Source organism: Homo sapiens, chromosome Y (assembly GCF_000001405.40).
Source record: "Homo sapiens chromosome Y, GRCh38.p14 Primary Assembly".
NCBI lineage: Eukaryota > Metazoa > Chordata > Mammalia > Primates > Hominidae > Homo > Homo sapiens.
The window spans coordinates 23,200,052-23,344,230 of NC_000024.10; the positions used below are offsets into that span (position 1 = coordinate 23,200,052).

A 144,179-nucleotide genomic window follows, 5' to 3' on the forward strand; every position below is an offset into this window, starting at 1 on the left:
TGATTGTTCTCCTGCCCTGGATATGGGGGCTGGGTTGTAGGGCAGCCAGTCATACTCGTTTGCCCAGGACTTACTGGTTTTAGCACTGAGAAATTCCTGCATCCCTAAGGAAACCAGAAGGATTGGTCCTCCTAGGTGTGGGCAAAATGTTACTCTCTCTAACTTGAGGTCTGGATGTTTAGGGGCAGGAGGTAAGGGCTCAAGGTGGGAGCTGGAACTGAGTACTCTGCAAAAAGCCATTGTCCCTAAAATCCTTAGGAAAAGGATGGAGTGGGGAAAATATAAATCACCCATGAACGAGCAGATGAGGAAGCTTGCCCCATCTCTGGATGAAGAAAATACGTATTTAACTCTCATTATATTTTAAAACCCTAGACCTGCATTTCATCAAAGTTTGGGGTTTAAATCTGTGACATATTATTGGAATCTGCAAGCCAAGAAATGGGTCCTCCTACACCATCACCCTCTCTCCTGCCTAAAGAGATCCTAGACATGGGGCATCTAGAATGCCTGGCAGAAGCAAACATAAAGCCGACTTGGATGAATCCTTCTACAACCTAGGCTGAAAGAAAATGATCCTTTAAGGACACGCTCACAGTAAAAATTTATACAACACTACTTATCTTGAATAAGAATGGCATACAAACAAGAAAGTTAAAACTTACAGAAGAAGCTTCTCAGTAGCAATAGAAACTAGAAGATAACAGTAATATGCTCACGTGTGTATGTGTTTTGTTTTGTGTTTTTTCTTTTTGTCACGTTATTTTATTCCTCAACTTATTTGGAGTAATGCAGTCTATATTTTTAAGTGACTGTTTTACTATTTGAAAATGTAAACTTAAAATATAAAGCTAATACATAGCTTTACTCTCCTCTTGAATAATACAAAGGCCTTTAGGATGTTTTAGCTTTGGACACCCTCCCCTCTCTCAGTTTATATGTTATTCACTATTTTAGCTCTATCCTGGTTTCACCATATAAATTAGACATCGTTTTTTTAGACCCATCCACATATGTAGTAACATTTTGCTTACCATTTCTTTGCATATCTCAGATCTGCCTTCTGAATCATTTTCCTTACGCCTGTAGCAAATTCTTTATAATTTCCTTGTGTGACAGTGTGATGTGGTAAACTCTTGGGTTTTTTTCTACCTAAAATATTTTGATTTTTCCCTGTTGTTTCATAATTATACTGAATATATAATTCTAGGTTTAAAAGTATTTTCCCTCTCAGAATATTGAGCATATTACTCTGTTATCTTCTAGTTTCTATTGCAACTGAGAAATCTGCTGTCAGTCTTTTTGCTGTGTAAGATCAGTTTTTCTTTGGTGTTCTGAACTTTCACAATGATGTAAGTAGGTGTGGAGTTTTTAAAAATTTTGCCTGCTTAGGAGTTTTAACACTTTCTGGATTTGTGTATTAGTTCTTAACAGTTCTGAACAGTTTCACCCATTTTCTTGTTAAAGGTTAGCTGGTCAAGGGATCAAACATTATTTGTATTTTATATTTCATAAGTGATTCTTAGAATTTTCTTTAGATCATGAATTTTTTAAAGGCTGGTGCTGTTTTCTTGAAATCTTATGAAATCTCTTAAAAAATTTTTAGGATCAAAACTGATTGTATCCATTTCAATGTGTTAAGTAAGATTAGTGGCATAATTCGTATCAGCTCAGAAATAGATCTCTATATTTCTTCCTATATGCTGGGGGAGAAGAAAAAATGCTGGTGTCTTTGAACACCTCTGCCAGTTCTTCTGTGCTCCTAAAGCCTACGGCTTTGGAAAGAAGGCTACGTTTGTATAGGCACACTTGAATTTCAATCACTTGCAAATCATTTTCAAGATTTTTGTTTTATCTGCCCTGAGCGTCTATTATTATTTACCTGTTTTTAAAATTAACTTATTGTCCTAAACAATAACATTTGCAAGATCAGATGTACTGTTTTAGCTACATTTTAAACGGTGACATTAAAATAAATACAGAAAGATTCAAATTTAAAACACTGTTTGTTTATGCGTCACTTCATACCACATTCTGCCAGGTCAACAGGTAACATGGTTTTGGGAAACACTGGACTAGCAGAACTCCATAGAGCTTTAGATATGCAAAGTTAGGCCCAAGGGACTAAAGAGTAGAGTTTCAAATTGTTCTGCCTAATAAATGAGAATAATCAAATTACAAGGGGAGAAACCAAGCAAGGGGGTGGGGGGAGAAGTGGAAGTCCTGGAAGCTGGAGAAAAGAAGTAACCTTGCAGGTTGGCTTATTTGCTCACACCTGTAATTCTCACACTTTGGGAGGCTGAGCCCGATGGATCGCCCAAGTTCAGGTGTTTGAGACCAGTCTGGGGAACATGGGAAAACCCTGTCTCTACCAAAAATACCAAAAATTAGCTGGGTGTGGCAGTGTGCAGCTGTGGTCCCTGCTCCTCAGGAGGCTGAGGTGGGAGGATCATTTGAGTCTGGGAGGTGGCGGTTGCAGTGAGCCAAGATTGCCCCCACTGCATTCCAGCCTGGGTGACACAGTGAGACTCCTTCTCAGAAAAATGAAATTAACCTTGCAAAGAGACAAGAAGTTGGAGCCTGCAGTGAAAGATGTCTGAGTATATTAGAAACTTTTTTTTATATATGTTTTAAATAATTTATATTTTTTAAATATAATTTTAAAAATTATATTTATTGTTTAAATAAATTTAACTATTTTTTAAACAAATTTAAAAAACTTGTATGTCCGTGCCTCACCCCAAACCAACTAAATCAGCTGAGGGCAGGGCTCAGAAGTCAATATTTTTTTTAAGGAAATGTTTGTCTTGTTACTCCAATATGGGGCCAAATTTGAAAATTGGTGCTATTGGTGCTATGGAGGCTTGCTACTCAGTGTATGTAATCCTCAGATCAGCAACTTCACATCACGCGGGTGCTGTAAAATCTCAGGTCCCATGCCAAACCTACTGAATCAGAGTCTGCATTTTAACAAGATCTCCAAATGGCTCATGTGCACACTGACTGACGGTCAAGAAACATTGCCATCGAGAGCGCTTGTCATAAACAAGTTGCACCCCCCCTGGATCTGAGAATGCTTCACCTTATAAATAAATAGTCTACTTTCTCAGCCTTTCTTGCAGCTACATCTTGGGCAGGTAACCTACACAACAGCAGTGAGATGCACCCATCCCAAATTTTGAAGAGGGGACTGCTGATGCTGTAAAGAAGGGACTGCAGAGAATTCTTTCTGGAGAAGAGTATCAACAGCAGCAGCGGCAGCCATGGTATCGGTTAGAGCTGCGGTGGCCACTACTGTCAGTTGTGCAAGCCACGATGTAACTCAGTGCCCAGTGGTGACAGCTGAGGTTTCTTCACTGGACAAGTTCTGCGGCACGGTTTTGTGTGTCATTCCTGGAGACAACCTGGCTCTTTGGTTCATTTTGAGATTCTGTGGGCTAGTTATCCAATAAATTTTAATAAGTTGTTCTCCTGTTTAAACCAGCCAAAACTTCTGTGACTATTGCTTGCAACGAAGCATCTTGACTACATTAGGTGATGAGTGAGGTTAGCCAGACTGCTTTTAAAAAGAAGGTTAACAGCTAAAAGATTTATGACTCTTTACTGTGATTATGTAGCATACTGTCCTGCTATAGTGTCCAACCTTTACCAAGCTTCCAGTACACACACAAATGCCTTATGTCAGCGGTATTTTGTGAGGAGTGTCAAGGACACTGTCCGTTGCAACATGGGTCAGGGACAGCATGCTGATCCACAGCAAGATGATATGTAGATGAAATAATTCAGTAGGAACAGTAGCTTACAGCCAAAAGTGACCTGGAAAAGCAAAAATCATGAGCTCAGTATGCCCAGCAAGATAGAAAGAAATATGTGCTATTCCCATTGCATGTTAGCAGATGTTTAAACCAATTCCATTTAAATCTCAGGGTATGGTGCGTCATCTTCTGTTGGACCTGTATTCGTGTGGTCCAGCATAGCAACACACATCTCGTGTACACTTGTGCATACTTACAGATATGTCTATCAACTGAGCAACATTGGCTTAAGCCCTGCCTGTTCACCTTTAATCCTACTACCTGCAATAATAGTTTATTCAGTCAAAACTTAAATCTCCTAAGCAGATTGTCTGAATTTTGGGATTGGTCTGAAGCAAACGTGCATAATCTTCATGATGGCCTCTTGATTCTAAATATTAAATATTTAACTGAAAAATTATCAGTTTGTTAAAAGTAATAATATTGACACAAGGCACTGATACTGATACGGTGCATACTATGTACCAGGCATTATTGTAATCATTTTACTTCTAGTTCATCTAATCCTCATAACAATACTAGGTGCTATTATTATCTCAATTTTATGGAGAAGGAAGTAGAGGTACACAGAGGTTGGATAACTTGCCTGAGATCATAGTTGGTAGGCATCAGAGCTGTGATTTAAACCCAGTCAGACTTTAACATCTGAGTTCTCAACCAGTATGCTATATTAGCAAACTACATGGAGGAAGAAAGGGGTAATATAGTGGGACAAATTTATGTATTAAATGTCTTGTTCCCATGAGAGTAGCTAAACAAAGAAGCAAAACCACAAATCTAAGCCCTAAACAACACTATGGTCTGAATGTTTGCCCCCACTCAACCTCTCACCTGTACATATGTTGAAACTCTAGTCCCTGGGGTGATGGTATCAGGAAGCGGAGCCTTTGGGAGATGAATTAGGTCCTAAGGGCAGAGCGTTCGTGAATGAATGATGGTATTAGGAAGTGGAGCCTTTGGGAGACGAATTATGTCATGAGGCCAGAGCTTTGGTGAATGGGATTGATGCCCTTGTAAAAGAGGACTCGGGGAGCTTAGTTACTCCTTCTACCATGTAAGAATACAGCAAGAAGTTGGCAGTCTGCACCCCAGAAAAGTGTCCTCACCAGAACCTCACCGTGCTGACACCCTGGTCTTGGACTTGCCAGTCTCCAAAACTGTGAGATACAAATTTCTGTTGTTTATAAGCCATCCAGGTTCAGGTATTGTTATTATAAGAGCCTGAACAGATTAAGAAAGGTAGTACTGGGAGAGGGGTGCTGCTATAATAAATGCCTAAAACTATGGAATCAGTTTTGTAAATGGGTAATGGGTAGAGGCTGGAAGAGTTTTGACATGTATCCTAGAAAAATGCTACACTGCTGTGAACAGACCAGGCCATAAAGGGTGATTCTGATGAGGGTTCAGAAGGAGAAAAGGAGAGCTGTAGAGAAAACTTGACTCTTCTTAGAGAGTACCTAAGTAGTTGTGAAGAGACTTAGTAGAAATATAGACAGTAAAGACCATTCTGACGTGAGGAACATGTTATTGGAGACTAGAGGAAAGACAATCCTTGTTACAAAGTAGCAACAAACTTGGATAAATCATGTTCATGTACTATTGTTTTGTGGAGTATTGCTTTTACTATAGCAGCCTGAACAGATAATACTTCTATCTACACTAATGAATTGCTCCAAAACAATTGGCCCTTGAGGAGCCTATCTGCTTAACAAAAGTAAAATTTCCACATTTCCTTCTGAATTTTGCCTGTTAACAAATCTTTCAGTACTTTTTTCAAATGTTGGAATCAATCTCATCTCTACACCACTGACTGCCTACTCACACACATACTTCTCCCAGTTGCTTTGAAACTGCTTTTTCTGCATCAGGAGGCATCACTACTGAGCAAACTCTTGCAAATCACAAGTTGAACACTTGTGGAGAAAGCAGAGAGAAAAAGCTGGTATAACTCACTCTTCTTCCTTTCCTCATCCCTAATCATGCTAACCTTCATTTCCTTAGTTTTATTCTTTCTACATTCATTTTTTGTTTCTTATCCATTTTTGACAATACGAGTAATAGATAATATGTGCCCCTTTCTTTAAAATACTAAAAACATTCAGGTAGGCTTAAGTTACCTTTTGACCACCAGCTCTACATCCCAGATCCATTCCCAGAGATGGGTAGTTTGGTGTAAATCCTTTCAGATGTTTTTCTAGATGTTTCCTTTTATACACTTATAGGGAACATTTGATATTTGAACTTACAGAACATATTTACTAACATAAAATATGTGGCATTTTTATTATACTTGTAATAGAGAAATTATATTCATATAATAAGTACTATGTATATGTATACATATTGTAGAAAATGTATGCTTACACTATATATTTATACTTAGAGGGTATATAGAGGGAATATATATTATTTGGGGTATATGTTCTTGAACAAAAATGCTATTAAAATGTATGTAACTTGATTTTTTTCCTCCAAGAACATGACTCAGAAATACCTACATTAACAGGTAGATTTTTTTTCTTTTTTAGAAATGAGGTCTTGCTGTATTGCCCAGGCTGGCCTGGAACTCCTGGGTTCAAGTGATCCTCCCACCTCAGCCTATGAGTAGCTGGGACTATGGGGGTACACCATCACACCCAGTTACTCAGAAATTTCTAATGTCAGCACATATATATATACTTAATTCCTTTTAACTTTGGCATAATTTTACATAATATGGATATGCCACCATTATTAGCCATTCCCTGGTCAATGGACATTTAGGTCACTTGTGCTTTGTCGTAGTTATTAATAATATACAATGAACCTCTCTCATTGGAGCCAAATGAGTATTTATTTTTTCTGGGGGTGAACGCCAAGAGATATATCTGTCGGGTCATGGATATGCACATTTCAAATTTTAATAGATATCAGAAAATTGCCCTTTGAAGTGTTGTGCCAGTATGTACCAATTTACACTCCACCATTTGTGAGTTAGAGTCTTCATTTGTCTATTCACTTTCCAATATTGATATCACTGCTCTTTAATTTGCCAACCTGATGGTCAAGAAGTGGCATCTCATTTTCATTTTACTTTGGTTTTCCCTGATTGCTCATGGAGTTAAACTTTTTTCTACTGTTTGTTGACTGTTTGGATTCCTCATTGCTGAGAGACCTGTTCATAGCCTCCGGTCATTTTTCATTTGAGTTGCTTGTCTTTATCATATTGTTTTGTGGTAATCTGGCTTCTTTCATTTTTTTGTTTGTTTGTTTGTTTGTTGTTTTGTTTTCTTTTGTTTTCAGGCAGAGTCTGGCTCTGTTGCCCAGACTGGTGTGCAGTGGCGCGATCTTGGCTCACTGCAACCTCTGCCTCCCAGGTTAAACTGATTCTCCTGCCTCAGCGTCCAGTGTAGCTGGGACTACAGGCACACACCACCACGCCTGGCTAATTTTTGTAGTTTTAGTACAGATGAGGCTTCACCATATTGGTCAGGCTGGTCTCGAACTCCTGACCTCAGGTGATCCACCCACCTCAGCCTCCCAAAGTGCTGGGATTACCGGCATGAGCCACCACACCCAGCCAGCTTCCTTCTTTATCTTCCTCCTCAGTCCCTCAGGCAAAGGTGCAGCGGTATTGGTGCCTCTTTGAAGTTCCACTTCAGTGTGATGAACTACAGTTACATTTATTTTCAAGAATTTCTTTTCCTAAACTGGAGAAATTTAAGCCATGAATCAGAGAGAAAGGGAAATCTCTGGTGTAAACATTAACCACTGAAACTTTCAATGTCTTTGAACCCGTCAACTCTGCTGGACCTCTTTCTAAAAAACAGATGAGAGTTGTTACTCAAGTCAGTTAGCCCTTTAGTACTTTCAAACATTTTTTTTTTAGGAGCTCAAGGAATTGCCAGAGAGAAGGAGAACTGTTAGCTCTGATTTCTAAAGAGCTTTCCTAAATATTGATTGCATTTTTTAGGCAATGCGACAATCTCAAAGCACTTTGCTAAGGGCGACATTGTGTTGAGGTCTAACTGTTAAATTTCTCATCTTGCCCCGATTCCCTTAATTTACAATGAGAATATCTGTAGAGAAATGAGGTGAGACATCAGGTGAGTAAATACACATTAACAGGGGCAGCATTTACAGATTAGCAGGGAAGGTTCTGATGACAACTTGATTAATGCAAAACTAAATTAATCAATCTCTGATCACCACAAAAAGGAGCGGGTGAAATGTTTCTTTTTTCCTCATGAAGGATTTTTTTTTTTTCTGTGACTTACGTGGCATTGACTGAAAAAAAAAAAAGTCCACAATTTCAAAACCCTTTTGGCAAAAACTTTATGTACCTCTAGCTAGCATTTCAGCCTGCATTAGCAAGTACAAGGAACTGAAAGGACTAAAGAAGAGAATACAGTCAAAGGAAAATCATGGAATAAAGAAAAACCAGGCACAGAGATAATATACATAATTTTTAAAAAAAGGAAGGAAGTGGAGGGAAACCTTTTTTGTTATTTCCAATACCTAGTCAGTCAACAAGTTTTATTTTGTTTTGTTCCGTTTTTAAGAGACAGGTCTCGTTCTGTCAGCTAGGCTGGAGTACGGTGGTGTTGTCATAGCTCACTGCAGTCTCAAATTCCTGGGCTCAAGGGATCCTCCCACCTCAGCCTCCCAAGAAGCTAATACTATGGGTTCATGCCACCATGTCCAGTTAATTTTGTTTTCATTTTTGTATTTTTTGTAGAGATGGGGTCTGATATGGTTAGGCTTTGTGTCCTCACCCAAATCTCATCATGAATTGTAATCCCCATAATCCCGAAATGTCAAGGGAGACACCAGGTGGCGGTAATTGAATCGTAGGGACAGCTTCCCCCATACCGTTCTAATGATAATGAGTTCTCATGAGATCTGATGGTTTTATGAGGGTGTCTTCCCCCTTCCCTTGGCAGTTTTTCCTGCTACCTTGTGAATAAGGTGCCTTGCCTCCCCTTCACCTTCCACCATGATTGTAAGTTTCCTGAGGCCTCTCCAGGCATGCTGAACTGTGAGTCAATTAGACCATTTTTCCTTTGTAAATTACTCAGTCTTGGGCAGTTATTTATAGCAGTATGAAAATGGCCTAATACAGTAAGTTGGTATGACTGAGAGTGGGGTGCTGCTATAAAGATATCCAAGAATGTGGAAGCATCTTTGGAACGGGGTAACAGGCGGAGGTTGGAACAGTTTGGAGGGCTCAGAAGAAGACAAGAAAATGAGGGAAAATTTGGAACTTCCTAGAGACTTGTTGAATGTCTTTCACCAAAATGCTGATAATGATATAGACAATGAAGTCCAGGCTGATGTGGTCTCAGATGGAGATGAGGAACTTGTTGGGAAGCAGAATAAAGGTGACTATTGCTATAATTTAGCAAAGAGACTGGGAGCATTTTGCACCTACCCTAGAGATCTGTGGAACTTTGAGCTTGAAGGAGAAGATTTAGGGTATCTGGTGGAAGAAATTTCTCAGCAGCAATGTGTTCAAGAATTGACTTGGATGCTCCTAAAATCACTCAGTTTTATGCACTCATAAAGAGATGGTTTGGAATTGGAACTTATGTTTAAAAGTGAAATGGAGTGTAAAAGTTTTGAAAATTTGTAACCTCATGATGTGACAGAAAAGAAAGAAAAACCCATTTTCTGTTGAGAAATTTGAGCTGGCTTCAGAAATTTGCATAAGTAACAAGGAACCAAATGATAGTCACCAAGACAGTGGGGAAGATGTCTCCAGGGCATGCCAGAGAACTTCATAGCAGCCCCTCTTATTACAGACCTGGAGGCCTAGGGGGAAAAAATGGTTTCATGGGCTGGGCACAGGGCCTTGCTGCTTTGTGCAGTCTTGGGACTTGGTGCCATGCATCCCAGCCATGGGTAAAAGGGGATAACACAGAGCTCAGGCTATTGCTTCAGAGGCTGCAAGCCCCAAGCCTTGGCATCTCCCATGTGCTGTTGAGCCTGTGGGTGCACAGAAGCCAAGAAGTTAGGTTTAGGAACCTCTGCCTAGATTTCAGAGGATGCATGACAATGCCTGCATGTCTAGGGATCTGCCCCAGAATGGCACTGTGCTCCTGGAAAATACAAAATACATTCAATGCCAGCCTGTGAAAGCAGCCAGGAAGGGGGTTGTACTCTGCAAACCACAGGGGTGGAGCGCCTAAGGCCATGGGAACCCATCTCTTGTATCAGCATGATCTAGATATGAGACATGAAGTCAAAGGAGATCACTGCAGAGCTTAAGATTTGGCTGCCCTGAAGATTTCAGACTTTGCATGGGGTCTGCTGCACCTTCATTTTAGCCAATTTCACCCATTTGGAATGGGTGTATTTACTCAATGCCTGTACCCTCATTGTATCTAGGAAGTTACTAACTTACTTTTGATTTTACAGGCTCATACGTGAGACTTGCCTTGTCTCAGGTGAGACTTTGAACTTGGACTTTTGGGTGAAATGTTGGAACCTGGACCCAATGCTAGCTAGAGGTACATAAAGTTTTTGCCAAAAGGGTTTTGAAATTGTGGACTTTTTTTTTTTCAGTCAATGCCACGTAAGTCACAGAAAAAAAAAAATCCTTCATGAGGAAAAAAGAAACATTTCACCCGCTCCTTTTTGTGGTGATCAGAGATTGATTAATTTAGTTTTGCATTAATCAAGTTGTCATCAGAACCTTCCCTGCTAATCTGTAAATGCTGCCCCTGTTAATGTGTATTTACTCACCTGATGTCTCACCTCATTTCTCTACAGATATTCTCATTGTAAATTAAGGGAATCGGGGCAAGATGAGAAATTTAACAGTTAGACCTCAACACAATGTCGCCCTTAGCAAAGTGCTTTGAGATTGTCGCATTGCCTAAAAAATGCAATCAATATTTAGGAAAGCTCTTTAGAAATCAGAGCTAACAGTTCTCCTTCTCTCTGGCAATTCCTTGAGCTCCTAAAAAAAAAATGTTTGAAAGTACTAAAGGGCTAACTGACTTGAGTAACAACTCTCATCTGTTTTTTAGAAAGAGGTCCAGCAGAGTTGACGGGTTCAAAGACATTGAAAGTTTCAGTGGTTAATGTTTACACCAGAGATTTCCCTTTCTCTCTGATTCATGGCTTAAATTTCTCCAGTTTAGGAAAAGAAATTCTTGAAAATAAATGTAACTGTAGTTCATCACACTGAAGTGGAACTTCAAAGAGGCACCAATACCGCTGCACCTTTGCCTGAGGGACTGAGGAGGAAGATAAAGAAGGAAGCTGGCTGGGTGTGGTGGCTCATGCCGGTAATCCCAGCACTTTGGGAGGCTGAGGTGGGTGGATCACCTGAGGTCAGGAGTTCGAGACCAGCCTGACCAATATGGTGAAGCCTCATCTGTACTAAAACTACAAAAATTAGCCAGGCGTGGTGGTGTGTGCCTGTAGTCCCAGCTACACTGGACGCTGAGGCAGGAGAATCAGTTTAACCTGGGAGGCAGAGGTTGCAGTGAGCCAAGATCGCGCCACTGCACACCAGTCTGGGCAACAGAGCCAGACTCTGCCTGAAAACAAAAGAAAACAAAACAACAAACAAACAAACAAACAAAAAAATGAAAGAAGCCAGATTACCACAAAACAATATGATAAAGACAAGCAACTCAAATGAAAAATGACCGGAGGCTATGAACAGGTCTCTCAGCAATGAGGAATCCAAACAGTCAACAAACAGTAGAAAAAAGTTTAACTCCATGAGCAATCAGGGAAAACCAAAGTAAAATGAAAATGAGATGCCACTTCTTGACCATCAGGTTGGCAAATTAAAGAGCAGTGATATCAATATTGGAAAGTGAATAGACAAATGAAGACTCTAACTCACAAATGGTGGAGTGTAAATTGGTACATACTGGCACAACACTTCAAAGGGCAATTTTCTGATATCTATTAAAATTTGAAATGTGCATATCCATGACCCGACAGATATATCTCTTGGCGTTCACCCCCAGAAAAAATAAATACTCATTTGGCTCCAATGAGAGAGGTTCATTGTATATTATTAATAACTACGACAAAGCACAAGTGACCTAAATGTCCATTGACCAGGGAATGGCTAATAATGGTGGCATATCCATATTATGTAAAATTATGCCAAAGTTAAAAGGAATTAAGTATATATATATGTGCTGACATTAGAAATTTCTGAGTAACTGGGTGTGATGGTGTACCCCCATAGTCCCAGCTACTCATAGGCTGAGGTGGGAGGATCACTTGAACCCAGGAGTTCCAGGCCAGCCTGGGCAATACAGCAAGACCTCATTTCTAAAAAAGAAAAAAAATCTACCTGTTAATGTAGGTATTTCTGAGTCATGTTCTTGGAGGAAAAAAATCAAGTTACATACATTTTAATAGCATTTTTGTTCAAGAACATATACCCCAAATAATATATATTCCCTCTATATACCCTCTAAGTATAAATATATAGTGTAAGCATACATTTTCTACAATATGTATACATACACATAGTACTTATTATATGAATATAATTTCTCTATTACAAGTATAATAAAAATGCCACATATTTTATGTTAGTAAATATGTTCTGTAAGTTCAAATATCAAATGTTCCCTATAAGTGTATAAAAGGAAACATCTAGAAAAACATCTGAAAGGATTTACACCAAACTACCCATCTCTGGGAATGGATCTGGGATGTAGAGCTGGTGGTCAAAAGGTAACTTAAGCCTACCTGAATGTTTTTAGTATTTTAAAGAAAGGGGCACATATTATCTATTACTCGTATTGTCAAAAATGGATAAGAAACAAAAAATGAATGTAGAAAGAATAAAACTAAGGAAATGAAGGTTAGCATGATTAGGGATGAGGAAAGGAAGAAGAGTGAGTTATACCAGCTTTTTCTCTCTGCTTTCTCCACAAGTGTTCAACTTGTGATTTGCAAGAGTTTGCTCAGTAGTGATGCCTCCTGATGCAGAAAAAGCAGTTTCAAAGCAACTGGGAGAAGTATGTGTGTGAGTAGGCAGTCAGTGGTGTAGAGATGAGATTGATTCCAACATTTGAAAAAAGTACTGAAAGATTTGTTAACAGGCAAAATTCAGAAGGAAATGTGGAAATTTTACTTTTGTTAAGCAGATAGGCTCCTCAAGGGCCAATTGTTTTGGAGCAATTCATTAGTGTAGATAGAAGTATTATCTGTTCAGGCTGCTATAGTAAAAGCAATACTCCACAAAACAATAGTACATGAACATGATTTATCCAAGTTTGTTGCTACTTTGTAACAAGGATTGTCTTTCCTCTAGTCTCCAATAACATGTTCCTCACGTCAGAATGGTCTTTACTGTCTATATTTCTACTAAGTCTCTTCACAACTACTTAGGTACTCTCTAAGAAGAGTCAAGTTTTCTCTACAGCTCTCCTTTTCTCCTTCTGAACCCTCATCAGAATCACCCTTTATGGCCTGGTCTGTTCACAGCAGTGTAGCATTTTTCTAGGATACATGTCAAAACTCTTCCAGCCTCTACCCATTACCCATTTACAAAACTGATTCCATAGTTTTAGGCATTTATTATAGCAGCACCCCTCTCCCAGTACTACCTTTCTTAATCTGTTCAGGCTCTTATAATAACAATACCTGAACCTGGATGGCTTATAAACAACAGAAATTTGTATCTCACAGTTTTGGAGACTGGCAAGTCCAAGACCAAGGTGTCAGCACGGTGAGGTTCTGGTGAGGACACTTTTCTGGGGTGCAGACTGCCAACTTCTTGCTGTATTCTTACATGGTAGAAGGAGTAACTAAGCTCCCCGAGTCCTCTTTTACAAGGGCATCAATCCCATTCACCAAAGCTCTGGCCTCATGACATAATTCGTCTCCCAAAGGCTCCACTTCCTAATACCATCATTCATTCACGAACGCTCTGCCCTTAGGACCTAATTCATCTCCCAAAGGCTCCGCTTCCTGATACCATCACCCCAGGGACTAGAGTTTCAACATATGTACAGGTGAGAGGTTGAGTGGGGGCAAACATTCAGACCATAGTGTTGTTTAGGGCTTAGATTTGTGGTTTTGCTTCTTTGTTTAGCTACTCTCATGGGAACAAGACATTTAATACATAAATTTGTCCCACTATATTACCCCTTTCTTCCTCCATGTAGTTTGCTAATATAGCATACTGGTTGAGAACTCAGATGTTAAAGTCTGACTGGGTTTAAATCACAGCTCTGATGCCTACCAACTATGATCTCAGGCAAGTTATCCAACCTCTGTGTACCTCTACTTCCTTCTCCATAAAATTGAGATAATAATAGCACCTAGTATTGTTATGAGGATTAGATGAACTAGAAGTAAAATGATTACAATAATGCCTGGTACATAGTATGCACCGTATCAGTATCAGTGCCTTGTGTCAATATTATTACTTTTAACAAACTGATAATTTTTCAGTTAAATATTTAATATTTAGAATCAAGAGGCCATCATGAAGATTATGCACGTTTGCTTCAGACCAATCCCAAAATTCAGACAATCTGCTTAGGAGATTTAAGTTTTGACTGAATAAACTATTATTGCAGGTAGTAGGATTAAAGGTGAACAGGCAGGGCTTAAGCCAATGTTGCTCAGTTGATAGACATATCTGTAAGTATGCACAAGTGTACACGAGATGTGTGTTGCTATGCTGGACCACACGAATACAGGTCCAACAGAAGATGAGGCACCATACCCTGAGATTTAAATGGAATTGGTTTAAACATCTGCTAACATGCAATGGGAATAGCACATATTTCTTTCTATCTTGCTGGGCATACTGAGCTCATGATTTTTGCTTTTCCAGGTCACTTTTGGCTGTAAGCTACTGTTCCTACTGAATTATTTCATCTACATATCATCTTGCTGTGGATCAGCATGCTGTCCCTGACCCATGTTGCAACGGACAGTGTCCTTGACACTCCTCACAAAATACCGCTGACATAAGGCATTTGTGTGTGTACTGGAAGCTTGGTAAAGGTTGGACACTATAGCAGGACAGTATGCTACATAATCACAGTAAAGAGTCATAAATCTTTTAGCTGTTAACCTTCTTTTTAAAAGCAGTCTGGCTAACCTCACTCATCACCTAATGTAGTCAAGATGCTTCGTTGCAAGCAATAGTCACAGAAGTTTTGGCTGGTTTAAACAGGAGAACAACTTATTAAAATTTATTGGATAACTAGCCCACAGAATCTCAAAATGAACCAAAGAGCCAGGTTGTCTCCAGGAATGACACACAAAACCGTGCCGCAGAACTTGTCCAGTGAAGAAACCTCAGCTGTCACCACTGGGCACTGAGTTACATCGTGGCTTGCACAACTGACAGTAGTGGCCACCGCAGCTCTAACCGATACCATGGCTGCCGCTGCTGCTGTTGATACTCTTCTCCAGAAAGAATTCTCTGCAGTCCCTTCTTTACAGCATCAGCAGTCCCCTCTTCAAAATTTGGGATGGGTGCATCTCACTGCTGTTGTGTAGGTTACCTGCCCAAGATGTAGCTGCAAGAAAGGCTGAGAAAGTAGACTATTTATTTATAAGGTGAAGCATTCTCAGATCCAGGGGGGGTGCAACTTGTTTATGACAAGCGCTCTCGATGGCAATGTTTCTTGACCGTCAGTCAGTGTGCACATGAGCCATTTGGAGATCTTGTTAAAATGCAGACTCTGATTCAGTAGGTTTGGCATGGGACCTGAGATTTTACAGCACCCGCGTGATGTGAAGTTGCTGATCTGAGGATTACATACACTGAGTAGCAAGCCTCCATAGCACCAATAGCACCAATTTTCAAATTTGGCCCCATATTGGAGTAACAAGACAAACATTTCCTTAAAAAAAATATTGACTTCTGAGCCCTGCCCTCAGCTGATTTAGTTGGTTTGGGGTGAGGCACGGACATACAAGTTTTTTAAATTTGTTTAAAAAATAGTTAAATTTATTTAAACAATAAATATAATTTTTAAAATTATATTTAAAAAATATAAATTATTTAAAACATATATAAAAAAAAGTTTCTAATATACTCAGACATCTTTCACTGCAGGCTCCAACTTCTTGTCTCTTTGCAAGGTTAATTTCATTTTTCTGAGAAGGAGTCTCACTGTGTCACCCAGGCTGGAATGCAGTGGGGGCAATCTTGGCTCACTGCAACCGCCACCTCCCAGACTCAAATGATCCTCCCACCTCAGCCTCCTGAGGAGCAGGGACCACAGCTGCACACTGCCACACCCAGCTAATTTTTGGTATTTTTGGTAGAGACAGGGTTTTCCCATGTTCCCCAGACTGGTCTCAAACACCTGAACTTGGGCGATCCATCGGGCTCAGCCTCCCAAAGTGTGAGAATTACAGGTGTGAGCAAATAAGCCAACCTGCAAGGTTACTTCTTTTCTCCAGCTTCCAGGACTTCCACTTCTCCCCCCACCCCCTTGCTTGGTTTCTCCCCTTGTAATTTGATTATTCTCATTTATTAGGCAGAACAATTTGAAACTCTACTCTTTAGTCCCTTGGGCCTAACTTTGCATATCTAAAGCTCTATGGAGTTCTGCTAGTCCAGTGTTTCCCAAAACCATGTTACCTGTTGACCTGGCAGAATGTGGTATGAAGTGACGCATAAACAAACAGTGTTTTAAATTTGAATCTTTCTGTATTTATTTTAATGTCACCGTTTAAAATGTAGCTAAAACAGTACATCTGATCTTGCAAATGTTATTGTTTAGGACAATAAGTTAATTTTAAAAACAGGTAAATAATAATAGACGCTCAGGGCAGATAAAACAAAAATCTTGAAAATGATTTGCAAGTGATTGAAATTCAAGTGTGCCTATACAAACGTAGCCTTCTTTCCAAAGCCGTAGGCTTTAGGAGCACAGAAGAACTGGCAGAGGTGTTCAAAGACACCAGCATTTTTTCTTCTCCCCCAGCATATAGGAAGAAATATAGAGATCTATTTCTGAGCTGATACGAATTATGCCACTAATCTTACTTAACACATTGAAATGGATACAATCAGTTTTGATCCTAAAAATTTTTTAAGAGATTTCATAAGATTTCAAGAAAACAGCACCAGCCTTTAAAAAATTCATGATCTAAAGAAAATTCTAAGAATCACTTATGAAATATAAAATACAAATAATGTTTGATCCCTTGACCAGCTAACCTTTAACAAGAAAATGGGTGAAACTGTTCAGAACTGTTAAGAACTAATACACAAATCCAGAAAGTGTTAAAACTCCTAAGCAGGCAAAATTTTTAAAAACTCCACACCTACTTACATCATTGTGAAAGTTCAGAACACCAAAGAAAAACTGATCTTACACAGCAAAAAGACTGACAGCAGATTTCTCAGTTGCAATAGAAACTAGAAGATAACAGAGTAATATGCTCAATATTCTGAGAGGGAAAATACTTTTAAACCTAGAATTATATATTCAGTATAATTATGAAACAACAGGGAAAAATCAAAATATTTTAGGTAGAAAAAAACCCAAGAGTTTACCACATCACACTGTCACACAAGGAAATTATAAAGAATTTGCTACAGGCGTAAGGAAAATGATTCAGAAGGCAGATCTGAGATATGCAAAGAAATGGTAAGCAAAATGTTACTACATATGTGGATGGGTCTAAAAAAACGATGTCTAATTTATATGGTGAAACCAGGATAGAGCTAAAATAGTGAATAACATATAAACTGAGAGAGGGGAGGGTGTCCAAAGCTAAAACATCCTAAAGGCCTTTGTATTATTCAAGAGGAGAGTAAAGCTATGTATTAGCTTTATATTTTAAGTTTACATTTTCAAATAGTAAAACAGTCACTTAAAAATATAGACTGCATTACTCCAAATAAGTTGAGGAAAAAAATAACGTGACAAAAAGAAAAAACACAAAACAAAACACATACACACGTGAGCATATTACTGTTATCTTCTAGTTTCTATTGCTACTGAGAAGCTTCTTCTGTAAGTTTTAACTTTCTTGTTTGTATGCCATTCTTATTCAAGATAAGTAGTGTTGTATAAATTTTTACTGTGAGCGTGTCCTTAAAGGATCATTTTCTTTCAGCCTAGGTTGTAGAAGGATTCATCCAAGTCGGCTTTATGTTTGCTTCTGCCAGGCATTCTAGATGCCCCATGTCTAGGATCTCTTTAGGCAGGAGAGAGGGTGATGGTGTAGGAGGACCCATTTCTTGGCTTGCAGATTCCAATAATATGTCACAGATTTAAACCCCAAACTTTGATGAAATGCAGGTCTAGGGTTTTAAAATATAATGAGAGTTAAATACGTATTTTCTTCATCCAGAGATGGGGCAAGCTTCCTCATCTGCTCGTTCATGGGTGATTTATATTTTCCCCACTCCATCCTTTTCCTAAGGATTTTAGGGACAATGGCTTTTTGCAGAGTACTCAGTTCCAGCTCCCACCTTGAGCCCTTACCTCCTGCCCCTAAACATCCAGACCTCAAGTTAGAGAGAGTAACATTTTGCCCACACCTAGGAGGACCAATCCTTCTGGTTTCCTTAGGGATGCAGGAATTTCTCAGTGCTAAAACCAGTAAGTCCTGGGCAAACGAGTATGACTGGCTGCCCTACAACCCAGCCCCCATATCCAGGGCAGGAGAACAATCATTTGAACAATTCATTGCTCTGGTTTTCAGTTGATTTTTGGTTCTTGGAATTTCCCTTCTTTTTTTATGGGCTTATCTGCCTATTGGAAACAAAACGTTATTTTTTTTTATCCCGCATTACTAGATGTCAGTAGTGAGACACGTCTCACGTTATAGCAGTCCAGCATTTTGCCAGTTCAAAAAGTCACATTTTAATTCTTTCCGTCAGTACAGAAGTGAAGTTTGAGGATAAAGGTCATAGCCACGTAGCCCTGTGTGCATAACCAGGTGCTGGAGTGGTCCCCAAAGTTATGTGATTGGCTCCACCACCTGCCCCACAGCTTGCTCCCGCTCTAGGCCCTTGCTCTGATCTTGAGAATGTTCTGTAAGTCTCTAGGCAGGCCTAGCGTCTTTCTGTAAGTCCTAGAAGGTGAAGTCTTCCATTAAAATGTAAAATCCCTGAGCAAAGAGATATTATTTTATTCTGTTCACTCCTGCATCTGCAGTACCTGGTAATCACAGGCACTCAGTAACTATCTCTTGAAAGAAGGAACATCCTGAATGTCAAAACTGGCGTTCCCTCCCATCCAACCCCTTATATCTCAAACTTGACAGAAAGGAGTCCAAGTTTCTGGCCTGTTGATGTCTCCCTCCGTTTTCCACAGACTTGCTACTATTTATTTCTGCAGGTACTTTAAAAGATTTTGGGGTGGGTGTGACGCTAACAGTGATTGTGCTAAACCTGTGCATTCCGGAAGCCATTTTGAAACTACAGCCCAGACACATTATCATTTTTTAAAACTATACCATATATTTCAGTATGCATACTTATTTCAAGGGTGTTTTGGAGGCGGTGCCTGCCTGGAACCCAGGCACTGGCCAGCACACACGCACGGCATACCCTGCGTACTCTACGCACCCACAGCGTGGGGGACGGCCGTCATCCCCCGCAGGCCTCCACCCTCCAGGGGGCGGGTGTGCTGCCACCCATTGGCTCAGGCCGATACCACGCGCCCCGATACCCGGCACAGGAGCCACCTCCCAGAGCCCCGCAGTCCATGCCTCAGTCGGCCTGCGCTCCTCAGCCTGGCGGTTCTACCTCCGAGGGTTCGCCCGCCCTTGGTTTTCCTTACACCTTAGCCTTTGGCTCCTTTGACCACTCGAAGCCCCACAGCGTGTTCCAGCGGACTTCACCAGCAGACCCAGAAGTGGTGGGTGAAACACTGCCTCTGTTCCTCCTTGAGCCTGTCGGGAGCTGCTGCCTGCCACCACCATGGTGAGTTGAAGGAAAGACCTGAGGGGCAAGGCCTGTGGGGTCTTCACCGGTGGGTGAAACCAGGCTCCGCCTTATCCTCGGTTTTCCTGTTTCGGGGCCACCCCGCTGAATGCATTAGGAGCCGTGGCCCGCAGGGTGGGGTGAGGCGGCCTGGCAGCAGCGCGGCCTATACAGAGAGGCAGGCACAGAAGTGGCGGGACAGCAAGCATGGCGTGGGTCCCCAGGACGCCCTGCCTCACAGTTCACTTACAAGGGCCACGGCCTCCTTGCGGAACCCATTTCCTGCCCCGGGTTCTCTCCTGGCAGCGGTTTGGGGTGCGGGTTCCCCACCCCCACGCGTCCCCACCCCCACTCCTAGGCGCCCTTTCCCCCTTCCCCCACTCCCACGCGCCCCCACCCCGCCAACTTCACTTCTGACGCTCTCCTGGTGGCTCCGCAAGATGGCGGCGGGCCTGCTGAGAGACTTGCCTCCTTGGATTGGGAGGGCCGGAACTTCTTCAGGAAGTGGTTCCCTCCTGGTCCTTGTACTACTGGGTGGGGTGGGTTGGTGGGGTTTGTGGGGGCCTGAGTGTGGCGGGTGGGGCGGCCTGAAGGCGCGGCCCACTAGCTGAGGGGGCTGGGTGGGAAGTGCCTCTGATCCTTTCGCGGCTAGCAGCTGCTGGGGGCTTGGCTGATGGCGGCTGGCTGATGGCGGCTCCCTACTGCGGCGGCGACAGGCACAAAAGCTCACTCGACGCCATCTTTGTGGCAAGAGGTTGGCTTCGGCAGTTACCATTGAGAATTTTAGAATTTTTAAACTCCAGGCACAATCTTTCCCCCGTAGATAAACCAGGAAACTTTGACTAAATGTCCAATTGGTAGATAATGTTGGGTGTGCATTTCTGTGAGTTTGGTAAATGCCCAGCGTTCATTGAGCGCCATCACAGATGTGGCTCTGAATACGCTGACCAAACACTGAGTCACAAACACGCGTGTTACATGCTGTGTGCGTATCTGCATTGATAATTTTGTCTTTTCGTTTTTGGAAATAAAAGGAGGAGTTTTATACACGGTTTATATTACCATGTATAAACATTAAAAATACATAAGCAACTATAATGTGTAATAAGTGTGCAACATGTTACCCATGCTAATGAAAAAATCACCTTGAGTTATAAGTTATAATTATTTACAATAATACTTTTCATTTTTAGAGGTAGAGGGAAGAAATGCTTATCGTTTCATTAGGTTTTTTTCCTGATTATAAAAGTAGTGTAGTATATTTACTCATTTGAAAACAATCACACTAAGAAAATAGCAGTCCATGTTAATACCAACACATAAAACCACAGTTAAGTTTTGATACATGAATGCCTTTCCAACTTATTTTTATGCATGTATTGCAATTGCATATAGATAGGCCAGCTTTTACAAAAGTTACATAGTGCTGCTTAATACTATTTTACAACTGGCAGCTTTCAATTAATGTGGGTATTATTCTGAAGATAACTTTAATTTTCAGTATATCATGTTAAAAATTGTACTGTTGTTTTACTGAATTCCCTTATGATGAATACTTTTTCAGTATTAAAACTATCATGGGCTGGGCGCGGTGGCTCACGCCTGTAATCCCAACACTTTGGGAGACTGAGGCGGGCGGATCACTTGAGGTCAGGATTTCGAGAGCAGCCCGATTAACATGGTGAAACCCCATCTCTACTAAAAATACGAAAAATTAGCCAGGCGTGGTGGCGTGCACTTGTAATCCCAGCTACTCGGGAGGCTGAGGCAGGAGAATCATTTGAACCTGGGAAGCAGGTTGCAGTGAGCTGAGATGGTGCCACTGCAGTCCAGCCTAGGCAACAAAGGGAGACTCAGTCTCAAAACAAAATTTAAAAAATGCCATGAATGTCCTTGTGTAAATATCTTGGCACACTTGTACTTAATTATTAATTCCTTGAGATTAATTGCTGTAAGTGGCATTGCTGGGTGGAAGTGCTTTTGCCCTTTCATAACAATTTTAAATTATGCTCCTCATTAGTATAGTGGTGAGTATCCCCCTGTCAAATTATGATACACCTTTTCCAAGGTGCTCTTGGTAAAGCATGTATCAGTATTTTCCCACTGATGGTGTGTAGAGTGATCTCTGTTGCACACCCTTTCTAATGAACGGTATTAGGATTTTGTACATCGTCAGCCTAATAGCTGGATAATGTTACACTATGTTGATGTGCACTTTTTTGAATCATCAGTGAAGTTGAGCATTGATCATTAGCTTTTTAAATTTCCTTTTTTAATTTTATTTTTCTTACTGACTCATAAAAACCCTGTATTAATATTCGCATTTGTCATACATAGTGGGAAAATATATATAGTAGTAATGATGAGGTGCCATGGTGCCCTTACCTCATTCCTATTTTCAGTGGAGATGGCTCTAGTATTTCACTGTAAGCTTCATGATAGGGTAGAATTAGATTGATAGAAAGCAAGAATCCTCTATTTCTATTTTACTTAGGTTTTAAAAAAATTTAAAAATGAATGCTGTATTTTATTAAATACTTTTTCAATGACGAATTAAAGTAACGTATCCTGCGAATGCAGTATTCTTGCATTGCCAATATAAACTATATTCTTTCCTACTGGAATTTTGCATTTGTGTTGAGGAGAGGGTTGGACCATCTTGATGAGGCTTTGTTGCTTATGTGTTGTTAACCTTTGTAAAATGCATTGAGAAGTACTTTTTTCCTCTTTGAAAATTGAAGAAAAGAGTTTACATTTCTTAATCTCTTCTTCTATCTTTACTTCAGGTTTCTGGCGTCTGTGTGCACCTCTCTGTGACACACCACATACACCCAAGTTACCTGTTTCTTTACAAGTTGAAAAAACTCCCAGGGAAACTAAGCCAAATACCATTGGGTGTTCTTTTTCAAGATTGTTTGGGAAGAATTAAAATTTCTGTACAAGTTGACCATGTCGTTGATTTCAAAATTTATTCCTATAGAGTTTGAGCATAACATTCTTTTATAACCACGGGCCACAACCCATTTTTCAGGTCTCATATATTTTTGCTTTTTCTTGCTTAGTTTTGCAAGGATTGTGTATTGCTTGAATTTCATCCTTGCCACCCACCACTCCCCGGGACTCTGTTCTTGGATTAACTTCTGATTTTCACGTCATATTTTCTTAATTTTAGCATTCTCTTTATTTGCTCCTCTTCCTATTGCTGTGAATGTAACTTTGATGACTACAAATGATAGGCTTTTTCCTGGCCAGTTTATGTAAATAACAATTTGCTTACATGTTCACATAGTAATTGCATTAGATAGTACTGGCAGAGGAGCTGACATGGCAGGAGTTTAATGATAATTTTTTCCAGCTTTTAGCTGTCTTTGTCACTTGATTGTCCGCATATAACAAGGAATATGTTTGCTAGAAATAGCAATGAGAGTTGTGATTATGACGGTCTTGAAGCTCACCCCTGTTTACTATTGCAACATTTCTCATTTGAAAATTCAACAACTCACTTGAAGATACGGTTAAGAAAATTACTTCTTGTGTTTTGTGTTTTTTTGTTTGTTTGTTTGTTTTATTTTATTTTATTTTTTTGAGACGGAGTCTCGCTCTGTCGCCCAGGCCGGACTGCGGACTGCAGTGGCGCAATCTCGGCTCACTGCAAGCTCCGCTTCCCGGGTTCACGCCATTCTCCTGCCTCAGCCTCCCGAGTAGCTGGGACTACAGGCGCCCGCCACCGCGCCCGGCTAATTTTTTGTATTTTTAGTAGAGACGGGGTTTCACCTTGTTAGCCAGGATGGTCTCGATCTCCTGACCTCATGATCCACCCGCCTCGGCCTCCCAAACTGCTGGGATTACAGGCGTGAGCCACCGCGCCCGGCCAAGAAAATTACTTCTTTAATGCAGTTTGTTTTCAGGATGCCATTGACGGTTACGATGGTACTTTCTTTCAAACTAAACTTTTGCTTATCCGAAGCATTCATTTATATTTTTGGCCGTAGTTTAAAACTAACCAAAGTTTGTCTGTTGATTGTGGATTTTTATATATACATTATATAATTATGTATAAGTACACAGTCGGAATTGAACAATCCCTGCTACTCGAGCCATGGTAAAAGTGAAGTACGTTGCAGAAAACGAGGTACATTGCTTACCTTGTTAGCTTTGAGCGCCACCTGCTGGCTGAGGACTAGGACATGATCATTACTTCCTTCATTTAAAGTATTATGACGCTGTTAGAGAGATTCAGTGAATTTTATATGTACGATTCCAGTTAAGCAGGCAGCCGGTTTGTAAGATCCAAGCTAAAGTCAAACTTCTTAATAATATCAAATGCCTTTTTTCTTCTTTACCAAACTACGGTTATTTCGAGTATCCAAATGAGTATGAGAATCAGAAGAGACACCCGAGGTCTTTTCCGGCCATTCGTTTTCAAGCAAGGAAACTGAAACCGAGGTCATGAAAAGATTCACTTTAGTGAGCGATGGAAATCAGGTTCTTCCCAAAGAAGAATTTTCCTCTTCAATTCTTGTGGCACGGTGACAAGGTTTCTTAACCAGACCCTTTTCAAATTGTGCACCAAATACTTCCTTATGGTAGGAGGCTGTCTTTACACTGTAGGATGCGCAGTAGTGTGCCTGGCCTTCGGCCCATCAGATTCCAGGAATACATCTCAGTTGTGACAGCCAATCTCTAAACGTCGCTAAATGCCCCTGGGGCTCAAAAATCTTGCCCAGTTGAGAATCAGTGCATTTCCGTAACCTCTCGTAGTCTGACACAGTTTTCTGCCAGATGTTACATTTCTAAATTAAAATACATCCAAACACTATGGTGCAGAGACGATACTGTAATATAGCTTGTTTATCAAGGAAACACATACCCAAAGTTCATCCACAAATCAAGGAGGAATTGGAAAGGAGAAAAAGAAACTACAAGAATTTCAGAATTTGTTTTGTTTTGTTTTATTCTGTTTGGGATTTCTGAATGAACTGAGAAGGAATTGGTAAATTGTCTATAGGGAAGGGAGATCTAATCAGGTTCCCAGTAGTTCAAGGTAGTGCAGCTTAATGTCATTTGGAAAAAACAATAATGTGAGACATTTTTGAAAGGAAGAACTTTAAAAATAGTGTTTTAAATTTTTCTTTCACATCATTGTCATGAAATAACGCTGTTAAAGGAAAGAATTAGGAATTAGTTACAAACCCAAAATAGCAAGTACAAGCACGAAAGAATAGAGAAATGCAGTAACCTCGGCTTTAGTTGATTTGACAATTTAGATTTGATCTCTAGTAAAGCTGTGTAGAATCAGTAACTTCTAGGCTCTAATTAACAAAGCAGGAACCCTCCTTTCTTATTAACTTCTGTAACATTACTGTGTTCTAAAAGATAACGCAGTTTCTTTTGTCTTTTGTTTTCTTTCAGACAGGTATATGTGTAATAGCTTTCTCTTTTGCAGCATTTTGTACTGACATTTGTGAAGTCAACAGCACTTCACCAATGATTTTTAAATTAATGATGTGTCATAGTTTCCTGATGTGTCAATTAGTTCTTAATTAAAATTTTTTTCAAAATAAGTCAGCTAAATAGTGAAGCCAAAAAAGAAACTTGAAAACAAATCGGCTGAAAATAAATTCAAATAACAGGACACTAACTTACATTGGCACACCACTTGTACCACTTTATACGTACAAAATGAATTCACAGATGTGATCTCATGTCATTCTCAAAGCACTTTGCCCACAGATACATAGCTGGCAAGTAGGTGGCTTATAACCACTTACCTGTAAGGGACATAAACCTAGATCTCCTGACTGAATTAATTTTTGTTTCACTATGCTATATTGTTTCTCCAACGTATATATTACTTATGAATACTACTTCAGAAAATTTTACATTAACCTTAGAGTCTGCTGTGGAAAGAATAAAGACAGTTCTGATCAGAATCTAGAAAATTAGTGAGTTATATGTATGTGTTTTTTTATCTGAAAATAAAGATGGTATCATTTATATCTATCAGCCCACTGTGAAAATCAGAATTATCAGTCAGACTGATTCCGTGTTACTCAGGAAGAAAAATGTTATTTCAAAAGATGCTTTGAACACCCTAGCGTTAGGGAAGAGGATTGTAACAAATTGGTTTAAAACGTTGAGGCTTATTTTCTTTTTGGTGGGGCTTTTTTTTTTTTTTTTTTTTTTTAAGATTTATCTTTAGTCTACTCAGTAAAGTGAAAAGTTGTTTATGAATATAGAACAGGATGATTTTAATAACTTTAATTTTTACAAATCTAAACTCTCTAGTTTTGGGTGTCTTTTTTAACTACTTCACGTAGTACTTTCACAAATACTAAATGGGTATTCTTCCACAGCATTATACAAGACTCGGTGATGAGCGGCACTAGGTTTAAGAAAGTACTGTATCCTTCGGTTAAAATTCCATGCTGATGTACTCTGATAAGTTTAAATCCTGAGCCTGAACTGAGCTGCACTGGTGACTGAATTACAATGAAAGTAATTTATATAAAATATACTTAAAATACAAAAATGGTATTTCACATTATGTATGGGTTTTGCCTGCATACGTAATTATGATGTCTACTTTCCAAATTACAGTCTGCTGCAAATCCTGAGACTCCAAACTCAACCATCTCCAGAGAGGCCAGCACCCAGTCTTCATCAGCTGCAGCTAGCCAAGGCTGGGTGTTACCAGAAGGCAAAATCGTGCCAAACACTGTTTTTGTTGGTGGAATTGATGCTAGGGTATTGTATTCGTACCTCATTTTTACCTTAACATACATCATGAACAATGGGATGTGGGCCCTGTTACAAACTTAAATTTTTTTTTGTACTTCCTGGAGGTTTAGAATTGCTTTTAGGTTTGACCCATAGGTACTAAAAATATCTTTGACAAAGGGCTGCTGGTCATTCGGGGATAAATGGGGGAGAAATTTCCACCTCATGGTAGTAAAATTGTAGTAAAGTTGAAATTTTTGAATGCTGAATTTTTACTCTGACGTTCAGTTCTTTTCCATAGATGGATGAAACTGAGATTGGAAGCTGCTTTGGTAGATACGGTTCAGTGAAAGAAGTGAAGATAATCACGAATCGAACTGGTGTGTCCAAAGGGTGAGTAATTTTATCAAAAATATGTGAACTCCAGTCACCTATTCTATAAGTATCAGACAAGACTTCAAAACTGATATTCTGACCCTTGTATAAATGCAATATTCTGCAGTGTTAATTTCTTTCACGTAGGGGATAAAAGGCTATTACCAGTTCTTCTATTTGACCATTTTTCTAATGTTTGTATTTAAATGTCTCCAGTTTCTATTTCATACAGATGAGTTAATCAGTTTTCTCAAATAATTGTTTTCTTCATACACTGCAGAGCATCTTAAATTTTAACCACCTTGTCTTAGACAGTAAGTTAAACTCAGGTTCACAGATATGAATTCTTTGCTAATCAATAAAGTTGTCACACTGCCCTAATCCTAGCACATTTTGACATAGTTCTGCTTAAGAAAAAGTGGTATTTGTAGAGGATCTGTCATGTACATCTTAGCAAATACTTATCATGGTATATTATTCGTCTTTTGTCATGATCACTTCTGTATATAGAATAGTAGACCTTCTGAACCACGTACTGTATGATGGTGATTTTATGCTTCATTTGTCTGCCTTTATAGCTATGGATTTGTTTCGTTTGTTAATGACGTGGATGTCCAGAAGATAGTAGGAGTAAGTAATCTAATAGAAAAATCTCTTATTTATCTTATTGCTACAACGTTTAGTGTCAGTGATACACTCGGACTTGTGTAAAATTTGGGGAAAGACACACTTCCTGTTCAAAATCCAAACTCAGAGTAACCTCACGTAGCTTGTTTGATCCTGTTTATTTTTGACTGGACACCTAGTTTCATGAACTACAGACAGGAAGGGTTGGAGACAGGGTGATGGAAAGTTTTTGATCAACTTTCACTTGATGCCTCTTGACACTGATTAGAGTAGTAAGGGTAAGTAAGGTAGCTTCGTGATGACAAATTTTAATTTGGTGCGTAGTTGTCCCCGATCTTCTATGATGATAGGTACTTTAGAAGACTTCAGGTGTTTACCCAAGTCTTGGAAGCTAACACTTGAAAATTGATTCTAGTTTTGTTAACGGTTCTATTTTCAGTCACAGATACATTTCCATGGTAAAAAGCTGAAGCTGGGCCCTGCAATCAGGAAACAAAAGTTATGTGAGTAGGAAAAGAAATGGTTCTTTTCTGACCCGTGTAGCTTTTCAAATAACTAAAAATAGGCTTTTTTCTTCTTGCTTTTTAAAAAGGTGCTCGTCATGTGCAGCCACGTCCTTTGGTAGTTAATCCTCCTCCTCCACCACAGTTTCAGAACGTCTGGCGGAATCCAAACACTGAAACCTACCTGCAGCCCCAAATCACGCCGAATCCTGTAACTCAGCACGTTCAGGTAAGAACTGCTTATGTTCCTGTTCTCTTGTTTATTCTAGTCATCCTTCCCTCTGTGGAATTGTATCTACACTTTCCATAGTAAGTGGCAATAGAATCCCTGTTTGAACAGTGTGAGTAACGGGAAATCTGTTACTTTTGTTAGAAATTTCTTATTCTTCGTGTTCGTCATTTGAGCTAAGAATCTTCTGTATACTTGGCGAAGCTTTCTCTTAGAAATGACCTCTGTAGACACATGAACAAATCTCTTCCTATCTCTGCCTCTTTCACCTCATATAACTAGTTCCTAAAGTATTTGGAAGCAGCCCTCCTTATGTGTCTGCCTAGTTTATTGTTCTCTAAGGTTAGCAGTTAACCTAGCTATTCTTTACTTGCAGTGATTTCCAGATGCCTCCTCATATAAATTGCTTGACTTCTGGGTATATTCTGGTTCTGGGATGGGTAGATTTCTGATCTCTTTTGCTCTATCTAGAAATCCCGTGAGTTTCTGGCACGTAATTTCTCTGATGCTGGTTGCTTTGATATTTAAAGTAGGATTTGACATACTCTTGTCACTTACTGGTGATAAATAACGTTTAGTTTGTTCTTCGTTCATTTTATTTATGTGTTAGTTTTTAAAAAGAGGTTTTCTTCGATGGAAAATAAAGTAACCAAATAGTAGTGAATTAGTTCTTCAGTGTCTCTCATTTGTTGACATTTTCCATGTACTTGAAACGTGTGGGGTACACCTCTTCTTCTTTTTCCTTCTCTGAGCAATGGCTAGAAGAAAAGCCCTACTTGTTTGTAGCATTTACTGTGAGCCATTACTGAATGTGGGTGTATTGATGAATGATGCTACCTGTATGTTTTTAATCAGTAAGTATTTATTGAAAAGTAGAAGACATTATACTGTCTCTTTTCCAGCTGTGGCTTATTTACTGCCCTTAATTTGTGGAAAAGAAGTACAGAGAAAGCCGTAACATCTGCCGAAGAACTACAGTATTACCCTATAATATCATCAGATAGCAAACAGTCTAGAAGTATTTTGCCAAAGAAAGAGCAAATGTATTATTTTAACTTACGTTGAAATCTATCTTAATAGAGCCTTATCAGCAGCGTAAGAAATAACTTCTGGGTGGGCATAAGTACACAGTATAAATATGGTAGACTTTGGCCGGTGCAACAGTCACTTGTTTTGTCATTTGTCTCTTCCCCCTCCCCGCCCAAAGGGTAGCACTTGACAGAGAATATTTGTTTCTTCATGTCAGTCATTCATTTAGAAATCTGTATTTCTGTATGTAGAAAAATAATTACCATTTCAAGGTTTTTCGTATTTTTGTTATTTTGGGAATGATATTTCTTTCTAGTTAAAGAAAATGTTTTACCGTATTAATCCATTCTTTCTGTAAACTTTATTTTCAGGCTTATTCTGCTTATCCACATTCACCAGGTCAGGTCATCACTGGATGTCAGTTGCTTGTATATAATTATCAGGTAATTGAAGAGGGAGTAAGATGATTTACTTTCAGCTACTATTGAGGCCTCAACTTGCTTATACAAATTGCTTGAATAGGTTGTCCTTTTAAACTAGTGAACTGTACCTAAAATTTAAGAAATCACTTAGAATTAGTGTAATGAGGACCTCTGTTTTATTTAGAAGTGATGAAATAAGATTTTGACAGGAGGGTACTTAGCAATAACTTTTCCGTAGAACAATTTCTGAGATTTGGTGTTCCCTTCTTTGTTTCAGCATGTATTTTGTTATCTTTGCTGTCAAAGAGCTGAAACATCCAGACTGACTTTCCTGAATCTTGTAGAGATACAGAGTGAAATAAAAGCTTTACCGAATTCTTAGAGCACAGAATTTCAGTTGTATTTTTATTTTAGCTTGCTGCTTCATGATAGCAGTTCTCTGGGTCTCTTTTCAATGGTACAACTATTATCTGTGACCCATAATTGTATCTGTGGTAACAAATTCAAAGAATTAATATCTTTGAGGGTTCCACAATTCTGTTTCCATAAAATTGGGAAAAAGGTGAGGTTTTCTGTGTAGAAGTAACAACAAGAACTTTGGGGATTAGAAACCTAAAGTACTTCTTTTTTCTATTCTGTTTCTTTTATTATAACAAAGGAGCCATCATGATAAATACTCCAATATTATGTAACTCATGTGTTTTTGAAAACGTGTAGGAGTATTTAAATAATTGTGGTTACTTTTTTTTTTTTTTTTTTTTTTTTAATTTAAGATTCCACTGCACTGGCCTGTTGGGGCGCAAAGGAGTTATGTTGTTCCTCCGGTAAAGCGAATGAGTGAAACATATACCTGCTCTTCTTTCTTGATTTTTTGTGTGGCACATATGCCTATAAATATTTTTAATGATTCTTTATATTGATGTGTTAACGTTTTGTTACTTTCTTTTTAACCCAATTATAATCTCCCATGGGAGAAACAGTGCCTTTTTCTCTCTCAGGTTTTTGTATGCTTAAGCAATGGCTTCTCCAAATTATGACAAGTGTTCAGTTACTTGTTGATAGATTATTTAATCTAAGAAAGGTAGTCCTAATGTGGCTTTATCTAAGAAAGGTAGTATTAATTTGGCTTTAGAATAGCATGTATCTGATGAGAATCTGCATCTGGATGTACCAACCATAAAAAATTTCATAAAAGAAACAGAAATGTTTTGCTGTTAATTACTCTTAAATAAGAATAGGATTAAAAAGAGTATTACCTCTATAACACCTGAGCTGCTTTCCCCCATATAACTAAAATATTTAAAAGCAGTTCTCCTCATGTGTCTGCCTGCTTTATTCTTCTCTAAGTTTAGCAGTTAATCCAGGTATTCTTTATTTGAAATGATTTCCAGATGCCTCTGCATATTAAATTGCTGACTTCCAGATATATTCTGGTTCTGGAATGGGTAGATTTCTGATATGTTTTAGGTATCTGTAAATCCCGCAAGTTTCTGGCATGTAGTGTCTCTGATCCTTGTTAGTTTGCTATTTAAAGTAGATTTGACATATTCTGTCACTTACTGGTGGTAAATAACGTTTATTTTCTTCTTAGTTCATTTTATTTATATCTTAGTTTAAAAGACATTTTCTTTGATGGAAAATAAAGTAACAGAATAGTAGTGAAGTAGTTATATTCAGTGTTTCTCATTTGTTGACATTTTCCCTGTACTTGAAACATGTACGGTATACCTCATCTTCTTTTTCCTTCTGTGAACAATGGCTGGAATAAAAGCCCTACTTCTATCATTTACTGTGAGCCATTACTGAATCTGGGTGTATTGATGCATGCTGCTTACCTATATGTGTTGAAACAATAAGTATTTATTGAAACATATGAGACATTATACTGTCTCTTTTCCAGTATTGGATTCTATACTGCACTTAGTTTTTCAACATGAAGTACAGAAAACGCCGTAAATTCTGCAGAACTACGTATTACCTTATAATATTGTCAAATACACATCAGTCTGGAAGCATTTTTACAGGGAAATAGCAAATGTATTAATTTAACTTACATTGAACTCTGTCTTAATGCAGCCTTATCACCAGTGCAAGAAATAACTTCTGGGTGGGCATAAGTACACAATATAAGTAAGGTTAACTTTGCCTGGTGTCATAGCCAGTTCTTTTGACATTTGTCTGTTCCCCCTCCACGCCCAACCATAGCACTTGACCGAGAATAATACGTTCTTCATAAATCAGTCAGTCACTTACAATTCTACATTGTTGCAGATAGAAAAATAATTAGTATTTCGAAATTTTTCATAGTTTTGTTATATTGGGACTAATTCTTCCTAATTAAAAATAATGTTTTAACGTATTAATTCATTCTTTCTGTATAATTTATTTTCAGGAATATCCTACTTATCCCGATTCAGCATTTCAGGTCACCACTGGATATCAGTTGCCTGTATATAATTATCAGGTAATGTAAGAGGGAGTAAAATGATTTGCTTTCAGGTATTATTGGGGCCTTTAACTTTTTTAGACAAATTTCCTGAACAGTTGGTCATTTTAAACTAGTGAAGTGTACCTAAAATTTAAGGAAACACTTAGAATTAGTGTAGAATGAAGACATCTGTCTTATTTAGAAGTAATGAAGTAGTATTTTGAGAGGAATATACCTGGCAATAACATTTCTGTAGAAGAGATTTCTGAGATGTGGTGTTCTCTCCTTTACTTCTGGATGTAGTTTTCATCTTTACTGTGAAATAGCTGAATGAAACATCCAAACTGACTTTCATGAATTTTCTTAGGGAGATAGAGTGAAATAAATTTCTGCTGCACTTTTCAGAGCACAGAATCCCAATTACATTTTCATTTTAGCTGGCTGTTTGAAGATAGTAATTCTCTGGATCTCTTTTCATAGATACAAGTATATCTATGACCCATAATTATATCTATGGTAATAAACTGAAAGAGGTAGTATCTTGGAGGTTTCCACATTGCCAACTCCTGAAAATTTGGAGAAAGATGAAGTTTCAAATATAAAAGTAAGAAGAATGTCATGGACTAGAAACATGATGTACTTAAGTTTTCCTTTCTGTTACTTTTATTATAATAAAAAAGGAGACAGCAGGATAAGGACTTCAATATTGTGTTTCTCATGAGTTTTTGAAAATGTGTAGGAATACTTTAATAGTTTTGGTGTCCTTTTTTTTTTTTTTTTTTTTTTTTTTAAGATGCCACCATAGGGGCCTGTTGGGGAGCAAAGGGATTCCGTTCTTGACGTTAAGTGAATTAGCCAAACATAGACTTCCTGTTCATTCTTGATTTTTTTCCATGTCCTATATGCCTATAAATATTTTTAAGTGATTCTTTATATTAATTTTTTTGTCGTTGTTACTTTCTTGTTAACCCGATTATGAACTCCCATGGGAGCAAGAGTGCCTTTTTTGCCCTCAGGTTTTTATGTGCCTAAGCAATGGCAGGTCCACATAATGATAGACTATATAATCACAGAAAAGTAGTATTCACTTGACTTTAGAATTATCACGTATCTGCCAATAATCTGCCTCTGGCTTTACCAGCAATAGAAAATTTATAGAAGAGAAACAGAATTGCTTTGCTGTTAATGACGCTTAAATAAGAACAGGAGTGAACGAGAGTATTACCTCCAAATCACCGGAGCTGCTTTCCCCCTTATAAGCAGTTCCTAAAGTGAATGAAAGCAGCTCTCCTTATGTGTCTGCCTACTTTATTCTTCGGTAAGTTTAGCAGTTCATCTAGCTATCCTTTATTTGAAATGATTTCCAGATGCCTCCTCATATAAATTGCTGACTTCTGGATATTTCCTGGTTCTGGAATGGGTAGATTTCTGATGTGGTTTAGTATATATATGTAAACCCCGTGAGCTTCTGGCATCTAATTTCTCTGATCCTGGTTACATTGATATTTAAAGTAGGGTTTGACATACTCTGTCACCTACTGTTGATAAATAACGTTTATATTCTTCTTAGTTCATTTTATTGACGTGTTAGCTTTAAAGACATTTTCTTTGACGGAAAATGAAGTAACAAAATAATAGTGAAATAGTTATGCAGTGTCTCTAATTTGTTGATATTTTCCATGTACTTGAAACTTGTATGGTATACCTCTTCTTTTTCCTTCTCTGAACAATGGCTAGAAAAAAAGTCCTACTTTTTTCTGTCATTTACTGTGAGGCATCACTGATTCTGGGTGTATTCATGTATGCTGCTACCTGTATGTTTTCAAACAATAAGAATTTATTGAAACATGTAAGACATTATACTTTCTCTTCTCCAGTATTGGATCATAGACTGCACTTAGTTTTTCGTAATGAAGTACAGACAAAGCCATAACATCTGTCGAACTACATATTACCCTATAATATTGTCTGATACAAAACAGTCTAGAAATATTCTTACAGAGAAATTGCAAATGTATTAATTTAACTTACCTTGCAATCTCTCTTAATGGAGCCTTACCACCAGTGTAAGAAATAACGTCTGGGTGTGAATAAGTACACAGTATAAGGTAAACTTTGGTGAAGTAGTCAATTCTTTTGTCATTTGTTCCCCCTTCACACCCATAGTGTAGCACTTGACCTAGAATCTTTCTTTCTTCATAAAGTCAGTCATTCATTTGGAATTCTGCATTGTTGTACGTAGAAAAAGGATATTTTACCTTTTGTAATATTTTTGTTATATTGGGAATTATATTTCTTTGTAATTTTAAAAAGTGGTTTACCATATTCATTTTTTTCTGCAACCTTTCTTTTCAGCCATTTCCTGCTTATCCAAGATCACCATTTCAGGTCACTGCTGGATATCAGTTGCCTGTATATAATTATCAGGTAATGTAAGAAGGAGTAAAATGATTTACTTTCAGGTATTACTGAGGCATTCAACTTGTTTATACAAATTTCCTGAATAGTTGGTCATTTTAAATTAGTGAAGTGTACCTAAAATTTAAGGAAACACGTAGAAGTAGTGTAGAATGAAGACCTCTGTCTTATTTAGAAGTAATGAAGTAGTATTTTGAGAGGAATATACTTGGCAATAACTTTTCTGTAGAAGAGATTTCTGAGATGTGGTGTTCTCTTCTTTATTTCTGGATGCAGTTTTCATCTTTACTGTGAAATAGCTGAATGAAACATCCAAACTGACTTTCATGAATTTTCTTAGGGAGATAGAGTGAAATAAATTTATGCTGCACTTTTCAGAGCACAGAATCCCAATTACATTTTCATTTTAGCTGGCTGTTTGAAGATAGTAATGCTCTGGATCTCTTTTCATAGATACAAGTATATCTATGACCCATAATTACATCTATGGTAAGAAACTGAAAGAGGTAGTATCTTTGAGGTTTCCACCTTGCCAACTCCCGAAAATTTGGAGAAAGGTGAAGTTTCCAATATAAAAGTAACAAGAATGTCATGGACTAGAAACATAAAGTACTTAAGTTTTCCTTTCTGTTACTTTTATTATAATGAAAAAGGAGACAGCCGGATAAGTACTTCAATGTTGTATTTCTCATGTGTTTTTGAAAATGTGTAGGAATACATATAATAGTTTCGGTGTCCTTTTTTTTTCTTTCTTTTTCTTTCTTTTTTTTTTTTAAGATGCCACCATAAGGTCCTGTTGGGGAGCAAAGGATTATGTTGTCCTTGACGTTAAGTGAATTAGCCAAACATAGATTTTCTGTTCATTCTTGATTTTTTTCCATGTCATATATGCCTATAAATATTTTTAAGTGATTCTTTATATTAATTTTTTTGTTGTTGTTACTTTCTTGTTAACCCGATTATAAACTCCCATGGGAGCAAGAGTGCCTTTTTTGCCCTCAGGTTTTTATGTGGTTAAGCAATGGCAGGTCCATATAATGACAGACTATATAATCAAAGAAAGGTAGTGTTCATGTGACTTTACAATTAGCATGTATCTGCATAGAATCTGCCTCTGGCTTTACCAGCAATAGAATATTTATAGAAGAGAAACAGAAATGCTTTGCTGTTAATGACGCTTAAATGAGAATAGGAGTAAACGAGAGTATTACCGCCAAATCACCGGAGCTGCTTTCCCCCTTATAACCAGTTCCTAAAGTGAATGAAAGCAGCTCCCCTTATGTGTCTGCCTACTTTATTCTTTGGTAAGTTTAGCAGTTCATCTAGCTATTCTTTATTTGAAATGATTTCCGGATGCCTCCTCATATAAATTGCTGACTTCTGGAAATATTCTTCTTCTGGAATGGGTAGATTTCTGATGTGGTTTAGTATATATATAAACCCCGTGAGCTTCTGGCGTCTAATTTCTCTGATTCTGGTTACACTGATATTTAAAGTAGGGTTTGACATACTCCATCACTTAATGTTGATAACTAACCTTTATATTCTTCTTAGTTCGTTTTATTTATGTGTTAGCTTAAAAGACATTTTCTTTGATGGAAAATGAAGTAACAAAATAATAGTGAAATAGTTCTGCGGTTGTCTCTAATTTCGTGATATTTTCCATGTACTTGAAACATGTATGGTATACCTCTTCTTTTTCCTTCTCTGAACAATGGCTAGAAAAAAAGCCTTACTTGTTTCTGTCATTTACTGTGAGCGATTACTGAATCTGGGTGTATTCATGTATGCTGCTACCTGTATGTTTTCAGATAATAAAAATTTTTTGAAACATATAAGACATTATACTTTCTCTTGTCCAGTATTGGATTATAGACTGCACTTAGTTTTTCGTAATGAAGTACAGACAAAGCCATAACATCTGTCAAACTATATATTGTCCTATAATATTGTCTGATACAAAACAGTCTAGAAATATTCTGACAGGGAAATAGCAAATGTATTAATTTAACTTACCTTGCAATCTCTCTTAATGGAGCCTTACCACCAGTGTAAGAAATAACTTCTGGGTGTGAATAAGTACACAGTATAAGGTAAACTTTGGTGAAATAGTCAATTCTTTTGTCATTAGTTCCCCCTTCACTCCCAAAGTGTAGCACTTGTCATAGAATCTTTCTTTCTTCATAAAGTCAGTCATTCATTTAGAATTCTGCATTATTGTATGTAGAAAAACAATATTTTACCTATTTTTGTTATATTCAGAATTATATTTCTTTCTAATTTTAAAAAAATGGTTTACCGTATTCATTTTTTTCTGGAACCTTTCTTTTCAGGCATTTCCTGCTTATCCAAATTCACCATTTCAAGTCGCCACTGGATATCAGTTCCCTGTATACAATTATCAGGTAATGTCAGAGGGAGTAAAATGATTTGCTTTTAGGTATTATTGAGGCCTTTAACTTGTTCATACAAATTTCCTGAATAGTTGCTCATTTTAAACTAGTGAATTGTACCTAAAATTTAAGGAAACACTTAGTGTAGAATGAAGACCTCTGTGTTATTTAGAATAATGAGGTAGTATTTTGACAGGAATATACTTGGCAATAACTTTTCTGTAGAACAGATTTCTGAGATTTGGTGTTCTCTTCTTCATTTCTGGATGTAGTTTTCATCTTTACTGTCAAATAGCTAAATGAAACGTCCAAAGTGTCTTTCATGAATTTTCTTAGGGAGATAGACTGAAATAAAATTATGCTGCACTTTTCAGAGCACAGAATCCCAATTACATTTTCATTTTAGCTGGCTGTTTGAAGATAGTAATGCTCTGGATCTCTTTTCATAGATACAAGTGTATCTGTGACCCATAATTATATCTATGGTAATAAACTGAAAGAGCTAGTATCTTTGAGGTTTCCACATTGCGAAATCCCGAAAATGTGGAGAGAGCTGAAGTTTCCAATGTAAAAGTAACAAGAATGTCATGGACTAGAAACATAAAGTATTTGAGTTTTCCTTTCTGTTACTTTTATTACAATAAAAAAGGAGACAGCAGGATAAGTACTTTAATATTGTGTTTCTCATGTGTTTTTGAAAATGTGTAGCAATACTTCAATAGTTTTGGTTTCCTTTTATTTATTGATTGATTTTTTAAGATTCCACCTTAGGGGCCTGTTGGGTAGCAAAGGGATTATGTTGTCCTTGACGTTAAGGGAATTAGCCAAACATAGACTTCCTGTTCATTCTTGATTTTTTTCCATGTCATATATGCCTACAAATATTTTTAAGTGATTTTTATGTTAATTTTTTTTTGTTGTTGTTTCCTTCTTGTTAACCCGATTATAAACTCCCATGGCAGCAACAGTGCCTTTTTTGTCCTCAGGTTTTTATGTGCTTAAGCAATGGCAGGTCTACATAATGATAGACTATATAATCAAAGAAAGGGAGTATTCACGTGACTTTAGAATTAGCATGTGTCTGCATAGAATATGCCTCTGGCTTTACCAGCAGTAGAAAATTTATAGAAGAGAAACAGAAATGCTTTGCTGTTAATGACGCCTAAATAAGAAGAGGAGTAAAGGAGAGTATTACCTCCAAATCACCGGAGCTGCTTTCCCCCTTATAAGCAGTTCCTAAAGTGAATGAAAGCAGCTCTCCTTATGTGTCTGCCTACTTTATTCTTCGGTAAGTTTAGCAGTTCATCTAGCTATCCTTTATTTGAAATGATTTCCAGATGCCTCCTCATATAAATTGCTGACTTCTGGATATTTCCTGGTTCTGGAATGGGTAGATTTCTGATGTGGTTTAGTATATATATGTAAACCCCGTGAGCTTCTGGCATCTAATTTCTCTGATCCTGGTTACATTGATATTTAAAGTAGGGTTTGACATACTCTGTCACCTACTGTTGATAAATAACGTTTATATTCTTCTTAGTTCATTTTATTGACGTGTTAGCTTTAAAGACATTTTCTTTGACGGAAAATGAAGTAACAAAATAATAGTGAAATAGTTATGCAGTGTCTCTAATTTGTTGATATTTTCCATGTACTTGAAACTTGTATGGTATACCTCTTCTTTTTCCTTCTCTGAACAATGGCTAGAAAAAAAGTCCTACTTTTTTCTGTCATTTACTGTGAGGCATCACTGATTCTGGGTGTATTCATGTATGCTGCTACCTGTATGTTTTCAAACAATAAGAATTTATTGAAACATGTAAGACATTATACTTTCTCTTCTCCAGTATTGGATCATAGACTGCACTTAGTTTTTCGTAATGAAGTACAGACAAAGCCATAACATCTGTCGAACTACATATTACCCTATAATATTGTCTGATACAAAACAGTCTAGAAATATTCTTACAGAGAAATTGCAAATGTATTAATTTAACTTACCTTGCAATCTCTCTTAATGGAGCCTTACCACCAGTGTAAGAAATAACGTCTGGGTGTGAATAAGTACACAGTATAAGGTAAACTTTGGTGAAGTAGTCAATTTTGTCATTTGTTCCCCCTTCACACCCATAGTGTAGCACTTGACCTAGAATCTTTCTTTCTTCATAAAGTCAGTCATTCATTTGGAATTCTGCATTGTTGTACGTAGAAAAAGGATATTTTACCTTTTGTAATATTTTTGTTATATTGGGAATTATATTTCTTTGTAATTTTAAAAAGTGGTTTACCATATTCATTTTTTTCTGCAACCTTTCTTTTCAGCCATTTCCTGCTTATCCAAGTTCACCATTTCAGGTCACTGCTGGATATCAGTTGCCTGTATATAATTATCAGGTAATGTAAGAAGGAGTAAAATGATTTACTTTCAGGTATTATTGAGGCATTCAACTTGTTTATACAAATTTCCTGAATAGCTGGTCATTTTAAATTAGTGAAGTGTACCTAAAATTTAAGGAAACACGTAGAAGTAGTGTAGAATGAAGACCTCTGTCTTATTTAGAAGTAATGAAGTAGTATTTTGAGAGGAATATACTTGGCAATAACTTTTCTGTAGAAGAGATTTCTGAGATGTGGTGTTCTCTTCTTTATTTCTGGATGCAGTTTTCATCTTTACTGTGAAATAGCTGAATGAAACATCCAAACTGACTTTCATGAATTTTCTTAGGGAGATAGAGTGAAATAAATTTATGCTGCACTTTTCAGAGCACAGAATCCCAATTACATTTTCATTTTAGCTGGCTGTTTGAAGATAGTAATGCTCTGGATCTCTTTTCATAGATACAAGTATATCTATGACCCATAATTACATCTATGGTAAGAAACTGAAAGAGGTAGTATCTTTGAGGTTTCCACCTTGCCAACTCCCGAAAATTTGGAGAAAGGTGAAGTTTCCAATATAAAAGTAACAAGAATGTCATGGACTAGAAACATAAAGTACTTAAGTTTTCCTTTCTGTTACTTTTATTATAATGAAAAAGGAGACAGCCGGATAAGTACTTCAATGTTGTATTTCTCATGTGTTTTTGAAAATGTGTAGGAATACATATAATAGTTTCGGTGTCCTTTTTTTTTCTTTCTTTTTCTTTCTTTTTTTTTTTTAAGATGCCACCATAAGGTCCTGTTGGGGAGCAAAGGATTATGTTGTCCTTGACGTTAAGTGAATTAGCCAAACATAGATTTCCTGTTCATTCTTGATTTTTTTCCATGTCATATATGCCTATAAATATTTTTAAGTGATTCTTTATATTAATTTTTTTGTTGTTGTTACTTTCTTGTTAACCCGATTATAAACTCCCATGGGAGCAAGAGTGCCTTTTTTGCCCTCAGGTTTTTATGTGGTTAAGCAATGGCAGGTCCATATAATGACAGACTATATAATCAAAGAAAGGTAGTGTTCATGTGACTTTACAATTAGCATGTATCTGCATAGAATCTGCCTCTGGCTTTACCAGCAATAGAATATTTATAGAAGAGAAACAGAAATGCTTTGCTGTTAATGACGCTTAAATGAGAATAGGAGTAAACGAGAGTATTACCGCCAAATCACCGGAGCTGCTTTCCCCCTTATAACCAGTTCCTAAAGTGAATGAAAGCAGCTCCCCTTATGTGTCTGCCTACTTTATTCTTTGGTAAGTTTAGCAGTTCATCTAGCTATTCTTTATTTGAAATGATTTCCGGATGCCTCCTCATATAAATTGCTGACTTCTGGAAATATTCTTCTTCTGGAATGGGTAGATTTCTGATGTGGTTTAGTATATATATAAACCCCGTGAGCTTCTGGCGTCTAATTTCTCTGATTCTGGTTACACTGATATTTAAAGTAGGGTTTGACATACTCCATCACTTAATGTTGATAACTAACCTTTATATTCTTCTTAGTTCGTTTTATTTATGTGTTAGCTTAAAAGACATTTTCTTTGATGGAAAATGAAGTAACAAAATAATAGTGAAATAGTTCTGCGGTTGTCTCTAATTTCGTGATATTTTCCATGTACTTGAAACATGTATGGTATACCTCTTCTTTTTCCTTCTCTGAACAATGGCTAGAAAAAAAGCCTTACTTGTTTCTGTCATTTACTGTGAGCGATTACTGAATCTGGGTGTATTCATGTATGCTGCTACCTGTATGTTTTCAGATAATAAAAATTTTTTGAAACATATAAGACATTATACTTTCTCTTGTCCAGTATTGGATTATAGACTGCACTTAGTTTTTCGTAATGAAGTACAGACAAAGCCATAACATCTGTCAAACTATATATTGTCCTATAATATTGTCTGATACAAAACAGTCTAGAAATATTCTGACAGGGAAATAGCAAATGTATTAATTTAACTTACCTTGCAATCTCTCTTAATGGAGCCTTACCACCAGTGTAAGAAATAACTTCTGGGTGTGAATAAGTACACAGTATAAGGTAAACTTTGGTGAAATAGTCAATTCTTTTGTCATTAGTTCCCCCTTCACTCCCAAAGTGTAGCACTTGTCATAGAATCTTTCTTTCTTCATAAAGTCAGTCATTCATTTAGAATTCTGCATTATTGTATGTAGAAAAACAATATTTTACCTATTTTTGTTATATTCAGAATTATATTTCTTTCTAATTTTAAAAAAATGGTTTACCGTATTCATTTTTTTCTGGAACCTTTCTTTTCAGGCATTTCCTGCTTATCCAAATTCACCATTTCAAGTCGCCACTGGATATCAGTTCCCTGTATACAATTATCAGGTAATGTCAGAGGGAGTAAAATGATTTGCTTTTAGGTATTATTGAGGCCTTTAACTTGTTCATACAAATTTCCTGAATAGTTGCTCATTTTAAACTAGTGAATTGTACCTAAAATTTAAGGAAACACTTAGTGTAGAATGAAGACCTCTGTGTTATTTAGAATAATGAGGTAGTATTTTGACAGGAATATACTTGGCAATAACTTTTCTGTAGAACAGATTTCTGAGATTTGGTGTTCTCTTCTTCATTTCTGGATGTAGTTTTCATCTTTACTGTCAAATAGCTAAATGAAACGTCCAAAGTGTCTTTCATGAATTTTCTTAGGGAGATAGACTGAAATAAAATTATGCTGCACTTTTCAGAGCACAGAATCCCAATTACATTTTCATTTTAGCTGGCTGTTTGACGATAGTAATGCTCTGGATCTCTTTTCATAGATACAAGTGTATCTGTGACCCATAATTATATCTACGGTAATAAACTGAAAGAGCTAGTATCTTTGAGGTTTCCACATTGCGAAATCCCGAAAATGTGGAGAGAGCTGAAGTTTCCAATGTAAAAGTAACAAGAATGTCATGGACTAGAAACATAAAGTATTTGAGTTTTCCTTTCTGTTACTTTTATTACAATAAAAAAGGAGACAGCAGGATAAGTACTTTAATATTGTGTTTCTCATGTGTTTTTGAAAATGTGTAGTAATACTTCAATAGTTTTGGTTTCCTTTTATTTATTAATTGATTTTTTAAGATTCCACCTTAGGGGCCTGTTGGGTAGCAAAGGGATTATGTTGTCCTTGACATTAAGGGAATTAGCCAAACATAGACTTCCTGTTCATTCTTGATTTTTTTCCATGTCATATATGCCTACAAATATTTTTAAGTGACTTTTTATGTTAATGTTTTTTTTGTTGTTGTTTCCTTCTTGTTAACCCGATTATAAACTCCCATGGCAGCAACAGTGCCTTTTTTGTCCTCAGGTTTTTATGTGCTTAAGCAATGGCAGGTCTACATAATGATAGACTATATAATCAAAGAAAGGGAGTATTCACGTGACTTTAGAATTAGCATGTGTCTGCATAGAATATGCCTCTGGCTTTACCAGCAGTAGAAAATTTATAGAAGAGAAACAGAAATGCTTTGCTGTTAATGACGCCTAAATAAGAAGAGGAGTAAAGGAGAGTATTACCTCCAAATCACCGGAGCTGCTTTCCCCCTTATAAGCAGTTCCTAAAGTGAATGAAAGCAGCTCTCCTTATGTGTCTGCCTACTTTATTCTTCGGTAAGTTTAGCAGTTCATCTAGCTATCCTTTATTTGAAATGATTTCCAGATGCCTCCTCATATAAATTGCTGACTTCTGGATATTTCCTGGTTCTGGAATGGGTAGATTTCTGATGTGGTTTAGTATATATATGTAAACCCCGTGAGCTTCTGGCATCTAATTTCTCTGATCCTGGTTACATTGATATTTAAAGTAGGGTTTGACATACTCTGTCACCTACTGTTGATAAATAACGTTTATATTCTTCTTAGTTCATTTTATTGACGTGTTAGCTTTAAAGACATTTTCTTTGACGGAAAATGAAGTAACAAAATAATAGTGAAATAGTTATGCAGTGTCTCTAATTTGTTGATATTTTCCATGTACTTGAAACTTGTATGGTATACCTCTTCTTTTTCCTTCTCTGAACAATGGCTAGAAAAAAAGTCCTACTTTTTTCTGTCATTTACTGTGAGGCATCACTGATTCTGGGTGTATTCATGTATGCTGCTACCTGTATGTTTTCAAACAATAAGAATTTATTGAAACATGTAAGACATTATACTTTCTCTTCTCCAGTATTGGATCATAGACTGCACTTAGTTTTTCGTAATGAAGTACAGACAAAGCCATAACATCTGTCGAACTACATATTACCCTATAATATTGTCTGATACAAAACAGTCTAGAAATATTCTTACAGAGAAATTGCAAATGTATTAATTTAACTTACCTTGCAATCTCTCTTAATGGAGCCTTACCACCAGTGTAAGAAATAACGTCTGGGTGTGAATAAGTACACAGTATAAGGTAAACTTTGGTGAAGTAGTCAATTTTGTCATTTGTTCCCCCTTCACACCCATAGTGTAGCACTTGACCTAGAATCTTTCTTTCTTCATAAAGTCAGTCATTCATTTGGAATTCTGCATTGTTGTACGTAGAAAAAGGATATTTTACCTTTTGTAATATTTTTGTTATATTGGGAATTATATTTCTTTGTAATTTTAAAAAGTGGTTTACCATATTCATTTTTTTCTGCAACCTTTCTTTTCAGCCATTTCCTGCTTATCCAAGTTCACCATTTCAGGTCACTGCTGGATATCAGTTGCCTGTATATAATTATCAGGTAATGTAAGAAGGAGTAAAATGATTTACTTTCAGGTATTATTGAGGCATTCAACTTGTTTATACAAATTTCCTGAATAGCTGGTCATTTTAAATTAGTGAAGTGTACCTAAAATTTAAGGAAACACGTAGAAGTAGTGTAGAATGAAGACCTCTGTCTTATTTAGAAGTAATGAAGTAGTATTTTGAGAGGAATATACTTGGCAATAACTTTTCTGTAGAAGAGATTTCTGAGATGTGGTGTTCTCTTCTTTATTTCTGGATGCAGTTTTCATCTTTACTGTGAAATAGCTGAATGAAACATCCAAACTGACTTTCATGAATTTTCTTAGGGAGATAGAGTGAAATAAATTTATGCTGCACTTTTCAGAGCACAGAATCCCAATTACATTTTCATTTTAGCTGGCTGTTTGAAGATAGTAATGCTCTGGATCTCTTTTCATAGATACAAGTATATCTATGACCCATAATTACATCTATGGTAAGAAACTGAAAGAGGTAGTATCTTTGAGGTTTCCACCTTGCCAACTCCCGAAAATTTGGAGAAAGGTGAAGTTTCCAATATAAAAGTAACAAGAATGTCATGGACTAGAAACATAAAGTACTTAAGTTTTCCTTTCTGTTACTTTTATTATAATGAAAAAGGAGACAGCCGGATAAGTACTTCAATGTTGTATTTCTCATGTGTTTTTGAAAATGTGTAGGAATACATATAATAGTTTCGGTGTCCTTTTTTTTTCTTTCTTTTTCTTTCTTTTTTTTTTTTAAGATGCCACCATAAGGTCCTGTTGGGGAGCAAAGGATTATGTTGTCCTTGACGTTAAGTGAATTAGCCAAACATAGATTTCCTGTTCATTCTTGATTTTTTTCCATGTCATATATGCCTATAAATATTTTTAAGTGATTCTTTATATTAATTTTTTTGTTGTTGTTACTTTCTTGTTAACCCGATTATAAACTCCCATGGGAGCAAGAGTGCCTTTTTTGCCCTCAGGTTTTTATGTGGTTAAGCAATGGCAGGTCCATATAATGACAGACTATATAATCAAAGAAAGGTAGTGTTCATGTGACTTTACAATTAGCATGTATCTGCATAGAATCTGCCTCTGGCTTTACCAGCAATAGAATATTTATAGAAGAGAAACAGAAATGCTTTGCTGTTAATGACGCTTAAATGAGAATAGGAGTAAACGAGAGTATTACCGCCAAATCACCGGAGCTGCTTTCCCCCTTATAACCAGTTCCTAAAGTGAATGAAAGCAGCTCCCCTTATGTGTCTGCCTACTTTATTCTTTGGTAAGTTTAGCAGTTCATCTAGCTATTCTTTATTTGAAATGATTTCCGGATGCCTCCTCATATAAATTGCTGACTTCTGGAAATATTCTTCTTCTGGAATGGGTAGATTTCTGATGTGGTTTAGTATATATATAAACCCCGTGAGCTTCTGGCGTCTAATTTCTCTGATTCTGGTTACACTGATATTTAAAGTAGGGTTTGACATACTCCATCACTTAATGTTGATAACTAACCTTTATATTCTTCTTAGTTCGTTTTATTTATGTGTTAGCTTAAAAGACATTTTCTTTGATGGAAAATGAAGTAACAAAATAATAGTGAAATAGTTCTGCGGTTGTCTCTAATTTCGTGATATTTTCCATGTACTTGAAACATGTATGGTATACCTCTTCTTTTTCCTTCTCTGAACAATGGCTAGAAAAAAAGCCTTACTTGTTTCTGTCATTTACTGTGAGCGATTACTGAATCTGGGTGTATTCATGTATGCTGCTACCTGTATGTTTTCAGATAATAAAAATTTTTTGAAACATATAAGACATTATACTTTCTCTTGTCCAGTATTGGATTATAGACTGCACTTAGTTTTTCGTAATGAAGTACAGACAAAGCCATAACATCTGTCAAACTATATATTGTCCTATAATATTGTCTGATACAAAACAGTCTAGAAATATTCTGACAGGGAAATAGCAAATGTATTAATTTAACTTACCTTGCAATCTCTCTTAATGGAGCCTTACCACCAGTGTAAGAAATAACTTCTGGGTGTGAATAAGTACACAGTATAAGGTAAACTTTGGTGAAATAGTCAATTCTTTTGTCATTAGTTCCCCCTTCACTCCCAAAGTGTAGCACTTGTCATAGAATCTTTCTTTCTTCATAAAGTCAGTCATTCATTTAGAATTCTGCATTATTGTATGTAGAAAAACAATATTTTACCTATTTTTGTTATATTCAGAATTATATTTCTTTCTAATTTTAAAAAAATGGTTTACCGTATTCATTTTTTTCTGGAACCTTTCTTTTCAGGCATTTCCTGCTTATCCAAATTCACCATTTCAAGTCGCCACTGGATATCAGTTCCCTGTATACAATTATCAGGTAATGTCAGAGGGAGTAAAATGATTTGCTTTTAGGTATTATTGAGGCCTTTAACTTGTTCATACAAATTTCCTGAATAGTTGCTCATTTTAAACTAGTGAATTGTACCTAAAATTTAAGGAAACACTTAGTGTAGAATGAAGACCTCTGTGTTATTTAGAATAATGAGGTAGTATTTTGACAGGAATATACTTGGCAATAACTTTTCTGTAGAACAGATTTCTGAGATTTGGTGTTCTCTTCTTCATTTCTGGATGTAGTTTTCATCTTTACTGTCAAATAGCTAAATGAAACGTCCAAAGTGTCTTTCATGAATTTTCTTAGGGAGATAGACTGAAATAAAATTATGCTGCACTTTTCAGAGCACAGAATCCCAATTACATTTTCATTTTAGCTGGCTGTTTGACGATAGTAATGCTCTGGATCTCTTTTCATAGATACAAGTGTATCTGTGACCCATAATTATATCTACGGTAATAAACTGAAAGAGCTAGTATCTTTGAGGTTTCCACATTGCGAAATCCCGAAAATGTGGAGAGAGCTGAAGTTTCCAATGTAAAAGTAACAAGAATGTCATGGACTAGAAACATAAAGTATTTGAGTTTTCCTTTCTGTTACTTTTATTACAATAAAAAAGGAGACAGCAGGATAAGTACTTTAATATTGTGTTTCTCATGTGTTTTTGAAAATGTGTAGTAATACTTCAATAGTTTTGGTTTCCTTTTATTTATTAATTGATTTTTTAAGATTCCACCTTAGGGGCCTGTTGGGTAGCAAAGGGATTATGTTGTCCTTGACATTAAGGGAATTAGCCAAACATAGACTTCCTGTTCATTCTTGATTTTTTTCCATGTCATATATGCCTACAAATATTTTTAAGTGACTTTTTATGTTAATGTTTTTTTTGTTGTTGTTTCCTTCTTGTTAACCCGATTATAAACTCCCATGGCAGCAACAGTGCCTTTTTTGTCCTCAGGTTTTTATGTGCTTAAGCAATGGCAGGTCTACATAATGATAGACTATATAATCAAAGAAAGGGAGTATTCACGTGACTTTAGAATTAGCATGTGTCTGCACAGAATATGCCTCTGGCTTTACCAGCAGTAGAAAATTTATAGAAGAGAAACAGAAATGCTTTGCTGTTAATGACGCCTAAATAAGAATAGGAGTAAAGGAGAGTATTACCTCCAACTCACCGGAGCTGCTTTCCCCCTTATAAGCAGTTCCTAAAGTGAATGAAAGCAGCTCTCCTTATGTGTCTGCCTACTTTATTCTTCGGTAAGTTTAGCAGTTTATCTAGCTATCCTTTATTTGAAATGATTGCCACATGCCTCCTCATATAAATGGCTGACTTCTGGATATATTCTGGTTCTGGAATGGGCAGATTTCTGACGTGGTTTAGTATATATATATAAACCCGGTGAGTTTCTGGCATGTAATTTCTCTGATCGTGGTTACATTGATATTTAAAGTAGGGTTTGACATAGTGTGTCACTTACTGTTGATAAATATCGTTTATTTTCTTCTTAGTTCATTTCATTGATGTGTTAGCTTAAAAGACATTTTCTTTGACAGAAAATGAAGTAATGAAATAATAGTGAAATCGTTCTGCTGTGTCTCTAATTTGTTGATATTTTCCATGTACTTGAAACATGTATGGTATACCTCTTCTTTTTCCTTCTCTGAACCATGGCTAGAAAAAAAGCCCTACTTGTTTCTCTCGTTTACTGTGAGGCATTAGTGATTCTGGGTGTATTCATGTATGCTGCTAACTGTATGTTTTCAAACAATAAGAATTTGTTGAAACATGTCAGACATTATACTTTTTATTCTCCAGTATTGGAATATAGACTGCAATTAGTTTTTTGGAATGAAATACAGACAAAGCCATAACATCTATAGAACTACATATTACCCTACAATATTGTCTGATACAAAACAGTCTGGAAATATTCTTACAGCGAAATTGCAAATGTATTGATTTACCTTACATTGCAATCTGTCTTAGTGGAACCTTATCACCAGTGTAAGACATAATTTCTGGGTGTGAATAAGTACACAGTATAAGGTAAATTTTGGTGAAGTAGTCAGTTCTTTGTCATTTGTTCCCCCTTCACACCCAAAGTGTAGCACTTGACATAGAATCTTTCTTTCCTCATAAAGTCATTCATTTGGAATTCTGCATTGTTGTATGTAGAAAAAGGATATTTTCCGTTTTGTAATATTTTTCTTATATTGGGAATTATATTTCTTTCTAATTTTAAAATGTGGTTTACCATATTCATTTTTTCTGCAACCTTTTCAGGCATTTCCTGCTTATCCAAATTCACCAGTTCAGGTCACCACTGGATATCAGTTGCCTGTATACAATTATCAGGTAATGTAAGAGGTAGTAAAATGGTTTGCTTTCAGGTATTATTGAGGCCTTTAACTTGTTTATAGAAATTTCCTGAATAGTTGGTCATTTTTAACTAGTGAAGTGTCCCTAAAATTTAAGGAAAGACTTAGTGTAGAATGAAGACCTCTGTCTTATTTAGAAGTAATGAAGTAATATTTTTACAGGAATATCCTTGGCAATAACATTTGTGTAGAAGAGATTTCTGAGATTTGGTGTCCCCTTCTTCATTTGTGGATATAGTTTTCATCTTTGCTGTCAAATAGCTGAATGAAACATCCAAACTGACTTTCATGAATTTTTTTAGGGAGATAGAGTGAAATAAAATTATGATCCACTTTTCAGAGCACAGAATTCCAATTATATTTTCATTTTAGCTGGCTGTTTGACGGTAGTCATTCTCAGGATCTCTTCTCATAGATACAAGTATATCTATGACCCATAACTATATCTATGGTAATAAACTGAAAGAGCTAGTATTTTTGAGGTTTCCACATTGCCAACTCCCAAAAATTTGGAGAAAGGTGAAGATTCAAATTTAAAGTAACAAGAATGTCATGGACAAGAAACATAAAGTACTTAAGTTTTCCTTTCTGTTACTTTTATTATAATAAAAAAGGAGACAGCGGAATAAGTACTTCAATACTGTGTTTCTCATGTGTGTTTGAAAATATGTAGGAATAGTTTAATAGTTTTGGTTTCCTTTTTTTTTTTTTTTTTTTTAAAGATGCCACCTTAGGGGCCTGTTGGGGAGCAAAGGGATTATGTTGTCCTTGACGTTAAGGGAATTAGCCAAACATAGACTTCCTGTTCATTCTTGATTTTTTTCCATGTCCTATATGCCTATAAATATTTTTAAGTGATTCTTTATATTAATTTTTTTGTCGTTGTTACTTTCTTGTTAACCCGATTATGAACTCCCATGGGAGCAAGAGTGCCTTTTTTGCCCTCAGGTTTTTATGTGCCTAAGCAATGGCAGGTCCACATAATGATAGACTATATAATCACAGAAAAGTAGTATTCACTTGACTTTAGAATTATCACGTATCTGCCAATAATCTGCCTCTGGCTTTACCAGCAATAGAAAATTTATAGAAGAGAAACAGAATTGCTTTGCTGTTAATGACGCTTAAATAAGAACAGGAGTGAACGAGAGTATTACCTCCAAATCACCGGAGCTGCTTTCCCCCTTATAAGCAGTTCCTAAAGTGAATGAAAGCAGCTCTCCTTATGTGTCTGCCTACTTTATTCTTCGGTAAGTTTAGCAGTTCATCTAGCTATCCTTTATTTGAAATGATTTCCAGATGCCTCCTCATATAAATTGCTGACTTCTGGATATTTCCTGGTTCTGGAATGGGTAGATTTCTGATGTGGTTTAGTATATATATGTAAACCCCGTGAGCTTCTGGCATCTAATTTCTCTGATCCTGGTTACATTGATATTTAAAGTAGGGTTTGACATACTCTGTCACCTACTGTTGATAAATAACGTTTATATTCTTCTTAGTTCATTTTATTGACGTGTTAGCTTTAAAGACATTTTCTTTGACGGAAAATGAAGTAACAAAATAATAGTGAAATAGTTATGCAGTGTCTCTAATTTGTTGATATTTTCCATGTACTTGAAACTTGTATGGTATACCTCTTCTTTTTCCTTCTCTGAACAATGGCTAGAAAAAAAGTCCTACTTTTTTCTGTCATTTACTGTGAGGCATCACTGATTCTGGGTGTATTCATGTATGCTGCTACCTGTATGTTTTCAAACAATAAGAATTTATTGAAACATGTAAGACATTATACTTTCTCTTCTCCAGTATTGGATCATAGACTGCACTTAGTTTTTCGTAATGAAGTACAGACAAAGCCATAACATCTGTCGAACTACATATTACCCTATAATATTGTCTGATACAAAACAGTCTAGAAATATTCTTACAGAGAAATTGCAAATGTATTAATTTAACTTACCTTGCAATCTCTCTTAATGGAGCCTTACCACCAGTGTAAGAAATAACGTCTGGGTGTGAATAAGTACACAGTATAAGGTAAACTTTGGTGAAGTAGTCAATTCTTTTGTCATTTGTTCCCCCTTCACACCCATAGTGTAGCACTTGACCTAGAATCTTTCTTTCTTCATAAAGTCAGTCATTCATTTGGAATTCTGCATTGTTGTACGTAGAAAAAGGATATTTTACCTTTTGTAATATTTTTGTTATATTGGGAATTATATTTCTTTGTAATTTTAAAAAGTGGTTTACCATATTCATTTTTTTCTGCAACCTTTCTTTTCAGCCATTTCCTGCTTATCCAAGATCACCATTTCAGGTCACTGCTGGATATCAGTTGCCTGTATATAATTATCAGGTAATGTAAGAAGGAGTAAAATGATTTACTTTCAGGTATTACTGAGGCATTCAACTTGTTTATACAAATTTCCTGAATAGTTGGTCATTTTAAATTAGTGAAGTGTACCTAAAATTTAAGGAAACACGTAGAAGTAGTGTAGAATGAAGACCTCTGTCTTATTTAGAAGTAATGAAGTAGTATTTTGAGAGGAATATACTTGGCAATAACTTTTCTGTAGAAGAGATTTCTGAGATGTGGTGTTCTCTTCTTTATTTCTGGATGCAGTTTTCATCTTTACTGTGAAATAGCTGAATGAAACATCCAAACTGACTTTCATGAATTTTCTTAGGGAGATAGAGTGAAATAAATTTATGCTGCACTTTTCAGAGCACAGAATCCCAATTACATTTTCATTTTAGCTGGCTGTTTGAAGATAGTAATGCTCTGGATCTCTTTTCATAGATACAAGTATATCTATGACCCATAATTACATCTATGGTAAGAAACTGAAAGAGGTAGTATCTTTGAGGTTTCCACCTTGCCAACTCCCGAAAATTTGGAGAAAGGTGAAGTTTCCAATATAAAAGTAACAAGAATGTCATGGACTAGAAACATAAAGTACTTAAGTTTTCCTTTCTGTTACTTTTATTATAATGAAAAAGGAGACAGCCGGATAAGTACTTCAATGTTGTATTTCTCATGTGTTTTTGAAAATGTGTAGGAATACATATAATAGTTTCGGTGTCCTTTTTTTTTCTTTCTTTTTCTTTCTTTTTTTTTTTTAAGATGCCACCATAAGGTCCTGTTGGGGAGCAAAGGATTATGTTGTCCTTGACGTTAAGTGAATTAGCCAAACATAGATTTCCTGTTCATTCTTGATTTTTTTCCATGTCATATATGCCTATAAATATTTTTAAGTGATTCTTTATATTAATTTTTTTGTTGTTGTTACTTTCTTGTTAACCCGATTATAAACTCCCATGGGAGCAAGAGTGCCTTTTTTGCCCTCAGGTTTTTATGTGGTTAAGCAATGGCAGGTCCATATAATGACAGACTATATAATCAAAGAAAGGTAGTGTTCATGTGACTTTACAATTAGCATGTATCTGCATAGAATCTGCCTCTGGCTTTACCAGCAATAGAATATTTATAGAAGAGAAACAGAAATGCTTTGCTGTTAATGACGCTTAAATGAGAATAGGAGTAAACGAGAGTATTACCGCCAAATCACCGGAGCTGCTTTCCCCCTTATAACCAGTTCCTAAAGTGAATGAAAGCAGCTCCCCTTATGTGTCTGCCTACTTTATTCTTTGGTAAGTTTAGCAGTTCATCTAGCTATTCTTTATTTGAAATGATTTCCGGATGCCTCCTCATATAAATTGCTGACTTCTGGAAATATTCTTCTTCTGGAATGGGTAGATTTCTGATGTGGTTTAGTATATATATAAACCCCGTGAGCTTCTGGCGTCTAATTTCTCTGATTCTGGTTACACTGATATTTAAAGTAGGGTTTGACATACTCCATCACTTAATGTTGATAACTAACCTTTATATTCTTCTTAGTTCGTTTTATTTATGTGTTAGCTTAAAAGACATTTTCTTTGATGGAAAATGAAGTAACAAAATAATAGTGAAATAGTTCTGCGGTTGTCTCTAATTTCGTGATATTTTCCATGTACTTGAAACATGTATGGTATACCTCTTCTTTTTCCTTCTCTGAACAATGGCTAGAAAAAAAGCCTTACTTGTTTCTGTCATTTACTGTGAGCGATTACTGAATCTGGGTGTATTCATGTATGCTGCTACCTGTATGTTTTCAGATAATAAAAATTTTTTGAAACATATAAGACATTATACTTTCTCTTGTCCAGTATTGGATTATAGACTGCACTTAGTTTTTCGTAATGAAGTACAGACAAAGCCATAACATCTGTCAAACTATATATTGTCCTATAATATTGTCTGATACAAAACAGTCTAGAAATATTCTGACAGGGAAATAGCAAATGTATTAATTTAACTTACCTTGCAATCTCTCTTAATGGAGCCTTACCACCAGTGTAAGAAATAACTTCTGGGTGTGAATAAGTACACAGTATAAGGTAAACTTTGGTGAAATAGTCAATTCTTTTGTCATTAGTTCCCCCTTCACTCCCAAAGTGTAGCACTTGTCATAGAATCTTTCTTTCTTCATAAAGTCAGTCATTCATTTAGAATTCTGCATTATTGTATGTAGAAAAACAATATTTTACCTATTTTTGTTATATTCAGAATTATATTTCTTTCTAATTTTAAAAAAATGGTTTACCGTATTCATTTTTTTCTGGAACCTTTCTTTTCAGGCATTTCCTGCTTATCCAAATTCACCATTTCAAGTCGCCACTGGATATCAGTTCCCTGTATACAATTATCAGGTAATGTCAGAGGGAGTAAAATGATTTGCTTTTAGGTATTATTGAGGCCTTTAACTTGTTCATACAAATTTCCTGAATAGTTGCTCATTTTAAACTAGTGAATTGTACCTAAAATTTAAGGAAACACTTAGTGTAGAATGAAGACCTCTGTGTTATTTAGAATAATGAGGTAGTATTTTGACAGGAATATACTTGGCAATAACTTTTCTGTAGAACAGATTTCTGAGATTTGGTGTTCTCTTCTTCATTTCTGGATGTAGTTTTCATCTTTACTGTCAAATAGCTAAATGAAACGTCCAAAGTGTCTTTCATGAATTTTCTTAGGGAGATAGACTGAAATAAAATTATGCTGCACTTTTCAGAGCACAGAATCCCAATTACATTTTCATTTTAGCTGGCTGTTTGACGATAGTAATGCTCTGGATCTCTTTTCATAGATACAAGTGTATCTGTGACCCATAATTATATCTACGGTAATAAACTGAAAGAGCTAGTATCTTTGAGGTTTCCACATTGCGAAATCCCGAAAATGTGGAGAGAGCTGAAGTTTCCAATGTAAAAGTAACAAGAATGTCATGGACTAGAAACATAAAGTATTTGAGTTTTCCTTTCTGTTACTTTTATTACAATAAAAAAGGAGACAGCAGGATAAGTACTTTAATATTGTGTTTCTCATGTGTTTTTGAAAATGTGTAGTAATACTTCAATAGTTTTGGTTTCCTTTTATTTATTAATTGATTTTTTAAGATTCCACCTTAGGGGCCTGTTGGGTAGCAAAGGGATTATGTTGTCCTTGACATTAAGGGAATTAGCCAAACATAGACTTCCTGTTCATTCTTGATTTTTTTCCATGTCATATATGCCTACAAATATTTTTAAGTGACTTTTTATGTTAATGTTTTTTTTGTTGTTGTTTCCTTCTTGTTAACCCGATTATAAACTCCCATGGCAGCAACAGTGCCTTTTTTGTCCTCAGGTTTTTATGTGCTTAAGCAATGGCAGGTCTACATAATGATAGACTATATAATCAAAGAAAGGGAGTATTCACGTGACTTTAGAATTAGCATGTGTCTGCACAGAATATGCCTCTGGCTTTACCAGCAGTAGAAAATTTATAGAAGAGAAACAGAAATGCTTTGCTGTTAATGACGCCTAAATAAGAATAGGAGTAAAGGAGAGTATTACCTCCAACTCACCGGAGCTGCTTTCCCCCTTATAAGCAGTTCCTAAAGTGAATGAAAGCAGCTCTCCTTATGTGTCTGCCTACTTTATTCTTCGGTAAGTTTAGCAGTTTATCTAGCTATCCTTTATTTGAAATGATTGCCACATGCCTCCTCATATAAATGGCTGACTTCTGGATATATTCTGGTTCTGGAATGGGCAGATTTCTGACGTGGTTTAGTATATATATATAAACCCGGTGAGTTTCTGGCATGTAATTTCTCTGATCGTGGTTACATTGATATTTAAAGTAGGGTTTGACATAGTGTGTCACTTACTGTTGATAAATATCGTTTATTTTCTTCTTAGTTCATTTCATTGATGTGTTAGCTTAAAAGACATTTTCTTTGACAGAAAATGAAGTAATGAAATAATAGTGAAATCGTTCTGCTGTGTCTCTAATTTGTTGATATTTTCCATGTACTTGAAACATGTATGGTATACCTCTTCTTTTTCCTTCTCTGAACCATGGCTAGAAAAAAAGCCCTACTTGTTTCTCTCGTTTACTGTGAGGCATTAGTGATTCTGGGTGTATTCATGTATGCTGCTAACTGTATGTTTTCAAACAATAAGAATTTGTTGAAACATGTCAGACATTATACTTTTTATTCTCCAGTATTGGAATATAGACTGCAATTAGTTTTTTGGAATGAAATACAGACAAAGCCATAACATCTATAGAACTACATATTACCCTACAATATTGTCTGATACAAAACAGTCTGGAAATATTCTTACAGCGAAATTGCAAATGTATTGATTTACCTTACATTGCAATCTGTCTTAGTGGAACCTTATCACCAGTGTAAGACATAATTTCTGGGTGTGAATAAGTACACAGTATAAGGTAAATTTTGGTGAAGTAGTCAGTTCTTTGTCATTTGTTCCCCCTTCACACCCAAAGTGTAGCACTTGACATAGAATCTTTCTTTCCTCATAAAGTCATTCATTTGGAATTCTGCATTGTTGTATGTAGAAAAAGGATATTTTCCGTTTTGTAATATTTTTCTTATATTGGGAATTATATTTCTTTCTAATTTTAAAATGTGGTTTACCATATTCATTTTTTCTGCAACCTTTTCAGGCATTTCCTGCTTATCCAAATTCACCAGTTCAGGTCACCACTGGATATCAGTTGCCTGTATACAATTATCAGGTAATGTAAGAGGTAGTAAAATGGTTTGCTTTCAGGTATTATTGAGGCCTTTAACTTGTTTATAGAAATTTCCTGAATAGTTGGTCATTTTTAACTAGTGAAGTGTCCCTAAAATTTAAGGAAAGACTTAGTGTAGAATGAAGACCTCTGTCTTATTTAGAAGTAATGAAGTAATATTTTTACAGGAATATCCTTGGCAATAACATTTGTGTAGAAGAGATTTCTGAGATTTGGTGTCCCCTTCTTCATTTGTGGATATAGTTTTCATCTTTGCTGTCAAATAGCTGAATGAAACATCCAAACTGACTTTCATGAATTTTTTTAGGGAGATAGAGTGAAATAAAATTATGATCCACTTTTCAGAGCACAGAATTCCAATTATATTTTCATTTTAGCTGGCTGTTTGACGGTAGTCATTCTCAGGATCTCTTCTCATAGATACAAGTATATCTATGACCCATAACTATATCTATGGTAATAAACTGAAAGAGCTAGTATTTTTGAGGTTTCCACATTGCCAACTCCCAAAAATTTGGAGAAAGGTGAAGATTCAAATTTAAAGTAACAAGAATGTCATGGACAAGAAACATAAAGTACTTAAGTTTTCCTTTCTGTTACTTTTATTATAATAAAAAAGGAGACAGCGGAATAAGTACTTCAATACTGTGTTTCTCATGTGTGTTTGAAAATATGTAGGAATAGTTTAATAGTTTTGGTTTCCTTTTTTTTTTTTTTTTTTTTAAAGATGCCACCTTAGGGGCCTGTTGGGGAGCAAAGGGATTATGTTGTCCTTGACGTTAAGGGAATTAGCCAAACATAGACTTCCTGTTCATTCTTGATTTTTTTTCCATGTCATATATGCCTATAAATATTTTTAAGTGACTCTTTATATTAATGTTTGTTGTTGTTGTTGTTACTTTCTTGTTAACCCGAGTATAAACTCCCATGGCAGCAACAGTGCCTTTTTTGCCCTCAGGGTTTTATGTGCTTAAGCAATGGCAGCTCCACATAATGATAGACTATATAATCAAAGAAAGGTAATATTCACGTGACTTTAGAATTAGCATGTAGCTGCATAGAATCTGCCTCTGGCTTTACCAGCAGTAGTAAATTTATAGAAGAGAAACAGAAATGCTTTGCTGTTAATTATGCTTAAATAAGAATAGAAGTAAAGGAGAGTATTACCTGCAAATCACCAGAGCAGCTTTCCCCCGTATAAGCAGTTCCTAAAGTGAATGAAAGCAGCTCTCCTTATGTGTCTGCCTACTTTATTCTTCCGTAAGTTTAGCAATTCATCTAGCTATCCTTTATTTGAAATGATTTCCAGATGCCTCCTCATATAAATTGCTGACTTCTGGATATATTCTGGTTCTGGAATGGGTAGATTTCTGATGTGATTTAGTATATATATATAAACCGCTTGAGTTTCTGGCATCTAATTTCTCTGATCCTGGTGACATTGATATTTAAAGTAGGGTTTGACATACTCTATCACTTACTGTTGATAAATAACGTTTATATTCTTCTTAGTTCATTTCATTGATGTGTTAGCTTAAAAGACATTTTCTTTGATGGAAAATGTAGTAACAAAATAATAGTGAAATAGTTCTGCAGTGTTTCTAATTTGTTGATATTTTCCATGTACTTGAAACATGTATGGTATACCTCTTATTTTTCCTTCTCTGAACAATGGGTAGAAGAAAAGCTCTACTTGTTACTGTCATTTACTGTGAGCCGTTACTGAATCTGGGTGTATTCATGTATGCTACTGCCTGTATGTTTTCAAACAATAAGCATTTATTGAAACATATAAGACATTATACTTCCTCTTCTCCAGTATTGGATTATAGACTGCACTTAGTTTTTTGGAATGAAGTACAGACAAAGCCATAACATCTATAGAACTACATATTACCCTATAATATTGTCTGATACAAAACAGTCTAGAAATATTCTTACAGCAAAATTGCAAATGTATTAATTTAACTTACATTGCAATCTGTCTTAATGGAGCCTTATCACCAGTGTAAGAAATAACTTCTGGGTGTGAATAAGTACACAGTATAAGGTAAACTTTGGTGAAGTAGTCAATTCTTTTTTTTTTTTAAATTATGCTTTAAGTTTTAGGGTCCATGTGCACATTGTGCAGGTTAGTTCCATATGTATACATGTGCCATGCTGGTGCTCTGCACCCTCTAACTCCTCATCTAGCATTAGGTATATCTCCCAGTGCTATCCCTCCCCCCTCCCCCCACCCCACAACAGTCCCCAGAGTGTGATATATCCCTTCCTGTGTCCATGTGATCTCATTGTTCAATTCCCACCTATGAGTGAGAATATGCGGTGTTTGGTTTTTTGTTCTTGCGATAGTTTACTGAGAATGATGATTTCCAATTTCATCCATGTCCCTACAAAGGACATGAAGTCATCATTTTTTATGGCGGCATAGTATTCCATGGTGTATATGTGCCACATTTTCTTAATCCAGTCTATCATTGTTGGACATTTGGGTTGGTTCCAAGTCTTTGCTATTGTGAATAATGCCGCAATAAACATACGTGTGCATGTGTCTTTATAGCAGCATGATTTATAGTCCTTTGTGTATACACCCAGTAATGGGATGGCTGGGTCAAATGCTATTTCCAGTTCTAGATCCCTGAGGAATCGCCACACTGACTTCCACAATGGTTGAACTAGTTTACAGTCCCGCCAACAGTGTAAAAGTGTTCCTGTTTCTCCACATCTTCTCCAGCACCTGTTGTCTCCTGACTTTTAAATGATTGCCATTCTAACTGGTGTGAGATGGTATCTCACTGTGGTTTTGATTTGCATTTCTCTGATGGCCAGTGATGATGAGCATTTTTTCATGTGTTTTTTGGCTGCATAAATGTCTTCTTTTGAGAAGTGTCTGTTCATGTCCTTCACCCACTTTTTGATGAGGTTGTTTGTTTTTTCTTGTAAATTTGTTTTAGCTCATTGTAGATTCTGGATATTAGCCCTTTGTCAGATGAGTAGGTTGTGAAAATTTTCTCCCATTTTGTAGGTTGCCTGTTCACTCTGATGGTAGTTTCTTTTTCTGTGCAGAAGCTCTTTAGTTTAATTAGATCCCATTTGTCAATTTTGTCTTTTATTGCCATTGCTTTTGGTGTTTTAGACGTGAAGTCCTCGCCTATGCCTATGTCCTGAATGGTAATGCCTAGGTTTTCTTCTAGGGTTTTTATGGTTTTACGTCTAACGTTTAAGTCTTTAATCCATCTTGAATTGATTTTTGTATAAGGTGTAAGGAAGGGATCCAGTTTCAGCTTTCTACATATGGCTAGCCAGTTTTCCCAGCACCATTTATTAAATAGGGAATCCTTTCCCCATTGCTTGTTTTTCTCAGGTTTGTCAAAGATCAGATAGTTGTAGATATGCGGCGTTATTTCTGAGGGCTCTGTTCTGTTCCATTGATCTATATCTCTGTTTTGGTACCAGTACCATGCTGTTTTGGTTACTGTAGCCTTGTAGTATAGTTTGAAGTCAGGTAGTGTGATGCCTCCAGCTTTGTTCTTTTGGCTTAGGATTGACTTGGCAATGCGGGCTCTTTTTTGGTTCCATGTGAACTTTAAAGTAGTTTTTTCCAATTCTGTGAAGAAAGGCATTGGTAGCTTGATGGGGATGGCATTGAATCTGTAAATTACCTTGGGCAGTATGGCCATTTTCACGATATTGATTCTTCCTACTCATGAGCATGGAATGTTCTTCCATTTGTTTGTATCCTCTTTTATTTCCTTGAGCAGTGGTTTGTAGTTCTCCTTGAAGAGGTCCTTCACATCCCTTGTAAGTTGATTTCCTAGGCATTTTATTCCCTTTGAAGCAATTGTGAATGGGAGTTCACTCATGATTGGGCTCTCTGTTTGTCTGTTGTTGGTGTATAAGAATGCTTGTGATTTTTGTACATTGATTTTGTATCCTGAGACTTTGCTGAAGTTGCTTATCAGCTTAAGGAGATTTTGGGCTGAGACAATGGGGTTTTCTAGATATATAATCATGTTGTCTGCAAACAGGGACAATTTGACTTCCTCCTTTCCTAATTGAATACCCTTTATTTCCTTCTCCTGCCTAATTGCCCTGGCCAGAACTTCCAACACTATGTTGAATAGGAGTGGTGAGAGAGGGCATCCCTCTCTTGTGCCAGTTTTCAAAGGGAATGCTTCCAGTTTTTGCCCATTCAGTATGATATTGGCTGTGGGTTTGTCATAGATAGCTCTTACTATTTTGAAATACGTCCCATCAATACCTAATTTATTGAGAGTTTTTAGCATGAAGGGTTGTTGAATTTTGTCAAGGGCTTTTTCTGCATCTATTGAGATAATCATGTGTTTTTTGTCTTTGGTTCTGTTTATATGCTGGATTACATTTATTGATTTGCGTATATTGAACCAGCCTTGCATCCCAGCGATGAAGCCCACTTGATCATGGTGGATAAGCTTTTTGATGTGCCGCTGGATTCGTTTTGCCAGTATTTTATTGAGGATTTTTGCATCAATGTTCATCAAGGATATTGGTCTAAAATTCTCTTTTTTGGTTGTGTCTCTGCCTGGCTTTGGTATCAGAATGATGCTGGCCTCATAAAATGAGTTAGGGAGGATTCTGTCTTTTTCTGTTGATTGGAATAGTTTCAGAAGGAATGGTACCAGTTCCTCCTTGTACCTCTGGTAGAATTCGGCTGTGAATCCATCTGGTCCTGGACTCTTTTTGGTTGGTGAGCTATTGATTATTGCCACAATTTCAGCTCCTGTTATTGGTCTATTCAGAGATTCAACTTCTTCCTGGTTTAGTCTTGGGAGAGTGTATGTGTCGAGGAGTTTATCCATTTCTTCTAGATTTTCTAGTTTATTTGCGTAGAGGTGTTTGTAGTATTCTCTGATGGTAGTTTGTATTTCTGTGTGATCAGTGGCGATATCCCCTTTATCATTTTTTATTGCGTCTATTGGATTCTTCTCTCTTTTTTTCTTTATTAGTCTTGCTAGCGGTCTGTCACTTTTGTTGATCCTTTCAAAAAACCAGCTCCTGGATTCATTAATTTTTTGAAGGGTTTTTTGTGTCTCTATTTCCTTCAGTTCTGCTCTGATCTTAGTTATTTCTTGCCTTCTGCTAGCTTTTGACTGTGTTTGCTCTTGCTTTTCTAGTTCTTTTAATTGTGATGTTACGGTGTCAATTTTGGATCTTTCCTGCTTTCTCTTGTGGGCATTTAGTGCTATAAATTTCCCTCTACACACTGCTTTGAATGCATCCCAGAGATTCCGGTATGTTGTGTCTTTGTTCTCGTTGGTTTCAAAGAACATCTTTATTTCTGCCTTCATTTTGTTATGTACCCAGTAGTCATTCAGGAGCAGGTTGTTCAGTTTCCATGTAGTTGAGTGGTTTTGAGTGAGATTCTTAATCCTGAGTTCTAGTTTGATTGCACTGTGGTCTGAGAGATAGTTTGTTATAATTTCTGTTCTTTTACATCCGCTGAGGAGAGCTTTACTTCCCAGTATGTGGTCAGTTTTGGAATAGGTGTGGTGTGGTGCTGAAAAAAAATGTATATTCTGTTGATTTGGGGTGGAGAGTTCTGTAGATGTCTATTAGGTCCACTTGGTGCAGAGCTGAGTTCAATTCCTGGGTATCCTTGTTGACTTTCTGTCTCGTTGATCTGTCTAATGTTGACAGTGGGGTGTTAAAGTCTCCCATTATTAATGTGTGGGAGTCTAAGTCTCTTTGTAGGTCACTCAGGACTTGCTTTATGAATCTTGGTGCTCCTGTATTGGGTGCATATATATTTAGGATAGTTAGCTCTTCTTGTTGAATTGATCCCTTTACCATTATGTAATGGCCTTCTTTGTCTCTTTCGATCTTTGTTGGTTTAAAGTCTGTTTTATCAGAGACTAGGATTGCAACCCCTGCCTTTTTTTGTTTTCCATTTGCTTGGTAGATCTTCCTGCATCCTTTTATTTTGAGCCTATGTGTGTCTCTGCACGTGAGATGGGTTTCCTGAATACAGCACACTGATGGGTCTTGACTCTTTATCCAGTTTGCCAGTCTGTGTCTTTTAATTGGAGCATTTAGTCCATTGACATTTAAAGTTAATATTGTTATGTATGAATTTGATCCTGTCATTATGATGTTAGCTGGTTATTTTGCTTGTTAGTTGATGCAGTTTCTTCCTAGTCTCGATGGTCTTTACATTTTGGCATGATTTTGCAGCGGCTGGTACCGGTTGTTCCTTTCCATGTTTAGTGCTTCCTTCAGGAGCTCTTATAAGGCAGGCTTGGTGGTGACAAAATCTCTCAGCATTTGCTTGTCTGTAAAGTATTTTATTTCTCCTTCGCTTATGAAGCTTAGTTTGGCTGGATATGAAATTCTGGGTTGAAAATTATTTTCTTTAAGAATGTTGAATATTGGCCCCCACTCTCTTCTGGCTTGTAGGGTTTCTGCCGAGAGATCCACTGTTAGTCTGATGGGCTTCCCTTTGAGGGTAACCCGACCTTTCTCTCTGGCTGCCCTTAACATTTTTTCCTTCATTTCAACTTTGGTGAATCTGACAATTATGTGTCTTGGAGTTGCTCTTCTCGAGGAGTATCTTTGTGGTGTTCTCTGTATTTCCTGAATCTGAACGTTGGCCTGCCTTGCTAGATTGGGGAAGTTCTCCTGGATAATATCCTGCAGAGTGTTTTCCAGCTTGGTTCCATTCTCCCGATCACTTTCAGGTACACCAAGCAGACGTAGATTTGGTCTTTTCACATAGTCCCATATTTCTTGGAGGCTTTGCTCATTTCGTTTTATTCTTTTTTCTCCAAACTTCCCTTCTCACTTCATTTCATTCATTTCATCTTCCATTGCTGATACCCTTTCTTCCAGTTGATCGCATCAGCTCCTGAGGCTTCTGCATTCTTCACGTAGTTCTTGAGCCTTGGTTTTCAGCTCCATCAGCTCCTTTAAGCACTTCTCTGTATTGGTTATTCTAGTTATACATTCTTCTACATTTTTTTTTTCCAAAGTTTTCAACTTCTTTGCCTTTGGTTTGAATGTCCTCCCGTAGCTCAGAGTAATTTGATCGTCTGAAGCCTTCTTCTCTCAGCTCGTCAAAGTCATTCTCCATCCAGCTTTGTTCCGTTGCTGGTGAGGAACTGCGTTCCTTTGGAGGAGGAGAGGTGCTCTGCTTTTTAGAGTTTCCAGTTTTTCTGTTCTGTTTTTTCCCCCTCTTTGTGGTTTTATCTACTTTTGGTCTTTGATGATGGTGATGTACAGATGGGTTTTTGGTGTGGATGTCCTTTCTGTTTGTTAGTTTTCCTTCTAACTGAGAGGACCCTCAGCTGCAGGTCTGTTGGAATACCCTGCCGTGTGAGGTGTCAGTGTGCCCCTGCTGGGGGGTGCCTCCCAGTTAGGCTGCTCGGGGGGTCAGGGGTCAGGGACCCACTTGAGGAGGCAGTCTGCCCGTTCTCAGATCTCCAGCTGCGTGCTGGGAGAACCACTGCTCTCTTCAAAGCTGTCAGACAGGGTCATTTAAGTCTGCAGAGGTTACTGCTGTCTTTTTGTTTGTCTGTGCCCTGCCCCTAGAGGTGGAGCCTACAGAGGCAGGCAGGCCTCCTTGAGCTGTGGTGGGCTCCACCCAGTTGGAGCTTCCCTGCGGCTTTGTTTACCTAATCAAGCCTGGGCAATGGCGGGCGCCCCTCCCCCAGCCTCGTTGCCGCCTTGCAGTTTGATCTCAGACTGCTGTGCTAGCAATCAGTGAGACTGCGTGGGCGTAGGACCCTCCGAGCCAGGTGCGGGATATAATCTAGTGGTGTGCCGTTTTTTAAGCCCGTCGGAAAAGCGCAGTATTCGGGTGGGAGTGACCCGATTCTCCAGGTGGCATCCGTCACCCCTTTCTTTGACTCAGAAGGGAACTCCCTGACCGCTTGCGCGTCCCAAGTGAGGCAATGCCTCGCCCTGCTTCCGCTCGCACGCGGTGAGCCCACCCACTGACCTGCGCCCACTGTCTGGCACTCCCTAGTGAGATGAACCCGGTACCTCAGATGGAAATGCAGAAATCACCCGTCTTCGGCGTCGCTCACGCTGGGAGCTGTAGACTGGAGCTGTTCCTATTCGGCCATCTTGGCTCCTCCCCCACCCCCCTTTTTTTTTCAAGATGCCACCATAGGGGCCTGTTGGGGAGCAAAGGGATTATGTTTTCCTTGATGTTAAGTGAATTAGCCAAACATAGACTTCCTGTTCATTCTTGGTTTTTTTCCACGTCGTATATGCCTATTACTATTTTTAAGTGATTTTTATATCAATGTTTTAGTTTATTTTTTTACTTTCTTGTTAACCCGATTATAAACTCCCATGGGAGCAACAGTGCCTTTTTTGCCCTGAGGTTTTTATTTGCTTAAGCAATGGCAGGTCCACTTAATGATAGACCATATCATCAAAGAAAGGTAGTATTCATGTGGCTTTTGAATTAGCATGCATCTGCGTAGATTCTGCCTCTGGCTTTACCAGCAACAGAAAATTTGTAGAACAGAGACAGAAATGCTTTGCTGTTAATTGCGCTTAAATAAGAATAGGAGTAAACGAGAGTATTACCTCCAAAGCACCAGAGCTGCTTTCCTCCTTATAACCAGTTCCTAAAGTGAATGAAAGCAGCTCTCCTTATGTGTCTGCCTACTTCATTCTTCGGTAAGTTTAACAGTTCATCTAGCTACCCTTTATTTGAAATGATTTCCAGATGCCTCCTCATATAAATTGCTGACTTCTGGATATATTCTGGTTCGGGAATGGGTAGATTTCTGATGTGGTTTAGTAGGTATATAAATCCCGTGAGCTTCTTGCATCTAATTTCTCTGATCCTGCTTACACTGATATTTAAAGTAGGTTTTGACATACTCCATCACTTAATGTTGATAAAGGACGTTTATATTCTTCTTAGTTCGTTTTATTTATGTGTTAGCTTTAAAGACATTTTCTGTGACGGAAAGTGAAGTAACAAAATAATAGTCGAATAGTTCTGCCGTGTCTCTAATTTGTTGATATTTTCCATGTACTTGAAACATGTATGGTACACCTCTTCTTTTTCCTTCTCTGAACAATGGCTAGAAAAAAAACCCTACTTCTTTCTGTCATTTACTGTGAGGCATTACTGAATCTGGGTGTATTCATGTATGCTGCTACCTGTATGTTTTCAAACAATAAGAATTTATTGAAACATATAAGACATTATACTTTCTCTTCTCCAGTATTGGATTATAGACTGCACTTAGTTTTCCGGAATGAAGTACAGACAAAGCCATAACGCGTGTACAACTACACATTGTCCTATAATATTGTCTGATAAAAAACAGTGTAGAAATATTCTGACAGGGAAATAGCAAATGTATTAATTTAACTTACCTTGCAATCTCTCTTAATGGAGCCTTATCACCAGTGTAAGAAATAACGTCTGGGTGTGAATACGTACACAGTATAAGGTAAACTTTGGTGAAGTCGTCAATTCTTTTGTCATTTCTTCCCCCTTCACAGCCAAAGTGTAGCACTTGACATGGAATCTTTCTTTCTTCATAAATCAGTCATTCATTTGGAATTCTGCATTGTTGTATGTAGAAAAACGATATTTTCCCTTCTGTAATATTGTTGTTATATTGGGAATTATATTTCTTTGTAATTTTAAAAAGTGGTTTACCATATTCATTTTTTTCTGCCAACCTTTCTTTTCAGGCATTTCCTGCTTATCCAAGTTCACCATTTCAGGTCACCACTGGATATCAGTTGCCTGTATATAATTATCAGGTAATGTAAGAAGGAGTAAAATTATTTGCTTTCAGGTATTATTGAGGCCTTTAACTTGTTTATACAAATTTCCGGAATAGTTGGTCATTTTAAACTAGTGAAGTGTACCTAAAATTTAAGGAAACACTTAGAATTAGTGTAGAATGAAGACCTCTGTCTTATTGAGAAGTAATGAAGTCGAATTTTGACAGGAATATACTTGGGAATAACTTTCCTGTAGAACAGATTTCTGAGATTTGGTGTCCCATTCTTCATTTCTGGATGTAGTTTTCATCTTTACTGTCAAATAACTGAATGAAACATCCAAACTGACTTTCATGAATTTTCTTAGGGAGATAGAGTGAAATAAAATTATGACCCACTTTGCAGAGCACAGAATTCCAACTATATTTTCATTTTAGCTGGCTGTTTCACGATAGCAATTCTCTGGGTCTCTTTTCACAGATACAAGTACATCTATGCCCAATAATTATATCTATGGTAATAAACTGAAAGAGCTAGTATCTTTGAGGTTTCCACATTGCCAACTCCCGAAAATGTGGAGAAGGGTGAAGTTTCTAATATAAAAGTAACAAGAATGTCATGGACTAGAAACATAAAGTACTCAAGTTTTCCTTTCTGTTACTTGTATTATAATAAAAAAGGAGACAGCAGGATAAGTGCTTCAATATTGTGTTTCTCATGTGTTTTTGAAAATGTGTAGGAATATTTTAATAGTTTTGGTTTCCTTTTTTTTTTTTTTTTAAGATGCCACCATAGGGGCCTGTTGGGGAGCAAAGGGATTATGTTTTCCTTGATGTTAAGTGAATTAGCCAAACATAGACTTCCTGTTCATTCTTGGTTTTTTTCCACGTCGTATATGCCTATTACTATTTTTAAGTGGTTTTTATATCAATGTTTTAGTTTATTTTTTTACTTTCTTGTTAACCCGATTATAAACTCCCATGGGAGCAACAGTGCCTTTTTTGCCCTGAGGTTTTTATTTGCTTAAGCAATGGCAGGTCCACTTAATGATAGACCATATCATCAAAGAAAGGTAGTATTCATGTGGCTTTTGAATTAGCATGCATCTGCGTAGATTCTGCCTCTGGCTTTACCAGCAACAGAAAATTTGTAGAACAGAGACAGAAATGCTTTGCTGTTAATTGCGCTTAAATAAGAATAGGAGTAAACGAGAGTATTACCTCCAAAGCACCAGAGCTGCTTTCCTCCTTATAACCAGTTCCTAAAGTGAATGAAAGCAGCTCTCCTTATGTGTCTGCCTACTTCATTCTTCGGTAAGTTTAACAGTTCATCTAGCTACCCTTTATTTGAAATGATTTCCAGATGCCTCCTCATATAAATTGCTGACTTCTGGATATATTCTGGTTCGGGAATGGGTAGATTTCTGATGTGGTTTAGTAGGTATATAAATCCCGTGAGCTTCTTGCATCTAATTTCTCTGATCCTGCTTACACTGATATTTAAAGTAGGTTTTGACATACTCCATCACTTAATGTTGATAAAGGACGTTTATATTCTTCTTAGTTCGTTTTATTTATGTGTTAGCTTTAAAGACATTTTCTTTGACGGAAAGTGAAGTAACAAAATAATAGTCGAATAGTTCTGCCGTGTCTCTAATTTGTTGATATTTTCCATGTACTTGAAACATGTATGGTACACCTCTTCTTTTTCCTTCTCTGAACAATGGCTAGAAAAAAAACCCTACTTCTTTCTGTCATTTACTGTGAGGCATTACTGAATCTGGGTGTATTCATGTATGCTGCTACCTGTATGTTTTCAAACAATAAGAATTCATTGAAACATATAAGACATTATACTTTCTCTTCTCCAGTATTGGATTATAGACTGCACTTAGTTTTCCGGAATGAAGTACAGACAAAGCCATAACGCGTGTACAACTACACATTGTCCTATAATATTGTCTGATAAAAAACAGTGTAGAAATATTCTGACAGGGAAATAGCAAATGTATTAATTTAACTTACCTTGCAATCTCTCTTAATGGAGCCTTATCACCAGTGTAAGAAATAACGTCTGGGTGTGAATACGTACACAGTATAAGGTAAACTTTGGTGAAGTCGTCAATTCTTTTGTCATTTCTTCCCCCTTCACAGCCAAAGTGTAGCACTTGACATGGAATCTTTCTTTCTTCATAAATCAGTCATTCATTTGGAATTCTGCATTGTTGTATGTAGAAAAACGATATTTTCCCTTCTGTAATATTGTTGTTATATTGGGAATTATATTTCTTTGTAATTTTAAAAAGTGGTTTACCATATTCATTTTTTTCTGCCAACCTTTCTTTTCAGGCATTTCCTGCTTATCCAAGTTCACCATTTCAGGTCACCACTGGATATCAGTTGCCTGTATATAATTATCAGGTAATGTAAGAAGGAGTAAAATTATTTGCTTTCAGGTATTATTGAGGCCTTTAACTTGTTTATACAAATTTCCGGAATAGTTGGTCATTTTAAACTAGTGAAGTGTACCTAAAATTTAAGGAAACACTTAGAATTAGTGTAGAATGAAGACCTCTGTCTTATTGAGAAGTAATGAAGTCGAATTTTGACAGGAATATACTTGGGAATAACTTTCCTGTAGAACAGATTTCTGAGATTTGGTGTCCCATTCTTCATTTCTGGATGTAGTTTTCATCTTTACTGTCAAATAACTGAATGAAACATCCAAACTGACTTTCATGAATTTTCTTAGGGAGATAGAGTGAAATAAAATTATGACCCACTTTGCAGAGCACAGAATTCCAACTATATTTTCATTTTAGCTGGCTGTTTCACGATAGCAATTCTCTGGGTCTCTTTTCACAGATACAAGTACATCTATGCCCAATAATTATATCTATGGTAATAAACTGAAAGAGCTAGTATCTTTGAGGTTTCCACATTGCCAACTCCCGAAAATGTGGAGAAGGGTGAAGTTTCTAATATAAAAGTAACAAGAATGTCATGGAGTAGAAACATAAAGTACTCAAGTTTTCCTTTCTGTTACTTGTATTATAATAAAAAAGGAGACAGCAGGATAAGTGCTTCAATATTGTGTTTCTCATGTGTTTTTGAAAATGTGTAGGAATATTTTAATAGTTTTGGTTTCCTTTTTTTTTTTTTTTTTAAGATGCCACCATAGGGGCCTGTTGGGGAGCAAAGGGATTATGTTTTCCTTGATGTTAAGTGAATTAGCCAAACATAGACTTCCTGTTCATTCTTGGTTTTTTTCCACGTCGTATATGCCTATTACTATTTTTAAGTGGTTTTTATATCAATGTTTTAGTTTATTTTTTTACTTTCTTGTTAACCCGATTATAAACTCCCATGGGAGCAACAGTGCCTTTTTTGCCCTGAGGTTTTTATTTGCTTAAGCAATGGCAGGTCCACTTAATGATAGACCATATCATCAAAGAAAGGTAGTATTCATGTGGCTTTTGAATTAGCATGCATCTGCGTAGATTCTGCCTCTGGCTTTACCAGCAACAGAAAATTTGTAGAACAGAGACAGAAATGCTTTGCTGTTAATTGCGCTTAAATAAGAATAGGAGTAAACGAGAGTATTACCTCCAAAGCACCAGAGCTGCTTTCCTCCTTATAACCAGTTCCTAAAGTGAATGAAAGCAGCTCTCCTTATGTGTCTGCCTACTTCATTCTTCGGTAAGTTTAACAGTTCATCTAGCTACCCTTTATTTGAAATGATTTCCAGATGCCTCCTCATATAAATTGCTGACTTCTGGATATATTCTGGTTCGGGAATGGGTAGATTTCTGATGTGGTTTAGTAGGTATATAAATCCCGTGAGCTTCTTGCATCTAATTTCTCTGATCCTGCTTACACTGATATTTAAAGTAGGTTTTGACATACTCCATCACTTAATGTTGATAAAGGACGTTTATATTCTTCTTAGTTCGTTTTATTTATGTGTTAGCTTTAAAGACATTTTCTGTGACGGAAAGTGAAGTAACAAAATAATAGTCGAATAGTTCTGCCGTGTCTCTAATTTGTTGATATTTTCCATGTACTTGAAACATGTATGGTACACCTCTTCTTTTTCCTTCTCTGAACAATGGCTAGAAAAAAAACCCTACTTCTTTCTGTCATTTACTGTGAGGCATTACTGAATCTGGGTGTATTCATGTATGCTGCTACCTGTATGTTTTCAAACAATAAGAATTTATTGAAACATATAAGACATTATACTTTCTCTTCTCCAGTATTGGATTATAGACTGCACTTAGTTTTCCGGAATGAAGTACAGACAAAGCCATAACGCGTGTACAACTACACATTGTCCTATAATATTGTCTGATAAAAAACAGTGTAGAAATATTCTGACAGGGAAATAGCAAATGTATTAATTTAACTTACCTTGCAATCTCTCTTAATGGAGCCTTATCACCAGTGTAAGAAATAACGTCTGGGTGTGAATACGTACACAGTATAAGGTAAACTTTGGTGAAGTCGTCAATTCTTTTGTCATTTCTTCCCCCTTCACAGCCAAAGTGTAGCACTTGACATGGAATCTTTCTTTCTTCATAAATCAGTCATTCATTTGGAATTCTGCATTGTTGTATGTAGAAAAACGATATTTTCCCTTCTGTAATATTGTTGTTATATTGGGAATTATATTTCTTTGTAATTTTAAAAAGTGGTTTACCATATTCATTTTTTTCTGCCAACCTTTCTTTTCAGGCATTTCCTGCTTATCCAAGTTCACCATTTCAGGTCACCACTGGATATCAGTTGCCTGTATATAATTATCAGGTAATGTAAGAAGGAGTAAAATTATTTGCTTTCAGGTATTATTGAGGCCTTTAACTTGTTTATACAAATTTCCGGAATAGTTGGTCATTTTAAACTAGTGAAGTGTACCTAAAATTTAAGGAAACACTTAGAATTAGTGTAGAATGAAGACCTCTGTCTTATTGAGAAGTAATGAAGTCGAATTTTGACAGGAATATACTTGGGAATAACTTTCCTGTAGAACAGATTTCTGAGATTTGGTGTCCCATTCTTCATTTCTGGATGTAGTTTTCATCTTTACTGTCAAATAACTGAATGAAACATCCAAACTGACTTTCATGAATTTTCTTAGGGAGATAGAGTGAAATAAAATTATGACCCACTTTTCAGAGCACAGAATTCCAACTATATTTTCATTTTAGCTGGCTGTTTCACGATAGCAATTCTCTGGGTCTCTTTTCACAGATACAAGTACATCTATGCCCAATAATTATATCTATGGTAATAAACTGAAAGAGCTAGTATCTTTGAGGTTTCCACATTGCCAACTCCCGAAAATGTGGAGAAGGGTGAAGTTTCTAATATAAAAGTAACAAGAATGTCATGGACTAGAAACATAAAGTACTCAAGTTTTCCTTTCTGTTACTTGTATTATAATAAAAAAGGAGACAGCAGGATAAGTGCTTCAATATTGTGTTTCTCATGTGTTTTTGAAAATGTGTAGGAATATTTTAATAGTTTTGGTTTCCTTTTTTTTTTTTTTTTAAGATGCCACCATAGGGGCCTGTTGGGGAGCAAAGGGATTATGTTTTCCTTGATGTTAAGTGAATTAGCCAAACATAGACTTCCTGTTCATTCTTGGTTTTTTTCCACGTCGTATATGCCTATTACTATTTTTAAGTGATTTTTATATCAATGTTTTAGTTTATTTTTTTACTTTCTTGTTAACCCGATTATAAACTCCCATGGGAGCAACAGTGCCTTTTTTGCCCTGAGGTTTTTATTTGCTTAAGCAATGGCAGGTCCACTTAATGATAGACCATATCATCAAAGAAAGGTAGTATTCATGTGGCTTTTGAATTAGCATGCATCTGCGTAGATTCTGCCTCTGGCTTTACCAGCAACAGAAAATTTGTAGAACAGAGACAGAAATGCTTTGCTGTTAATTGCGCTTAAATAAGAATAGGAGTAAACGAGAGTATTACCTCCAAAGCACCAGAGCTGCTTTCCTCCTTATAACCAGTTCCTAAAGTGAATGAAAGCAGCTCTCCTTATGTGTCTGCCTACTTCATTCTTCGGTAAGTTTAACAGTTCATCTAGCTACCCTTTATTTGAAATGATTTCCAGATGCCTCCTCATATAAATTGCTGACTTCTGGATATATTCTGGTTCGGGAATGGGTAGATTTCTGATGTGGTTTAGTAGGTATATAAATCCCGTGAGCTTCTTGCATCTAATTTCTCTGATCCTGCTTACACTGATATTTAAAGTAGGTTTTGACATACTCCATCACTTAATGTTGATAAAGGACGTTTATATTCTTCTTAGTTCGTTTTATTTATGTGTTAGCTTTAAAGACATTTTCTGTGACGGAAAGTGAAGTAACAAAATAATAGTCGAATAGTTCTGCCGTGTCTCTAATTTGTTGATATTTTCCATGTACTTGAAACATGTATGGTACACCTCTTCTTTTTCCTTCTCTGAACAATGGCTAGAAAAAAAACCCTACTTCTTTCTGTCATTTACTGTGAGGCATTACTGAATCTGGGTGTATTCATGTATGCTGCTACCTGTATGTTTTCAAACAATAAGAATTTATTGAAACATATAAGACATTATACTTTCTCTTCTCCAGTATTGGATTATAGACTGCACTTAGTTTTCCGGAATGAAGTACAGACAAAGCCATAACGCGTGTACAACTACACATTGTCCTATAATATTGTCTGATAAAAAACAGTGTAGAAATATTCTGACAGGGAAATAGCAAATGTATTAATTTAACTTACCTTGCAATCTCTCTTAATGGAGCCTTATCACCAGTGTAAGAAATAACGTCTGGGTGTGAATACGTACACAGTATAAGGTAAACTTTGGTGAAGTCGTCAATTCTTTTGTCATTTCTTCCCCCTTCACAGCCAAAGTGTAGCACTTGACATGGAATCTTTCTTTCTTCATAAATCAGTCATTCATTTGGAATTCTGCATTGTTGTATGTAGAAAAACGATATTTTCCCTTCTGTAATATTGTTGTTATATTGGGAATTATATTTCTTTGTAATTTTAAAAAGTGGTTTACCATATTCATTTTTTTCTGCCAACCTTTCTTTTCAGGCATTTCCTGCTTATCCAAGTTCACCATTTCAGGTCACCACTGGATATCAGTTGCCTGTATATAATTATCAGGTAATGTAAGAAGGAGTAAAATTATTTGCTTTCAGGTATTATTGAGGCCTTTAACTTGTTTATACAAATTTCCGGAATAGTTGGTCATTTTAAACTAGTGAAGTGTACCTAAAATTTAAGGAAACACTTAGAATTAGTGTAGAATGAAGACCTCTGTCTTATTGAGAAGTAATGAAGTCGAATTTTGACAGGAATATACTTGGGAATAACTTTCCTGTAGAACAGATTTCTGAGATTTGGTGTCCCATTCTTCATTTCTGGATGTAGTTTTCATCTTTACTGTCAAATAACTGAATGAAACATCCAAACTGACTTTCATGAATTTTCTTAGGGAGATAGAGTGAAATAAAATTATGACCCACTTTTCAGAGCACAGAATTCCAACTATATTTTCATTTTAGCTGGCTGTTTCACGATAGCAATTCTCTGGGTCTCTTTTCACAGATACAAGTACATCTATGCCCAATAATTATATCTATGGTAATAAACTGAAAGAGCTAGTATCTTTGAGGTTTCCACATTGCCAACTCCCGAAAATGTGGAGAAGGGTGAAGTTTCTAATATAAAAGTAACAAGAATGTCATGGACTAGAAACATAAAGTACTCAAGTTTTCCTTTCTGTTACTTGTATTATAATAAAAAAGGAGACAGCAGGATAAGTGCTTCAATATTGTGTTTCTCATGTGTTTTTGAAAATGTGTAGGAATATTTTAATAGTTTTGGTTTCCTTTTTTTTTTTTTTTTAAGATGCCACCATAGGGGCCTGTTGGGGAGCAAAGGGATTATGTTTTCCTTGATGTTAAGTGAATTAGCCAAACATAGACTTCCTGTTCATTCTTGGTTTTTTTCCACGTCGTATATGCCTATTACTATTTTTAAGTGATTTTTATATCAATGTTTTAGTTTATTTTTTTACTTTCTTGTTAACCCGATTATAAACTCCCATGGGAGCAACAGTGCCTTTTTTGCCCTGAGGTTTTTATTTGCTTAAGCAATGGCAGGTCCACTTAATGATAGACCATATCATCAAAGAAAGGTAGTATTCATGTGGCTTTTGAATTAGCATGCATCTGCGTAGATTCTGCCTCTGGCTTTACCAGCAACAGAAAATTTGTAGAACAGAGACAGAAATGCTTTGCTGTTAATTGCGCTTAAATAAGAATAGGAGTAAACGAGAGTATTACCTCCAAAGCACCAGAGCTGCTTTCCTCCTTATAACCAGTTCCTAAAGTGAATGAAAGCAGCTCTCCTTATGTGTCTGCCTACTTCATTCTTCGGTAAGTTTAACAGTTCATCTAGCTACCCTTTATTTGAAATGATTTCCAGATGCCTCCTCATATAAATTGCTGACTTCTGGATATATTCTGGTTCGGGAATGGGTAGATTTCTGATGTGGTTTAGTAGGTATATAAATCCCGTGAGCTTCTTGCATCTAATTTCTCTGATCCTGCTTACACTGATATTTAAAGTAGGTTTTGACATACTCCATCACTTAATGTTGATAAAGGACGTTTATATTCTTCTTAGTTCGTTTTATTTATGTGTTAGCTTTAAAGACATTTTCTTTGACGGAAAGTGAAGTAACAAAATAATAGTCGAATAGTTCTGCCGTGTCTCTAATTTGTTGATATTTTCCATGTACTTGAAACATGTATGGTACACCTCTTCTTTTTCCTTCTCTGAACAATGGCTAGAAAAAAAACCCTACTTCTTTCTGTCATTTACTGTGAGGCATTACTGAATCTGGGTGTATTCATGTATGCTGCTACCTGTATGTTTTCAAACAATAAGAATTCATTGAAACATATAAGACATTATACTTTCTCTTCTCCAGTATTGGATTATAGACTGCACTTAGTTTTCCGGAATGAAGTACAGACAAAGCCATAACGCGTGTACAACTACACATTGTCCTATAATATTGTCTGATAAAAAACAGTGTAGAAATATTCTGACAGGGAAATAGCAAATGTATTAATTTAACTTACCTTGCAATCTCTCTTAATGGAGCCTTATCACCAGTGTAAGAAATAACGTCTGGGTGTGAATACGTACACAGTATAAGGTAAACTTTGGTGAAGTCGTCAATTCTTTTGTCATTTCTTCCCCCTTCACACCCAAAGTGTAGCACTTGACATGGAATCTTTCTTTCTTCATAAATCAGTCATTCATTTGGAATTCTGCATTGTTGTATGTAGAAAAACGATATTTTCCCTTCTGTAATATTGTTGTTATATTGGGAATTATATTTCTTTGTAATTTTAAAAAGTGGTTTACCATATTCATTTTTTTCTGCCAACCTTTCTTTTCAGGCATTTCCTGCTTATCCAAGTTCACCATTTCAGGTCACCACTGGATATCAGTTGCCTGTATATAATTATCAGGTAATGTAAGAAGGAGTAAAATTATTTGCTTTCAGGTATTATTGAGGCCTTTAACTTGTTTATACAAATTTCCGGAATAGTTGGTCATTTTAAACTAGTGAAGTGTACCTAAAATTTAAGGAAACACTTAGAATTAGTGTAGAAGGAAGACCTCTGTCTTATTGAGAAGTAATGAAGTCGAATTTTGACAGGAATATACTTGGGAATAACTTTCCTGTAGAACAGATTTCTGAGATTTGGTGTCCCATTCTTCATTTCTGGATGTAGTTTTCATCTTTACTGTCAAATAACTGAATGAAACATCCAAACTGACTTTCATGAATTTTCTTAGGGAGATAGAGTGAAATAAAATTATGACCCACTTTGCAGAGCACAGAATTCCAACTATATTTTCATTTTAGCTGGCTGTTTCACGATAGCAATTCTCTGGGTCTCTTTTCACAGATACAAGTACATCTATGCCCAATAATTATATCTATGGTAATAAACTGAAAGAGCTAGTATCTTTGAGGTTTCCACATTGCCAACTCCCGAAAATGTGGAGAAGGGTGAAGTTTCTAATATAAAAGTAACAAGAATGTCATGGAGTAGAAACATAAAGTACTCAAGTTTTCCTTTCTGTTACTTGTATTATAATAAAAAAGGAGACAGCAGGATAAGTGCTTCAATATTGTGTTTCTCATGTGTTTTTGAAAATGTGTAGGAATATTTTAATAGTTTTGGTTTCCTTTTTTTTTTTTTTTTAAGATGCCACCATAGGGGCCTGTTGGGGAGCAAAGGGATTATGTTTTCCTTGATGTTAAGTGAATTAGCCAAACATAGACTTCCTGTTCATTCTTGGTTTTTTTCCACGTCGTATATGCCTATTACTATTTTTAAGTGATTTTTATATCAATGTTTTAGTTTATTTTTTTACTTTCTTGTTAACCCGATTATAAACTCCCATGGGAGCAACAGTGCCTTTTTTGCCCTGAGGTTTTTATTTGCTTAAGCAATGGCAGGTCCACTTAATGATAGACCATATCATCAAAGAAAGGTAGTATTCATGTGGCTTTTGAATTAGCATGCATCTGCGTAGATTCTGCCTCTGGCTTTACCAGCAACAGAAAATTTGTAGAACAGAGACAGAAATGCTTTGCTGTTAATTGCGCTTAAATAAGAATAGGAGTAAACGAGAGTATTACCTCCAAAGCACCAGAGCTGCTTTCCTCCTTATAACCAGTTCCTAAAGTGAATGAAAGCAGCTCTCCTTATGTGTCTGCCTACTTCATTCTTCGGTAAGTTTAACAGTTCATCTAGCTACCCTTTATTTGAAATGATTTCCAGATGCCTCCTCATATAAATTGCTGACTTCTGGATATATTCTGGTTCGGGAATGGGTAGATTTCTGATGTGGTTTAGTAGGTATATAAATCCCGTGAGCTTCTTGCATCTAATTTCTCTGATCCTGCTTACACTGATATTTAAAGTAGGTTTTGACATACTCCATCACTTAATGTTGATAAAGGACGTTTATATTCTTCTTAGTTCGTTTTATTTATGTGTTAGCTTTAAAGACATTTTCTGTGACGGAAAGTGAAGTAACAAAATAATAGTCGAATAGTTCTGCCGTGTCTCTAATTTGTTGATATTTTCCATGTACTTGAAACATGTATGGTACACCTCTTCTTTTTCCTTCTCTGAACAATGGCTAGAAAAAAAACCCTACTTCTTTCTGTCATTTACTGTGAGGCATTACTGAATCTGGGTGTATTCATGTATGCTGCTACCTGTATGTTTTCAAACAATAAGAATTCATTGAAACATATAAGACATTATACTTTCTCTTCTCCAGTATTGGATTATAGACTGCACTTAGTTTTCCGGAATGAAGTACAGACAAAGCCATAACGCGTGTACAACTACACATTGTCCTATAATATTGTCTGATAAAAAACAGTGTAGAAATATTCTGACAGGGAAATAGCAAATGTATTAATTTAACTTACCTTGCAATCTCTCTTAATGGAGCCTTATCACCAGTGTAAGAAATAACGTCTGGGTGTGAATACGTACACAGTATAAGGTAAACTTTGGTGAAGTCGTCAATTCTTTTGTCATTTCTTCCCCCTTCACAGCCAAAGTGTAGCACTTGACATGGAATCTTTCTTTCTTCATAAATCAGTCATTCATTTGGAATTCTGCATTGTTGTATGTAGAAAAACGATATTTTCCCTTCTGTAATATTGTTGTTATATTGGGAATTATATTTCTTTGTAATTTTAAAAAGTGGTTTACCATATTCATTTTTTTCTGCCAACCTTTCTTTTCAGGCATTTCCTGCTTATCCAAGTTCACCATTTCAGGTCACCACTGGATATCAGTTGCCTGTATATAATTATCAGGTAATGTAAGAAGGAGTAAAATTATTTGCTTTCAGGTATTATTGAGGCCTTTAACTTGTTTATACAAATTTCCGGAATAGTTGGTCATTTTAAACTAGTGAAGTGTACCTAAAATTTAAGGAAACACTTAGAATTAGTGTAGAATGAAGACCTCTGTCTTATTGAGAAGTAATGAAGTCGAATTTTGACAGGAATATACTTGGGAATAACTTTCCTGTAGAACAGATTTCTGAGATTTGGTGTCCCATTCTTCATTTCTGGATGTAGTTTTCATCTTTACTGTCAAATAACTGAATGAAACATCCAAACTGACTTTCATGAATTTTCTTAGGGAGATAGAGTGAAATAAAATTATGACCCACTTTGCAGAGCACAGAATTCCAACTATATTTTCATTTTAGCTGGCTGTTTCACGATAGCAATTCTCTGGGTCTCTTTTCACAGATACAAGTACATCTATGCCCAATAATTATATCTATGGTAATAAACTGAAAGAGCTAGTATCTTTGAGGTTTCCACATTGCCAACTCCCGAAAATGTGGAGAAGGGTGAAGTTTCTAATATAAAAGTAACAAGAATGTCATGGACTAGAAACATAAAGTACTCAAGTTTTCCTTTCTGTTACTTGTATTATAATAAAAAAGGAGACAGCAGGATAAGTGCTTCAATATTGTGTTTCTCATGTGTTTTTGAAAATGTGTAGGAATATTTTAATAGTTTTGGTTTCCTTTTTTTTTTTTTTTTTAAGATGCCACCATAGGGGCCTGTTGGGGAGCAAAGGGATTATGTTTTCCTTGATGTTAAGTGAATTAGCCAAACATAGACTTCCTGTTCATTCTTGGTTTTTTTCCACGTCGTATATGCCTATTACTATTTTTAAGTGATTTTTATATCAATGTTTTAGTTTATTTTTTTACTTTCTTGTTAACCCGATTATAAACTCCCATGGGAGCAACAGTGCCTTTTTTGCCCTGAGGTTTTTATTTGCTTAAGCAATGGCAGGTCCACTTAATGATAGACCATATCATCAAAGAAAGGTAGTATTCATGTGGCTTTTGAATTAGCATGCATCTGCGTAGATTCTGCCTCTGGCTTTACCAGCAACAGAAAATTTGTAGAACAGAGACAGAAATGCTTTGCTGTTAATTGCGCCTAAATAAGAATAGGAGTAAACGAGAGTATTACCTCCAAAGCACCAGAGCTGCTTTCCTCCTTATAACCAGTTCCTAAAGTGAATGAAAGCAGCTCTCCTTATGTGTCTGCCTACTTCATTCTTCGGTAAGTTTAACAGTTCATCTAGCTACCCTTTATTTGAAATGATTTCCAGATGCCTCCTCATATAAATTGCTGACTTCTGGATATATTCTGGTTCGGGAATGGGTAGATTTCTGATGTGGTTTAGTAGGTATATAAATCCCGTGAGCTTCTTGCATCTAATTTCTCTGATCCTGCTTACACTGATATTTAAAGTAGGTTTTGACATACTCCATCACTTAATGTTGATAAAGGACGTTTATATTCTTCTTAGTTCGTTTTATTTATGTGTTAGCTTTAAAGACATTTTCTTTGACGGAAAATGAAGTAACAAAATAATAGTCCAATAGTTCTGCAGTGTCTCTAATTTGTTGATGTTTTCCATGTACTTGAAACATGTGTGGTATACCTCTTCTTTTTCCTTCTCTGAACAATGGCTGGAAAAAAAGCCCTACTTGTTTCTGTCATTTACTGTGCGGCATTACTGAATCAGGGCATATTCATGTGTGCTGCTACCTGTATGTTTTCAAACAATAAGAATTCATTGAAACATATAAGACATTATACTTTCTCTTCTCCAGTATTGGATTATAGACTGCACTTAGTTTTTTGGAATGAAGTACAAACATAGCACTAATATCTATAGAACTACATATTACCCTTTAATATTGTCTGATACAAAACAGTCTAGAAATATTCTGACATTGAAATAGCAAATGTATAAATTTAACTTACATTGCAATCTGTCTTAATGGAGCCTTATCACCGGTGTAAGAAAGAATTTCTGGGTGTGAATAAGTACACAGTATAAGGTAAACTTTGGTGAAATAGTCAATTCTTTTGTCATTTGTTCCCCCTTCACACCCAAAGTGTGGCACATGACATAGACTATTTCTTTCTTCATAAAGTCAGTCATTCATTTAGAATTCTGCATTGTTGTATGTAGAAAAATGATATTTTAACGTTTTTAATATTTTTGTTACATTGGGAATGATATTTCTTTCTAATTTTAAAAAATGGTTTACCATATTCTTTTTTTTCTGCCACCTTTCTTTTCAGGCATTTCCTGCTTATCCAAATTCAGCAGTTCAGGTCACCACTGGATATCAGTTCCATGTATACAATTACCAGGTAATGTAAGAAGGAATGAAATGATTTGCTTTCAGGTATTATTGAGGCCTTTAACTTGTTTATACAAATTTCCTGAATAGTTGGTCATTTTAAACTAGTGAAGTGTACCTAATATTTAAGGAAACACTTAGAATTAGTGTAGAATGAAGACCTCTGTCTGATTTAGAAGTAATGAGGTAATATTTTGACAGGAATGTACTTGGCAATAACTTTTCTGTAGAACAGTTTTCTGAGATTTGACCCTTCTATATTTCAGGATATAGTTTTCATCTTTGCTGTCAAATAGCTGAATGAAACCTCCAGGATGACTTTCATGAATTTTTTAGGGATATAGAGTAAATAAAATTATTACCCAATTCTTAGAGCACATAATTCAAATTATAGTTTCATTTAGTAGGCTGTTTCCCGACAATTGTTGTCTGGTTCTCTTTTCATAGTAGAGAGGACTCTATCTATGACCAATAATCATATGTAGCATAATAAGTTCAAAGTAGTAACATCTTTGAGATTTCCACAATGCCAAATCCAAAAATTGGGGAAAAGGTGTGGTTTCGTATTTGTATGTGGAAGTAACAACAAGAATGTCAGGAATTAGAACCATAAAGTACTTCTTTTTTCCATTGTCTTTCTTTTATTATAATAACAAAGGAGCCAGCATAGGTACTTCAATATTTTATATATCATTTGTTTTTGAAAATGTTTATGAATATTTGAATAATTTTGTTTTCCTATTTTTTTTTTAAGATGCCACCGCAGTGCCCTGTTGGGGAGCAAAGGAGGTAGGTTGTACCTCTGGTAAAGTGAATTAGCCTACCATGTACTTCTGTTCTTTCTGGATTATTTTCCATATCATTTATGCCTTATAAATATTTTAAATGATTCTTTATATTAATGTGTTACATTTTGTTACTTTCTTTTTAACCCAGTTACAATCTCCCATGGGTGCAACAGTGCCTTTTTCTCTCTCAGGTTTTTGTGTGCTTAAGGAGTGGCTGGTCCACATAATAAGTGTTCAGTTACTTGTTGATAGACTGTGTAATCTAAGAAAGATAGTATTAATGTCACTTTAGAATTAGCATGTATCTGCGTAGGGTCTGCCTCTGGTTTTACCAGCCACAAAAAATTTGTTGAAGAGAAACAGAAATGTTTTGCTGTTAATTACTCTTAAATAAGAATAGGAATAAAAAAAGAGTATTACCTCTAAAATACCTGAACTTCTTTCCCCCATTATACCTAGTTCTGAAAACATTTGAAAGCAGCTGTTCTAATGTTTCTGCCTAGTTTATTCTTTAAGGATAGCGATTAATCTAGCTCTTCTTTACTTGCAATGATTTCCAGTTGACTCCTCATATAAACTGCTGACTTCGGGATATATTCTCGGTCTGGAATGTATAGATTTCTGACCTATTTTACTGTACCTATAAATCCTGTGAATTTCTGGCATGTAATTTCTCTGATCCTGATTACTTTGATATTTAAAGTAGGATTTGACATACTCTATCACTTATTGGTGATAAATAACGTCTGTTTTCTTCTTAGTCCATTTTATTTATGTGTTAGTTTAAAAGACATTTTCTTTGATGGAAAATAAAGTAACAAAATAGTAGTGAAATAGTTCTTCAGTGTCTCTCATTTATTGACATTTTCTGTGTACTTGAAATGTGTAGGATATACCTCTTCTTCTTTTTTCTTCTCTGAACAATGGCTAGAGACAAAGCCCTACTTGTTTCTAACATTTACGGTGAGCCATTACTGAATTTGGGTGTATTCATGTATGCTGCTTCCTATATGTTTTCAAACAATAAGTATTTATCGAAACATATAAGACATCGTACTGTCCTTCTCCAGTTTTGGATTGTACACTGCCCTTAGTTTTTCGAAATGAAGTACAGAAAAAAAACATAACATCTGTAGGAGAACTACATATTACCCTGTAATATTGTCAAACACAAAACTATCTGGAAGTATATTGACAAAGAAATAGCAAATGTATTAACTTAACTTACATTGAGATCTGTCTTAATGGAGCCTTACCAGCAGTGTAAGAAACAACTTCTGGGTGGGCATAAGTACACAGTGTCAGTAAGGTGAACTTTGCCTGGTGAAATAGTCACTACTTTGTCATTTGTGTGTTCCCCCGCCCCACCCAAAGGGGCTTAGCACTTGACAGAGAATATTTATTTCTTCCTGAAGTCATTCATTCATTTAGAATTCTGCATTGTTTTATATAGAAAATTAATAAATATTTTAAAGTTTTTCATTTTTTTTATTTTGGGAATAATATTTTTTTCTAATTTAAAAAGATGTTTTACCATATTCATTCTTTCTGTAAACTTACTTTCAGACATATCCTACTTATCCAAATTCACCAGGTCAGGTCACCACTGGGTGTCAGTTGCCTGTATGTAATTATCAGGTAATTGAAGAGGGAGTAAAATGATTTGTTTTCAGATATTATTGAAGCCTTTAACTTGTTTATATGAATTTCCCAAATAGTGTGTCATTTTAAACTAGTGAAATGTACCTAAAATTTAGGAAAACACTTGCAATGGTCTAGAATGAAGCCCTCTGTATTATTTAGAAGTAATGAATTAACATTTTGACAGGGATATACTTAGCAATAACTTTTCTGTAAAACAGTTTTCTGAGATTCGTTGTCCCCTTCTATATTTCAGCGTGTATTTTTTCATCTTTTTCATCTTTTTATCATCCCATTCTTAGAGCACAGAATTCCAATTATATTTTTATTTTAAGCTTGCTGCTTCATGATAGTAGTTCTCTGGGCCTCTTTTCATAGATATGACTACATCTGTGACCCATAATCATATCTATGGTGATAAGTAATAAATTGAAAAAACTAGTATCCTTGAGATTTCCACAATGCCAACTCCAGAAAATTGGGAAAATGGCGAGGTTTTATGTATAAAAGTAACAAGAACATCAGGGATTAGAAACATAAAGTACTTCTTTTTTTTTTTTTACTCTGTTTCTTTCACTTTAATAACAAATGAGCCAGCATGATAAGTGCTTCAATATTGTGTATCTCATGAGTTTTTGAAAATGTGTAGGAATATTTTAATAGTTTTGGTTTCCTTCTTTTTATTTTTTTAAGGTGCTACCGCAGTGGCCTGTTGGGGAGCAAAAGGGGTTATGGAGTAAAGTGAATTAGTGAAACGTATACTTCCTCATCTTTCTTGACTTTTTTCTATGCCATATATGCCTGTAGATATTTTTAAATGGTTCTTTATATTAATGTTTTATGTTTTGTTACTTTATTTTTAACCCAATTATAAACTCCCATGGGAGCAACAGTGCCTTTTTGTCTCTCACATTTTTGTGTGCTGAAACAGTGGCTGGTCCACATAATGATAAGTGTTCAGTTACTTGTTGATAGATTATATAATCCAGGAATGGCGGTATTAACTGGCTTTAGAATTAGCATGTATCTGCCTAGAATATGCCTCTGGCTTTACTAGCCATAAAACATTTGTTGAGGAGAAACCGAAATGTTTTGCTATTAATTACTCTTAAAGAGGAATAGGAATAAAACAAGAGTATTACCTCTAATACAACAGAGTTGCTGTCTTACATCACGATTGGATATTTGAAGGATATAGTAAGTGTTAAAATTCTCAAACACTCCCTTAACTACATTTGTTTCTTAGAATCCTTCTACCTCTGATTATGTTGATACCTGGAAGACGTTTTAAAACAAAAGGCTGCCTTAATGCATTTCAACTTTTCGTTTAAAACAAGGTTTCTGAAGTAACACAATTGAATTTCAACACAACCTACATTGAAACTTTTGATACCAGCTCACCTTTTTGAGGAATAAATAAGTAGCTTTTAAACGTATCTGTATTATCTGTTTAATTACACTTTCATTATTTTAAATATAGGCTTATTCAGCTCTTAACTGTCACTGTAGTGAAGTTGATACAGGAGGTGATGTTGTGCTAAATGAATGCTCAATTCATGAAGCTACCCCACCCTCTGGAAATGGCCCACAAAAGGCAAACATCTAATTTTGAATTTTTTTTACAATATATATTTCATATTTTTTTTCTAATTTGAATGACTTTTTTTGAGAAGCAAACATTTTTGCCCAAATTTAAAAATGTTAGCCATAAATCATGGAGCTTAAATAATGGACTGATAGTCAGCAGTTAATGTAAAGGTTGTTGAAATTTCAGATACCCCAAATTTTCAGTATATACCTAAAGTTTCTGATTCAGCAAGTCCTTTCCTGTATTTCAGTTTCACTAATTTTAAAAAGCCATTCTTTAATAAATACTGTATTAATATGATTTGGCAGAATGCTATGGGAGGGTTTCCTCTAGAATTCTACTCAAAAGAAGAATTAGTACGAATTGTATGTCCCTTTTCTTTTACAACAGTTTTGATCTTAAGCAGTGAAAAATACCATTTAAATAAGCATTCTCTCCATAACATTATATGTGGCAGAAGTTTCCAACAGTGGTGAAGTCAGTAGTAATTATTCAAACACTGAAATAGACAGGGTTGTTTCTTTTTTTTATCATTAGTGCAAATTTCTGTAATAACAGTACTGTCACTCCTGGCGTCACATATGTTCTGTTAGATAGGTGGGCGTGTGGAAGTAGTTGATGTGCTGGTAATATGTATAATACCCAAGAAGTCCCATTGCAGTGTAAATTCCTTGATTTGATATTGGATTTTAAAATGTGAATAAATATGAAAACATAACTCTTACAGTATAATTGTCTGGTTTTGTTCTGAGTATGTTTTCTTGAAACATTGGAATTCACTTAGGGATTTAACAAATTCAGCTTTTTAAACCAGTATTCTATCGCTAAGGTTCTAAAATAATTCTTCGATTTGTCAGAAAACGTACATACTGAGGATATGTGGCAGGAATTATGAATCACATTTTTATGAATTTCTTTTTTTTTTTGAGACAGGGTCTTGCGGTGTCGCCCAGGCTGGAAGTGCAGTGGTGTGATCTCGGCTCACTGCAACTTCTGTCTCCTAGGTTCCAGTAATTCTCCCTGCCTCAGCCTCCCCAATAGGTGGAATTACAGGCACCCGTCACCCAGCTAATTTTTGTATTTTTTAGTGGAGAAGGGGTTTCGCCATGTTGGCCAGGATAGTCTTGAACTCCTGATATCAGGTGATGCGTCCTCCTCGGCCTCCCAAAGTGCTGGGATTAGAGGTGTGAGCCACTGCTCCCAGCCTCTTTTAGCATTTTTGCATTTCTTTGGAAATAAACTGATATGTTCATTAAACCATCAAAAGAAAAACCAAAACACACCCTTATTAAGAGTGAGTGAAAGAAAGAGTTGTCTTTACATTACTGAAAACTTCTGTGTTTCAGAAATCTGTGGACCGAAGCATACAAATGGTGGTATCTTGTCTGTTTAATCCAGAGAAGAGACTGATAAATTCCGTTGTTACTCAAGATGACTGCTTCAAGGTATGAAAGGAATGGCATGCATAATTAAAAAGCACACTTGTTCCCTCTCAAGTTAGCTGTTTTCCTTGTGGCACATGTATTTTGGGCTTTCTTAGAGGAATTTTTTTTCTTTTTTTTTTGTTTTGAGACGGAGTCTCCTCTGTCGCCCAGGCTGGAGTGCAGTGAGTGGCCCCATCTAGGCTCACTGCAAGCTCCACCTCCCAGGTTTACTTAACGCCATTCTCCTGCCTCAGCCTTCCGAGTAGCTGGGACTACAGGCGCCCACCACCACGCCCAGCTAATTTTTTGTATTTTTAGTAGAGACGGGGTTTCACCGTGTTAGCCAGGATGGTCTCGATCTCCTGACCTCGTGATCCACCTGCCTCAGCCTCCCAAAGTGCTGGGATTACAGGCATGAGCCACCGTGCCCGGCCTAGAACATTTAATTGAACTGTTGGCATTTGACTGTAACCCAGTAAACCAGTGTGGGTTTTACCTGGCAGTATATTTTCTGCTGCCGAGCCTTGATATAATGTAGTCAAATTTAGGGAAGAATCCTGCAGCAGAAATTTGTAATTGAAAGGGTTTACTAGAGAAGAGAGTTAGTTGACTACCTTGACCAAATAGTAAAATAAAATTTTAGATACAGAAAGGAGATCTTGGCTGGGTGCAGAGGCTCACGCCTGTAATCCCAACACTTTGGGGGGCTGAGGTGGGTGGATTGCTTGAGCTCAGGAGTTCGAGGCCACCCTGGGTAACAAGGCAAAACACCATCTCTACAAAAAAATACAAAAATCAGCCAGTTGTGATGGTACATGCCTGTAGTGCCAACTACTCCAGAGGAGTCTGAGGCAGGAGGATCGCTTGAGCCTGGGAAGTTGAGGCTGCACTGAGCCATGATTGTGCCGTTGTAGTCCAGCCTGGGCAACAGAGTGAGAGACCTTGTCTCAAAAAAAAAAAAAAAAAAAAAAAAAAGTAGAACTTAATACATGCATATTGGACTAAAGAGAAGAAAAGAAATGATTTACTCAGATGATACACCTGAACAGTGTGAAGGGAGAAAAGGGGTAAAATGAAGCAGTAAAAAGTTGAGTAGAAAGAGAGGTTGATTCAGAGTTGGTGAAGCGGAAGAGAATGTGGCTAGTTGAATTCCAGAAAGATCTGACTTCTGATCCCACTTTCTATCCATGTTGGATAGATAAATCTTTTATTAAGGCTCTAATTCTTACAAGTCTAAAATGAGAAGGTACAGGACTAAAGGTTTCTGGGTCCCTGTGGTTCTAAGTCTATAAATACGAAAAAGAACTAACTTGGTCAGTCCGGTGGGAGAAAAATATTATGGTTAATAAAGGGAAGGTGTTTTTTAAATAACAATTTTATTAAAATAATACCAGTAATACAATTTATGTATTTAAAATGTGCACTTCACTGTTTTTTCATATATTCAAAGTTGTGCAACCATGTCCACAATCAATTTTAGAATATTTAAATCACCTCAAAAATCACCCCCGTACCTTAGCAGTCACCTGCTATTTTCCTGGAACTTGTGTGTATCCCTAGGCAAACACTAATTTACTTTTTTCCTCTAAGGATTTTCCTGTCCTGGAGATTTCTTGTATATGGAATCATACATAATGATGTGGCATTTTGTGACTGGATTTTTTCACTCAGCATAATGTTTGTAAGGTTCATCAATATTCTAGCACGTATCAGAACTTAATCATTTCTTTTTATTTGTAGATATTACCTTATTCTGTTTATGCATTCATCTGTTAAAGACATTTGGATTATTTCCACTTTTTAGCTGTTATAACTAATGCTGTGAACATTCATGTACAAGTTACTGTGGGGACATACGTGCTTACCTCTCTTGCGTATATACTTGGGAATGGAATTGCTAAGTCATATTTAACCTTTAGTGGAACTGCCAGATTTGTCAAAACTGGCTACACACTTTACATTCAAAAGAAAATGTTTAACCATCACTTTGTGTCTTACAACAGAACTAGCTTATTTTTGTCTGTGAATGGATATGGGATGAAGCCTAAGCCTTTTTAAAGGGTTATATTATGAATCTTCTGTATAATGTAGAAGAGTAGAGCCAGATAGCAGAATTAAGTTCTTAACATCTTTGCAACATGGAGTAAATATATTTAAATTTGACATTTGTTCTCTTGTTGCTTCGTTCTATATAGATAGTACAATTTAGAAAAGAAAGAACTGGAATTGTACATCAGCTTATCTTGCCGAAAATTCTGATTACATTGGTGTCTACAGTAGTACTTAAGTGATTTTCAAAGCAGAAGATAGTTTTTTGTGTTTCTTTCTTTCTTTCTTTTTTTTTTTTTTGAGGTGACCTCATTTGGTCATCCAGGCTGGAGTGCAGTGTCGCAATCACAGCTTACTACAACCTCAAACTCCTGCACTCAAGGGATCCTTCTGCCTCAGCGTCCCAAATAGGACGACAGACGTGCACCACCACACTTAGCTAGTTAAAAAGAAATTTTTTTTTTTTTTTTTTGAGACAGAGTCCCACTGTGTCACCCAGGTTGGAGTGCAGTGGTGCGATCTTGGCTCACTGCAAGTTCTGCCTCCCAGGTTCATGCCATTCTCCTGCCTCAGCCTCCCGAGTGGCTGGGACTACAGGTGCCTGCCACCACGCCCAGCTAATTTTTTGTGTTTTTAGTAGAGATGGGGTTTCATCGTGTTAGCCAGGATGGTCTCGATCTCCTGACCTTGTGATCTGCCCGCCTCGGCCTCCCAAATTGCTGGGATTACAGGTGTGAGCCACCGTGCCCAGCCAAAAGATTTTTTTTTAAGAGAGAATCTTACTATATTGCCCTGGCTCGTCTTGAACTCCTGGGCTCAAGTGATCCTCCTGCCTCAGCCTCCCAAAGTGCTGGGATTACAGGCGTATGCCACCATGTCCAGCCCAGAAAATATTTTTTTAAACTTGAGTTCTCACCTGGTGGTAGACAAAAGACTCGCTTTGAAACTTCCAGAGTTTTCTGCTTATTTGGGAGAGGAATCAGAAGTTGGCATCCTGCAGTTGTCTGACATTTAGACCTATTTTAATTGACTGCACGTTGTTATATTGAATTAGAATGCCTGAGATATTTTTGAATGTATTTACAATTTCCATAGCCGATTTCTCTTCATTGTCTTAGTTATCTAGCCCTTTCACAATCTTGTTTCCTACATGACCTCTGAATATACATGTTGGTGACCAGTTTTCTAGATTTTAACCTAAATTGATTATCACTCTTTTGACAGATGAGGTAACTTCCAGAAGCCACTTTTATTTATATGAAAATGAAACTGAAGTCTTAAAAAAAGGGCACAGCTTTGTAGAAAAGGAAATGTTATTACTCGTTCACTCATTCCCATTCCTCCTTGTAAGACCTCTCACTTCTCTCTGCACGTCTGCAGGCAACATAGAGTGAAAAGAAAGTTTTGCATGTATTTTAAAGTTTTATCTTCCTTTCTAAAGAATGATATGTCTTCACAGGTTAATGATATGTTCTTCAAATGCCAAAACTTACATATTTTAATCTAAAAACACGAAATTTCAGATTGGAGAGCAGTTCGCAAGCTGTAGTTGGTATTAAATGCAGTTCAATTAGTGAAAAAAGTATTCTTTACAATTACATTTTCTACCAGCTGTCTTTGGGACATTACTGCAAAATTATTAACTAAGAAGTACATAAAATGATACTGAGTTTAAGTCCTTTTATTTCTCAGTTTACTGGAATTTGTTTTATTTAATTATTGATTTCTTTTTTTAACTGTTTAATAAAACTAGCCATCTTGGTACATTTGTTATCCCAGTGTTCAAATATGCTTCCTGAAAAGAATCATCTTTTTTTCTCATTATTTATAATGTTTAAACCCAAAACAAATGGTTTAAGTTTTGACAACTTTCAGATCCATAGTAGTCATCAGAAATTTTCAGTAAAATAAAAGGACTATTTCTGTCTTTTCCAGGGTAAAAGAGTGCATCGCTTTAGAAGAAGTTTGGCAGTATTTAAATCTGTTGGATCCTCTCAGCTATCTAGTTTCATGGGAAGTTGCTGGTTTTGAATATTAAGCTAAAAGTTTTCCACTATTACAGAAATTCTGAATTTTGGTAAATCACACTGAAACTTTCTGTATAACTTGTATTATTAGACTCTCTAGTTTTATCTTAACACTGAAACTGTTCTTCATTAGATGTTTATTTAGAACCTGGTTCTGTGTTTAATATATAGTTTAAAGTAACAAATAATCGAGACTGAAAGAATGTTAAGATTTATCTGCAAGGATTTTTAAAAAATTGAAACTTGCATTTTAAGTGTTTAAAAGCAAATACTGACTTTCAAAAAAGTTTTTAAAACCTGATTTGAAAGCTAACAATTTTGATAGTCTGAACACAAGCATTTCACTTCTCCAAGAAGTACCTGTGAACAGTACAATATTTCAGTATTGAGCTTTGCATTTATGATTTATCTAGAAATTTACCTCAAAAGCAGAATTTTTAAAACTGCATTTTTAATCAGTGGAACTCAATGTATAGTTAGCTTTATTGAAGTCTTATCCAAACCCAGTAAAACAGATTCTAAGCAAACAGTCCAATCAGTGAGTCATAATGTTTATTCAAAGTATTTTATCTTTTATCTAGAATCCACATATGTATGTCCAATTTGATTGGGATAGTAGTTAGGATAACTAAAATTCTGGGCCTAATTTTTTAAAGAATCCAAGACAAACTAAACTTTACTGGGTATATAACCTTCTCAATGAGTTACCATTCTTTTTTATAAAAAAAATTGTTCCTTGAAATGCTAAACTTAATGGCTGTATGTGAAATTTGCAAAATACTGGTATTAAAGAACGCTGCAGCTTTTTTATGTCACTCAAAGGTTAATCGGAGTATCTGAAAGGAATTGTTTTTATAAAAACATTGAAGTATTAGTTACTTGCTATAAATAGATTTTTATTTTTGTTTTTTAGCCTGTTATATTTCCTTCTGTAAAATAAAATATGTCCAGAAGAGGCATGTTGTTTCTAGATTAGGTAGTGTCCTCATTTTATATTGTGACCACACAGCTAGAGCACCAGAGCCCTTTTGCTATACTCACAGTCTTGTTTTCCCAGCCTCTTTTACTAGTCTTTCAGGAGGTTTGCTCTTAGAACTGGTGATGTAAAGAATGGAAGTAGCTGTATGAGCAGTTCAAAGGCCAAGCCGTGGAATGGTAGCAATGGGATATAATACCTTTCTAAGGGAAACATTTGTATCAGTATCATTTGATCTGCCATGGACATGTGTTTAAAGTGGCTTTCTGGCCCTTCTTTCAATGGCTTCTTCCCTAAAACGTGGAGACTCTAAGTTAATGTCGTTACTATGGGCCATATTACTAATGCCCACTGGGGTCTATGATTTCTCAAAATTTTCATTCGGAATCCGAAGGATACAGTCTTTAAACTTTAGAATTCCCAAGAAGGCTTTATTACACCTCAGAAATTGAAAGCACCATGACTTTGTCCATTAAAAAATTATCCATAGTTTTTTTAGTGCTTTTAACATTCCGACATACATCATTCTGTGATTAAATCTCCAGATTTCTGTAAATGATACCTACATTCTAAAGAGTTAATTCTAATTATTCCGATATGACCTTAAGGAAAAGTAAAGGAATAAATTTTTGTCTTTGTTGAAGTATTTAATAGAGTAAGGTAAAGAAGATATTAAGTCCCTTTCAAAATGGAAAATTAATTCTAAACTGAGAAAAATGTTCCTACTACCTATTGCTGATACTGTCTTTGCATAAATGAATAAAAATAAACTTTTTTTCTTCAAATGTGTTTTTGGCTTTCCGATGTAATAATGTAAAATGGTGGGGAGTTGCGTGGGAACTGTGTAACAAGGTTTAAATTCGTATAACAAGCTTTAGATTCTTAAAATGCAGAAGTATAAAGTTCAGTATACTAATCTGTCTGAGTTAGCCCATAAAAGCAAATGTAGGTACAAAGATAAGTTTAAGAGGTGCATCAACAGCAGTGCAGACTAGGAATGCTGATGAACACATCCGACTCTGCTATCTCACGGCTAAGGTCCCTCACATTTTGGACCCTATGAAGCATTTTGTCTACTGTACACTTTGGGCCTAGTCTCTAGATCATTTATTTCGGGGTATTGCAGTTGCCTAAGGGAGCTTAATTTTTTTATATTGCAGGTACTTCCTGTGGATACCATAAAAAAAAAAAATCAGTACCGCTTCTTCTAGCTTTAGTGTTAGTACTCAGTTCTATAAGCTGAGTCCAGTGGAGAGGAAACTCCTCAGACACTCCTGTATTTCATTAGTTAGTAAGCTTGCTGATTCATAACCAGAAAGTTGACTCCAAGGATACGCAGGATAGCAAACAGTGCTTTCTGCATCACCAAAGATTAAATTGTGATGTTTAGTGTCCAATAATAGGCAAAAAATTAGTAATTCTTTTATGTGCCTATGTGTATATATGTGTACATATGTGTCTATATATGCATATATTTATGGTTATGTACATACTAACGATTATCCAGAATATTTGGTTCTAGCTGATCAAGCTAGTAGGTTTTCAGTATTTTCAGACCCCAAAACTAGACTACATATGGTTTAAGATAGTTGCTTTACACCAGCTTGTTTCTAGTTTCCTATTAAATTATTACCACAAAAATCTTTGGAATTGAAAAATAACAGTTAAGCACTTTTTTGTAAAAAGTTCAAGTTATGGTGAAATCAAGCAGCTCTAAAAAGGTTGGTCACCTCCTTAAGTGTATTCTGCATGTTGGTTTTTTTCTTTTTCTAAAATCAGATTACCTTTAATTCAAAATAACTTCAGAATTGGTAGTACCTGTCTGGCAAGGAAGTCATTGACTCTTAAAAATAAATACTCCACAGCATTTCCCTCTCGTTATAAAGCACCTCTAGCCCCCTCTTCACTAAATTTTTCTTGGCTTTTTTTTAAAGGTAAACTGATAAAAATGGGCTGCCACATTGCTTAATCGCCTTGCCTGCTTTCCTTGCTGTCAGTTGAGGGTAATGAGGAGCAGCAACGATAAGGCAGCGTGCCACCTTGCTTTCACAAAGATGCCAATAGAGAAAGTGGGGAAACATAAGGGAGAAAAAAGTAGCAGTATTTTACATTGACCAAGTCTTGTGAATGGGCCAGCTATTGAGTATGATCATTTGGAATCCCTAGATAAGGATTGCTCCTGTACATATTTTGATAAGTGTAATCTATCCCTTCCCAACATGTGTAGTATGTCTCTGTATGTAACTGATTGTTGTGAGCAATTCCTTGCCACTCACCAAAGACAGAACTTTCCATCTGTAGACAGTACATTTTGTAGTAGAAAACAATAGACATAAGAAGTTCAAACTATAAACATGTTTTTGAATGCTCATGCAAGATAATCTGCATAGCAAAGAAATAATAGACAATTCAACATTGCATTTAGAGTTAAAAACATCTGTCCAGTATGGATGTAGCTGTGGGCCAATCCTAAGTAAACGCAAAAAAAAAAAAAAAAAAAAAATTGTCTCTTGGTACAGAAGTTGAAACTACCACTCTACCACTGTACAATTAAACTCTATGGTCGCTGTATTTTACGTTTTTAACTGGTCTGAAACAGTTCTCTAGTTAAGTCTGTAGTTCGTTTTCCCAAGACAAGGCTTTGTATCTTACGTGCACCTTCATTAATGCTGCATGCCAGGAATTCCACATGAAACTTCAAGATGCCGGTTCACTAGGTCTTTTCCACATGAAACTTCAAGATACCGGTTCACTAGGTCTTTAACAATAGAACAAATACTTGCATGACTGGGATATTCAGGTCATGAACACTCCTTATAAATTTGAAGCAATAGTAACATTTTAAGCACTTTGGAAAATTGGAGGTTTCATAACCCTCAATCAGATCTTTTTATAGAATAACAAAAATACACTAAGGTTCTAATCACATCTATTGTCTTTGCCCAAAATAACATGGATAGAGACACACTCCATTCTGGCTCAATCTTAGATGAAACTCCAGAAGAAAGGCAGTTGATAATGATACAGCCAGGCCAGCTGTTTAAGTGGACGTGTCCCCTCTGCCCTTGTACATTTGTTTAAAAATTTTGATAGGACTCTTCCCGCCTCCTTCACACCCTCCATAAATCTGACTAGGCCCATAAGAATGGAGAGAGGTAATTTAAAAGGCAGAGGACATTTTTCTCCTTGTTTTTACCTATGCTGATCCCCTACCTGGTGTTGGAGCAGCTTCACTGTGAGTAAAATCTGAACAGTGTTTAAGCAGTAAACCCACTATATTGAGGAAAGCGTGACCTGCACTTTTTTTTTTTTTTTTTTTCCTGAACATGACTTGGTTGTTGCTCATCATTTTGGTTGGTGATGGGTCTTTGACAAACCGATATGCTCACCATCCAAAGTTGTGTCCATGTTTAGATCAGCGCAGTATTCGATAGGGCACGTTTCCTCAAGATACCAATTTTACAGGGAAGTCAAAGAGCATCAGAGCTATCATAAGGGGTGTTTTTCAGAAGCCAAATCCTGGGCCCCATTCTCAGATGCTCTTATTCTAATGCTCTGGATGGGCCCAGTAATCTGCATTTTTAACATGTGCCCCAGGTGATTCTGACCACCGTAACATACTTTGAGAAATATGGCCTCAGCTGGGGAGCTCTCATTAGATCATCTCAAGCTACCCCTGGATTTAGGATAGAAACAGCCCTGTCAGGTCAACTATGACTTTCATAAAGGATTCCGTTGGCTTAATTCACCGAATTCATCTTTCCCTGCCAAGCCCGTGCCTGGGAATGCCAGCTGTCCACAGGCAAGAGTGACTCATGAATGGGCTGAAATAGATTGAATAGAAAGTTTGAAAACCAAGACTTGTGGCCAGAAATCAGTGACAGGAGGGAGTGACTACAGAGGCAAAGCTGGATTCCAAGGCCAAGAGCAGGCAAGCCAAGGGTGAGGGACTAGGCTCGAGTGGGAAAGGGCAGAGTGGATATCCTGGGGACAGAGACACTGTGTTTGCCTCCTGGAGTGAAGAACTATGCCTTTGACTCACTTGACACACTTTACAAATAGTATTACCCATGGTTTTTAGAAAAGTATGGCCTGTCATTGCTCCTTTTCCTGCTGTGGAATTAACTAATACCTCTTAACACCTTTAAGCAAGAATGATAATAACAGATCAATATCAAAAAAATATGTTGAGATCAAGTTCCAGAGACAGCCTTAGGCATTTGATATCCATATTCTTTTTGTATATGTCTGTGTTTTAAAATTTCACATTTAGTTCACTCAAAAGTATAAAAATATTTATTTAAAGAATAATAAATACCCAAGTTGGCTTGAGAAATAGAACATTTCATTAATTAAAAAATATGCCCTCCCTGATCACACCCTCTTCCTCCCCAAGAAGAAGAAACCACCTAAATTGAATTTTGGTTTAATCATCTGCTGAATAAAATGTTTCTTTTCACAATATTTTGAACTTTAAGAGAACATATACTGAAACTATTTTTTTTTTTTTTTTTTTTTTGGCACATTGTTAGACTCATCCGTGTTGACTGGGAGATTCTATTTATTTTCACTGCTTTTTAGTTGTATCAGTTGAATATTTTACGGTTTGTTATTTCCCTTGCTGGGGGACAATTGACTTTTATTTTTTGTTTTAAAATTTTAAATGTAAATTGTGTTGATTCGTTGATTGCTGTTACAAACTATGCTCCTACGAACATTGTTAAATGCCTCTGATCACTTAGGTACTAGAATGTCATAAAAAAGAGTGAACTTTAAATCCCAGCCCCAAATACTTCCTGAGTAAGCTTGGACGAGCTTCTCACTGAGTCTTGGTTTCCTCCTCTGTAAAACAACAATACTAGTATCTACTTTATAGTGTTACTATGAGATTATTTGGGGCAACACATCAATGTGGTTAGCTTCCCATCCACAGATCTACCCACCTGCATCCCACTCAAACCCACCTAAGTTTTCTGCAGCCTTTACATTTCAGTAACTAGAACTTCCCACGTGGTCTGTGTATAGAGCAGCCATGGTTTGGTGAATGACTGTGTCCTGAAATGTAGTCTTTTGCGTATCTTCTTTGGTAGTAGGAAACAGCTCATTATGCTAGGCTCTTCAGGATATTTTCTAGAATAGTTCCCTTTTTTCTGAGAGGGCCTTGAATGAGTAGAACACTAACAAATGAGTGAAATAATGGTACATAGGCCAGCATTCCCTAAGCACAATTTCTGTTTTTCCTTCATGAAATGCTGGAGGTGGCAGGCAGGATTTCATATCCCATTCTTCTCATCACATGCATACTCCCTGAAATTTGTATAGGATTTTAGGGTTTTCAGAGCTACTTCGTATATATGATTTCGTTTGGTCTTCGTCAACTCCTTTGAAGTGCTAGACATGTCTAGGTTTTAGGTGTGATTTTCTTAAATTTACACACCCTGGGATTCAGATAAATAAGAAACTGAGACTTGACATCTGGGCCATTGCTTTTTATACTATCTCATAGATAGCAGACTCTCCAAATCAAAATACAGAAATATTTTTACTAATACATAATAATTATACACATTTATGGGATATCTGTGACAATTTCATGCTTCCATGCAATGTGTGGTGATCAAAACAGGGTAACTGGGATATCCATCACCTCAAACATTTATCATTTCTTTGTGTGGGGAGCATTTTCTACCTATTTGGAACTACACAATAAATTATTGTTAACTATAGTCACCCTCCTGTGCTGTCAAACACTAGAACTTATTCCTTCTAACTGTATTTTTGTATCCAGTAAACAACCTCCCTTAATTCCCGTCCCCCAACCCCAACACTCACTCTCTATAGCCTCTGTTAACTACTGTTCTACACTTTACCTCCATGAGATCAATTATTTTGGCTCCCACATATGAGTGAGAATAAAGACATTTGTCTTTCTGTGCCTGGTTTATTTCACTTAAAATAATGTCCTTGGTTCCATCCGTGTTGCTGCAAATGACCGGACCTCATCCTTTTTAACGGCTCAATAGTACTCCATTGTGTAGATGTACCACATTTTCTTTATGCATTCATCTGTTGACGGATACTTAGGCTGGTTCCAAATCTTGGATATTGTGAACAGTACTGCAATAAACGTGAGAGTGCAGAGATCTCTTCAACATGCCATGCTGTTTTTGTTACTACTACAGTTTTGCAGTACATTTTGAAATTCGCTAGCGTGATGCCTTCAGCTTTATTCTTTTGACTCAGTATTGCTTTCGCTACTTGGAGTCTTTTGTGGTTCCATAGAATTTTATGATTTTTTTTTCTAATTTCTATGAAGAAGTATTTGGCATTTTCACGGGGATTGCATGAAATCTGTAGATCACTTTTGGCAGAATTGGTTATTTTAACAATATTAATTCTTCCAACCTGTGAACATGGGGTTGGGGTGTCTTTCTACTTTTTTGTGTAATCTTTAATTTATTTTGTAAGTTTTTTAATAGTTTTCCTTGTAGAGGTTTTTATCTCATTGGTTAAACTTATTCCTAGATACTTTATTTTATTTTTTATACCTATTATAAACGGGATTGCTTTCTTGATTATTTTTTCCTGCTGGCTGCTTGTTGGTACACAGAAAGTCTAGTGGTTTTTGTATATTAATTTTGTGTACTGCAAATTTACTGAATTCACTTATCACTTCTGAAAGTTTTTTTGGTGGAGTTTTAAGGGTTTTGTGTCTGCAAACAAATTTACTGAATTCATTTATGACTACTGAAAGTTTTTTGGTGGAGTTTTAAAGGTTTTATATCTGCAAACAGGGACAATTTGACTTCTTCCTTTCCAATCTGGATGCTCTTTTTTTTCCCTTGCCTAATTGCTGTGGCTAGAACTTCTGGTACTATGCTGAATAAAAGTTGTGAAGTGGATATTTTTGTCTCTTCCGTATGTTAGAGGAAATCCTTTGAATTTTTCCCTGTTCAGTATGATGTTGGTTGTGGGTTTATTATATATGGCCTTTATTGTGTTCAGATATATTCCTTTTACGTCTGACTTGTGGAGAGTTTTTATCATGAAGCCCTGTTGAATTTTATCAAATGTTTTTTCTGCATCTATTGAGATGATCACATGGTTTTTGTTCTTCACTCTGTCAATGCGATGTATCATATTTAAGTTGGTTTGCATATGTGGAAACATCCTGTCATTTTGTTAATTATTTTCTGGTTGGTTTCTATAACCTTTGTTGATTTCTTTCTTATTGTTTATCATTGCAGTTTAGTATTTTCCTGTAGTGATAAAGTTTGATTGTTTTTCCTTTCTCCCTTGTATATCTGCTCTACTGGGATGAATCCCTTGCATCCCTGGGATAAATCCCACTTGGTCATGGGGAATGATCTTTTTAATGTGCTGTTGGTTTCAGTTTCTTAGTATTTGGTTGAGGTTTTTTGCGTTTCTGTTAATCAGAGATACTGGTCTATAGTTTTCTTTTTTTGTTGTGTCCTTGTCTGGATTTGGTATCAGAGTAATGCTGACCTCAAATAATGAACTTTGAAGAATTCTCTTCAACTTTCTGGAAGGGTTTGAGAAGAATTGCTATTATTTATTTAAATTTGTGGTGTAATTCAGCATTGAAGCCCTCAGTTCCTCAGTTATTTGATGGGAGGCTGTTTATTACAGATTCAATCTTCTTACTCATAATTGGTCTGTTCAGGTTTTCTATTTCTTTTTTTTTTTTTTTTTTTTTTTTTTTTTTTTGAGAGGGAGTCTCTCTCTGTCACCCAGGCTGGAGTGCAGTGGTGCAATCTCGGCTCACTGCAAACTCCTCCTTCCGGGTTCATGCCAGTCTCCTGCCTCAGACTCCTGAGTAGCTGGGACTACGGGCACCTGTCATGATGCCCAGCTAACTTTTTTGTATTTTTAGTAGAGATGGGGTTTCACCGTGTTAGCCAGGATGGTCTCCATCTCCTGACCTCATTATCCGCCCGCCTCTGCCTCTCAAAGTGCTGGGATTACAGCTGTGAGCCACCGTGCCCGGCCCGTGTTTTCTATTTCTTACTGGTTCAATCTTGGTAGGTTTTATGTGTCCAGGAATTTGTCTATTTCTTTCTGCTAGGTTCTCTGATTTTTTGGTGTATAGTTGTTCAGAATAGTCTGTAATGATCCTTTATATTTCTCTGGTAGTCTCCTATTTCATTTCTGATTTTATTTATTTGAGTCTTTTTCTCTTTTATTCTTGGTTTGTGTAGCTAACCGTTTGCAAATTTTGTTTACCTTTTCACAAAACCAACTTTTTCTTTTGTTGATCTTCTGTATTTTTATAGTCCCCATTTTATTTCTGCTCTGATCTTCATTATGTTTTTCTTCTACTAATTTTGGTCATGGTTTGCGCTTACTTTTCTAGTTCCTTGATATGCATCGTTAGGTTTTTAATTTTATTTCCACTTTTCGGATACAGGTATTTATTGCTGTAAGTTTTCCTCTTAAAATGGCTTTGTTGTATCGCATAGGTTTTCAAATGTTGCTGTTTTCATTTGTTTCCAGAAATTTTTAAATTATCGTTTTAATTTTTTCATTTGACTTCTCATTCAGGAGCATGTTGTTTAATTTCCATGTATTTGTGTAATTTCAAAAGTTACTCTTGTTATCGATTTCTAGTTTTATTCCATTGTGATTAAGAGAAGATACTTACCATGATTTCAGTTCATTTAAATTTGTTGAAACTTAATTGTGTGGATGAACATGTGGTCTGTCCCCAAGAACAGTCCATGTGCAGAATTTACTGATGAAAAGCATGTGTATTCTGCAGCTATTGGATGAAATGTTCTAGAAATGTCTGTTAGGTCTGTCTGGTCTCAGATTCATTTCCTGTTAAATGTTTCTTTGTTGGTTTCTGTATATATATATATATATATATGTATATATATAGATATCTGTCTAATGCAGAGAGTGAGTGTTGGAAGTCCCCAACTATTACTATATTGAAGTCTATCTCACCCTTTAGATTTAATAATATTTGGTTTTTATATATCTGGGTGCTCTGATGTTGGGTGAATATATATTCACAATTGTTATATCCTCTGGCTCAATTGGACCCTTTATCATTACATAATGACCTTTTTGGTCTCTTTTTACAGTTTTTGACTTGAAGTCTGTTTCATTTGATATGTATAGCTACTCTAATTCACTTTTGGTTTTGGTTCACATGGAATATCTTTTTCTGTTCCTTCACTTTCAGTCTATGTAATCACACAAGTGTCTTTACAGGTGAAGTCAGTTACTTGTAGGCAGCATCCAGTTGGGTAATTTTTTTTTTTTTTTTTCAATCCATTCTGCTAGCCTAAGTCTTTTATGTGAGGAATTTAATCTGTTTACATTCAAGGTATTACTGATAGGTGAGGACTTACTCCTGTCATTTTGTTAATTATTTTCTTGTTGTTTTGTATATCCTTTGTTCATTTATTTCTGCCTTATTGTTTATCGTTGCAGTTTGGTCATTTCTATAGTGATACGATTTGATTATTATTCCTTTTGTTGTATATCTGCTCTACCAGTGATCTTTATACTTGTATATGTCTCTGTAATAGTGATCATCATCTTTTTACTTCCAGATGTAGGACTTCCTTAACCATTTCTTGTAAGGCCAGTCTAGCACTGATGGACTCCCTCAGTTTTTGCTTGCTTTAGGCAGACTTTATTTCTCCCTCATTTATGAAGGATTGCTTTGCTGGGAATAGCATTCTTGACTGAATTTTCTTTTTTTTTTTTTTTTTTTTTAGCACGTTGAATTATATCATCTCATTTTCTCCTGGCCTGTAAGACTTCTGCAGAGAAATCCACTACTAGTCTAATGGAGATGCCCTTATATGTGACTTGATGCTTTTCTCTTGCTTTTGTAGAGAAAGACTTTCACGTGCATCTGAGTTTTAGTGTGCCAGTTGAGAAGGGTGCAGTGACTCTTTTTCAAGATAGTTGAAGTGGTATGGCCTCATTCAGCTTCTTTGGCTGCATTCAATATCAGCAGTAGCTGTGAGTACCTCAGTTGCCTAGGCCATACAAGTTTGTGGTAGTGATGATGGCATAAGTTGTTAATAACCTCCATATCAAAGGCTTTGGGGGTTTTCTTCATTCTCATTTTCCACACACTGGGGAGATTTAGACAAGAGTATCCTTTCTGGATTCAGGTCTGACATGGCCTATAAGTAGCTATAGCAGTGCTGGGTTCCAGGTTTAGGTGCTCCAAATGGCTATGGTGCTAGGGTCCTAGGCTCAAGGTTTCATGAACTATGTGTGGCACTTGGGTCTTGGGGTGCCTGTTTATTCTCTGTGGTGAGGTTGAATGCAGGTTGCCCAAAGAGCCAGGATCTGTGACTCTGAGGTACCCCCTAGCAGCTTGGTTACAGGGATTTGGGTTGTAGCTGTGATTCTATCCCTAGTGGCCAGGGAGCAGCACTGGACCAACTCTGGAGAAGAAGGGGTGCTCTGGATGTTTGGGCCTAGGGAGCAGGGTAGTGCTGCAATTCAGGAACCCAAGCCAATAGGTATCAGTGGCAATGTGGGTCCCATTGTAGTAGTAGTAGTGGTGGTAGTAGTAGTAGTAGTAGTAGTAGTAGTTGTTGTAGCTGTAGTAGTAGTAGTAGTTGTTGTAGTTGTTGTAGTTGTAGTAGTAATAGTTGTTGTAGTGGCAGTAGTAGTGACTCTAGACCTTGTGATGGTGGAGTCAGCAGTATTCCAGATTCTGTGAGGCCAGGTGTAGCAGTAGCAAGTACCCTGAATAGTGGAGCACAGCTGTCCTTTGGGCCCTGTTAGGCAGGAAACAGCACTGTGATGATTTTACTTTCCAGGGAGAGGGGTGTCTCAGCAGCTCCCGCTCTTGGTGGCTAGTCCAGCTCTCCAGGGAATTAGGATACTAGAGTTGTTTGGCCTGTAGGGCAGACTGTCTCAGTTCAGCCACGGTTTTGCCTCTCTGTGATGCAAGGTACTACAGCAGTTTAGCTCAGCTTGGCCAGGGCACTGATTCCCCAGGTGGCCCAGAGACCATTTTCTGGGATACAGGGCACTGCTAAAACTTAGGCACAGGGAGGCATGACTGCTCAAAGTGACTAAGGTATTGTTTTCTTGGAGGCAGGGTACTGTTTCAGATCTGGCCTGAGGAGTTAGGGGAAGAGTAGGTGGATCAGCTCCACCTCCACTTGGCCCCAGGAGAAGTGTGTAAGAGATGCTTATAGCTCACCTTGGGGATGTTCAGTCACTAGGCTGGGGGTGTTTTGGTGGCAGTTTAGCCTCAGGGATGAAGGGGACCTGTGCCTACTTGAACCCTGAGCACGACACACTCCAGCCGTAGGTCTAGCTGCAAGATGGTATAGCACAGTAGACATGTGGGCCACAGAGGAGAACATAGTGTTAGCTACTTCTCTGAAGGGAGCACAGCTTTGTGAACTCTAGACAGCTCCTTCAGGTGGGCTTAGGTAGTGCCTGTGAGGACCGTAGGGCACCTCTGCCATGGTGAGGTCTGTGGATGTCCAAGGTGTTGATCGGGGTTGCTGGTGTTCTCTTGCTTACCTCCTCACTGTATGAAGAAGTTCCTCTTTGTTCCTAGCTTATCTCAATTTGGGGATGGAGTGGTGAAGGCCTGGCATTTCCTTCCATTCTCTTTGTGGCTGTTCTGTTTCTGTGCTCATCAGGGTTCCTGCTATTCCTCTGAGTTTCTCTGGAACTCTCCTTCAGTTACTCTCATTAAAACGTAGTGTTTTTTTAGTCTTTCTGGCATCTGTGATGGAGACAAGCTCTAGGGGCTTCTAGTCAGCCTTGCTCTTAATTAATCCAAGAGACAGAAATATTTTTGACTGGGCTTTATGAAAGCTATAACTAGGACTATAATGCGAAATGGACAACTTAAAATTGGAGGGAGAAAAAAATTCAGTTAGAATAGGTTGAGCTAAAATTTACCATGTGTCAGCAGGCTCTGTACAAAATTGCATTAAGTAACTCCCCTCATTTAATCCTTACAACACCCTAGTGAAGTTAGATATTGTTCTTATTTTTTATATATGGGAACACAAATACTTACACTATAAAATATCTTACCTAATGTCACAGAGCTAGTTAGCTACAGAGTCAGGGGTCTGACTGCAGAGCCCCGCAGTTTACCACCCTAAATTCCTCTGTCACTTAAACTTCAATCCCATCTCACTCCATGCCCTTTTCTTAGAAGGCAGTGGTTTACACAGAACAGATCTGATTTGTTTAGAATATGGAGAATCTTTTAAAAAAATAATTTGTTGAGGTGAAATTAAAATAATGAAATTAACCATTTTAAAGTAGCACTAAGTAGATTCATAATGTCTTACAAACAGCACCTCTATCTTAGTTCTAAAATGTTTTCATCATGCCGAAGTAAAAATACCTTTAAGCCGTTTTCCCCCATCCCTCTGCAACTGCAATCGCTGGAAACCACCTAGGTGCACTCTTACCTTTTCTGGATATTTCGTATAAATTGAATCATGCAGTATGTGATGTTTTATCTGCTTTCACTTAGCATGTTTTCTTCACTTAGCATACATTGCAGCAGGTATCCAATACTTCATTCCTTTTCATGGTTGAATAATATTCCGTTCCGTGAATATACCACATTATGTTTATCCATTCCCCCTGCTGGACTTTTGGGCTGTTTCTACCTTTTGATTATTGTAAATAGTGCTGCTATGAACATGTGTGCACATGTACTTATTTATGAGTCCCTATTTTCTTCTTTTTTAATACTTTTATTTTAGGTTTGGGGGTACATGTGAAGGCGTGTTACACAGATAAACTCATGTCATGGGAGTGTTTGTTGTACAGATTATTTCATCACCCAGGAATTAAACCCAGTACCCAACAGTTACCTTTTCTGCTCCTCTCTCTCCTCCCACCCTCCTGCCTGAAGTGCGCCTCAGTGCCTGTTGTTTCCTTCTTTGTATTCACAAGTTCTCATCATTTAGCTCCCACTTATAAGTGAGAACATGCAGTATTTGGTTTTCTGTTCCTGCACTAGTTTGCTGAGGATAATGGCCTCCAGCTCCATCCACTTCCTGCAAAAGACATGATCTTGTTCTTTCTGTATGGCTACGTAGTATTTGATAGTGTATACGTACCACATTTGCTTTATCCAATTTGTCATTGATGGGCATTTAGGTTGATTCCTTGTTTTTGCTATTGTGAATAGTGCTGCAATGAACATTTGTGTGCATTTGTCTTTAAGGCAGAATGATTTATATTCCTCTGGGTATATTCCCAGTAATTGGATTGTTGGGTCGAATGGCAGTTCTGCTTTTAGCTGTTTGAGGGATTGCCGTACCGCTTTTCATAAGGGTTGAATGAATTTACACTCCACCAATGGTGTATAAGGGTTCCCTTTTCTCTGCAACCTCACTAGCATCTGTTATTTTTTGTTGAGTTCCGATTTTTAATTCTCTGGGGTGTATACACAGCAATGAACTTAAGGGTCGTATGGTAATTGTGTGTTTAATCATTTGAGAGATTGCCAAACTGTTTTCCACAGCAGCTGAACCATATTACGTTATAACCAGCAATGTACAAGTTCTGATTTCTCACCAGCACTTGTTAATTTTCCATTTAAAAAAAGTATAGCTATCCTAGAGGCTGTGAAGTGATACTTTATTGTGGCCTTTATTTGCATTTCCCTACTGACTAATGGTATTGAACATTTGTAAAACATGTTTGTTTGCCATTTGTATATATTCTTTATAGAAATATCTATTCAGTCCTTTGCTCCTTTTTAAATTGGATTGTTAGGTTTTTTGTAGTTGAGTTGTTAAAAGTTGTTTATATGTATGTTCTCAATACTAGATCTTTATTAAAATATGATTCACAATTATTTTCACCCATTTTGTAGGCTGGATTTTTACTTTCTTGGTAATGTCCTTCCTTTGATGCATAAAATTTTAAAATTTTGACAAAATATAATTTATCTATTTTTGTTTTTCATGCTTTTGGTGTCATATGTAATAATCTATTGCTGAATCCACTTTGAAGAAGATTTACACCTGTGTTTTCTTCGAAGGGGTACAGTTTTAGCTTTTATATTTAGGTTATTGATTCATCTTGAGTTAACATTTTATATAGTATGAAGTAGGGTCTCGACTTTCTTCTTTTGCATTTGGATATTCAGTTGTCCCAGCATCATTAAAGACAATTCTTTCCCCCACTGAAAGGTCTTGGTACCTTTTTGTTTGTTGAATAGTGATTGAAATCACTTTAGCTTAATCCAAACAATCAGTGAGACAAGGAAGTGCTGGGACTCTGCCCCATGTTTTCTTGATATGTCTGTCATCCATGCAGGTTCTTCTCAAGGTTCAAAGAAGAACCCAAGTTCTTCTTTGAACCCAAGGTTCAAAGCCCCATCCCAAGTGTCCTCCTCTCCACTGGCTGCTTCTCCTATTAGTAACAGACTCTAAAGTTGAGGAAGTCACCAGATTCTTCTCCCTAGTCCAGACCCACAAGATGGTTCCTTGTTGTTAGCAAGGATACCAACTGGATGCCATGGGTCTCATTCAGGCCCATTCACAGCCTTGTTGGTTTCACTATTTTTTCCTTCCTCCTTTTAATTTTAACAGGTTCATTGCAATATAATTACTGTACATAAACTGCACATATTAAAATTGTACACCTTGCTGAGTTTTGACATATGTATACAACTGTGAAACCATCACAACAGTGAAGATAAGAAACATTCCCATCATCTCATTGTAATTCATTCCCCAACCCACCCTCAACTAATAATCTGTTTTCTGTCACTATGAATTACTTCAAGCTTTCTAGAAGTTTATATAAATGGAATCATACAGTATATACCCTTTAGTCTGTGAATTCTCTCATTTCTCATAATGATTTTTAGATTCGTCTGTGTTGTTGCATGTATCAATAGTTTCTTCCTTTTTATTGCTGAGTAGTATTTCATAATAAAGATTTTACACAATTTGTGTATCCGTTCTTATACTGATGGTCATTTGGGCTATTTCACGTTTGGGGCTATTGCAAACAAAGGTGCTACTAACATTAGTGTGTAAGTCTTTGTGTAGATGTATGCTTTTATTTCTTTTGGGCAAAGACCCAGGAATTGAACAGCAAGGTCCTATGTTAGGTGCATTTTAAGTTTTTAAAGAAATTTCCACGCATTTTCTGGAAACACACAAGAATAAATTAACATATTCTTATCTCTTGTCATCTTTGTGCTACTATAATATTTGGAGGTTCTTTTAAAAATAAATGTGTACATCTTTGTCTCCTATGCCTTTGATTGCCTGGAGCAGATTTGTTTGTTCTTTTTTGCACCTTCAATTCCTAAGACAGTCCTTTGCATAAAAGGATGGTTAATCAGCTTTGGATGAACGAATGTCAGATAATGGCTTATCTGAACCAAAATGAATGAGAGGGCAAAATTGGAGAGGATGAGAGGAGTAGAATAGGTAAATAAATAAAATAACACTGTCTTTTAAAATTATGCACATAATTCATGATGGAAAAAGATCCAAAAATAAAGAGTAGCTTAAAGAAGAAAATAAAAATCATCCATGATCCTTCATAGTCACTCTTTAAAAAATTATTTTGTTGTTTTATTTTCTCCCCAATATTCTCTTAAAGTTAAGGCCACTAGTTCTCAACTCTTCCTACACATCAGACTACTCAGGAAGCTCTTTTAAATAGGTCCAATGTCTGGATTCCATTAGAGATTCTAATTTTAATTGGTCTGAGGTGGAATCTGGGTGTCAATAGTTTTTTTTTTTTTAATCAATCTTTCAAAGGTAGTGATTTACATACAACAAAATGCATTTATTTTAAGTGTACAGTTCAATGAGTTTTGACAAGTATGTATCCTCCCTATAAACACTGCTCTAATCAAGTATACAATATTTCCATCATCTTCAAATACCCCACATTTCATCCCAGGCAACCCCTGATCTGGCTTGTTACTATAGATTAATGGTGATTATTCAAGAATTTCATATAAACAGAACCTAACAGTCTGGCTTCTTTCACTCAGCATGTTTATCAGAGTCATCATATTGTTACATATATCCATAGTTTATTCTTTTTCACTACTGATTAGTATTTCATTGTATGGAGGTACCACATTTTGTTTATCCATTCACCTCTTGATGGACATCTGGGCTGTTTGCACGTATTGACTGTTAGGAATAGAGCTTCTATGTGCGTTCTTATAAGTCTTTGTGTGGAGATATGTTTTCATTTCTCTTGGGTAAATGTGTAGGAGTAGAATTGCTGGGTCTTATGGTAAGTGTCTGTTTAACTTTATAAGAAATTTACAAATCATTTTTCTTTTTTTCTTTTTTTTCCAAGACAGAATCTTGTTCTGCCTCCCAGACTTGAGTGCAATGGCGCGATCTCGACTCACTGCAACCTCGGCCTCCCAGGTTCAAGCAATTCTCCTGCCTCAGTCTTCTGAATAGCTGGGATTACAGGCACGTGCCACCATGCCCGGGTAATTTTTGTGTTTTTAGTAGAGGCGTTGTTTTCACCATGTTGGCCAGGCTGGTCTCCAACTCCTAACCTCGTGATCTACCCTCCTCGGCCTACCAAAGTGCTGGGATTACAGCCATGAGCCACTGTGCCTAACCTCCAAACCATTTTTCAAAGTAGTTGTACTATTTCACACATCCACCAGTGATGTGTGAGTGTTCAGTTGTCCTACATTTTTGCCACACCACCAATATTGTCAGTATCTTAAATTTAAACCATTATAGGGGTCATTAGCAGTTTCTAAAAGCTCCCCTAGAAATGTGTACTTCTCTGTATATAATACATAGTAAAAAGTGAAGAAAAAATAACTCTCGAAATGATTGTAATGTGCAGTCAATATTGAGAACCACTGAGAACCACTGAGCAAGACTAGACCGACAAGTCCCAAGTATTTAAATAATGACATATTTTCATTTGTGCGTTATTTTTTTCTTACCCATTCATTTATTCAAAAATAACTATACTAGCTCTATACTAAGTGTTGGCAACATAGAGATCTACAACAATATTTTTCTGCCCTCAAGAAGCTGACAAATTTCTTTTTTCTCTTAAGAAAACAAAATTTCACCTGTGTGACCACAGTCATTTCAGACAATTTAGTTTTTAATTGGTCTTTCTCAGTATTGTGCAGCCCAGGCCTTGAGTCGATCTTGATGAGGGGGAAAAAGTAACGGGATCATTCATGGTATTTGAGATGTTGCTTTCTTGATTTTACTCTTTTCCTTCCCTGCTTCCTGTCTCCCGTATTTGCTTTCATACATAATTCAGCTTTGGGAACAGTGTCTTTAAATGAAGTCACCACATGAGCCATAACAATATAAATAAAACAAAAATACTTTGCCTCTGGAATTGGCACTTTGGTGACTGCACTCCATAGAGGCTATGGCTGATTTCTAATTTTTGTATTTTATTTTTCTCCTTTGTTTCTTTGATATAGGAAATCTTCAGTAAAAAGCATATTCTAATAAAAATAAGACTAACTAGTGTAACATTATAAAATCCTCTCCAGAAGCCTATTAAATAAGTATAGTAGATGGGTAAAAAATAATATGGCCCATAAACCCTACAAAACTCACAAGTAAAATTATGTAATCAAATTGTAAAATATTCTCTTATTTGCTATTAAATGTACACTATAAAAAAGACTTTGAAATTGTACAATAATGTTTACCTCCTTGGAATTGTTAGAAATAAGTACATAATACTTAATTTCTGTGCAGAATTTTTTTAATATTCTAAGAATTGTTAAGGTCAGTGTGAGAAGTGTTAACATTGGCTGCCACTTGCTTACAAAAGAGGTTCTACATACAGCAACTGATAGGAGATTCCATTTTCCTTTTTACTGGGGCTTTAGTGATTTCAGAGACTCCAACATTCTTGTGAAAAATTGACTATAGAAGTCCAATAATGAGTAGAAAGTTATTTGTCTAGCTGTCGGTTTAAAGAAATTTCATCCCCAACATAGGTGGCTTTCCATCAAGAAAATATTTTCCAGCACAATCTCAAGCCAATTTAATCCCTTGATTGTATTCTGTACCATGCAGCAAAGCCAGTTTCCATGTTTGCTGTGTTTAATTTTATTTCACTGAACTTTCTTTTCACTGCAATTCTTTCCTTATTTTCATTGTTTTTACACAAATTAGATTCATTGATCAGTTTTTTTGTATCACATTAATTTTTCCTTATTTAGTTTCAACCACTGCAATTTTTGCTTTTGTTTTCCAAATCCAAATCTCTCTGACATCAAATTTTGCAAGTCTAAATGTAAAGAAAATGTCTTTTGCAGCAACTTGGGTGTAACTGGAGGCCATTATTCCAAATGAAGTAACTTAAGAATGGAGATGCAGAAACCATGTGTTCTCAGTTATAAGTGAGAGCTAAGCTATAAGGACACAAAGACATTCAGAGTTATACAATGGACATCAGAGAATCAAAAGGGGGAGAAGGTGGGTGAGGCATGAGGGCTAAAAGCTGCATATTGGGTACGATATACACTACTCAGGTGATGGGTGCACTAAAATTTCAGACTTCACCACTATACAATTCATCCATGTAACAAAAAACCACGTGCACCCCTAAAGCTATCGAAATAAAAAATAAAAACAAAAACAAAAAATAAAATTTGAATGCATTTTATCAAAAGGATGCGAGCCTTCTTTCCATTTTTAATCAATAGCATTGTTGCCATGTGTGGTATCATCTGTTGTCAGTTTTATTTTATGCTGATTATTTCTACCAGCCGTAACAATTGGGAAATAGGCAAAAAGTTGGTTGTATTTATTTCCTAGATAATCAATAACAAACTTCAGAGCAATCTAATGAGACAGAGTTATAGGTGCACAGAAGAAGAAGAAAAGCTACAGTTGTGTGGAGCATGGATGGCTAAACTCCTGGTTAACTCGATGGGGTCAAAAGGACAAATGTGGGGCAGAGTTCAGATCTTTTGACAGGGTCAACGGATCTGGCATCAGTCCCTGGCTGCTCTCTTCTAAGTTTTCAGTCGTGCTCTTCTCCATTCCTCACCAGACCCCTGGCCTCTTTGGAGCTGCCTGGACAGGAGCTCTCCTGGCCTCTGGCAAACTCCTGGCTGGGTTGCGGATGGAAATTCCTGGTACCCTTAGTTGAGTTCATACAAGCTGAACGTTTTCAAAAGGAACTAATTTTACTTGAGCCAACTAAACAAAACTGAAATACACACAGAAAATACAAAAGCACAGAAATAGATGAGGGTTCCATGCCATGGGCATTTTAATCATGTGTATCAAGAACCTTTATAGAGTTCATGTCTGGCCCAGCCAATCCACTTCTAGGAAGTTATCTCAAGGTGATGTACTGGATATGAGTTGAAAGATGTGTATACGACGTATTTATCAACAAAAATTGGAACAAGGTAAATATGTTCTGATAGAGGAATAATTCAAATAGAGTATTTTCATACCATTTAATACTCAGCTACGAAGCAGGGCTGGTAAACTTTTCTGGAAAAGAATAGATAGTAAGTATTGTAGATTTGTGGGCCATATGGTGTCTGTCAGAAATAATCGATTCTGCTATTGTAGCACAGCAATGGGCATAGATAGTACATAAAGGAATCAGCACATTCATGTTCCAATAAAACTTTGTTAATTTACCAAAAAAAAAAAAAAACACAAAACCCAGGTGGAATTGGCTTATGAGCCTTAATTTGCAGACCCCTGGTTTACAGAGATGATATGGATTTGTATTTACTGACAAAGAGAGCTGATTATAATATACTATTGGGCAAAAACAAAAGCAGATACTAGTATAGCATTTATGGTATGATGTCACTTATGCAAAATGAAGATTGATATATATATATATATATATATATATATATATATATATATCAGTAGAGAAGTGTCTAGAAGGATGTTCAGCAAATACTAATGAAGATATTATCACTAGGTTGAAGAATTTGAGATGATTTTTTTCCTTTATTTGTTTTCACATTTTTTCATTACTAGAAAAAATATTTTTATTTAATAATTCATACTCTTTGACAGAGTACTTCCACGGTTGTTGTTGGGGTTGCCGCACAGCTGTGAAGCCTGTGCAGTTGCACACTTCCAGGAGATGCCATCACATGGACTACAATGTGAAGGATTCCCCCAGAGTTGTGTGGCGAGGCAGTCTTCCCACCTCCCATTCTCTGTTCAGCTCTGTCCAATTAATTCAGCAAGCATTTGTTTGTCATCTACTACACTAGACATTGTTCTAGACAGAAATATCGGGAAACAAAGCATACAAAAATGTTTGCCCTTGTAGTGCTTTATGTTCTAGTGAAGGAGAAAGATGATAAGGAGAATAAAGAGTGACACATATGCAAGCTTCCTGGAGGTCAAGTAGCCCAGTTTTTGGCAGAGGGAATAGCCAGTGGGAAGAAGGCAGGCAGGGCAAATATTTACAACCCTCGTTTTACAGAAGAGAACATTGGAACTTAGGGAGGTTTAAGGGATGGCTGAGGGTCAGAACGTGGTCAGCACCAGAAGCAAGGCCTTTCAATTGCAAGGTCAGGGTTCCTTCCACACTGGGACAAGAGGCAGCACCTGCAAGATAAGGTAGAGGTGAATGAACCTAGGTGGCTTTAGTTAGATTCTGCAGACTTTTATGACAGGCCAATGCATATAAATGATAATAGCTGACATCACATTAAGAAAAAGATGCAGCATCTCATGAGATCTACTACATGCTCCTGATTAGGAAAAGGAATGTTGAAAAATAGCACTGAGTTTATAAAAATAGCGTTTAGGGTGTAATTCTCATTTTTTTAGTACATGAATGCTTAAGAAAGATGTTCATCAAATGTTAGCAATGCTTATTACTTGATGGTAGGATTTCAAAGAGTTTTAAATTTTCTTCTTTATTCTTTTCTGAATTGTTTGAGTTTTTTGCAATGAGAGTGTGAAAACAGAAGAAATAAAAAAGTTTGATGTTAGAAAGATACCATTAAGCTAACATTTACACACTCTGTGCTGTTCCACAGCACCTGTAGTACCACTATTTCTTTGTAAATTCTTCCAGGGCAGAGACTGTGTTTTATTCATTCTTCTTTGCCCAGCATGTGGAACCTCCTACAAAACAAGCATTCAACAGGGTTTGTGGAACAAATGCAAAGTGCATTTGCGAACTGCAGCTTATATAATCTACAATAGACACCTAGGGGGGCTCAGGAATGACACGAACAGTTTCCAGCCGAAGGGAATTTCATTTTCTTTTCTAGTTGGAGTTTCCATGGCACCCAGAAGACCAGGGATCCTGGTAAGAAAGTTTTAAAACGCTGAAGTGGTAAGTTTGTAAATTTGTGATACCTGGTGTCAAGTCCTACTTCAGGAATCTACAAAAATTGGGCCTTTTGAATAGAAGTGTTTTAGTGAATAATGAGTGATGTGGCAACTTATTCTGATAATATTTCAATCTAGCTTTTTGCTTTTAATGGTAGTTGCCATTTCTATTGGGCTGCATCATTCCCAGGAAAGCCTTCTTTTAAAATCAGTACAGGATGTGTGCATCCTAATACAAAAATCCCAAATCCAGAAATGCCCCTGAATCTGAAAGTTTTTCAGTGCTAATATGAGATAGTGAAACCTTTGCTTTCAGATGGTTCAGTGTACAAAAACATTGTTTCATAGACAAAATTATTTAAGGTGTTGTATAAAATTACTTTCAGACTATGTGCCTAAGGTATATATGAAACATAAATGAATTCCATGTTTAGATTTGGGTCTCACTCCCAGATATCTCATTATATATATGCAAATATTCCAAAATCAAAATCAAAAACAAACAAACAAAAAAACCGCCAAATCCGAAACACTTCTGGTTTCAAGCATTTTGGAGAAGGGATTTTCAGCCTCTCCCTAGAGATTAATTTGTTTGATGTGGTCAATTGCCTGATTATTCAAACTCCTCAAAAAGTGCAGGTCTTTCCTCCATACCACCTGTTTAGGTTTTGAATAGTTTAGAAAAAAAAATAAGTGACTGTCTTTAAGTCATTGATTAAAAGTTAATAGCCTTAAAATGTTTCCATTCCTATTTTATTACAAAGTATTGCTCGAAACAAGTTTTAATAGTGAGAAGGAAAGTTGTCACCCATAGGTTTAGGCACAATTTTTCAGTCTCCTTTACTCACTTAGCATTAGACTAGAAACACTTTCCCAATGATTTTTTGAATACTTGTGTAGCATTTGAACTTGTAGATGACCACACTGTACAAAACCATTGCAGAATTAGCATACATTCATATTAGTGTTAGTTTTTTAGTGATTTTTAATTGAACAGGGAAATTTTACATATTTGGCTCTATTCTGTAACTACAAGCAAAATTCTAACTGACTTTTCCCTCTTTCAGATTCTTAATTATTAAACTCATCTGACCATTTTTATTTTTATTTATTTAATTGACAAAGAGCGTATATACTCAAGGTGTACAATGCAATTATTTGATATGCCTAAATTAGGTTGGTGCAATTAGTTTGCACCAACCTAATACATTGTATAATTACTACAATCAAATTAATTAATACATACATTATCACCCATGCTATACATTAGATTCTCAGAAATTGCTCATCTTATAACTGAAAGTTTGTCCCCTTTGGTCAAAATCTACCCATTTCCCCCACCGCCATTCCCTGGCAACTGCCATGGTACTCTATGTTTTGATGAGTTCAACTCTCTTATATTCTGCATATAATACACTGTTGACCCTTGAACAGCGTGGAGTTTGAGCACTGACCCCTGCATAGTCGGAAATCAGCATATAACTTTTTCTTAAGGCATGGGGTCTCACTATGTTTCCCAGACTGGGCCTTGAATTACCTTGGCCTTAAAACTTGATTCTCCAAAAGCTTAACTACTAATAGCCTACTATTGACCAATAGCCTTACCAATAACGTAAACACTTGATTAACATGTATTTTGTATATGTATTATATACTGTATTTGTACGCTAAAGTAAACTATAGAAAAGATGGTGTTATTAAGAAAATCATAAGGAAAAGAAAATATATTTACTATTCCTTAAGTCAAAGCGGAGAGGTCTTCATACTCCTTGTGTTCCTATTGGGTAGACTGAGGAAGAGAAGGAAGAGGAGGATTGGTCTTGCTGTCTCAGATGTGACAGAAACAGAAGAAAATTCACATATAAGTGGACCTGTACCATTCAAACTCATGATGTTCTATTAGTCTATGTGTTTGTTTTTATGCCAGTACCATACTCTTTAGATTAACATAGCTTTGTAACATAGTTTGAAATCAGGAAATGTGATGCCTCCAGCTTCGCTCTTCTTTCTCAAGATTGCTTTGGTCAGGTTTTTTTGTGGTTCCATATGAATCTTAGAATTATTTTTTCTCTATCTGTGAAGAATGCTGCCATTGGAATTTTGATAGAGTTTGCAATGAACCTATAGATCACCTTGGGTAGTATGGATATTTTAATAATATTAATTCTGATACATGAACATGTGATGTCTTTCTTTTTATTTGTGTCATCTTCAATTTATTTTCTCAGTGTTTTATATGCTGATATTTAAACTTCTTGGTTAAATGTATTCCTAAGTAATTTTATTGTGCTTGTTGCTATTGTAAGTAGGATTGTTTTCTTTCTTTCTTTTTCAGATAATTTGTTGGTGCTGTATAGAAGTGCAATTCATTGTTCAATTCCCACCAGTGATTGAGAACGTGCGGTGTTTGGTTTTTTGTCCTTGCGATAGTTTGCTGAGAATGATGGTTTCCAGCTTCATCCATGTCTCTACAAAGGACATGAACTCATCATTTTTTATGGCAGCATAGTATTCCATGGTGTATATGTGCCACATTTTCTTAATCCAGTCTATCATTGTTGGAGTTAATGGGTGCAGCACACCAACATGGCACATGTATACATATGTAACAAACCTGCACGTTGTGCACATGTACCCTAAAACTTAAAGTATAATAATAATAATAATAATAATAATAATAATAATAATAATGAAAGAATTGCAATTCAATTTTAATGTTGATTTTGGTATTCTGGAACTTTACTGAATTCTCTTTTTAGGTCTAACAGTTTTTTGGTGGAGTTTCTGTATACAAGGTCATGTCATCTACGGAGACAATTTTGCTTCTTCCTTTCTGATTTGGATATTTTTTATTTCTTTTTCTTGCCTAACTGCTCTAGGTAGCACTTGTGGTACTATGCACAATAGAAGTGGTGAGTGTGGGCACCCTTGTTCCTGATCATAGAAGAAAAGCTTTCTGCTTTTTACCATTGGGTATGATGTTGGCTGTGGGCTTGTCCAATATGGCATTTATTCTGTTGAGGAACATTCCTTGCATACCTAATTTGGTGAGAGTTTTAACAGCATTTTGAAGTATAAGTGACATAAAATAAACAGCATATGTATCTAGTGTACAATTTGATAAGTTTTGACATACGTATATACCCATGAAGCCGATCAATATAGTGAACATAAACATCATCCCAAAAGGTATCCTTGTGCTCCTTTGTAATCTCTCCTTCCTGTCTCTCTCCATGTACCCTCTTCTCAGGCAACCACTGATCTCCTTTCTGTCATACAGATTGGTTTTAATTGTCTAGAGGCATATACCAATGTAATAATACAATAAGTAGTTTATTTTGGTGTGGCTTCTTTTATTCAGCATAATTACTTTAACATTCATTCATATTGTTGTATGTATCCATAGACTTTTTTTTTTTTTTTTTTTTTTTTTTGCTGAATAGTATTTCATTGTATGAATACACCAACATTTCTTTATCTAGTTACCTGTTATGGACATTTGGGTTGTTTTCAGTGTGAGACTTTTACAAATAAAGCTGCTATAAACATTTATATATGAGTCACTTTATGATACGCTTTTAGTTCTCTTGGATATACAAGTGCTGGATCACATAGCAGGAATACGTCTGACTTTTTAAGAAACTGCAGGTTTTCCATTTTTCGTTTCCAACAGTATATCAGTTCTAATTCCTCCACCTCCTTGACAACATTTGGTATTGTCAATCTTTTTAAATTTAGCTATTGTGGTAGGCATATAATGCTTTTAACTTGTATTTTCCTAACTACTAATGATTTTGAACATCTTTTCATATGCTTATTTCCCATCCCTGTATCTTCTTTGTGGAAGTATCTGTTCAAGTATTTTGCCCATTGTTTTATTGTTTTTCTAACTCGATTTTGAGAGTACTTTATACATTCTGGATGAAGGTTGTTATCAGACATATTCTGTGCAAATATTTTCTCCCAGTCTGGCTTGTTTTCTCATTCTCTTAGTAGCATCATCTGAAGAACAGAAGTTTTGAATTTTGATGAAATCCAGTTTATCAGTTTGTTCTTTTATGGATCATGCTTTTGGTGTTACAGCTAAGAAATCTTTGCCCAGTGCAAAGTCACAAAGATTTTCTTTTAGAAATGTTATCGTTTTTGGTTTCTAACTTAGGCCTGTGACCCATTTTTCAGTTCATTTCTAGGTATAGTGTGAAGTATGGATTTTGCATATGGTAACCAATTATTCTAGCACCATTTGTTGAAAAGACTGTCCTTTCTCCACTTAATTACATTTGCACATTTGTAAACACAAACACACAGACAGACAGACAGACACACACACACACACACACACACACACACACACACACACACACCCCATATATATTTAGGTCTCTTTCTGGGCTCTCTATATTTTTTAATGATATCCCTTGTCTATTGTGATGTCAATACCCACTATTTTGGTTACTGTAGCTTAGTAATAAGTCTTGACGTGAGACAGTGTTAATCCGCCTAGTTCTTCTTTTCCCAAATTGTTTTGTCTAGTATGGTTCCTTTTCATTTCCACATTAATCTTAGAGTCAGCTTGTCAATTTCTATAAAATGTCTGCTAGGGTTTTGATTGTGATTCCATTGAATCCATAATTTGGAGATAATTGGCATATTAATAATAATGAGTCTTTTAATCCATAAACATGGTCTATCTCTCCATTTATATAGGTCCTTAATTTCTTTTGGCAATGTATTATAGTTTATAGTGTACACATCTTTCACATTTTATGTCAGATTTATCCCTATGTATTTCATATTTTTATGTTATTCAAAGTATTTTTAAAATTTCAACTTGTGATTGTTCTTTGCTAGTCTGTAGAAATACAGTTGATTTTTTATTGATATTTTATCCTAAAACCTTAGCTAAAATCAATTATTACTTCTAACTTTTTTGTGTTTCTATTAGATTTTCTAGATAGATAGTCATGTTGGCTATATATAAAGACAGTTTTATTTCTTCCATTCTGGATGCATTTTTTTCATGTCTGATTATATGTTCCAGTATCTCCAGCACAAGGTTGAATACAAGTGGTGAGAGCAGACATCCTTGTCTTAGTCCTGATCACAGAGGAAATGCATTCAGTCTTTTATCATGAAGTAAGTTTTTAGCTATAGATTTTTCATAGATGCTGTATTATTCAGGAGTCTCCAGAGGAACAGAACTAATAGGAGAGATGTGTATATGAAAGGGAATTTATTAAGGAGTATTGACTCACATGATCACAAGGTGAAATCCCATGATAGGCCGTCTACAAGCTGACGAGCAAGAAAGCCCAGTCCAAGCCCCAAAACCTCAAAAATAGGGAAGCCAACAGTGCCGCCTTCAGTCTGTGGCCGAAGGCCTGAGAGCCCTTAGCAAACCACTGGCATCAAGCCTGAGACTCCAAAAGCTGAAAAACATGCACTCCGATGTTTGAGGGCAGGAAGCATCCAGCACAGGAGAAAGATGAAAGCCGGAAGGCTCAGCAAGTCTAGTTCTTCCATGTTCTTCTGCCTGCTTTATTCTAGCTGTGCTGGCAGCTGATTAGATTGTGGCCACCCAGAATGAGGGTGGGTCTGCCTCTCCCAGTCTACTGACTCAAATGTTAATCTCCTTTGGCAACACCCTCACAGACACACCCAGGAACACTACTTCGCATCCTTCAAGCTAGTCAAGTTAATACTCAGTATTAACCATCACAGATGCCCTTTATCAGTTTGAGGAAATGCTTTTCTATGCTTAGTTTGCTGAAAGTTTTTATTTAATAATACATGTTAGATTTTTGTTACCTGCTTTTTCTGTGTCTTTTGAGATGATCATGTGATTTATCTCTTTGCTAACATGGAGAATTGTACTGATTTATTTTCAGTGTAAAATCATCCTGAATTCCTAGGAAGTAAAATCCCAATTTATCATGATATTGTATTCTTTTTATAGATTTTGAATTCAGCTTGCTAAAATTTTAATTTTTTTCTTCTATATTCATGAAGAATCTTGGCCTATAGTTTGCTTTTTTGTTAACATCTTAGTAAGGTTTTTGTGCCATGGTAATTCTGGTCTCTTACAAATATTCCCTGCCTCATAAGTTCTCTGGGATAGTTTGTATAGAATTGGTATTATTTCTTCATTAAATGTTTGGCAGAATTCACTGGCAAAGCTATCTGGGTCTCAAATCTCCTTTGTGGGAAGATTTCTAACTACAAATTGAAAATTTTTACATTTATTTTTATTTGTACATTTATTTATTTTCTGAGATGGAGTGTCTCTCTGTCACCTAGGCTGGAGCCCAGTGGTGCGATCTCAGCTCACTGCAACCTCTGTCTCCTGGGTTCAAGCAATTCTTCTGCCCCAGTCTCCCTTGCAGCTGGGATTACAGGTGTGTGCCACCATGCCCAGCTAATTTGTTTGAATTTTTAATAGAGACAGGGTTTTGCCATGTTAGTCAGGCTGGTCTTGAACTTCTGACCTCAGATGATCCACCTGTCTCAGCCTCCCAGTGTGTTGGGATTACAGGCGTGAGCCACCGTGCACACCCTATATTGATTTTTTTTTTTAAATATAAGGCTATTATCTGTTTCTTTGTGACTGAGCTTTGATATTTTATATGTTTTAGGACATTTGTTAATTTCATTTCCATTGTAAAATTTATGGGCATAAAATTTTACAAGTGATATTCCCTTTTTATACTTTTTAATATCTTAGAAACCACTGATACCCATTCTCTCATTCCTAATGTGAAAAATTTTGATCTCTCCTTTTTCCTAATCAATCTATCTTGAGATTTATCCATTTTCTTTTGCTTTGTTTTTTTTTTTTTTTCCTCTCTGAGATGGAGATTCAGTCTTGTTGCCCAGGCTGCAGTGCAATGGGTTGATCTCGGCTCAATGGGGCAACCTCCGCCTCCTGGGTTCAGGCAATTCTCCTGCGTCAACATCCTGAGTAGTTGGGATTACAGGTGTGCACCACCAAGCCCAGCTAATTTTTGCATTTTTCAGTAGAGATGGTGTCTCACCATATTGGTCAGGCTCATTTAGAACTCCTGACCTCAGGTGATCCACCTGCCCTGGCCTTCCAAAGTGTTGGGATTTCAGGCATGAGCCAGTGTGCCCAACTCCATTTTATTTTTCTTGTCAAGAAACCAACTTTGTTTTTGTTGATTTTCTCTATTTTTGTCTTCTATTTTATTGATTTCTCTTTTGATCTTTATTATTTCCTACTGTCTGCTTCCTTTGAGTTTAATGTGCACTCTTGTTTTTATTATTTATTTCTTGTGATGGATCCTGAGGTCATTGCCTTGAATCATTTTTTTTTTTTTTTGTAAAATAGGTATTTGGTGTTATACAGTTCCATTAGTATTAGTATTAGATGCCAAACATTAGTGGCATCCTACAAATTCTTATATACTGTATTTTCATTTTCACTCACCTCAGAATATTTTGTAATTTCCCTTTTGATTTCTTCTTTGAACTGTGAGTTATTTAGAAGCATGTTATTTAGTTTCTAGATATTTGGGTATTTTTCAGTTATCCCTCTTCTATTGATTTCTAATTTAATTTCACTGTGGTCAAAGAACATATTTGTATGACTTGAATCTTTTTACGTATATTGAGAATGGTTTTATGGCTCAGAATGTAGTTGGTCTTTGTAAATGGCCCATGTGTACTTGAAAATAATATATATTCTGCTGCCATTGGATGGAGTGTTGTAAAAATGTCAATTAGGAGTTGTTTGATAGTATTGTTCAAATCTGTTATATCCTTGCTGATTTTCTGTCCACTTGTTCTATTAATTATCGAGAAAGGATTATTGAAATTCCCAGCTACAATTATGGATGTGTTTATTTCTCCTTACAATCTATTAGTTTTTGCCTCATGTATTTGAAGCACTGTTATGAAGTACCTAAACCCTTAGGATTGTCACATTTTCATTAACTGACCAATTTGTCATGCTGAAATGACTCTCTGCCTACGGTAACATTTTTCACTCTAAGATTTACTTCTTTTAGTATATTAATATAGCCTCTGTCGAGGGCTCAGCTGGAGAGAGAGCTGAGCTGCCAGGTTTTAACGTGGTCAGTTAAGAAAACGGCCAAACTTAAAAAGAAAAAAAAAAAAGAAACCATCAAGACTTTATTCACTTATGCAACAGTATAAGCAAGAAGCAAAAAAGGAAGAAGTGCCAGCTCCCAGAATGTTCCATGTTTTCCCCCATGGAGCAGCTCAGAGGAGGGGAGTTTGGGGTATGGGGATGATCATCTCCCTGCTTAGCGAGACGGACTGCCGAACATGAGCCTCCTGCTATTTCGCTGTTGCTGGGAATTTATGGACCCTGTGGTGAAGGGTGGGAGTTTGGGGAAGGCTAGGAGTGGAAGATACTTAATACTGAGGACCGCGGAGGCGGAGGTTGTTGCAGTGAGCCGAGATCGCGCCACTGCACTCCATCCTAAGCGACAGCATGAGACTCAGTCTCAAAAAAAAAAAAAAAAAAAAAAAAAAGAAGAAGAAGAGGAGGAGGAGGAGGGAGGGGGAGGAGGAGGAGGAGGAGAATGAGAAGAAAAGAAAAAAGAAGAAGAAGAAGAGGAAGAAGGGGAAGAAGAAGAGAAGGAAGCAGAAGAGGAAGAAGAAGAAGGAGAAGAGGAAGAAGAAGAAGAAGCAGAAGAAGAAGAAGAGGAGGAAGAAGAAGAAGAAGAGAGAAAAGCATGTTTTTCAGGTTACCCTCAAGAAGTTGGTGTCTAGTAGAGGCAGCCAAGAAAGACCTCTGCCAGGACCCTCCTGATCCGGGGACCTCTGCATGGACGTATCTGGGCTGGGAATGCAGGTATGTGTAAGAACATAAGTGCGGGGGGACGTGAGTCTTTGATACAACTCCCCTAGGGGACTGTGTGCTCTGGTTCTGGTTGTGCACCGAGGCCGGTGGGGAGGACCCATGGAACAAACTTGTGGTAAGGCCTTTGTAGTGGCTGAAAACTCACACACAGAGTTGGGTTTTGGCTCTCAGAAAACTGCTCAGCCACTCCAGCTTCCTCTTGGCCAGTGTCAGCAATGGCATACCCTTGTCAAAACTTAGACTATTTGGCCAGGCCCCGTGGCTCATGCCTGTAATGCCGGTACTTTGGGAGGCTGGGGCAGGTGGATCCTGAGCGCAGGAGTTTGAGAACAGCCTGGCCTCAAGAAAAGAAAATTTTTTTTCACTTTTAACCCATTTGTGTCTTTATATTTTAAAGTGCATCTCTTGCAGGCAGCACAAAGTTGTCTTGCATTTTTATCCAATCTGACAGTCTGCCTTTTAATGGGGCTAATTGGACTATTTTTATTTAAACTTTTTATCTGTAATGGCTAACTTTCACTCTATCACATTGGCATTTGTTTCTTATTTGTTCCACCTGTTCTTTGTTCCTTTTTTCCTCCCTCTCTGTCTTATTTTAGATTAATTGGATTAATTTAGATTAACTGGATTGATTTGAATTAGTTGAGTATTTTTATGATCCATTTTTATCTCCTTTATAGACTTATTAGCTTTAACTCTTTGTTTTATTATTTTAGTGGTAGCATACATCTTTTCTTATCACGATATATTTTGAGGGATACTATACCTCTTCATATGTGGTATGATATCCTCAAATGGGTATACTTCTATTTCTCCCCCCACCAGCCTTTATGTTATTGTTTTTGTCTTCCAATTTATATAAGTCATAACCCCTATAATACATGGTTATTATTTATGTTTAAATAGCCAATTATCTCTTATTTGGTAATTTTTATTGTGATAAAATATACATAACATAAAATTTACCATTTTAACTGTTATCAGTGGTGAATCCACACAAGACTGCAGCAACCTCAATTCTTACCTCCTTCAGAAGAAAGAATTCAACCAAAGGGAATAAGGCAGAGGGAGAAACTGAGGCAAGCTTAAGGGAAGGAGTGAAAGTTTATTAAGAAGTTTTAGAGCAAGAATGAAAGGAAGTGAAGTACACTTGGAAGAGGGGCAAGCGGGTGACTTGAGAGATCAAGTGCAAGGTTTGACCGTTGACTTGGGTTTTTATGCTTCTGGGGTGATTGTGCCCTTCTCCCCTGATCCTTCCCTTGGGGTGGCCTGCCAGCACTTAGGAGGGGCCACGTGTGCAGTGTGTTTACTAAAGTTGTATTCAGGCCGCCTTGAAACATTTTTCCCTTACCGGTTGAGTATTCCCTAAGGAAGGTGAGGTACCAGTTAATTCCACCATTTTGCCTCTTAGTGTGCATGCTTGAGTTCACTCACCCAACTCCTGCCATCTAATCAGGAAGCTGCTGATCATCAGTTTCAGGTGTTTTCTATCTATTGGGAGACTGCGTTTCCCTGGCGCTGGCTGCAACCAATTATTATTTTAGAGACAGTTTAACAACCACCTCACTATCACCTTATGGTCGCCTGACATTCCTGGTGAAGAGGGCCCTCTCCTTCCCTGCTCATGTCTGCCTAACTACCTATGGTAACAAAAGCTTTTTTTTTTTTTTTTTTTTTGAGGCAAGGTCTTGCTCTGTCACCCCAGGTGTCGTGCAGTGGGGCAATCATGGTTCACTGCAACCTCAACCTCCAGGGCTCAATTGATCCTCCCACCTTAGCCTCCTGAGTAGCCAGGACTACGGGTGTGTGCCACCACACCTGGCTAATTTCTGTATTTTTTGTAGAGACAGGATTTGCCTTGTTGCTTAGGCTGGTCTTGAATTCCTGGGGTCAAGCTATCTGTTGGTCTCTGCCTCCCAAAGTGTTGGGATTATAGGTGTGAACCACTGTGCCTAGACCCCCAAATTATCTTTTTTTCAGAGACAGTGTGATAGTTCTCAAACTATCACCTAACATTCCTGGTAGGAGAGGAAAGATCTCTCTCTTGCCCCAGTCATGCCTGTCTAACTACGTGTAACTAGTTAGCTCAGCTTACTGTTATAATTTTTCTCACTGATAGAATTTTTGCAAAGACACTTTCAATACTACCAAAATAAATAGTAATCAACCACTTGGAAAGCATTTAGAAGTAACTGAAGTCCCTACTTACACCAAATGAGGAAAAGCCAAACTACACTGTGGGACACACTGTAAGTCCCTGCATCAGTCAGCTGTTGCTGTGCAAACACCTCCTCAAGACTCGGCAGGATAAAGCAATGACCATTTATAATTGCTCACATGTCTGCAGGTCAGCTGCTTTTTGGCTGACCGAGGCAGGGCTTAGCTAGGCTGGCTCTGCAGCGTGTGTCTCTCATTCTCCTCCTGTGGCAAACAATGGCAGATGACAATGGCAAATGTGGAAAGCCTTTAAAGAAGAAATCTCATAAGGAGTTCCCTGTCACTCCCATTCATCTCAGTCTTTCAGCCAAAGCAAGTGATATGGCCAAACCCCATATCAAGGGGTGGGGAAATATAATTTGCTTATTTATTAGGAGCAAAGTCACATGGTGGTCATTGCAGAATGGGTTGAATGACATAACCTATCATCAGCCCTGAAGAAACTCATCATTCATTTCCTTCCTCAAGACTCCCCTCATCCGGGCATCTCCAGATCTTACTCTTTCCCACACTCTGTATCAAACAGTCCACTCACACTAGCTACCCTGCTTCCTTTGGCACCCTCTTTCCACTAGATAACCTGTTCACTCAGCATTTCTATTTTCATTTGCATCTCCACCCTTTGCCCATTACCCCAGCAGCTCACAGAGGACCCTGACAGAATAGGCAAAACCCAGAAGTTGGGTGGGTAGATAATGTGTGAAAGCTCACACGGTTCTGACGCCTCCTTGACGCAGCACATTACTAGCGAATGACATGTATAGGGCCTGGGGTGTTTGCAGAACCAAATCAGGTGTGGAGGAAATTATATGTAAATACCTCCATGGGTGTGTGATTGTATCATACCTCACCATAACAAAGCTCAAATGACATTTCATTTCCAAATGTGGCTAGGTTTCCCTGTGTTATATGTCGTTGAAAGCCAGTATAAATAAATATCTGTGAAAGTCCTAGCTGACTGCCTGCTTTGTTTCTGCCACTAAACTGTAAGCTCCTCATGAACAGAGTGTTTCTGTACAATTCACTAGCTGTCTCTATCTTTACCTCACAGCCAATCCACAAATGAACGCTGTCAGCCTTGCCCCCCATCATATCCCAACCATCCATGTCTGGCTACTCCATTGCTAGTCCAACCGAAGCCCCTTGCATCTCATGCCTGGGTTATTTCACAGCCTTCTAGGCTGGTAACTCCCGCTGCTACTGTGCCTGGCTCCAGTCTATTCTGTACATGGTGAAGAGGATCCTTTGAAAAATGGATAAAATGAGTAGCAAATTGTGTTTCTCCTGCACTCAGAATCCTCCTCTGGCTCCTCACTGTAACCTCTGGCTTCAGTAGTTACGGCAAATATTTAAAAGTCAGCCTGCAGGAAGAACCCTGATTTACTGAGTTTTCCAATGTTAGTAGTATAAATACTCATCATGGCCAATTTTAAGCTGGCTTCTTTCCTTCACTCCGTCCCTCCCTCCTCCCCTTCTCCCCTCCTTCTCTTCTCCCCTCTTTCCTTCATTTCCTCCCTCCCTCCCTCATTTCTTCTGTCCTTCTCTCCTTCCCTTCCTTTCCTTCTCACGTCCTTCTTTCCTTTCTTCCCTCCTCCCGTCCTTTCTTCCCTATTCTCTGCCTCCTACTCTAGAATTGACATTTCATGACAGGCAATCCATGTCTGTCTTAGTTATTGCTTAGAAGTACCTGGCACATAATGGAAGGCTCAGTACATATTTCTTGAACAAATAGTTGACTAATTGAATAGATGATCCTTTCTTAATTCTGTACCAGGATTTAAGAATTATTCAAAGAAGATGTCATTGTTTTAAAATGACCAAGTACTGCTCAGCACTTTCAAGTTCACAAAGCATGCCTCATGCATCATCTCTATGATCTGTACCCGGGTGCCATCCTGAGAAGCTGGGAAAGGCTTTTCTCTTCCTCCTCACTTTACAAATGAGGAAACAAAGACTCAGAGGGATGGAGGTTCCCGCTCAAGGCCAAACAGTAAGTATGTATCCACAAGTCTGACTCTCAGTCTGGCAGTCTTCTCAGTGGTCTCCAGGAACTGTTTAGCTCTTGGGGGGATCTCATAAGGGAAGCCTGGAGGCTTCAGGGAGAGCTGTCCCAAGGAAGAGGAGAGAAACACATGGTGGCGAGGAAGGAGGATTGACGACCAGGGAAGGCCTTACGTAGGCCTCTACCAGGCTGAGCCTCTGGTGTCAGGCCAGTAACATAGTAATTCAGGTCCCCAATCCTGATTCTGTCTCTAGATTCCCACTAACCTCCCCACAGACATGGAGCATTGAGCCCCCCTTCCCCACTTATAGAGTACCCCAGATAGCATAGGCTCCACACCTAGCACCCACCTTCTTGCAAGTCTATAGCAATGAGCAGCAGAGCGCCAGCTGAGATCCACAAGCTGAACCTGGTCCCCAGGGATAATTTCTTTAGCCCCTGTAGTGTTTAAAAAATTGGGCCAGCATTTACAAGCAGGATATCCCAAGTGGTTGGTTGATTTTGGTAAACAGAAAGATCTTGCCACACATCCTGGCCATTCTGGGCTGACAGCAGTCATCCACCTGAGACCAGATAAGTGTTGTCCTGTTCAATGCAGCCACTCAAACCAGTTCAATGCAGTCCAGTTCAATGCAGTTTCCTATCACCTCTCCAACTTCCAGGGCAGCCATTGACTGCAGTTTATTTCCATGCTGGAAGTTTTACTTGTGTCAAAAAACATACCTCTGAAACCGAAACTTATACCAAAAGAAGAAAAAATATGTAGGGCTTCATGATTTTACTACATGGACTGACAGAACCCTGAGTTTACGAGCTTTGGGCTATGCCTCAGTTTAAAATACATGCCTGCCTTCCTTCCTTCCTTCCTTCCTTCCTTCCTTCCTTCCTTCCTTCCTTCCTTCCTTCCTTCCTTCCTTCCTTCTTTCCTTCCTTCTTCCCTTCTCTTCCTTCCTCCCTCCATCCCTCCCTTCCTTCCTTTGTTCCCTCCTTCCTTCCTTCCTTCTTTCCTTCCTTTCTCTCCTTCCTTCCTCCTTCTCTCTTCTCTTTTTTCTTTTCTTCCGTGAAAGAGTCTCTCTGTTACCCAGGTATGGTGTATAATACATGCTAACACCACCACACCCAGCTAATTTTTTAATTTCTATTTTGAAGAAATGAGATCTTGCCATCTTGCCCAGGCTGGTCTCTAACTCCTGGCCTCAAGTGATCCTCCTGCTTCAGCCTCCTAAAGCATTGGGATTGCAGGCATGAGCCACCTAGCCCAGTTAAGTACACCTTTTCCTAGTTCTGTCAACAATCTCACAAAGCTGGCATCCAGAACCCTCCTTTAGGTGAGGATCCTTGAGTTAAGAGGCGTTGAGGGACTTGGCCAAGGTTAAATAACTAGAAGTAGACACAGAATGTGAAGATAACATCTCATCCAGCGCAGGCATCCCCATAAATTGCATTCCCACCCACACACCACCAGTGTGTTCATTGTGACAGGATGTGTGACCTGACACAACAGCCCTTGTGTAATCTGACACATTCCCATTAGGTAGCGACATAAACCAACAAAGCTTTCCAGGACAATGCCTTTGTGGAAATTGGTTTTCTTGCATTACTAGGGATTTTAAGGCACAACAGGTTTTCCCCTCTTTCTGTCTCTCAAAAAAAAAAAAAAAAAAAAAAAGTCCTTTCAATACCCAATATTGCATGGCTTTCATGCCAGGCATAAAATGAAATTTGCCATAATCCATTGCCTAGGGAGAAAGTCGTATGTGTGTGTCACAACTGACATCTGTTAAATTAAATAAGCAAGCAATAAGAAGGTCTGAAATATGTTCTTTGTTCAGGAATTCGTGCAGACACTGATCAGCTGCTCTGTACAATTGAGAAGAGAACAAGTGCCTTTTCTTCCCCCAACATGTGCCACTGAAAGCCTCCAAGGAGGACAAAAGCAGAGGATGGATGAACTTGCACACCGTGAAGTTAACACTTCTGTTTGAAGTTCAAGCAAATTGGCTGAGCACAGCAGGAATGACCACATTGCCAGCTCCATCATACCTGCTCCCTCCCCAGGGCTGAACAGGAGCTCAGGCTAGTCCTTCCTTACCTGCTACTTCTTTTGCAAAGTGTAGGAAGGTGTGAGGCTTCATCCAGACTGCCTGATCAGTTTTGACCATCAGCATGTTATTATGGTGGATCTATTCTTAAAATACAGTTGTTCTTTTGTTTTCCTCACTGGCAAGGAATTTTGAACCAATAGCTCCAGAGTTAGCCCTTGTAATTTATTAATCAAGCTTCATTATTAATATGAGAATGAGAACAGATGTAATTCCAATGTGCAGCTGGAATATCAGCCAAGATGTGGTCCTTATAGAGATATACTAGGATCATCAAACGAGAAAGAGAAGCTTTGCCTATGCAACCAATTATAATTGTGGGATGGTGTATTTTGGGTATTGGAATTTTTTTGATAAACATGAGGATAGGCAGAAAGCCCTTCAGTTTCAATCCTTTGTTTTGTCCTTTCCCTCATCCCTAGAAATAGGTTATGTATCTATGACAATAACAGTGAGTGCCTCCCAAAAAACCACACACGTTTTCAAACCTCCCCTGCAGTTGAATTGAACCATGTGGATGGGTTCTGATAAATGGGAAAATATTTACTTATATTTTCTTTGAGTTCTATTGCGGTTTTATTTTTGTGTTTAATCCACGTGGAATTTATTTTAGTATATTAGTTTCAAGGCAGTTGTTCCCGGACTATTTAATTAATCTTTCCTTTTCCTACCGATTGCAAATACCAATCAGTATATGACAAATTCTGATTTCTGGTTCGGTAATCAATTTTCTCATTCCTATGTTGGTATCAAATTCCTAAATTATAGTAATTTTAAAATATATCTTACTATCTAGTAAGAGCTATCCCCTTTAATTTTTTAAATGGGGTCTCACTGTGTTGTCCAGGCTGGTCTTAAACTTCTGGGCTCAAGCAACCTTTCTATCTCAGCTCAGGCTCCAGAGTAGCTGGGACTACAGGCTCATACCACCACACCTGGCTCCTTTAAAAAAATTAATTCAGTTGCTTTTACAAATGTATTCTTTGAGTAGAATTTAAAAATCAGTTTGCTAAGTTAAAAAATTAAAGATTGATTAAATTCACAGGGTGACTGGGAAATAATTGATATCTTGTCAGGCCTGAGCCTGCTCATTCACGTGTGTGATGTTTCCCTTCATTTCATGTCTTCTTCCGTGTCCTTAGGCCGTTTTGTATTTCTTCTGTGTTTGATTCTGAGTATTCTGTGATTTTGGTTGCTTTTGTAAATGGGATATTTTTCTCATTTCCCATCATTTTTTCTAATTTATTATGGCTGAATGTTATTCGACTGTATGTATATATCACAATTTATTTATCCATTCATCCATCAATGGACATGTGGTTTGCTTCCACCTTTTGGCTGCTGTGCTGCTATCAACATGTGTATGCATGTACTTGCATCCCTGTTTTCAATTCTTTTGGGTACAGACGCCTGGGAGTGGAATTGCAGGGTCCTGTGATAATTCTGTGTTGAGTCATCTGAGGAACCACCAACTGTTTCCTGCAGTGGCTGAACCATATTACATTCCCACCAGCAATATACAAATTCCAGTTTCTCCACATCCTCACCAATACTTGCTGTTTTCTGTTTTCTTTTTAAAAAGTCATTACCATCCTAATGGGTGTACAGTGGTGCCTCCTTTTTATTTGCATTTCCCTAATGATGAATGATGCTGAGAATGTTTTCATGTGTTTGTGGGCCATGGCCTCTCTTCTTTGGAGAAATATCCACTCAAGTCCTTTTTCCACTGTTTAAGGGATGGTTTGTGTTTTTGTTGTTAGTTTCCTAACTTTCTGACAGGAAAACATTAACCGAAAGTTGCTGTGTTACATAGGATACTTTCAAAAGCAACAACTAGAAGATGCAACTCAAAATGGCTTAAATGATGAAAGAATGTTAAATGTTTGAGTGATCAGGTATGGTTCTAGCACTGTCCACGTATTAATTCATTTAATTCTAACAAGAATACTACAGGGTAGGTACACAAATCAGAAATATGAGGCACAGAGAAGTCCAAAGTCACACAGCTGGTAAGTGGTAAAGTTGGAATTTGAACCTAGGAAGTCTGACTCCATAGTCTCATCTGTGAGTGACCAGGTAATAAGTCTACAGGGAGGCAGTACTGGCACTGATTGGTTTAGCACATCAACCTAATACGGAGTCTAGATTTGTCAATGTTCCTATTCTGTTACCCTAAGCATGTTGCCTTTGCCTCAGGGTCCTCCCCTCATGGTTGCAAAATGGCCGCAACAGCTCCAAGCATCACATTATCTCCCAGCAACATCCAAATGACAGAAACAGAAAGTCTCTTTGGTTTCTTCTTTTTTAAAAGTAAGGAAAACTCTTCTAGAAGTACCTCTAGCAGACTTCTCATTGATCAGAATTGTGGCACATGCCCCATCGTAAACCAATCACTAACAAGGGACACAGAACTACAATTTTGGACACAGACTAATCAAGGTTGACACCTTGAAACTTCAATGGGGTCCAGATTCTAAAAACTATCTGCTGCTCAGTTCCTGAACAGAAATCATTTTCTGTTAACAAAGAAGAAGGAGGTAATCACTGTTGAGTTGGTGACCAACAGCTGCTGCCACAAGCTGTCATTTACTTCTGTTAGCCTCAAGGTTAGTGATATCTTCTCTGTGGGCTGGTGACTTCTCACCCTTGATTTCTCCTAGGCCATGTGTCTGATATCTTCTAGGCCACAGATGCAACACGTACATGAAAACCTGAATCCCCACCACACATTTGTTTGCAAAACTCTGTTTGCCGTTTCTCTCTACTTCTGACAGCTACCCCTACAGATCACAGGGGCATGCATCTCTTTAGGGTGACCTTTGCATGTTTATGCTAATTGCAGATTAAATCTGTAAGCCCTAACACTCATAATCTCCTAGCTTCCCTCTGTAAAAAGTCCCCCTTAGTGATACTTAATTTCACATGCTTGCCAAATCTTAAATCCAAAAGCAGAAGTCGATTTACCTCTGTACTGAAATTAAAGCTATACAAAGTTTTTGGCTTTGGGGGCACACTTCACTGTTCTCAATGGCCCTTTGTAGGTCAGATTTAAGTTAAGAGTCTCCCTGACATTTCAAAATGTCATCAAATGATCCTGGCTAAAAAGAAATGAAGACGCTTTCTTCCACATTTATGCAAGTCACAGGAAATCTTTCTAAGTGGACAAAGTGAAATAATCTTGGGACAAACATTTTATTCCATGTTTATACAATGAATACACTGCACTGAGCATCAGTGAATTTTTCTGCACATGGCTCCTAATCCAATTTTAATGTATTTCTGGTCACAAAAACAAAAACAAACACACTTAACCTTCAAAAGGGAAGATGAATGACACTGACTTCAGGTTTTTCACAAATATCTGTAAATAGCAGAACAACACAATCTACGTGATGATCTTTCTGCTATTGCTGGATGAGTCAGGTTCTCCCTTCCCATTTACTCTGGAGCTTATGTGAGATGGCTGTGATTTAACCAGAGGAAGCTCAAGTCATAGGGCTTTGTGGTAGTGAGTTTTTCCTCAAAGAAAGGTAGTAAGTTTCCCATAATAGCAAGGATTCAAGCAGAGGGTAGACGACCTTTCAGGATTGTGCATAGTAGAGGTTGAACTTAGAGAACTTATTGAAGGTCTCTTATTGAAGGTCTCTTTCAAAAGGTCCTAAGATAAGTCAGGAAAACAATCCTTATACACCTGTGGTGTTTTACGAATCAGAAAACCCTTAGACACATGCTTTGTCTCATTTAAGTATCAAAACAACCCTATGAGGTAGGTGGGTTGATTATTCTTGTTTTACAGATGATGAAATTGAGGTTCCGGTAGAGGTTAAGCAACTTATCTAGGGTCACACATTTAGGAAGTGAGGTCCTAGGACCTCCAGGTCAGAGATATCTCCATCCTCAGGACAAGGCAGAGAGGAGGCAGGCCCATTCTGCATGGCTGGAGCATTGCTAGGCGGGTGGCTACACTGCTGGGCACAGAGAAGTGGCTGTGGCTGCTCCGGCCTTTCTCTTTCTCCTATACCCTAAGGCTGGTCATCAACAAAGCTCTCTGTCCTCAAGGACCCCTATGTATTCTTTCTCAGCTGCTGCAGGTTGGAGCTGACCTGCCTCCCAAAAGGCAAGTGTGTGAAGCCTGTGATTTACACTTGCTTGGTGTTTCAACCCATGCCCCGAATACACCCTTTTTAAAAGGACCACCGCAGAAACACCTCCAAAGCAGGGGGCTATCAGGCGGGTTCTCTCTCAGCCCACAGTTTTGGCAAGGGAGAAGGGGAACACTTCTGCTCAGTAGGGTCATTCCAGTCATTCCGTACAGGCTACTCCACCTAGTCTGAATTGTGTGAGAACACAAAAGAAAATGCCACTGCTTCGTGGGGAAAGAATGTTGGTGGAGGGGACAGGATGTTCCGTTGCAATCTCCTCATAGTCCCCAGGCTCTGACATAGATGGGAGCACAGAGTTGCTTGTGTGAGGGCCTGGGAGCTGAGCTTTCTTCCACGTAGTTCTCCCAATCACATTGTGCCCTTTTCTGGTAATTGAGTGGGAAACGAATCCACCCAAGAATCTGGGCTGTCCCACAAAAGGAAGGTAAATATCCCAAAGAAAAAAATTATTGCCAATTACAGAGACCATGTGTTCACAGGAATAAACAGGAATACAGCTGAGCGGAAAAATGGGCGTATCACCACACATTCCATCTGAGCAGGCAAGAGCCGGGCCAGAAACGAGTTTCGTATCTTTTTTCATTTGGGTCAGCCAGGAGGGGTATGTATGAAAGGGAATAAAGTATACACAGATAGCTTCAAAAATAATATCTCTAAGCTTTTAGAAAGCCAGCCAGTCTTGCTACTCCTAATGCAACAGGAAGTTGTTGCATTTGCATTGAATCCAGAAGATTTTTCTCTCTCTGCTTGACTGTATTTGACCATACAGGATGAGCCTTGGGCCTGCTGGCAGTATGTTTTCTAACTCTGAGGGCCTGAGGAAACTGATGTTTGGAGAGAGGTCAGTGGCTTGCCCAGGGTTACACAGCTTGGAAATGAGAGGTCAGGACTTTCCCTGTCAGGTGCATCCCACACACCTGGACAAGACCCAGGCATGAGAGGAGCCAGACACCCACTGCACACCAAGGTGATGCGCGGGTCCTGATTTCCTCACTATTTTCACCCCAAGGGCTTTCTCCCATTGGAGCTACACTGGGAGGTATCTGCTGTCTAAAAGGAGGGATGCTGGGGAATATGAAGAGAAACTCATGTTTTCTGTTTCCACACCAAAGGTTTGAGATGCAGGAGCTTAAAACCCTGACCCTTACAGTTCAGGTACTAAGTTGATGCCAGAAGCATTTGACTTGGAAGAGTAAATAAAGTTGGAAGAACTGGTTCTTCTCACTCCAGAGAGCGGGAGAGAACAGAGACTAGGGACCACGAGAGTTTGGCTGTTGGTAAATGTCACTGAGAAAAGGGACTGTGCCTCATTCCTGTCACAGACCTTTCATAGCAGCACCCAAGGGAGATGTGGGAATTGCTGAGATGATTCACTCCAGCCTCAGAAAGCCCTGGCTGATGGGGCTAAGGCAGATGAGGTCTTCGTGGACCAGTGATGGAGAGCATAGGAGAGCAAGGACATCTCGGAGGCACAACAGAGTGGGTGGTGATGGAAACCAGGTGGCCCCTGGGATCATGACTGTCACAAACCCTGGGAGTGATGGAGACAAATTATCATCTGGGCCATATGTAGTTGCAATTTTTATAGTTTAGAAATGATCAAATAGCAGCAATTTCATATTGTTTTGTGTAACATCATGGGAAAGCCTGAACTGCCTGCTATTTCATTTCTACCATGCAGTAGAATAAGAGTTTGAAGTGGAACCAAATTCAGTCTTAGTCAAAGACAATCAGGCTTCTCACCCATCTGCATAGAGGCTATGTGTAGCACTAACCACACTGAAATGCCTCGACACTACCTCGCCACCAAGCAGTTCTTCAGGTGCCTGATGGTTCAGATCTCCTTCCCCAGGAGGATCCTGGGATGTCTTCATAACATTCGACTCTAATTTGAACGGATTCTCCTCCACACCCTGCTGTTTAAGATTTACACATAGTTTCCAGTATTCAGATGGGACGTGCTTGGGAGCTGGGGAAAACTTGTTCTTTCCTCACAATTCAATCCAGTTTTCAGTCTTACCTATGTCACATGCCTGTGAGCACAGGATGAGAGGAATATAGGTAATTTCAGAAAACATGCAGGAGCCTACCATCATCACCTTTACTTTTTAAATGGGTTTGGTTTTGCTTCATGTTGGGAAGCTTGGTTCCTCCTGGCTGAGGAATGGTAGCCAGGAAACTGCTGGTCAAATCATCAGCCCTTTGTCCTCCTGGCATGACACAGGAGCCTGTAAAGGACAGAGGAAGTGACTGCTAGGCAGGTTAGAAGGCATTACTCCTCCAGCACAGCCATATCTAGACATAGCATGGTGACTTGTATGCCATGGTTCTCAAATTGTTGCTGAGGCTCTCTGAGGTGCCTCAGTGAACACATCAGAACACTGCAAGGTAGTTTAGACTTTTGAAGGAAACTCATTAACATCCGTCAGATACTGTGCAAAAACACTGGTTTTGATGGTTTTGCACAGTATCTGAGTTTCAGACAGTTGCTATGATAAAAAAGACGCATTGTGAAAAAAATCAACGTGAAATAGGAAATGAGAATGGCAGTATCCAATCTGAGTCCAAGGTCTGAGTAATTGTTCAGTGCCCAACAGGCACACACCTCACATTATTAAGAAATTGTGGCTGGGCACGGTGGCTCCTGCCTGTAATCCCAGCGCTTTCGGAGGCCGAGGTGGGCGGATCATGAGGTCAGGAGATTGAGACCATCCTGGCTAACACGGTGAAACCCCGTCTCCACTAAAAATACAAAAAAAAAAGAAAAAACAGCCAGGCATGGTGGCCGGCGCCTGTGATCCCAGCTACTCGGGAGGCTGACGCAGGACAATGGTGTGAACCCGGGAGGCGGAGATTGCAGTGAGCCGAGATTGGCCCACTGCACTCCGGCCTGGGCAACAGAGTGAGACTCCGTCTCAAAAAAAAAAAAAAAAAAAAAAAAAAAATTGTGATCATTTGAAAATAAAGTAAATGTATTTTTACTTCAGTCTGTCTGTATTATTTTTTCCTGAAGTGGCCACTGTGTTTTCAGGACATAAATAATTGGTAAATTATTTGGGCCTGACTAATTCATAAACAAATTTTGGGGTATTTATTTTGACCTGTATGTGCCATGAAAAAATTATAGAGATACTAGGGGAGCTGTGAACTGGAAAAACTTGAGAATCTCTGTCTTAGTGAGAGGTGACAGCGTGCTGGCAGCCCTCGCTTGCTCGCGGTGCCTCCCCGGCCCCAGTGCTCATTCTGGCTGCACTTGAGGAGCCCTTCAGCCTGCCGCTGCACCATGGGAGCTCTTCTCTGGGCTGGCCGAGGCTGGAGGCGGCTCCCTCCGCTTGTGGGAGGTATGGAGGGGGAGGCACGGCGGGGGGATCCGGGGCTGCTCCCGGCGCTTGCGGGCCCGCTTGAGTTCCGGGTGGGTGTGGGCTTGGCAGGCCCGCACTCGGAGCAGCCAGCCAGACGGCCCTGCTGTACCCAGGCAGTGAGGTGCTTAGCACCCAGGCCAGCAGCTGTGAGGGTGCACCGGGTCCCCCAGCACGGCTGGCCCACTGGTGCTGCCCTCGATTTCTCGCCGGGCCTTAGCTGCCTCCCCGTGCGGTAGGGCTCCAGACGTGCAGCCCCCCATGCCTGAGGCTCCACACCCGTACCGCCGCCCGCCCTCCGCCGCTGTCCTCACAAAACCGCCCCCCCCAACCGCTCCCACCCACCCAATCCCTCCTGCCACCCCCCTCAGTCCCCGCCATCACCCCCCCTCCCCACCATGGGTTCCTGCCTGGCCTGAGCCTCCCCAGTGAGCACCGCCCCCTGTTCAAGGGCACCCGGTCCCATTGACCACTCAAGGGCTGAGGAGTGTGGGTGCATGGTGAGGGACTGGTGGGCAGCTCCACCTGCCTCCCGGTGTGAAATCCACTGGGTGAGGCCAGCTGGGCTCCTGAATCTAGTGGGGACTTGGAGAACCTTTGTGTCTAGCTAAGGGATTGTGAGTGCACCAATGAGCACTCTGTGTCTAGCTCAAGGTTTGTGAACACACCAGTCAGCACCCTTTGTCTAGCTCAGGGTTTGTGGATGCACCAACCGACACTCTGTATCTAGCTAATCTGGTGGGGACTTGGAGCATCTTTATGTCCAGCTAAGGGATTGTGACTGCACCAGTCCACACTCTGTGTCTAGCTCAAGGTTTGTAAATGCACCAAATCAGAGCTCTGTATCTAGCTAATCTGGTGGGGACTTGGAAAATCTTTATGTCTAGCTAAGGGATTGTGAATGCACCAGTCGGCACTCTGTATCTAGCTCAAGGTTTGTAAATGCACCAATCAGCACTCTGTGTCTAGCTCAGGGTTTGTAAATACACCAATCGACACTCTGTATCTAGCTAATCTAGTGGGGAGGTGGAGAACATTTGCGTCTAGCTCAGGGATTGTAAATGCACCAATCGGCACCCTGTCAAAACAGACCAATCAGCTCTCTGTAAAACAGACCAATTGGCTCTCTGTAAAACAGACCAATCGGCTCTCTCTAAAATGGACCAATCAGCAGGATGTGGGTGGGGTCAGATAACAGAATAAAAGCAGGCTGCCTGAGCCCACAGTGGCAACCTGCTCGGGTCCCCTTCCACTCTGTGGAAGCTTTGTTCTTTTGCTCTTTGCAATAAATCTTGCTACTGCTCACTCTTTGGGTCCACACTGCCTTTATGAGCTGTGACACTCACTGCAAAGGTCTGGAGCTTCACTCCTGAAGCCAGCGAGACCATGAACCCACTGGGAGGAACGAACAACTCCAGACGTGCTGCCTTAAGTGCTGTAACACTCACCGCGAAAGTCTGCAGCTTCACTCATCAGCCAGCGAGACCACAAACCCACCAGAAGGAAGAAACTCCAAACACATCCGCACACCAGAAGGGAAAATCTCCGGACATGCTGCCTTTAAGAACTGTAACACTCACCACAAGGGTCCACGGCTTCATTCTTGAAGTCAGTGAGACCAAGAACCCACCAATTCCGGACACATTTTGGTGACCACGAAGGGACTATCGCCAAGCGGTGAGACTGTCGCCTGTCACCAAGCAGTGAGTACCATCAGACCCCTTTCACTTGCTATTCTATCCTATTTTCCTTAGAATTCGGGGGTTAAATATCGGGCACCTGTCGGCCAGCTAAAAGCGACTAGTGTGGCCACCGGACTAAAGACACGGGTGTCAGGCTTTCTGGAAATGGGCTCTCTAACAACCCCCAGCTCTTCGGAGTTGGGAGCGTTGGTTTGCCTAGAACAAGCTTCTGCTTTTCCTGTACTTCTGGGCTCAGCCGAGGGTCAACAGAGAGGAAAGCCATTCAGCTCCGGGGTCCCGACAACACGTTGGTTGACCCTACGGCCATGAGTGGAACTCTCAAAGGCATGTCGCCCAAGCGAGACTCACCCATCTATCTTATCTATCCCTGACCCTTGCCCTCTGTGTCCAAATGCTTGCCACACAAACTTCCTCTTGACTCTCTTCTCTGAGGTTAGTCCTCCTTCTAAAAATTGTTACCTGTCTCTGGTGCTTTTCTAGTTTCTCCTATAAGAATGATTTCTAGTATAAAGTCCAGGACTCTGTTACTTTCTTCAGGCACCTGGGCTCACCAATCAGAAAGACATAACTTTTGCCCAAAGCCCTGTCGTAGTGGGGACTACCTGGAATTTTAGGATCCCTCCTCCGACTAATAGGCCTAACAAAAACTATTCCTGAAGCTAGGATATGGGGAGCCTCAGAAATTGTATCCTTCCTATTCATGTAAGTGAGGACAAAATGTGTCACTCTTCCACCCTGGAGATCCCCTCCCTCCCTCAGGGTATGGCCCTCCACTTCATTTTTGGGGCATAACATCTGTATAGGACAGGGGTAAAGTCCCAACACTAAAAGGTGAATGCTTAGGACTCTAACAGGTTTTTAAGAATGTGTCGGTAAGGGCCACTAAATCCGATTTTTCTCAGTCTGTCCTCTTTGTGGTCTAGGAGGACAGGCAAGGGTGCAGGTTTTTGAGAATGCATCGGTAAGGACCGACCTTCCTCAGTCCTCCATGTGGTCTGGAAGGAAAGCTAGTGTTTCCGCTGCAGCGTCGGTGAGCACAACTATTCTGACCAGCAGGGTCCAGGGACCATTGTGGGTTCCTGGGCAGGGGTTGTTTCTGCTGATGCGTTGGTGAGTGCAACTATTCTGATCAGCAGGGTCCAGGGACCGTTGCGGGTTCTAGGGCAGGGGGAGAAACAAAACAAACCAAAACCGCAGGCGGTTTTGTCTTTCAGATGGGAAACACTCAGGCATCAACAGGCTCACCCTTGAAATGCATGCTAAACCATTGGGACCAATTTAACCCACAAACCCTGAAAAAGAGGTGGCTCATTTTTTTTCTGCACTACGGCTTGGTCCCAATATTCCCTCTTTGATGGGGAAAAATGGCCACGTGAGGGAAGTAGAAATTACAATACTATCCTGCATCCTGACCTTTTCTGTAAGAGGGAAGGCAAATGGAGTGAAATACCTTATGTCCAAGCTTTCTTTTCATTGAGGGAGAATACACAACTATGCAAAGCTTACAATTTACATCCCACAGGAGGACCTCTCAGCTTACCCCCATATCCTAGCCTCCCTATAGCTCCCCTTCCTATGAATGATAATCCTCCTCTAATCTCCCCTGCCCAGAAGGAAATAAGCAAAGAAATCTCCAGAGGACCACAACCCGCCCCCCAGGCAATCGGTTATGTCCCCTTCAAGCTGTAGGGGGCAGAGAACTTGGCCCAACCCAGGTGCATGTCCCCTTCTCCCTCTCTGATTTAAAGCAGATCAAGGCAGACCTGGGGAAGTTTTCAGATGATCCTGATAGGTACGTAGATGTCCTACAGGGTCTAGGGCAAACCTTTGACCTCGCTTGGAGAGATGTCATGCTACTCTTAGATCAAACCCTGGTCTTTAATGAAAAGAATGTGGCTTTAGCTGCAGCCTGAGAGTTTGGAGATACCTGGTATCTTAGTCAGTAAATGATAGAATGACAGCTGAAGAAAGGCACAAATTCCCTACTGGTCAGCAAGCCATCCCCAGTATGGATCCCCACTGGGACCTTGACTCAGATCATGGGGACTGGAGTTGTAAACATCTGTTGACCTGTGTTCTAGAGGGACTACGGAGGATTAGAAAAAAGCCCATGAATTATTCAGTGATGTCCACCATAACACAGGGAAAGGAATAAAATCCTTCTGCCTTCCTCGAGCAGCTACGAGAGGTCTTAAGAATATATACTCCCCTCTCGCCTGAATCCCTCGAGGGTCAATTGATTCTAAAAGATAAATTTATTACCCAATCAGCCACAGCTATCAGGAGAAAGCTCCAAAAGCAAGCCCTGGGCCCTGAACAAAATCTAGAGGCATTATTAAACCTGGCAAACCTCGTCGTTCTATAATAGGGACCAAGAGGAACAGGCCCAAAAGGAAAAGCGAGGTCAGAGAAAGGCTGCAGCCTTAGTCCTGGCCCTGAGATAAACAAACCTTGGTGATTCAGAGAGGACAGAAAATGGAGCAGTCCAATCACCTGGTAGGGCTTGTTATCAGTGTGGCTTACTAGGACACGTTAAAAAAGATTGTCCAATGAGAAACAAGCTGCCCCCTCGTCCATGTCCACTACACTGAGACAATCACTGGAAGGTGCACTGCCCCAGAGGATGAAGTTTTCCTGGGTCAGAAGCCCCCAACCAGATAATCCAACAACAGGACTGAGGGTGCCCCGGGCAAGCACCAGCTCATGCCATCACCCACACTGAGCCCCGGGTATGTTTAACTATTGAGGGCCCGGAAATTGACTTCATCCTGGACACTGGTGCGGCATTCTCAGTGTTAATCTCTGGTCCTGGACGACTGTCCTCAAGGTCCGTTACCATCTGAGGAATCCTGGGACAACCTGTTACCAGGTATTTCTCCCACCTCCTGAGTTGTAATTGGGAGACTTTGGTCTTTTCACATCCCTTTCTTGTTATGCCTGAAAGTCCCACACCCTTATTAGGGAGGGGTATATTAGCCAAGGCTGGAGCTATTATCTACATGAATATGGGGAAGAACTTACCCATTTGTTGTCCCCTACTTGAGGAGGGAATCAACCCTGAAGTCTGGGCATTGGAAGGACAATTTGGAAGGGCAAAAAATGCCCACCCAGTCCAAATCAGTTTAAAAGATCCCACCACTTTTCCTTATCAAAGACTATCCCTTAAGGCCTGAAGCTAATAAAGGGCTACAGAATATTGTTAAACATTTGAAAGCTCAAGGCTCAGTAAGGAAATGCAGCCATCCCTGCAACACCCCAATCCTAGGAGTAGGAAAAGCAAACGGTCAGTGGAGACTAGTGCAAGATCTTAGACTCATCAATGAGGCAGTAATTCCTCTATATCCAGTTGTACCCAACCCCGATACCCTGCTCTCAAATACCAGAGGAAGCAAAATGGTTCATGCTTCTGGACCTCAAGGATGCCTTCTTCTGTATTCCCCTGCACTCTGACTCCCAGTTCCTCTTTGCCTTTGAGGATCCCACAAACCACATGTCCCAACTTAACATGGACGGTCTTGCCCCAAGGGTTTAGGGATAGCCCTCACCTGTTTGATCAGGCACTGGCCCAAGATCTTGGCCACTTCTCAAGTCCAGGCACTCTGGTCCTTTGGTATGTGGATGATTTATTTTGGCTACCAGTTTGGAAGCCTCATGCCAGCAGGCTACTCTAGATCTCTTGAACTTTCTAGCTAATCAAGGGTACAAGGTGTCTAGGTCGAAGGCCCAGCTTTGCCTAGAGCAGGTCAAATATCTAGGCCTAATCTTAGCCAGAGGGACCAGGGCCCTCAGCAAGGAATGAATACAGCCTCTACTGGCTTATCCCCACCCTAAAACATTAAAACAGTTGCGGGGTTCCTTGGAATTACTGGCTTTTGCCGACTGTGGATCCCCAGATGCAACAAGATAGCCAGGCCCCTCTATACTCTAATCAAGGAAACCCAGAAGGCAAATACTCATCTAGTAGAATGGGAACCAGAGGCAGAAACAGCCTTCAAAACCTTAAAGCAGGCCCTAGTAGAAGCTCCAGCTTTAAGCCTTCCCACAGGACAAAACTTCTCTTTATACTTCACAAAGAGAGCTAGGATAGCTCTTGGAGTCATTACTCAGACTCGTGGGACAACCCCACAACCAGGGGCATACCTAGGTAAGGAAATTGATGTAGTAGCAAAAGGCTGCCCTCACTGTTTAAGGGTAGCTGCAGCAGTGGCCGTCTTAGTGTCAGAGGCTATCAAAATAATACAAGGAAAGGATCTCACTGTCTGGACTACTCATGATGTAAATGGCATACTAGGTGCCAAAGGAAGTTTGTGGCTATCAGACAACCACCTACTTAGATACCAGGTGCTACTCCTTGAGGGACTGGCGCTTCAAATACTCATGTGCATGGCCCTCAACCCTGCCACTTTTCTCCCAGAGGATGGGGAACCAATCGAGCATGACTGCCAACAAATTATAGTCCAGACTTTTGCCGCCTGAGATGATCTCTTAGAAGTCCCTTTAACTAATCCTGACCTTAACCTATATACCGACGGAAGTTCATTTATGGAGAATGGGATACGAAGGGCAGGTTATGCCATAGTTAGTGATGTATCCATACTTGAAAGTAAGCCTCTTCCCCCAGGGACCAGTGCCCAGTTAGCAGCACTAGTGGCACTTACCCGAGCCTTAGAACTGGGAAAGGGAAAAAGAATAAATGTGTATACAGATAGCAAATATGCTTATCTAATCCTACATGCCCATGCTGCAATATGGAAAGAGAGGGAGTTCCTAACCTCTGGGGGAACCCCTGTTAAATGCCACAAGGAAATTATAGAATTATTGCATGCAATGCAAAAACACAAGTAGGTGGCACTCTTACACTGCCAAAGCCATCAAAATGGGAAGAAGAGGGGAGAACAGCAGCATGAGTGACTGGCAGAGGTAGGGAAAGACCAGCAAGAAGGAGAGAAAAAGAAAGTCAGAGAAAGAGAGAGAGAGAGGAAGGAACAGAGGGACAAAGAGAAGGAGTCAGAGAGAAAGAGGGACAGACACAGAAAGTCAAAGAGAGAGTTAAAAAGAGAGGAAGAGACAAAGAAGGAGTTGAAGAGAGAAAGAGAGAGAAAGAAATAGTAAAGAAAAAAAAACAGTGTACACTATTCCTTTAAAAGCCAGGGTTAAGTTCTGTCTACCCAGACAAGGCAGATTCTTCTTATGTGGAACAACGACCTGTATCTGCCTCCCCACTAACTTGACAGGCACCTGCACCTTAGTCTAAGTCCCAACATTATCATTGCCGCAGGAAATCAGACCTTATCAGTACCCCTCAAAGCTCAAGTCTGTCAGTGCAGAGCCATACAACTAATACCCCTCCTTAAAGGGTTAGGAATGGCTATGGCTACAGGAACCAGAATATGTGGTTTATCTACTTCATTATCCTACTACCACACACTCTCCAAGGATATCTCAGACAGTTTGCAAGAAATAGCGAAATCTGTTCTTACTTTATAATCCCAAATAGACTCTTTGGCAGCAGTGACTCTCCAAAACTGCCAGGGGGGATTGAGAGGTGACAGCATGCTGACAGCCCTGGCTCACTCTCGGTGCCTCCTCAGCCTCAGCGCCCATTCTGGCCATGCTTGAGGAGCCCTTCAGCCTTCCACTGCACCATGGGAGCCCTTGTGTGGGCTGGCCGAGGCCGGAGCCAGCTCCCTCAGCTTGCGGGGAGGTGTGGAGGGAGAGGCAGGGGTGGGAGCCAGGGCTGCGTGCAGTGCTTGTGGGCCAGCTAGAGTTCTGGGTGGGTGTGGGCTTGCTGATCCCTGCACTTGCAGTGGCCGGCCAGCCCTGCCAGCCCCAGGCAGTGAGGGACTTAGTACCCAGGCCAGCAGCTGCAGAGGGTGTGCCGGGTCCCCCAGCAGTGCTGACCCACCAGCGCTGTGCTGGATTTCTCACCCGGCCTTAGCTGCCTCCCCACGGGGCAGGGCTTGGGACCTGCAGCCCACCATGCCTGAGTCTCCCCCAACCGCCATGGGCTCCTGCATGGCCTGAGCCTCCTGGACGAGCGCCACCCCCTACTCCATGGTGCCTGGTCCCATCGGCCGCCCAAGGGCTGAGGAGTGCAGGCGCACGGTGAGTGACTGGCGGGCAGCTCCACCTGTGGCCCTGGTATAAGATCCACTGGGTGAGGCCAGCTGGGCTCCTGAGTCTAGTGGGGACTTGGAGAACCTCTGTGTCTAGCTAAGGGATTGTGAGTGCACCAATCAGCACACTGTGTCTAGCTCAAGGTTTGTGAACACACCAATCAGCGCCCTGTGTCTAGCTCAGGGTTTGTGGATGCACCAACCGGCACTCTGTATCTAGCTAATCTGGTGGGGACTTGGAGAGTGTTTATGTCTAGCTAAGGGATTGTGAATACACCAATCAGCACTCTGTATCTAGCTCAAGGTTTGTGAACACACCAATCAGCACCCTCTGTCTAGCTCAGGATTTGTGGATGTACCAACCGGCACTCTGTATCTGGCTAATCTGGTGGGGACTTGGAGAATCTTTATGTCTAGCTAAGGGATTGTGAATACACCAATCAGCACTCTGTATCTAGCTCAAGGTTTGTAAACACACCAATCAGCACACTGTGTCTAGCTCAGGGTTAGTGGATGCACCAATTGGCACTCTGTATCTAGCTAATCTAGTGGGGACTTGGAGAACCTTTATGTCAAGCTAAGGGATTGTGAATGCACCAGTCAGCACTCTGTGTCTAGCTAAAGGTTTGTAAGTGTAGCAATCAGAGCTCTGTGTCTAGCTAATCTGGTGGGGACTTGGGGAATCTTTATGTCTAGCTAAGGGATTGTGAATGCACCAGTTGGCTCCCTGTATCTAGCTCAAGGTTTGTAAATGCACCAATCAGCACTCTGTGTCTAGCTCAGGATTTGTAAATACACCAATCGACACTCTCTATGTAGCTAATCTAGTGGGGATGTGGAGAACCTCTTTGTCTAGCTCAGGGATTGTAAATGCACCAGTCAGCACCCTGTCAAAACAGACCATTCAGCGCTCTGTAAAACAGACCAATCGGCTCTCTCTAAAATGGACCAATCAGCAGGATGTGGGTGGGGCCAGATAAGAGAATAATAACCATGGAAATATCTTGAAAACTGTTGTGCAGATGTAGGTAGTCATTCTTGTTGACACATTGATGAAGATGCTAATAACTCATGAGACCATCTTAAAAGGGGCTGGTTGGTAGGAAGGAAAGCCTGAATTAGTGCAAGGTCTGAATAATCGGGTTTCTTCTTACTTTTTTAAAAAAATCAAACTTAATTGTTCACAGCAGTTTAGAAATACATTTCAAGGGCTGCCACTTAGAGGCGAATTTTAACAAAGAAAGGCCAGGCACAGGGGATCGTGCCAGTAATCCCAGTACTATGGGTGACTGTGATGGAAAGATAACTTGAGGCTAGAAGTTTGAGCCAGGGCAACACAGTGAGCCCCTGTCTCTACAAAAAATAAAAATTAAAAAATTGCCAGATATGGTGGCATGTACCTGTAGTCCTGACTATCTGAGAGGCTGAGATGAGAGGATTGCTGGAGCCTGAGATTTGGAGGCTGCAGTGAGATTTGATCATGTCACTGCACTCCAGCCTGGATGACAGAGCAAGACCCTCTCTAAAAAAAAGAAAGAGAGAGAGAGAGCCAAAATTTCAGTCCCAGTAGCTCACTTACTTAGGTGGTTTGAGTATCATTAAATTCATCAGGGTCACCAAACAGTTAATTAAGTAGATAAAGAGTCCTCCATTTTATTGATACCTTTTGTTTATTAAAAATTTCCTTTTTCTTTTTCAACATTACTGTTAAGCTCTATTCCTTCCCCTGGGTGAGTTCTTGCAATATTAAATTGGTAGGATCTGAATTCATACCTGTTTTGGATAAATCTATCAAATTTAAGAAGGAACCTAGGAAAGAACAACTTGAGAGGTGGCCGTAGAGCA

At 38.0% G+C, this 144,179-nt stretch overlaps 1 protein-coding gene and 1 long non-coding RNA gene across 9 annotated transcripts; both read left to right on the top strand.

The window, feature by feature from the left end:
- DAZ2 (deleted in azoospermia 2) lies at positions 19,406 to 91,305 on the top strand. 7 transcript variants are annotated; one of them, NM_001389303.1, is made up of 28 exons: positions 19,482 to 19,692; positions 26,293 to 26,439; positions 26,714 to 26,805; positions 27,366 to 27,417; positions 27,854 to 27,917; positions 28,007 to 28,146; positions 29,547 to 29,618; positions 31,990 to 32,061; positions 34,381 to 34,452; positions 36,777 to 36,848; positions 39,159 to 39,230; positions 41,555 to 41,626; positions 43,939 to 44,010; positions 46,335 to 46,406; positions 48,712 to 48,783; positions 51,094 to 51,165; positions 53,490 to 53,561; positions 55,867 to 55,938; positions 65,656 to 65,727; positions 68,040 to 68,111; positions 70,425 to 70,496; positions 72,809 to 72,880; positions 75,193 to 75,264; positions 77,577 to 77,648; positions 79,962 to 80,033; positions 80,778 to 80,812; positions 85,387 to 85,485; positions 89,449 to 91,305. In NM_001389303.1, the coding sequence occupies exons 1-27, from the start codon at positions 19,690 to 19,692 to the stop codon at positions 85,448 to 85,450; spliced, it is 1,965 nt and encodes a 654-aa protein (NP_001376232.1). In that variant the 5' UTR covers positions 19,482 to 19,689; the 3' UTR covers positions 85,451 to 85,485; positions 89,449 to 91,305. The 7 variants fall into 7 exon arrangements, with proteins under 7 accessions (NP_065096.2, NP_001005785.1, NP_001005786.2 ...); NM_001388493.1 differs by lacking the exons at positions 51,094 to 51,165; positions 53,490 to 53,561; NM_001388495.1 differs by lacking the exons at positions 26,293 to 26,439; positions 43,939 to 44,010.
- Positions 110,926 to 114,263, top strand: LOC105377239 (uncharacterized). 2 transcript variants are annotated; one of them, XR_938665.3, is made up of 3 exons: positions 110,926 to 111,104; positions 111,767 to 111,831; positions 114,163 to 114,263. It is a non-coding gene; the product is annotated as an uncharacterized LOC105377239 (long non-coding RNA). The 2 variants fall into 2 exon arrangements; XR_938666.3 differs by having other exon boundaries at positions 111,767 to 111,804.
- The last annotated feature ends 29,916 nt before the right edge of the window (positions 114,264 to 144,179 follow it).

Bases quoted from the DNA above. Each gene is read 5' to 3' on its own strand.
- DAZ2 (NM_001389303.1), top strand. The intron at 27,918-28,006 runs GTGAGTAGGAAA...CTTTTTAAAAAG, and splicing joins AATCAGGAAACAAAAGTTAT to GTGCTCGTCATGTGCAGCCA. The intron at 41,627-43,938 runs GTAATGTCAGAG...CTTTCTTTTCAG, and splicing joins TCCCTGTATACAATTATCAG to CCATTTCCTGCTTATCCAAG.